Source organism: Osmerus mordax, chromosome 17 (genome assembly GCF_038355195.1).
Source record: "Osmerus mordax isolate fOsmMor3 chromosome 17, fOsmMor3.pri, whole genome shotgun sequence".
In the NCBI taxonomy this organism is placed as follows: Eukaryota; Metazoa; Chordata; class Actinopteri; order Osmeriformes; family Osmeridae; genus Osmerus; species Osmerus mordax.
This window is the reverse complement of record NC_090066.1, coordinates 4,692,857-4,833,654: the sequence shown is the minus strand read 5'-3', so window position 1 is coordinate 4,833,654 and position 140,798 is coordinate 4,692,857. Positions and strand designations below refer to the sequence as shown.

Here is a 140,798-nt window from a genome sequence, read left to right as displayed (position 1 = left end):
CACCAAACTATTCTTTGATGGGCAACATAATTAAAAAGTTAAACATCTGTGGGACTATAAACACATGCAGCTTAATAATGATGACGAGACATGGAATACTTCATAATTCGGAGGCTCAGCATGTAGCATGTTTTCTCAAACGGCCACCCAGCCGGTGCCAGTATGACCATCTTTGAAAGGCAGATTAATAAGCAGGAAGAAAAAAAATTATAATGAATAATGAACCACACACGCAAGTACACACACAAACCGCTAAATCTGACAAACTAAGCCAATTAGTGTGGGCAGAGAAAGCACACCCCTATAACCACAGTCGACAGCTTCATCTTGTCATACCTCAAGTACAGTGCTGTACTGTATCTGCGCAGTATGTACCATTATAGAAAGCTACACAAACGTCGCAGTTATGTACTCAATCCGTCCTATATCTCTCTATAGTGCTGATATGATGAACAGAAGTGGCCAGCCATCTCCATTACAGTAACCGTGGAGATTTAATAACGATTATTGAAACACATCAGCTAAAACATGAAAGCTGCTGGAGAGAGACTTGGTCAGAGAGACGGGCAGACCTGCACTGTAGAGACAAGGGAGCAGGAGGACACCGATGAACCAAATGCAGCCGATCTCCGTGGAAACGAGAAGTGGAGAGATAAAAGGACTGAATGAAAAGGTGAAGGGCCGGCGGGGGGTGGGGGTGAAGAGGAGGGCTCAGAGCCTCGCCTATCCCTGCGGTCTGAAAGCCTATCTTTGAGGAGGACAAGGGAGGACTGGAGGGCTTGGAGCTTTAAATAAGTTGCCTCTGCCTGTCTCATCCACAGCTGGTATATGCCTCACTGCCTCCAGGATCTGGCAGCTGATTAGCATTCTACACTGTGGAGAGATGAAAAGGGTTTGACTTCTTTATACAATGGCTTCTGTCTTTATTCCATCGCCCATCTAACTCAATCTCCAGTAAGACGCAGCCCAAGAGCCTCCACCACTGATGAATACGCCCCCCAACTCAGCTCCATACCTCTCCAAACGTCTGCCTCGACAGATATCCGAGAGGAGGGAGGGACAAGCTGTTTGATACATCTATAAAGTTGAACAATGGATTTTGGTGTTTCAAAACCCATTGACACTGAATGACTATGTTTACATTTACATTTAGTCGACGCTCTGAATTGCTCCTCCCAAGGTTTCTTCTATTTTTTCTCCTGTTGGGAGTTTTTCCTTGTCTTCCTTGAGGGTTTAGGTTGGTTGAGGGGCAGTTCTATGGGCGTATGTGAAGCCCTCTGTGACATGCCTGTGTGTAAAAAGGGCTATAAAAATAAATTTGATTTGAAGTTTGGTTTGGGTTATCGTCCCAGTCACCAGCGTTCTGTGAGGTGGCACAGAACACTATAGAACTTCCACAGCAGTTATCCAAATTAAAACATTGCTTGGAGGTCAACTTTCCATCATATCCTCAGGAGTAGGATCAAGTGGGCAGGAGGGCAGGACACTGGGAAGAAGCTGGTATCATTGAGATGGCAGAGAGAAAGTGACTCACATTCAGCTGTCCGACTGTTCTGATCAACACACACACGCAAACAGAGACACTCTCTCCAACACACTGTACACACACACACACACTGTTTAAAACAAGGTGACCAAACCTAGATCAAGGCAGAAGCAGCTGATCAGGAGACTTCCGGATGTCTTCCAGTAAACATTAGGTCCACAATGGAGAGTGGGCTGAGCTGCTGAGTGGGAGGCTAAGATTGTGTCACAACAGGTATCACTTCAAGTCTTCCACGGAAGAGTCTTTGTCTTCAGCTAAAAGCCCACGACAAGTCACAAGGACCTGTGTCATGGTGCAGGGAGGGCAGAGAGGTCAGGCCATGTTTCAGGAGGGATCATTTCAGGAGCAGCTAAGGAACGTCTTCTAGACCTTCCAACACCATCTGTCCATCCCAGGGGTGTGCGACAGCTCCCAGCCTCGCCATGGACTAAGCCTTCCTGTCCAGCCGAAGCTGGGGTTGGAGTGAGCCCTTCCAGGTATAGAGGCCAGGGGGGGCTCATCCATCAGGGCGTGTGGTGGCAGTGGGGAAAGGTCACTCCATCCCGAATGGATTTTAGTGGGATTTCTCAGGGTGTTGTCTCCCTGCTCCTAAGCTGCATCCTCAGTCGTCTAGCAGAACCAGGTCTTATCTCTCTCTGCAGGGAATACAAGACAGCTGAAGCTACAGCTCGCTCAGCCCGATAGGATCACAGGCGCTAACAGGGAACGTGGAGTTGCCCAAATGTTAAATGCTGGCTTCCCAGGTCCATTTCACATGCGCCTGGCTGTGTCACGAGATAATGTGACAGCCTCTACAACAGCGTGACAAACAGGCAGCAACACACACACACACATACAGATAAACACACACAAACCAGATGTGCACATTCACAGCAGAAATGATCACTTTGGAATACAGTACACAGCTTTAACTCACTTGACCCCCCCCTCCCCCCCCGCCTTAACTTTCCTCAATTACATATCCTTTAAGGTTGAATAGTTCTGATTTCATTTGAGATAACCTTTCCAAGCAAAGTGTGTACAAAACTCTACTTAAATCTGCTGGTTTAGAGATTGAGACTGATACGACACCAGAATTCTCACTCTGTGCTGTCTTAACCGCTGCGTATTAAGGTTTTGTTTGGGGTTTATTTACAGATAAAAAAGGAGAAATGTTGAGAAGGTATACCAAATAAATCCATTCCGCTATACACCTACACGATCCCATTCCACGCTTCCATGACTTTGCTTGCTTCATGGAGCTTCACAGTATGAACCAAGATGAGAACAGAATATCAATGGGTCAAATTGGGAAGGGTGGGGCTGGGTGGGGTTGGTGACTCAAAACATCCCCAGCCTACCAATTCCATATCTGTGTCTATGGCTGGTTGGATCCATCCCATACAGAGGCTAGGTCGAGAGTGAGTGGGAAAAAGGGGTGGAGTCAGGTTCCGCTGACACACAGCGATAGGGTAGCAGAGTGCTGTGGGAGGGGCTGCAGCCTCTATCTGTCCACCAATCAGAGTGACTGGGGGCGATTCATGAGTAATTAAGCTTAGTGATGGTGGTGCTTTTCCAAACAGAGAAAGAGAGAGGAGAGACAGAGTGAGACAGAAATAGAGATAGAGAGACAAAAGGAATGTAAAAGGAAGAGTCCAAGAAGGACAGCCAGAGCAGGGGTGAGGACTGCGAGAAACAGAAAGGGCGGGAGACTGTGTGTGTGAGTGAGAGAAATAGAGAGAAAGGGAGGGGGTGGAAGAGGCAGTGTGATAGAGGGAGAGAGAGAAAGGGAGAGAGAGAGATAGAGGGAGGGAGTTTTTGAGTACAAGTGCTTTCTCGTCCTCTTCCTAGAGAAGATGAGGGCTCCCTGACGTTGTGTCATATCGCAGGTGAAAAGATGGGAAAAGTTTGAGACATCTTAGTCATGGATGAACACTTCCCACAGATACCTGGAGCAGGGAAACCTGCACAGCACATCCCAGTCTGACAGGCAGAGGAGAGAGACAACTGTTGGTGGACGACAGCTGGAGGGCAGATACAGAGCACCAGAGCACTGACACAGTGGGGAATGGGAACCCCTTTGAGTGACAAGATAAAGGGGATGATCGAACTACAAGGTTCACAGCTTTAAATCCTGCTCATGTGAGTGAAGGTGTCTTGTTCTGTGTGTGTGTCTATGTTCTGACAGATGTTTGTGCTGAGGTTTGGAAACATATTTTTTATTGCATGACATGCAGGCATTTGAATTTCCAAGTTAAAGATAACACAAACATATGGTAATGTATTTATTATATTTTGTTGGAATTCATTATGTAAATGTTTCATTTGGGAATCATTATGTAGCCATTTAAAAAAAATATTTATGTATAATTTAAAACTCTTAACATTGAAATATTTAATGTCAAACTCATGAACAAATATTAGTGTAAGTAATGGTGGTATTTGTTTTGCTTGAGGGAGAATTATACTTAGTTCCGATATATCATTGACACTGAAAGCTACCAGACACAGATAAAAGGTCAAGGTAAAATAAACCGATTAACAACGACAAACACGTTTATCTGTAACTTCACACTGAACATGACAAAATGCACAGAAAATCAGAAAACATATTCAGCCTCTGGCCAGACCTCTGTCCGACCGAGATGTTGGTGTGTGTGTGTATGTGTGGGGGGAGGGGGGGCTGTGTCAGGTCTTGTCTGTGTGATACAAACTGCAAGCGTGGCCCTGGGGAGCTTTTAACATGGAAATAACCACAGTTCCCTGGAGCCACAGAAACAAGTGTCTTATTTGGAGTTCCAAAATGGGATTGTGAGATTCATGCGCACGCAAATGTAACCTTTTTTGGCAGTGTGGGGTTGTGGCTGGCGTCTTATTTGGTTTTTAACTATTCTATTCAGTTACAGATAGATGTTTTTTGTTGTGGTGGCTCTCGTGCGGCGCAGGACTCCGCCATCACCCTGGTAACCTCTACCCAACACAGCTCTAGATGTCTCTCTCTCCTCCAAAATCAACCCTCTTCTGAACAGCTGTTGGCACAGCTGGGCTAGGGGCTTAATTTATCTTGATTCGGAATCAACTGCCTCACCCGCCTCCACGCCCACACACCCTCACTCCGTTCTTGTAACCCACCCCCCCCATCCCATCCCATAAAACCCATGCCTGTCTGATGAGTTCTGGATGAGGTCCAGTGCAGCAATAATGATCTCATCAGCCATCAGTGAACACCAGAGACGAGCACCTGGTTATAGAGAGACGGCAGAGAGAACAGGTGTTAGGCGACAATTATTTAGAGAGAAACCCAAACAGACTAGTGAGCATTCTGGGTAGAGATCCCACTCAGGTCAAGGTCTTGTCAATCAGACACACAGAGCTTAATGGTTATTGTGTACAGCCCCACCCTGAGAGACACCAAGCCTTTCGGTTCAAACACACCACAACAAAATAATCCGGGATAACTCAACATTACCTTGACCGAATAACAACCTAAACATTTCTTTATGAATAAGAATTTTAAATATCCCTTTTACGTCTATTTAAAAAACCGTCCCCCTCCGTTTAAAACCTCCGCTAGCGTCAATTAAGTTACACTGTGTGTGCCAAATGGCTTATACATAAATTTACTTCTTAACCTTGTCTGAGAAAGTATGTGCTTATCTCCATTTGTGATGCAGTCCTGTCGGTGATTCAGTTAAAAAATCCCTGGGGCAGTTATGGATGATAACAGTCAACAATCAATGAGAGGTCTGTGTCTAAAGAACCAGGCTATGCCACATTCCTGAGTAGCATCCACAGGCCCAGTGGACAATTCAGTAGCATTCCCGTCTCCTCACCTCCTTGGGAAGAGACATGAGAGCACTGCTGTCATCTCATTCAAGCCCTTCCTGATAAGTAACTGGGAGTCAGGCGGCTGAGCGGTTAGGGAATCGGGCTGGTAATCTGAAGGTTGCCAGTTCGATTCCCGGCCGTGCCAAATGACGTTGTGTCCTTGGGCAAGGCACTTCGCCTTACTTGTCTCGGGGAGAATGTCCCTGTACTTACAGTAAGTCGCTCTGGATAAGAGCGTCTGCTAAATGACTAAATGTAAATGTAACTAAAGCATGGGGAAGAGTGGTGCTGAAAGGACCTTTGTCTTGGATTGACAAACATCTCCCCACCTTACAGAACCCTAGATAACAATCATGGTTCAGCGTTAGTCGACGGTATAAATGAAGGATTACATTACCGCGGCTTGTCCATCCCCCACCATCGCACAAACTGACAGACAGCTCATTAGGCGAGCAAATTAAATCTGCATCCTGATCATCATCTCTGTCACAAAAGGCCGTCTCTAGGAAACAGACTCTGTTGACCAGAGGCTGTTACCCACCAGCAGCGATGGATGCTACTGACTGGGAAAAGCAGCAATGTAAATGTGGTCATTTAAGGCTGTGTGGGGAAGCTCAGGGTTGTTAAATGGCAGCGTTGGCAGTGTCGGTGGTATGGAGAACAGGATTAGGCGATGGGCAGTCAGGCGGCATCTACAGAGCCAGCAGAGCACAGCAAGAGCACCTGCTAGGAAGCACGGAAATCACTGGTGGAAAACTGAGATGGAGGAGAGAAAGAGAGAGGGACAGAGAGGCTGAGTGAGACAGAGAGAGAGAGTGAAAGAGAGAGATAGAAGGAAGATTCAGGTCATTGGTTCAGGGGGCGTAGTTGAAATCATTGTTATGCCGAATTCTCACAGCGGCCCACTAAGAGCACAGTACATAGCTCACACAGGAACACACACGTACGCACACTTACGCACACCTACACACACCTACACACACGAACACAAACTGCACCTGACCTAATTGACATGACAAGATGCAAACAGTCAAAGCATGAGGTCACGGTGACTAAAACCACTATGCGTGAGAGTCTGCAAGTGGTCATACTGAAGTCAACCTCAAGTTAGCTACAGTATGACGTGACCAGAGGAGACGGTACAAACAGCCAAGCTGCCAATCACCTCTCATTTCATCTTCCCCCTTAAAATGCTCATTATCTTGTTTTGCTACTCTGTCGTCTCAGGCCTCTGTGGGTAAATTGACAGCTCCAGTGTTGAGTGTGACGGATGGAGATGCGCGTGGTAATGACAGCTGTTTGTGCAGTCCGACAGGACCCTGAAGACCAGTCATTTTCCCTGAGTAAATGCTTTGAACGAAATTACCCTTTGAGAGCATCGACACCTGTTAAAACGTCATTACACTTTCTGTCTGTCCCTCCTAGTCACTGAAGCAGACTTCCTGCAGATGTCGAGACCTAATGCAGGAAATACATACACCCTTCATACATGCAATACAGTACAATTCACACACTCCTCACACACAACACAACCCTTATGCCCAATGGCTTCTCTCATACTGAAGAAACTGATAAAGCAGTTTGTTTAACGTTAATATGTCCCCTTTATATGGGATGATAATAAATAAAGGTCTCCAGTAAGTTAAAGCTGTTCTATCATGCTGTTGATTGACAGGTGGAAATTGTTGTAATCGATCCCCGCTTTCTCGCTGCCTAATCTACACTCCCAAATCTAACACGCTGTTGACATGACAACCCACATCCTATAGACAGAATGCCCCCCTCCCCCCTCCAGCCACTCACACAAAGCCTCAGCAAACACATTGTATCCTCATCCCTTACAAACACACACTTACAACCCCCCCCCCCCCCCAAAACAAACATATCCGCCAATCCCACTCAAACACATGCGTATCTGAACCCAGCATGTCTATTTATGTTTTCTCATTCTGACAGCTCCTCACCCTATCTGCTATTGTTGTCTCTATTGCCTCCCAGCATGCTCTCTGGTCCACCGCTGATGGCCCCCGTGAACAGAAAGGCCGTAATAAATCGGGAGGGAGAAGTACTTGGGAAAAACACATGGAAATGTCACACACTACCCCCAGCTCCAGTCGCTTGTCCACAACCAGCCCATAAACACCCTCGCTTATTGAAAGGCATGTGCTGTCAGTTTCTGGCATTCAACAAAGTTAGTGGGGCTGTAAAAGAGTACGAGAACGGAAGATCTTTCAGGGAACCCTTGGAGCATCTATGTTCTACGTCTCGTCTTGGCTCATTTGTCATGACATTATCTTTTGTGTTGCTGCCCCCTCCTCTAATTACCCCTCCGCCATCCATGGGCAGGCCTGGATGGATGATTTAATGGCTGTGTGTGTTTGACCTGAGCTCTTCCCTGTTTCATTAGTGAATGGATCACATGGAGCTTTACCAAGCGAGTCGTGGTGGTGACCTGTTCCAGAAACCTCTGCACTAGCCCTGCACTAGAAACTTGATTGATTGAAAATAGCTGTCTTGTGAAGGCATAGATTATCATCTGGGTTATAAGAAGGTAAAGAACAACTTTGAAGTATTGAGATTTCAGATGCGGAGGTGTGAAGAATGGATTCAATATAAAGGCTTCAAAGAATAGAGGTGTGTAATTATGTAGTACATTCTCATTTTCAAGAAGGAGAATGGCAAACTTTGATGAGTCTCATTGACCATAATGAATGCTCTGCAGCTGGGGTTGGGAGGGGGGGGGGAGCAGACCTTGCTGCTCATTTTGATTCCACAAAGGGGAGAAAAGCAATGGGAACAATCAATTGACTTCAACGGCTTGAAGACAAAATAGAAATCGATCTGTGAGATATTCAGCACGCAAAAGCGCATTACGACAGATACAAAATGCAAAAGCATACCTTTGTCACCATTTCCTCCCGCAAAGTCTATCCACAAAAGGCCTGTGGCAATGTGGCAGCAGTATGAGGAATCCTGTCACATCGCTGCACTTCATTGATCTATTTCAAGAAATAATACATGGATGGACTGCAGACATGGTACTGTCCACTGTAGAGCCAGGACTTTGTGCATGGTACGTCAAAGCAAGGCACAAAACTCAAATTGTTTTCTTTTGAAGCATCTCAGCTTTCTTTAACTTAACCTAACCATCTGCCTCTTTCTGACAGACAGTCCAGTTTGACATTTAGACACTCAGGCAAAGTTGGCATTTTTCCTAACTGGGAAAAGATTGGGTGTAGTGATGGAGGGTCTTTTATGTGTTGTTCAGAAGCACAGGCCCCAGAGGAGCATGCTGGGCCAATGGGGAGGGTTATTTTGCTCTCTGGTCTGCTTTGTCAGTAGTTTTATCGGATCTGATCAATCTCAGCAACTGACAGTTTAGGCCCATCTCAACGCTATCTCTGTGTTCCTCTCTCTGTGTATCCTTCTCTCTCTCTCTCTTTCTCACGGGTGCTGTGCTCCTTAAGCTGAGAAATCCCGCTTGGTTTGACATTTAAGGCAGAACGATGTGTCCACAACCGCGCAGATGAATTAGCCTGCCACAAAGGCGGGTCCTGGAAACATGGTGTGTGTGTGTGCTTTTGTTTTCCTGTCCTCACAGCAAGATATCAAAACATTGAGCAGGACACCGGTTTCAATTACATTTCCACCAAGAATCAATTAGAACAGAGCCATTCATCCCTGTCTGGTCTGAACGACCCTTTGAGACTTTCACATCTCTCAAAATTAATGTTGAGAATATCACAACCTTATTTGACTTTTTAAAGAAATCTGAAAATATCATCCGTCTGTACACATTTTAAACAACCTTGTGAGAGAGCCGTTCCATTTAGCTGCAAAGGTGTAACTGAACATCACGTACTCTGTCAAACCAAACTAGGGAGGTGCAGTAAACTGTTTGGTGTACACAAGTGAAACAGAGTGGAAAGTGTTAGGATGGCTCTTTTATCATGCATGTCTGTAAGTATTCAGATTTAGCCTGCAAGAGCTCTTGTGGGTGTCATGGCAACACTCACCTGTTGCAGCGGAGAGGAGAGAATTTCAAACACGGCAGTAGAGAGAGCGAAAGAGAGAGCTACCTCTGATGTATCGCTCTCAGTGAGGAGACCCTTCACAACATAATGACACACATATTCTCCACAACGTGCCTGAACGGGCCAATTGTGTACACTGACACACCAAGAGAAGCATGCCAGTGACAAGGACACACTGTGAAATAATTTCGGCACAAAAGTTGAAGAGTTGAGAAAATAGTCATATGAAGATTAACTTTTGTCTTTCCCATCTGTTCTATGCTTGGTGTGATGTCACCCTAGAAGACACGCGTGACTGAGGTGTGATCTACGCTAACCATGGCTGTGACAGGAGTCATCAGAGGAACACACTGGGCTGACACATACACACTCAACGCACCTCACCGACACACCAAGGTCAAAACACAGATCACACTTTGCTCAACTCTGAGCTTTGCATCCTCAAGGTAGGGTCCTCACACATCTGCCACACACGCGTCTGCCACCCCCCCCCCCCCCCCCCACACACACTCACTCACTTTCAACCCTCCTCTTCTCTCCTCAGATGTTAACTTCAGTGCAGCAGTGCTGTTTGGGGCCTCCATCATGGACAACGTGACACCCGGCATCCCTCCAGAGGGCTTGGACCAGGGGGGCTTGGACCAGGGGGGCTTAGACCAGGGGGGCTTGGACCAGGGGGGCTTAGACCAGGGGGATTTGGATCAGGGGGGTTACAACTACCTGGCGCTGATTCTGGGTGTGCCACTGATACTGATCATCATCCTGGGCAACATCCTCGTGTGTCTTAGTGTGCTCACCGAGCGCTCGCTCAAAACAGCCACCAACTACTTCATCATCAGCCTGTCTGTGGCAGATTTACTGCTGGCTGTGTTGGTGCTTCCTCTCTACGTCTACTCTGAGGTGTGTGTGTGTGTGTGTGTGTGTGTGTGTGTGCGCAGAGCGTACAGTATGTGTCCCTGCCTTGTCTCTTTGAATGAGGATTAGTGTTTAGGTCACTGCTGATGGTGTTTGTTGTGTCTGTGTCTAGTTCCTGGGAGGAATCTGGACCCTCAGCACGTACATCTGTGATGCTCTGATGACCATGGATGTCCTGCTGTGCACTGCCTCCATCCTCAACCTGTGTGCCATCAGCGTGGACAGGTGACTCATATCTAACATGCCCGAGGACACACACACCTGGCTACGCCACACCTGTTAACCAACGAGTGTTTTCAGTTTTCTCAAGAAAAGGGTAGTTATTGTAACACATTGCTTTCATAAAATACTCCAAAAACATATCAGAAAGTTATATTACCCTACATCAATTTTCTCCCGGGCTTCCTCCAGACTTTCAATGTGGTTTCTAAGTGAAAGGGAGGTGGGGACTTCGATTCATTCGGAATAACACATTGAATGCTAACCAGGGCATAAGCAATTGGCCAGGCCTACGAGGCTAGCTAATGGAGTTAAGGGGCAGAGCTGAGTGAATCAAAGACTGCAATTACACAACACAGCAAGAAACCCATCACAACAAACCACTCTACTAATCTAATACTTTAATACCCTAAAACTGCATAAAAAGACTGCTAGAGAACAGCTTTGTATCCTGTTGATAACAAATACAATTGTCTACGCATGTCCGGTACATTTACATCTAATGTGTTTTTGTTCAGGAGACTCGGGCTGTGGAATGTAAAGCAATTAAATTTGATCAGAACACAAGAAACTGAGCAACATGGACTCTAATCACCAGAGATAGATTAATATGTTTTTACAAGGCAGAGAAGGTAGGGTAGGGAGGAGGTATGGGGGGCAATACCAGGTATTCACAGCAACCAGAACCACTCAGGATCATTACTTTGCCCTATTTCTTCTCTGTGATGGGAACATGTCTGACACTCACGACTGGATTCCCTTTGGTGCTGGACTGTCCTCACAACTATGGTGACAGGAAATTGCTCTTTTTAAAGTCAGCTGCTATTAAGGTGGCAGGAAATTGAATTTGAGGCTGTTTGTTATTGATGCGTTTTCTATAGGTACATCGCAGTGGTGGTGCCCCTGAAGTACAACAGGAACCAGTTCAGCTTGCGCCAGCTCGGCCTCATCACTGCCACCTGGGTGCTCTCCCTGGGCGTGGCCAGCCCCGTCATCTTCGGCCTCAACCAGGTGCCGGACCGAGACCCGAGGGTGTGCAAGCTGGAGGACGACCGCTTCGTGGTGTACTCCTCCATCTGCTCCTTCTTCGTGCCTTGCCCCGTCATGCTCTTCCTGTACTACTGGATGTTCCGGGGGCTGCGCAGGTGGAGCTCTGGGAGGAGTCGCTCCCAGCTGACAAGGGGAGGCCGCTGCAGCCTCTCCCTGCGCCTCAGCTCCGCCCTGAGCAGGGAGAAAGCGGGGAAAGGGAGCGGGCGGGAGAAGGTGATGTACCTCATGCCCGCTGGGTTCAGCCCCACCTCCGTGTCCGCTGGGTCCGCCGCGTCGCCAACGGCAACCCCGGTGGCGGAGGAGCAACCGGACGGGGCGGGGGTGGGGACCGGGGGTGGGGCGGAGAGCGACCCCATGACCACACAGCTGGACAGCATGTCGGATGCAGAGCCCACGGAGAGGCCTCCGAGGGAGGGGGACAGCGGCAGGGAGAACGGCCTGCCCAAGACCCGCGGGGGCAAGAAGAGCAGACGTAACAGCAAGAGCAGCAGAGTGAGCGGGAGAGAGCGCAAAGCCATGAAGGTCTTGCCCATTGTTGTGGGTAGGTCAAATTTGTGTGTGTGTGTGTGTCGTTGTTTGTCAAAGACATGTCTACTGTGATTTGCATACGTAAAAAAAACATGATTCCATAACCCAATACAAAAAGCATTTTTGCTACAATTGTTAGGGGGAGCTGCATTGTTTGGCATGGACCAGTATAATGTAGCATTCAGATTCGGCTTGCCCCCATGGGTTCATCATGTTAATGTTTTTATCAAAATGGAGGAGGGTAATTGTCTAATATCACTTACACTGGTAAGGCTTATTACTTACATGGGCTTACATATGCTTGGTAAGCTGTACTGACAAGCCCCAGGGTATATTGAACCTGCTGTGCTTGACCTGACCCAACTGTGTCTGCAAAAAAGATGGTCTATGTCTCTGTGTGTGTCTGTGTGAGTCAGTGTAAGAATGAGTGTGTTTGTCAGCAAGCAAAACAATTATTTGTTCAGATAAGTAATGACATCCTGGGGTATACAGTAAAGAGCGTCCAGAACGTGGTCTCTGTTTTAAGACATACTAACAGAAATAAAGTTCTGGTGGCACTTTCTGCAAAGAAGTGAATTATCCGCAGCTAATTGGTAATCTTGTGAACCCCACCAGAGTGCCCCGTTGGGTGTATAATGAAGGTGCTAGTGCAGCAATACAAACCAGAACAACCTGTAATCACTATCTCCTTGGAAACAACAATTTCCTCAGCATCCAATAATACACATGCACAGCATTTGTCACTTTTTAAATTAGAATCAATGTGTGTTAATTAAACACAGTGAAATACGGAGTGTAGCGGCAGCTTCATCTGTTGGCCAGGTAAGAAGAGAGGTTTACCAGTATGTCCACCAGCTGTTGGTTCTGTCTCTGTGTGACCGCCTCTCCACTGCTTCCCATAGGAGTGTTCCTGGCCTGCTGGACACCCTTCTTTGTGGTGCATGTCACCAAGGTGTTGTGTGTGTCCTGCAACATCGGGCCCACGCTGATCTCCGTGGTGACCTGGCTGGGGTACGTCAACAGTGCCGTCAACCCCATCATCTACACCGCCTTCAACGTAGAGTTCCGGAACGTCTTTCACAAACTGCTCTGCTGTCGAACATGAAACCGCCTCAATGGGAAAAGTATCTTTCGCTAAACTCTTCAACGTTACCTTTGACACCTGGATAGGTTGTATTGGACATGCTGCTTGACTTCTGGAAGGTCTTTCACAAAACCTGTCTGTTGCTAAACATGACATCTTTCATTTTTTGGGTTTACTGTAAGTGCTTGCCAGATGTATAGTGATCAACAGTAATTAAACAATTACACAAATAAATAAACTTGCAACCATATTGACAACCATATTTGCCCAATGCCTTAGAGAACTTAGTGGACTGACGGACATGGACTCTTTTCCAGTGTTTTTACATAGAAAATCAAACATTGCTGAGTTTACTCCTGTAAATATTGATTGCCTACAATAGATGTGAATACTGTTGATATCATAGCCCAGAGGCATAAAAATGTGAACAGTTAATGATTATAAATGTATTTGAAATAGGTATGTTATTCTTCAAATAAAATATTCATGTATAATTAGCTTTCATTTCCTATAATGTGCAGGTTTGCTATAAATCTCACAGTAGTTGATATTGAACTAACTGTCAAAAAATTATCTAAAGGATTCAATCTGGGTTAAAACAACGAATATTATTTTACAACTTTCGCTGTAAGCGTTTTTGGACGTTATGTTGCATCTCAAAAAACCCTGTAATAGAAAATACATTCTGAGCAGGGAGATACAAAGATAACATAACATTATTATGTAATAAAAACCTGTCCAAATCATAAGGGTATTTCGATTTGGGGAGTGAAAACAGTTTTTTAGGACAACAATGACACTTCTATTTGACTTCAAAAAATATTGCCTGTGCAAATGGGGAAGAAATTGTACATGTTTACACACCAGTAATCTATTTTTGGAGTTTCACAGCCAATGGAAATTGTGAAAGTTACAGTATTAACAATGACCTCATTTGTAATGTTATGACTTGTGAAGTATTGCAAAAGTGCTGTGAAGAGGTGTCTGTGACAAACTGTAAACAGCACGTCTTGTCATTAAAAGCTGAAACGATTAAAAGACTAAAGTGGATGGTGGAATGATGCGGTTGTAAGGGTTGTTAACTGTCATGAACTGGCTTCAGAAGACCTGCTATTGATTCCATAGGACAAAGACATGGGAAATGATCCACATCACCCAGACACATAACAAGGAAGCTTATCGTGTTATCAACATAAGAAGGAACTCAATCATGCTATTTAATTTGCATGATTGATGGCCACGGCAACCATCGCAAAGAGATGTGCCCAGCTGGCACCCAGTTGAATGAAAACACCTACAGTAGCTGGTAACTGAGACATAGCCTACTGGTGACTAGCCCTGTGTGTGTGTGTGTGTGTGTGTGTGTGTGTGTGTGTGTGTGTGTGTGTGTGTGTGTGTGTGTGTGTGTGTGTGTGTGTGTGTGTGTGCGTGTGTTTGTATGTGTGTACACAAAGGGACCACACCACTGCTCTCTATGTGACAGCCTCCTCTCAGCTGAACATCAGAAGTGATCTAACTTCCTGATAAATCAAGCTGGGAGGTTTTCATCTCTGCCCAGCCATGATGGCCTTTCACAAAGGAATGGAATTGTTCTGGAAGGGTATCTAAAGTGTATGCAGTATGAGAGAGCATCACTCTTCTCTATTCTATATTTGTTTTTACATTATCTTTTCTTTTTCTTTTTTACATTACACTGTCTCATTTTAGAGAAATACCCATGGAAACCACAGCGTTGCCAAGGTAACATGGAATGACTAATTGTCAAACTACAGTTTACCACTTTTGCCTCCATGTGGTAAATACATCTATAATTTACTATCTGAAAACATCAGAGGGTCCCTGTTATACTGTAACTTGAGGTTTCTAGTGACTCACAGGCTCACAATTCAGACAGATATGATATAACTTCTGAATAAGAATAACACCTCTGTGTTTTACATCTTTTTCATTGTTATTTTAATTTCCCATCCAAGGGATGCTTTCTTTGTTGGGCTTTTTGTCTTCTCCAGCATCTAAGATTAGCTGAATAGAGAACATGGATTAGAAGATTGTCCTCTGTCTCGTCTCCTCCACCCCTTCCCCTCTCCATTCCTTTTGTGTGTAATGGGTTTTGAACAGCAGTTTTCCATGCATTGCTTTTCTATCCTTTCCCTTGTATGTCCTGTGACTCTTCAGCGAGGCAGAAAAAACACCATCAGTGCTAAACAGAGGCATTACAGTCATCCACTACACCTAACAGATCCATCCTCACCTCATCCTATTCATTGAATGGTGAGTCTCTGTTAAAGCCATTCAATACTCTAGTCTATTTGAACAATTTAAGCCCAGACAATTTCACAAGATGGTACAGTATGGGACGCTCTGTGGACCACCAAAAACAAATACCAGCTGTCAAACATCCACTGCATGAGAGGCTAACGTAAATACACACAATGCATGTACAATATATAAAGGTAAACAGTGGCTTGGTGGACACATTAGTAAAGTAATGTAATGAATCAAAGTACTGTAAAAACTTTAAATGGCATCTATTTCAAACTAGGTCCCTATAAGTCCAATGGGACAATGAATAGATAGTGCAGCTGGATGAGAGGTAGGAGTAATCATTTGAATAGGCAGCTAGATGAGCTGTTAGAGCACCCAGGGGCAAGGATAAGTGCCGTTGACGCTCCCATACTACAGAAGTGAAGCAGTATGATTTTCTTGAGGATAGCTCTCAATGTTCCTCATCATCAAGGTCATGTTAAGCATTACAATAATAATTGAACACCAACAATGGCACTTCAACTAAAGGGTCTGACAAAAATGATATTTACTACAGAATCGTTTTACATTTTATCAATTTGACATTGATTCGAAGAAAAATAAAAAGCCAAAGTGAAAACAATTTATTTTTGCCATCTAGATGCTCTTAAAAAAAACTTTACATGACCTATGCATTCATTTACACTTTCTTTGAGTAATTCCCTGTCTACACAGGGAGGATGCTGTAGCTACAGTTCAAGGGCTCCGAGTACTTATATCTAATCAAAATATAATTATTATAATATACCAACTCTAAAAAACTCTTGGCTTGTGATTTGCTGCAGAGCTAGTACAAATCAATGACATACTATTTCCATATTTGATAGGAAAGACTTTATCGCCACATGTTGATTATGAGGCTGATTTTGTCATCGGGGGGTCTTATTCTACTTTCTATTTCTTTATACAAAGCAATTTCACAGTGAGAAACTAATACCTGCTAGGGGGTGGGAGGGGGGGTGGGGTATATGAAGCAGCCTCCCATCGATCTCTAGCTCTCTGTTCCCCGCTTTGTTAAAACAATCCATATTCTCCCTCCCCACATTCTCACTCCTGAAATACTGTAGAGGAGGAATACAGGAGGGTTGCTTGGGATGTCTTTTTAGCGGAGGGTTATGAATGGCAATGTCTGCATTTACTCACTGTGTCACAATCCAAACACTAAAGGATGTCATTCTAAAATACACAACAGGAACACACAGCCCTTCATCCCCTGGCTCTGGGGATCATGGCCATCTATTCAATAATAACACCATGATGACTAGTGCTAAAGACAGACCAACATACACACCCTGAGCACAGATCCTGAGCAGTTTAAGTTATGGTCTAGTTCTGGTAGGTCTGGTACTAGTTCAGTAGAAGCCATGTTTAAACAAAGATGACATCTGCACCAGCCAACAGTCTCATTAGCGACTGTCTGACCAAACAGCAGCTGGGCAGAGAATTGAGCAGGATCTTACACGGCTGAGATGAGGACAGGGGGATATTTATGTTACCACTTACTGTATGGTCAACTCACCACATATCGGTGTCGTTGGAATACGTTCATTAAAATGCATCCCAGAATATGCACTATTTCACACTCGCACTGTGACGGAATTGTGATTGTTGTGATTATTTCCATAAGGCTTCTGTTTGGAAAGCCAAAGCTGGAATGAGGAACAGAAGAGAGAAGGAGCAGCCTCACTGAGCAGAGAAGAGGAAGTCCTCGAGCTGTCAGCCTGTTATTGGATGCCCTGACTGAGCCAGGCCTTGGCGGGGGACTAGGTCGAAAGTTAGGAGAAACTTTTGTTGCTAGGTTACAACATATCTTACAAGCAGCACGAGCATGCCACTTGCACACCAGACTTGCTCCAATCCCCAAAGGAGGTGGAGTGTTTGTGATAACAGCTTATTATTATCTATGAAGTCAAAAGAGAGTTGTCTTCCGAGTTGAAAACCTGAAAATGAATTAACAGTAAAGATATGTTTCTTTTTGATATTTTAGTAATATATAAAAAATATTTGACACGTTATACATCTCCACAAGGGGTAGAACTACATTTGCTGCGAACAGCCTTTCCATAACACCATGCCGCTATGTCTGAATCGAGAATGTTTTACTCCTAAGAATGCAATAATAGTGTGTGTAAAAATAACACCTTCACATACAGTCAGTCAGGGACAAACGGGGAAACATTCAATGACAAAACCCTATTTTGTTGTCCTTTACACAATAAAGGATGCATTGACACATATAACACATAGATGGAGAGATGAAGCCAAATCCAGACACAGTCTCACGGGTGCGAGGCCTGTTTACGCTCTGGATAAGAGCACCTGCTAAATGACTAAATGTTTAACCAGCAGGTTAAAAATTTAAGGTGTAGGAAGTGGATCAACAGGACTGCTGACAGAGGCAGATTCAACACAGATACAAGCTGCCAACTTTAACTTGGGACAGTTCCAGAGACATTGCCTCTGGAACTGTCCCAAGTTAAAGTTGAACACATACAGAAAACATGGATGGTATGTCACGGGTATGTTGTGTGTGTGACGATCGACATGTTCATGCTTGTTAATGTTTCACTGATGTCAATGATTGATGTGATAGATTAAATATACTCAAAAGATTAAAGCTTGATGCTCATACAGACCGTGTAGGGATGGACTAGGCGGATTGCTACAGAGGAACACTAATATAGATTGTCCACATGAGATTTCACATCAAGCATCGTTTTTAAAGACGACTTGCTAAATCAAGGTTTCATGTGATTGAGATTTTGAGCCGTGAAGCATTCAGTACTGGATGGAGAGCAGTATCTCATCACTCCATCACCAACTGTGTGCAGCGACGCCTCTCCTGTCGCCCCATAGCACAGCATAGCAACCGCTGCAGCCCCGACAGCTATCACAAACATGATTGATGATCAGAAAAAGAACACCGTTCCTGTTCCAACACAATATACTATCATCCACCAAGAACTGTGGTAGGGAAGGTTAAAGTGTTGCAACAATAATGAGGTAGTCATTATGAAATGACACAAAATCTAGTTTCCTGACTGACAGAGCTCAAATTCAGTGTATCCTCTGAGTGCATAGCTACCACATGACTCACATGTTCAACTGCTAGGTGTATGTTTTTTGTTATATATATTTTTTTTAAGTGACAACTTTCTCCTGTTGAAAAGCGTGCGTAGGGCTATTTGTAGAGTGCTAATGATGTTCTCCACCCGTCTGCAGAGACACCAAAGGTGCTAATCCGACAGACACAAGGTGTCGGGAGATAGAAAAAAAGAATGAGGGAGATGATGAGAGCGATGAGGGGAGCGGTTTGGAGAGAGAACAAACCATTCAACTTCTAGTGCTGCTTAGTGAGCTGCTATTTTAAAATTGGATCACGCAAACGATCTAAACACGAAACTTAAACACACACACAGTGTATTTTCTCATTCGTGTGTAAATAACTCAGTGTTGCGTGTAATTATTTCTTATAGACAGATGCAACTCAAGGAAGCTGATAACAATCATGTTTTATGCGCCTTTCGGGTCTTTTCACAATAACTCTCTGATTGCTGGCAAAGGGTGTAAATGTATAATATCATACCCTTGAAATACACACAGCCAAAAGAAATGAGATCATTTACACCTCCTCAGTGATGTCCTACCCAGTAGGGGGTAGTGTGGACGGCAGCCGATCAAAGGCAGCCTCGCCAGGCTGCTGATAACTCGACGATGTAGGTGAGCTGCAGTGATACTTTGAGGAGGTTTCGAAAAAAGGGATTCATTACAAATGAAATATTCCAGGCTCCTGCCCCAGAAGCCCTGTTTAATTGTGGTGCTGTAGCCTTGAGAAAGGTCAGTGGATGAGAACAATGGCAGAACGGTCACCAGACACAGATCAGGTGAAGTGGAGAAATTGGCCTTTAAAAACTGAAAAAGGAGAGAGGGGAAGACAGAGAAAAAGAGGGGAAAATGAGGGAAAGAGTTTAGGATAACGATAGTCGGAAAAAGAGACAGGTGGAAAGAGACAGGCTGCAGTGACAGAAAGAGGCAGAGAGACACAGAGAAAGAGAGAGAATAAGTAAGAAAGACAATCAGACAATCAGAGGGGGAGAAATTGGCGAGGGTCGGAGGAAGAAGAAAAATCTGACAGACAGGATTTACACCTGAGTGGTGAGCAGGAGATAAGGTTACCACTCCGCCCATGGTATTTTCCACCTGAGGAGTTAAGAGGGGAACACATACAGTACCACATACAGAGACAGTGGGAGTGACAGGGAGAGAGGAAAGAGAGGGATGTGGAAAGAGAGGGATGTGGAAAGAGAGGGGTGGGGTGGGGTGGGTTGGGGGGAAGGCACGACAGGAGGAAGATAAGGACATAAGGAAAGGAGAGTAAAAGCAACAGAGTAATTCATTTATTCCTGGTACTTTGGGACATGTTGGACACAAGTTCCCTCCCATGTGTTTCTTCAGATATCACCAAGGTATTTGCATTTGCTAAATTACATAATTATATACACCATAACAAGTAAAGTCAAAGCCAAACATTGTCCTTATCACGGAAAAGAACAATACCACAGCGCCGAACAAACAAAAGAAATTGGCAGGCTGAAAGTGAATGCAGGTAGCCTTGTAGTGCGACCAACTGCAGCTTCTCGATTACCAGTCTCATCACCAGGACCCACGTGGCAGAGAGGACATGCTCCTTTATCGACGCCATACAGACAGAATCACTGGGGCCTTTTGGTAAAAGCAAAGGGAGGGACCTAATCCTGCCTCTGAATGACGAAGAACAAAAGAAGCAACCTGGGATAGCCAGCAGGCTGTCTCTTTCTGCGTGGGCGCTGTTAGTCTAGTGAGTGTCGGGAGGACGTGTGTAAGGGTCAAGCAGAGGCTGTGTCTAGCTGGTGTGTAAGATGGCTATTTTAAAATTGGATCACGCAAACGATCTAAACACGAAACTTAAACACACACACAGTGTTTGTTCTCAGATGGCTCAGAGTCAGGTGGCTGAGCGGTGAGGGAGTCGGGCTAGTAATCTGAAGGTTGCCAGTTCGATTCCCAGCCGTGCCAAATGACGCTGTGTCCTTGGGCAAGTCACTTCACCCTACTTGCCTCGGGGGAACGTCCCTGTACTTACTGTAAGTCGCTCTGGATAAGAGCGTCTGCTAAATGACTAAATGTAAAATGTGTAAGGGTCAAGCAGAGGCTGTGTCTAGCTGGTGTGTAAGGGTCAAGCAGAGGCTGTGTCTAGCTGGTGTGTAAGGATCAAACAGAGGCTGTGTCTAGATGGTGTGTAAGGATCAAGCAGAGGCTGTGTCTAGCTGGTGTCTCCTCATCTGAGCCTTCCCACGTGTTACTGTAGTAAACCTAAACAGACACCAGCTTGAACACCACAGAGCAAAACACAGCATGCAGCTGGGAGGAGCTCCTGGCTATTACAAACCATCAGAGGTCATTACACAAGGCATGATTGGTCAGTGATAGGCACACCTTCTACAGATAATTATAATCAGTATGCTAACATGGTGACGAGTTCCACTTATGACTAAGTTTTGACTTTGACTAGAGGACATTCACAGCCTCCCTAACACTGCCACCACCTGGTAAAATACACAATGATGGGTCTACTTTACATTTCAACTGGGCTAACAAGCCTTAACTAATAAATAGGAAATGTAGCAGATTATCATTGATTCAGGATTCATATTGAAATGTATACTACTACTACTACTAAAGGAGGATTTAAGTAGGAATATAGATCAGAATAATAATAGACACAACAGCAGTTTCTGTGTTGCATAGCAACTAGTCTTAGCTGTTTGGAACAGAAGGAAGCTGGTAATTTAAAGACGAAAGCTAGTTATTTAAAAGTGAAAGCAAGACAGCTCAAGTTGGAAGCCAGTTATTTTGCAATGACAAAAACAACAACACCTTTTTTTTTTCAGGAATATTTCATACAAAGGAAATATTTTTTGAAAGCTCTAATGCTTTGAATTTACGACAAGTGCAGCTCATTAAAGGTTCCTGAGCAAGATGTGGAAACCGAGTCAACCGTTGCCACATGCCTTAGATTAAAATAAAATGTTTAAAGTTCTGGTGTGACTTTGGACCCATAAGGAGTTCAAGGAAAATGACACCAGTGGACTGTCCACTCACTTTGTCATGAGGCTGGATGCGTGACTCACTTCTGACAGGGACATGTGTGACCACAGACGCAGGATCTAGAGGTGAAGTCAGTCTAAGACTGATCAATTCAAAACTAGCTCTGGTGATCCTGATGTCTCCCGCTGAGGCCTCTACATCCATTACGGATAACGGGAGAAGGGATGGACACAGCTGAGGGTGGACAAGGCAAAGAAAAGATACATTATTAATTAAATCACCATGAGACTGGGAAGTGTTGACTGTATTGAGAGGCTGTGTGCTATTTTGTGTGTGTGGCATGTGTGGCGAGGGGGAGAGGGGATACGCATGCACTTATCTAATCCACAATAAATGTTAATCACAGCACAAAAGTGAGAGACCCAAAACCCATTACATGCTGCTAGAGAGAGGTGCCCCACTGACACAAGCCAAACATAACAGTAACATTGGAATCAAGCTAGCACAATAGCCACTGTCCACTTTCCTTACACAAGGAAGAGGAGGGTTTACATTGGGGGGGGAGAGAGAGAGAGAGAGAGAGAGAGAGAGAGAGAGAGAGAGAGAGAGAGAGAGAGAGAGAGAGAGAGAGAGAGAGAGAGAGAGAGAGAGAGAGAGAGAGAGAGAGAGAGAAAAAGGGGTAGGGGGGGGATTATAGAGAGACAGAGACAGGCAGTTTAATCCCTTGTCAGAGGTAATTAAGGAGTTGAACAGAGTGAGTTAGCCCAAGGCTTTAAGAGTGCAGATAGAGAAAGAGATGGAGAATTCACACTGATGAAAAACATACTCTCCATAATTGTTTGTGTACAGAGAATTCAAAATCTGGAAAACTGAGATGGAATGCGACACAGTGGCAAAACATGTTTAACTCGCTAACTAGGCTTATCTGGGTGAATTTTTTTTTTGGAAACTCTGGCAGCAAATCTCACTCCTACTGTGATATGTATAGCAGTCTCTGTAACTCGAAAAATGACTTTTATAGCTATTAGCCCCCTAGGGTGTCTCGATAGCGGTACCCCATAATAAGGGCCTCTCTGTTCCTGCTCAGTGACACAGCATACCTGGGGTGCTTTAATGATCTGTCAAACACATGTATGCCTCCCAGCAGGGGGGGTCACAGTGAGAGTGAAACAGAGGCATGGGAAGGGCTCAGCTCACGCCTGGGCGGGGTTTAGCACATTAGCCAGCGTTTTCTGTTTAACCTCCCTTCCAGGCGGCTTGATGGTTATCCTGTTCTGGAAATGCCCTCTAAGCCCCCAACCCCCCTCACCCCCCCCCCCCCCCCTCTGCTCGTGCTTTGTGCAGGAGCTCTTAATACTCTCCACACACACACACACACAAACAAACAAACACACAGACACACACGCATGCATCTCCCTCTCTTCCCTGGGCGCTGCTATCCCTTGTTTAGGGAATGCAGCTCTGAAAGTAGTGTTCGGGGACGAGTAACGCGGAACTGCTGCTCGGTCCGGGAGAGAAACGGCAGCGAGGGAAATAATGTGGCGCACAACGAGGGGCCAGGGAGAGAGCGTGCTGGGGACTCGGTGAGAGTGCTTGGAAACACAGTCCTGATAGAGGAACAGCACCGCCAGAGCGAGCGAGCACGGTGAGCGGACTGTGTCAAGTTGGGGCAGTGTGGTAGGAGTGGCAGTAGTACTAGCAGTTAGTTGTAGTAGTGTGGGATTGGGAAGCACTGCTGCCCTATATTTTCACAGTATTTGTGTTGTCGTAAATCTGCTTGGGGTGTTTTGTGCTTAAACAGTGTGGTCTTCAGGAGAGCTGGGCACAGTGAACAAGACTCTGGGACTGAATCTATAGAGGTGGCTGTCTCAGGGTGCTACCACTGTGATTGACAGGTTCATCAATGAGCTTCGACCGCCACAGTCACCTCACATACAGGTGACAATCCTGACCTCTAGGCCTGGGAAAGTGATTACTTCTCTCTGCTGTGGCAAATTGGCTGGCATCAGGGCCGTAGCCAGAATAATCTTTTTGGGTAGACCTAGAAAAATATGAATAGGCATCTTTTCAGTTTTTTTACTTATTTACTTTGCGATGTGCACCCGGTGCATAATCTTTCTGAGATATTTTCGTTTTTGGGTAGGCCTTAGAACAAATTGGGTGGGCCTGTGCCTACCCAGGCCTACCTGTGGTTACGCCTCTGGTTGGCATACATCACAATCACCACTGGTTTATGCATTGAGGCTGTCATTGGGATCTGTAAGACCTCATCGGGCAATGAAACAAAAGAAATACTGAGACAAAAACAAACAAAGCCTTATTCTCTGAGGTTGGGAATTCACTGGCATTTCCAGCCACGCAGAGATAATTTTGTGGCTGTGGGGAGACAATGTTTAAGTCCGGGACTGGGACCTCATAGCTTGGTAATTGCTTTGCCCAGTTATCAAGACTGCAGTAATGAGCTTGTTTAATTGTGATGGGCACAGGGCAAAGGAGAGGTCAGATGGCTATTCAGAACTGTCTTGTTTTCTCTGCGTCACAAAAGTGTTTGCAACAGGAACATTCCGAGACACTGTATTAATTTCCCTTTGACAGAAAACACTGTTGCCTCGTCCCTCTTGATGTTACAGATGGCACAAATCATCAACCCATTTAGAAACTTCATAATACACTGGTGTAAACACCACACACACACACACACACACACACACACACACACACACACACACACACACACACAGAGGGTGTGTTCATACAGTATGTATGAAAGCACATGCTCGGGGCAGGTGTATCTTGAGATACTGAATAGAACAGAGTTATAATCTCCAAGTAAGCTGTCTGTGTGACCTGAGTCCTACTTCCTTTTGCACATCTCATACTAATTAAGGAGGTAATCCTCATTCTAACTGGGAGACCTGGACTCATCGCCTTTACACCTCATTAGCAGTACACATGCAAGTACTAGCTTAGCTTCCTCATGTCTGTGGCAGTGAACTGTGTTCAATCGCTTCTCTACACAGAATGAAAATGTGCCAAGCAGTTAAAACACTCCCTGCTGGTTCGATGTATTATAATACCAGAGTCTTAGGGTCATGAGTCTACACCGGGAAGGAACTTCTAAGTGGTCACATGTTTTGTGAAGGATCAGAGGTTTTCAGGAAACCTCTATAAAAAATTATATATAGCTGGAATCTGTTTTCTTCAATGGAAATTGAAGAAAACACTGATTTACCACAGGTAAATCAAACCACAGCTGGTTTGCCTGCTCTACATAATAAATACAAAACAACCATGGCTCACAGGAATAGAGTAGGGTGAAGGGGTTATATTATTAATAAAACGGCATGGGTTGTCTCCTTTTGGGTGTGACAGGCCAGTGTGGTGAGTGAAAAAGAGGAACCAGGAGGATTTAAAGGTATTAGATGAGGATCCAAAAAAAGCCCTCAGTCGCTAAGGGCGTGTGGCGTAGGAGGCTGGGGTTAGAGGGGAGCGCATTACCACAGAGCAAGTCGTGTTCCTGGCAGTGATGCCGGTCAAGAACACTACTGGGAGTGACCAAATGCCAACTAAATGGTTTAATGTATCAGAGGGTTTACAAGGCTGGCTGTGCTGAACGTAAACAAAAGGAAACTGATATTATTTTCTATGGGACTGACAGAAGTCTTCTAAAGCGATCTCCTCTCAAAGACTCTAATGCTGGAGTGTATCACCATTGAAAAGATAGAAAACAAGGTGAATCTCTTCTGAATTTTGTATTTACTGTTTTATAGTATCTGCTGTTAATAGTGGGTGTAGATATCTTCTGAATGTAGCTTACACTACAGGCCTAATGAGTGCCACTGTCTGGCCATCTTTTGGGGCGAGTGGCTTATTGTTTTCTGAATCAGGAGTTGTCTTGTTTTTTTACCTAGTGTTTTCGCCCATTTGCACATACGTTTATATCGTGCAGCAGTGTTTTCAGCAGTGCTTCACGATGGTTTTCTAGTTATAATGTTCTATGTTAAAGCACTACTTTGTCTCTGTGATTATGGCATTTCGTCTGAAAGCTGAGCTGAACATTGCTGCTGCTGTATTCTCTCGTTCGCAGTTCCAGGCTGAGAGACTGGAGGAGCAGGAGGTCAGAGGAAGATGCTGACCCCATGTAGACTGCTCCTCTGCCAGCTGGCCATCAACATTTCCTACCATGTTGTTTCAGGTGGGGAGCTAATTACTCACACACCCCCACTACCCGCTCCCACGCACTTACTTTGACACTACAGCATGCCTCAACTTTCAAATCCTGCTCATATCGTATAACTTGTAAAAGTCCACCATAGAAGAAGCTGTCTGGCTTACAGTATATTATTGTCTTACTTTGTGATTGCTGTAGTTATTGCCTTAGTGAATACAGACTTACTCTATGCGTGTCTGCTCTGATTGACAGCTAGCCTATGCCTTGGTGGGTCAGACATCTTTGCAAAAGTCAGAGAGAACAGCCCAACTGGAGAGTTCATTGCAAACCTCAGCATTGTTGGCGACCCAGGAGCCAATAGCATCCGCTTGTGCCTCACAGGAGATAACGCTGATTGGTTCTTCCTTGAGGGGCGGACCATCAGGCTAAACTCCTCCTTCTCCAGGAACCTGGATCGAGAGGTCGGTCTTCTTTCTCTTCTTGTGTTTAAAACTAAGTTCCATCAAACAGGTCGATGCTAGCACTGTGTGGGGAGTAACTCATGAATCTTAACTCTTTAAACCTGTCTTTCATAGGTTCAGGGATCCATTCTGATGGCAGAATTAACTTGCTATGAAAAAGACATTATACAGGTTTGTCTGCTACTTAATACTATCAACTGAATGTGATTCAACACAAGAATACTGTAGGCTTTGTAAAAGCAAATTAACTTCATTGAAGAGTTTGTGTTCTGTCCCCAGAGTCAGTACAGGATCATGGTAGAGATCATGAATGAAAATGACAACAGGCCACGCTTCTTGCAGAGGACTGTACAACCTTTTTTCATCAGTGAGGTAAAGATAATCATTTGTAATGCATTGTAACAATGGACAGAAAATGTATAAAAGGGTGTCTAATATAGAGAATACAGTAGTCTAGTTATCTCATCCAATATACAAAGACGTTTTTCATTATTCCCCAGCTCGCTACCGTAAACTCTGTGGTCTTCACAGTGAAGGCAGTTGATGCTGATGGAGACACACTCACTTATCTCATTGACTACTCATCAGTGCGTATTCATCCAGGATTCACATTTTACAAAAAGTATTTCATAAAATGTTCATACAATGTATGTATGTGCAGGCCTGTATGTTTGTCTCTGTATCGTCCTATGTCAGCCTGATGCGAGCTACTTCAGGATAGATCTACCAAACAGTGGAAAAGTATTCCTGGACAAGCCTTTGGACTATGAGACCCAAACCCAACTGCAGCTGGTTATCTACGCTGTGGTAATACCTACTAAACCTACATTGTAGAACAGGAAGGGGAAAAGCACAATATTTCCTCTTCAAACCACATTATGTAATAGGTTTATTCACTCAAATATTTCCTAAGCTCCGGTGTAAAATAGGTCATTGATGTTTATGAAATAATCAGCCGACACGGGGGCCAGCACTGGAGCAGCTTTTGAAAGACATTGTGTCTGTTGCAGGAATCCAACACCAGGGAAAAGTACAACGCCACGGCCAACTTGATCATCAACCTGAAAGACGGGGATGACCAGTACCCCCAGTTCCTCCCCTGCACCCTCATCTCCCAGGCCAGCGGCCCTGATGTCTGCACCAACCCCATCTACACCAGCAACATCACAGAGAAAGACCAGGTGAACTCAGCACATAGTCTGTCATGGTGTTCGTCTAACTCTATCAACTCTATCATCAACAATCAGTGTAGACGCTAACAAACACCAAACTGTTGTCATTTCAGGACAACATACTCGAATTCTCACCTGGTCCAATTCATGCGGAAGATGGTGACAAAAGTCTTGATACCCCTCTGCAGTACACTATACTAGCAGGTGAGGTCTCTACAGTACCTCATCTCAATGCCAAACACCCGACCTATCCAGTGTGTGTGTTGACCCTCACTGTGCCTCAGGTGACGATGATGGCAGGTTTGTGATCGCCAACCTGACTGGAGAGGTCACGTTAACGAGACGTGTGGAAAACAGACAGCTGACGCCAACCTTCAGAATGCGTCTCATGGTAGGAAGGTGTATGACCGAGAAGATCTTCTCAATCTGGCATCTCGATTCCTGCAGTGACGTCATTGTCAACACCCCCCCCCCCCTCCTCTGTGAAATCACTATACATAGAGACACATGTTTAACACTTTGTGTCACACCTGCAGGCATCTCAGCTCAACGATCCCAAAAAATACAGCGTGACGACAGCCTTGATCCGAGTGTTGGCAGAGAACCGCTTCCCTCCCGTCTTCAACAAAACCATCTACAAGGGCTTCATCATCGAGAGCTCCAGCCCTGCCACCCTGGTCTCCACCTATGGGAACAGAGTGCTGCTCATCAACGCCATAGACCGGGACTTTAGAGATGTAACACGTTTGTCTCCCTCCCTTTTCAGCCATCTCCTCTTCCCCTCACTCCATTTCTGAAACAATGGGACACATACACTATTCCGAAAGCCTCTGCTTTGCACCCCCCTTGCAGGGGGTGAATCCAAAGATACACTACTCCCTCCAACCTCATTCTGCCAGCGATGGGCTGTACCACATGACCCAGGAGGGGGTCCTTATTGCCAGGACAGACCGCCTGCGAGCCTTTGACAGGGATATCCTGGAGGTGAGGTTTTAATCCGACCAGAAACACAAATCTGCTGTCTGGGAATCAGGGTTAACTGAAAAGGTTTGTGACAATGTGTGATTCTAGTGAGATGGCTGTTAAGAAGATTTGTTGCCTCCACTTTCACAATCGTTGGCCTGGGCCGATTAAAAGTTTCCCAGTAATACTATTTCCTGAAACAAACATAGAGGGATGGGCGTCTCCTAAATCGGAGATTAGAGCAGCAAGCTTTACTGTGTCAATGTCCCTTTCGCTCCTGTGGTGTGAAACGACTCATACATCCAGTCGGGCTGCATCAAAACATAGATGAGATATATATTTTAGTGTCCCCATAGGGAAAATTGTGTGTGTGTCTGTGTGTGGGGGGGAAGGGACATTAAAGTATATCTATAAAAAGCATTCCAACTCAAAAAACCTTTCTACTGTCTTAAATAAGCCTATTTCCTACAGGTAGTAGCTACGGATGAAGAATCAGGTGAAGTTGCTAAGGCTTCTGTGGACATTGAGGTATTACAGAGAGGGCAGCCAGGTAAGCAGAGCAGGAAATGGCACTTTACATCAGGCTGCTGAGAATTTATAGCCAATCCAAACACAGACACATTAAGCTGTCCGACATGTCATCCCTACACAAGCACAACAGGTGGCGGGTCAACAAAGTTTAATCCCTCTAGATAAAGACAAAAGAGAATAATAATACCACTTACAGCAGTTGTAGTAGTAGTAGTAGTTGTTGTGCTTCTAAGGACAACCAAAGGACACACGAATGCTTTGATTGCTACAGTGGTTTAATCTGCTCGATCCATTGTGAGGGCCTAAATCTGTCTCTATAACTGGATTACCTACATTATCTCCCAGTGCAACCCCCCCCCCCCCCCCCCTCCTCCACGTAGACATCCTGTCAATCACCCTGCCCCCTATTATGGCATACCAAAAGTTAAACACGAAAGGAGGAATTACTCCTGGAAACTCAACGTCAAGCTGTTCTCTTTGGATCCCCATCTATCTCCTCGAGTCACCACACCAGATCAGCAATATGCACAACACTGTGTCTTGTGTTCAAGCTTCAGAAAACCGCTGTTCAGCAGCGCAGATGAAGGGGTACTGAGAGGATTAGGAGTGAAAGCCAACAGATAGATGGGCGAACTGACTGACTGATTTATCCCCCCGCTCCTCCTCCCCGGCCTCTCCCTCCCTGCCAACACAGTGCCTCGGAGCCCGTTTGGAGAGGAGCGCTTGTTTGCGGACATGGACGCGGGGATGGCTGGAGGAATAGCCGGAGTGATATTGCTGGTGTTAGTGGCAGCCCTGGTTCTGCTGCTCCGATTGGTCAGGAGGAGGAGAGACAGACAGGACCCATCCGACAGGGGCTCTGTAGCCCTGGGGAAGCACCCAAATGTGGTAAGGGATTTACACACACACACACAAATTGACAGCAGACAGTGGGCTTCCTTCATTATTGTGCGAGCAACACCAAGGGCACACACAACAGGGTAGTAACCTAGGCATAAAGTTAACATTATTTACAGCGCAACATAGTATCCATGTCAAAACTACTTCACTGTCTACCACACATGTACTACCACAAACTAATTAGACTTCACTTTTTTTATAAAAGCCAACACAGTTCAGACAGAGCAGAAGACCTCCACCCCTATTTTATCCTCTCACTCTCCACCATTACCACCTTCACCCTCTCACCCTCTCTCTCCACCATTACCACATTCACCCTCTCACCCTCTCTCTCCACCATTACCACCTTCACCCTCTCACCCTCACTCTCCACCATTACCACCTTCACCCTCTCTCTCCACCATTACCACCTTCACCCTCTCACCCTCACTCTCCACCATTACCACCTTCACCCTCTCACCCTCTCTCTCCACCATTACCACCTTCACCCACACTCTCTCACTACTTCCGCCCATCTCTCTTCCTAATGCTGCTTATGTAGAGCCTGTGCTGGTTCCAGATGGTGAGTCAACAATGTAGCTTTTGTGTCGTTGTTGTTGTCGTGACCCTGAGTGATGCAGTGTGATGTTTGTACTCGAGCTGCACTTCCATTGCATGGAATGGCCTTGTGGTGTTCAACGACACTGGGTGTTCTGTTTTGCTTGCCCAAGATGGAACTGACAAGCATCTTGAATCTCACCTTTACATGTGGCTGTATAGCCACAACTGTGTTTTTGTTGATGAGGTGAAAAACTGACCAATTAACGTCCTTAAGTGTGTACCGGGGTCAAACGGCTGGGAATTGGTCAGAGACTGTCTCGTGTGTATGGTGAATATCATAGACCCAGTTGTGATGTGCTGCAAGTGTAGATTCAACAATAACGTTCTGATCCTTGAGAACAGATCGACCAATGAGCATCATTGCGACATTCCCTGAAAGCAGACCCCACAGAAGCCCCTAAATGTCCCTCTTTCCGTGATCAACAGGTTAACTCAGCCTGCCCTGTCCCCTTGGTTGACGAGGTGTCGTACCATAACGAAGCGTTCAGCGGGGACCATGAGCCCTGTACGCCAGGACGGTACACCAGGAGAGAGGAGATGGCCGCGCCCCCCCGACGCTCCACCAGCCAGGAGCAAAAGAGCTCCAAAGGAGGCTCCAGGCTTCTCGGCAACACCCTGCCCATCCTGGTGATCCCAGAGCCCCTGCCCAGACAGTCCCCAACACCAATCACCTCTAACGGCGGGAGGACACCAGGCAATATCATCACAACGGGGGTGGCAAAGAAAGACGAGAATATGGAGGAGGAGAGACAGCAAGACAATGGGAAGGAGCTCACTGCCTCAAAGGAGAATGGAGAATTTTCTGCAGGACTAACCAAGGACGAGGCTGTAGCTGTTTTGGAATTAGAAATAAATGATGCTAGAGAGACACCGAGGACAGTGGAGCAGTCCTCGGTGGGGGATCAGAGCGATGCCATGATCACAAACCAAATCACAGAACCCAAAGAAAAAGTGAAAAACAAGCAAGAAATAACTGCTATTGTGGAGCATGAGGCAGAGGACCCAGTTAACTGTGTCTCTGACCATGATGACAATCCCTCCGGGGGCAAACGCCATGAAAGGTCTGGTTCCCACGGTAACATAACCGCCCAGAACATGGAAACGATGGTTTCCCAGAACAAGGACTCAGAGAAACTTCTAATAGACCAGCCATCCAAACCAAACAGCGCACACACCGAACAAGACCCCTCACAAACTATTCAATTCATGGATGATTCGGAATAACTCTGGAGGTTATTTTTAAGCAAAACTGTACTCACAATCCATTTGTAATTAAACCGATTTTGTGACTGAGGAATTTGTCAAAATGTTTTTGTTTTTTATTGTGGGTAAATGATTTGAGCTGTGTAAGCTATGTTTATGTTTGTGGTTTTTAAGTAAGAGGAGGGTACTCATTATTAATTAATAAGTAATTTAATTTAACATGGATCTTCTTTGGATTGTGGTTTTTAATTGCCTTTCCAAATGAGCTGGCACTTCATGAATCACACATCCTGTCTGCTGTGGGGCCTCTGAGCTGCAGCGTTGTACACTTCCACAAGTCTGAATGATTGGACGAGCAGAGCAACGTGTAGAATAGCGTATCTGACGATGGCAAGCAGAGGCCTGAGTATGTTCCTGACAGCCACTGATATGTTGATGAGAAGCCTGGCCAGTGGCTGGATGACATGGCTGTACAGTGTACCAAACAAGGGTGCAATCATCTGCTTCCCAAGTACTGTGACTAGTCCCACTATCAACATCTGTTGACAGGTAAAAGACCAGTAAGCTTAAAACAATTTAGCCAAACAGACAACTGTAGCATGTAGCATGCTGTACATCAAAAGACTGAGTCTGAGCATATGAATACCTTTAGGACATGTGTGGGTTAAGGTTAGGGTTTGTTAGTGGGTGGTGGGTGCCTTTACCTCAACAACATACTGCGAGATGAAGCTGACCAATTCTATGATGAGCACAGAGGTGAAGCTTAATGGGAAGCCGATAGCCTGGAAGATTCTACGCCAACAACTGTGCATCATTTGTCTAGACCTAGAGTGATGACCTAAAGGTCATGGCTGGCAGATGTGGTCCTTTGTATAGCCAAATGTAACATGTCAACAGTAACAGGTGCTATGGAGGACTAAGGAAGTAGAAACTCACCTGTGCATAGCATGGTCACACCCATCCCTATCCTCTGTGTGACTGTTTGATGTGATTTGGGAAAAACGTAGTGGCACAAAATAACGCAACTTAAAAACATCTGTCAATTGGAAGTGTGTGCTGTGTGGTTTGGCTGACATTGGCTGCTTACCTCTCATCTTCACCTTCTCTCTGTCTGTCCTCAGATCCCAGTGGTGCCCTGCCCTCCACTCCAGAATCCTTAAGGACACACACACGTTTGTTACCAGTATGGAGACCTATCATCTACCGTTCATCCACAGCTTAGAGAATAATTCAGTGATCCATAAAATTGTTTTAAAATGTAACCAAATCAAAACATTACCATTTGTACCACAGTTTGAAATGTATATAGTTTTATGTACAGTATGTCTGTAGTGTGTGCAGCAGATACATGTTCATAAACAGTTTGTTACTGGTACTCTGCATTACCAAGTATATGCTGTTCCCTTTAGAACATATGTTACCATAAGGATGCTGAATACATGCACTGCCAAAACAATTATTGGTGCTGTTGTTACAACAAATCATGAACAGAAAAAAATATGTTATAGGTCAAAGCATTGTTTGGTGCAATAAAGTTAAATGGGACACAACCTTACTCTGAATAACCTCATTAGTACTTTATAATTAACCCCATTAGTACTTCATTATCACACAGGTGCTCACCAGTCCAATTTACATCCTCAGTGGGCTTGTAGGAAAGACGTCTTATTTACAAACACCAAGACAACCTCTCAAAACTATCTTTCAGCTACACTAAAACAACTGGCAAATAAATTATATTTAGTTACTTAATTTGTTATATTTCATGACCAACTACTGATCTTAACCAAATGGTTGATCTTAACCTTGGTTAATCTTTCTGATAAAATTGCATACTTTTTAATTAACCATGGTGATGTAATGCCATGTAAACATGTGTACCCCCATGCTCAGTAGTTCCTCCTCTTCCAGACTGTACTGCGACCCAGACAGGAGATCCTCGGAGCCTGTTATGGTGTCCAGCTTCAGGAGGAGCTGCTGCAACTTGAGCTTCTTGAGAGCAAGGTCCCTGAAGTGCTGGTTCTTCTGGGCCCTGACATGGGCACTGGCCTGCTCCTTTATCCTCAGTAGGACCTCCTGGCAGCTGGGGTCCACGGAGCTGGGTGGATCCGCATCATGTTCTTCTCTGTACACACTGTTGCCAGGGGCCTCTGTGAAATGTATGTGGGTAGTCTGACTAGTTTTGGGGAAACTGTTCAAGGTGAACTTAAGTGAGGTACAGGACATGCTATTGTAAGGGAATAACTCACCTTGACCAAGGGATGGGAAGTTGTCAATGTTCTCATAGTTTTCATAGAGTTCAGAGTTTATGCTGCGGCTGTCTGACTGAGGGTCACCAACAGGTGTGCTTGGGCCTAAAACTGAGAGAGGAAGAGTTTTCACTGTTAACAAATGCACTGGATTTAAGCCTGTGCACTGGATGTGTTAAAGTATTATAGAAAACATCTCAGTCACCTTCAGGCAGATCAGGGATGAACGTGGTTTCACTGTACTGTGAAGGTAGGACATGAATGCCAGACTCCAGTGCTGGCTCAGAATACTGTGGAACACTGTTGAGGACTCTGATACAGCAAAAACACCAGTTTACTTACTTATTAGTGATGGTCCAATAAGCTAGTCATTGTGTTAGTGTCAGAAAACCAAGGGTGAATATTTTAAAGGTTACATTACCCTAGTGGATTAACATCGATCTGCACAAAAGGAGGTGGTGTATTTACTCCTTCTTTGGTATGTTGAATCTCAGAAGCTGAGTCACTGTTATTGGCCTGTATGGGGACAATACACTGTCTTAACATTGTCTTTTGATGAAATACATTCAAAAGAAACACATAACCTAATAATGGCTTAGCCTACTCACCATGTGCAATTAGGTTAACTCAAGCACTTGGGATTTCAGATAATGACTTTACGTTCGCTTGGACATGACAACTCGCAGGTCATTGTACATATTCCTCCCAAACGTTACGGCTGAAATAACCCAAATTGACGTTAAAGAAACAAATAATAACATGACCACGAAAACAATCAAGAACACAAGCCATTCAATATAGACAATCATTTCAGAATGGTTGATTTGCGTTAAATGCGGTTTATTTACACAGTAGCCCTATTACCATGGAAACAGAACACGTGAAACAAATTCTACTGAAAATAAGAAGGCTAAGGAATTCGGCTGGAATTATCTTTAAAATTACCTGGAATCAATTGTGTTTCATAAATGGGATTAGGCCAGGCTTTCCTGTATCTCTGAACCCCTATAACTCCCCCTGGTGGTTACAATATATAATATATTTATTGTTTTGAAATACCTATCATAATAGGGTAGGCCTATTATGCCTATTATTATTTTTTATTGATGGATGTTAGCCAACTTCCTTAAATCATTCACAACCACATTTGACGGTTGACAGGCATGGATGGGTGCAAACATATTTTTGTCGGTTTATAGTCTGTTTGATAAAATTCCAAGGAATAGCCTATAGGCTATTATTTTAAATAATGATTTTATTCATATTTTAGCATATGCAATCATTATTTAAGATCAGAAAGATATACGTCCATGCAGTTTTGGCAAAAAAGTCCTTTAAAGTAGCCTAACCATTAGCTACACAAAGCTACACATTTACCGGCCCAAAGGGTCAATTGGACCAGCACTAACAAACATAAAAAAATATCACCATTGATGAGCCTAAGTTTTGTTTAGCCTACTTGTTTCCGTTCGTTGCGCTGCCACCCGGAAGGGTGGTACCTGCACTAGTTCTGCAAACACATTTGTAACGCGTTTGTTTGTAACAATATTTTGCAGCGGCTAGTGGACAAAGTATAGAGTAAGTTTTCAGTGTTTGCTTTAACTTGTAGGAATGTAACCTTTTTAAACGAGTTATTGAAAGAAAATGGCACCATATAATCCACCCTCACAGCTACACCTGTGGGAGCACTGGACGCTTCTTTTTCTGACTAGTTTACCTCTTGTGTCCTAGAACAAGAAACAAATCAACCTCGGTACGATATCGTCCTTCTGGAACGGTGGGTACTACATATTACTTTAAAGTTGAACTTATAAGTTCAAGGGACCGTATACCCACGGTGGCAATATTACATATTTTATAATAGCCTTTATTCATGAAACATGTCTTGTTTACTCCTTTGCTGCTGTTTTGGTTGGGATCCTTGCTGAGTTTTGCAGAGGTTCATACTCTTTATAATGAATCAACCTTTTGTCACTTGGAATTTCGTCGTAGAATATCCGCTCACAAATGTCAAATGGAATAGGTTAATGGTCTTCATATGGACGTTTCTGTTTACCCATACATGTGTTCCTCTTCATACAACATAACTTAAAAAACAAAAAGCAAAACCGTGCTTCATTTTGGGAGCAGCTTATTACAGGTACTTACAGAATGTCCGCTCATATTGTGGAGCTCCTGCACTTAAAAATGAAACAACCTTGGTACAGTTTCAGTCCTTGTCAAGCACTACGTAATGAACAAGTCTCTCTGGAGTGAAAATGTAATGTGTTATTATTCTGCCTCCGGCATACCTGTCATAGCATACAAGGTCGCAGGTAGTATACATTTCCGTCCCATATGAACTCTGTATTATGAAGGACTAAAGGGTTTGAAGCACCTCAGTTTATGCCACATCATAGGTGACACATAGTTCTACTGGACTGACCACACTGAAACAATGAATACTTAGTTTTACCCTCATACCTTTCCATTGACCATGCTATTCTCAACCTCTGTGTGTGTGCGAGCGTGTGCGCACGTGTGTGTACATATCTGTTTGTGTTATTTAGGGCAGGGAAAAACTTTGTTAATGTCCATGCAGATGCCACTGTTTTGCCTCCATCTAGGGTCAGTTGAAGCAGTTGTCTGTGTATTTCTCAGTAGTGTAATGCTTCAACAGCAGTTCCCTTGCATTCTTTCCCTGTTCCTATGATCCAGGATCTCATACAGAGGCTCTGCTTTGACTGTGGAATGTGTGTTGTCTAGCCCAGCATGCTTGATATTCTAGATCTCGTATTCTTGAAGTATCAATAAACTTTCCTTCATTCATCTTGAGGTTCCATGTCTTGTTTTTCTAGGTTAAGGCCACATCATGTGTTTTTGTTCTGTATTTGATGAAATCATGGAACCCCTGGTTCCTCTTGTAATGTCAGTTTCAGTTTCCACATTCCCTGTCTTTCTGTATGTCTCAGGTGATACATTTCTAAACAAGGATGCCATAATGCATAGAAATGACACACTACCACCCCCCCCTCCTCTTCTCCCACCCTCCATCCCCACTGACCACATATCCCCATCTGCCTCACCAGCCCCAGCTTCCCCCAAGCCAAGGCACCTCCAGGATCAGGATGAGTGTCCAGCCCAGGCGGATCCGTCTGAAGCCGTGGCTGTTAGCCCAGGTGAACAGCGGCAGGTACCCGGGCCTGCAGTGGCTCAGTCAGGACCAGCGGCTCTTCCAAATCCCCTGGAGACATGCCACACGACACATGCCCATGTCAGAGGAGGAGAACACCATCTTTAAGGTTTTCATTTATTATATGTTCTACCTAATATAGGGATTATTTTGTTTTGGGTAAACATCTGTCAAAATAAAATGTCAAATGTAAGGTCAGTCCAGCATTATTATCTCTGAGCAATGCACATTGGTTGTGAATCAGGGGCGTAGCTAGAATAATCTTTTTGGGTAGGCCTAGAAAAAATATGGATAGGCATCTTTTCCGTTTTTTTGACTTATTTACTTTGCGATGTGCACCCGGTGCATCATTTTTTGGGGGATATTTTCGTTTTTGGGTAGGCCTACCTGTGGCTACACCTCTGTTGTGAATACATATGCTACACATGAAGATAGTCTGAGCTGCGTAGCAACCGCATGTGGCAAAAAGCTAGTTTTGTCAGCGATTTCTGGCAACTTCCTTGTCTGAAGAGGTGGACATATTTCCTTAGGTTTGTTTAGAGTGAAAAAGCACTGGTTTCATTTCACTGTTTCTGGATCCTGCTCATCTTGGTTTTCCTGATACTGTAGCTGAAACATCCTATTATCTTTGAAAGGCAAGTGCGTTTCTGTGGTAACAGCCATTTCCTTTTTCAGTTTCCCAGTTCTCTATTTAGTTGTAACAGATGTGATTCTAACTGCAGAGCAGTAATTCTGGCTTTATAATTATAAGAGAACCATTAGGCAATACTTATATTTAAAGGAAATTAATGTCTGGGGCCATTTACCTCTTTCTAAGCCGCGGTTGTAAGTTAAATAAATGTAATTATCATTTATCAATCATTGAAGAAACCCATTTGTATACATAATCACAAAATTGAATCAGTGTCTATTGTGAAAACCATTCTTCACTTTATTAAAGTAGTTAGATTGCCCTTTACTTGTTTTGATTCAGTTTAACAACCACCCCCCTCCTGCCAAAAACAAATACATTAAAAAAAATCCCTTCCCTTTCACCTCACTTCTCCAAACCCCTATCTGTTCTACTTCCTGTTCACCTCTGTATAACCTCCCCCTGCTTCCCCTTCCTCCCCAGGCCTGGGCTCTGGAAACAGGGAAGTACCAGGAGGGGCTGGATGAGCCTGACCCTGCCAAGTGGAAAGCCAACCTGCGCTGTGCCCTCAACAAAAGCAGAGAGTTCAACCTGAAATACGATGGCACCAAAGAAACCCCAGTCCAGCCATATAAGATCTACGAGGTTTGCGACCAGCCTGGCAACGGAGGTGAGTGTGTGTGTTCTTCAGCGGGCCTACCTGTTAATGTCCCAAACTGATAATACTGCTTTCATGACATGTTATTTTTGAGACTTTATGGGGACTTAGGAGTTAGTATGGGGTATACATGTTTTGAGTTATCTTAAATATAAATCATGTTCCTTTTTATCTGGATTTCAGATGCTATCGATGATGATGATGAAGAGGTGATGTGATAAATCAAAATAAATTGCATCTGGGATTAATTTGCATTGGTATTAAAACAATGTCACTTACATATATATTTTGACTTTTCAGATGCCGAATATTAACGACCTTACTATAAGTAAGTGTAAACACCATCCCTGGTAACCAGCACATTAGGGTGCTGTTAGTTGAAATTAGTAATGAAGTCTGTGTTTCGAATAAGTATTTAATATGTTTGATGATGTCACCAAAGTATCAATAACATGCACTCTTTCACAGCATTCCCTGCTCACAGGGACAACTCAGTCCGCTTCAATGAGCCACTCTATGACAGATTTGGTTCTGCCCACCCCATCTCCATGCCCCTTCTTCAGCACCCTAATCCCAACGGAGGCCTTCACATGAAGGCAGAACCGGCTCAGGTTCAGCTGGTAGGGGTGGGCAGTATGGACCATGTGGCCTTTGCCCACCAGGCAGGACTCTCTAACGGGCTGGGCATGGCTGGAGGGAGCATACCACCTCCGACCCTTTCAGACCTGCATCCCATGCCCGCCTCTGGAGCCCCCGTAGCACCAGGGCCGACCCTCATGGACGTCCAGGCCGGCCCCATGGACGTCCAGGCCGGCCCCATGGAAGGGATGCAGAGCCAGGCGGAGGAGCAACCCCAGCCCTGCAAATACGACCTTCTGAACAGCCTGCCTTGTGAGTGTCACACCGCTACCAGGACTGAGATGATGATAAATTATATCCATACAGGTCATTATGTCAGTCCTCATTGGCCCTTATATTCCAAATCTATAAAGCACTGTCATTGGTGTTTAACATTCATTAGCTGCACATTAGCGACTAGAATAAGGAATCGGGTGTAGAACAGGTCGTACAGTGCATACTTGTTTGTCTATCAGCCCCCTCTGGCACTGGCTGCTGTTGTCTGAAGGTGTGGCAGATGGTGTTACAGTTTCTGTGGGTGAAGAAGAAAGCTGATCAGCTGGATTTCTGCTGTTGGGATTCTTCAATAGTCTCATGTATCAGTTGCCAATTCACAAAATCAGCGACTCAGTTTGCCACAATGATCATCATCCGTTGGCCCTGTGTCTCTCTTACTCTCGTCTATGTTCCCAGTGACTGATCTAGACTTGAAGTTTCAGTACCGGGGTCGTACTGTGGGCGCCCAGATCGTCAGTAACCCCCAGGGATGCCGGCTGTACTACGGCCACCTGGAGCCCACACCAGAGCAGGTGGAGTTGTTTGGGCCTGTCACCCTCCACCAGGTGCGGTTCCCCTGCTCGGTTGACATCCAGAACCAGAAGCAGCGGTTCTACACAGAGCATCTGCTGGACGTGATGGACCGGGGCCTGATCCTGGAGATCTGGGAGCAGGACATCTACGCTGTGCGTCTGTGCCAGTGCAAGGTGTACTGGTCAGGGCCCGGCGTGCCTGAGCTGGGCCCCCCCAACCCCATGGAGCGGGAACGCAAGATTAAAGTGTTCAGCCTCAACAACTTTCTACAAGGTAAGCGAGACCCTCATTGAACAAATCAGTCCAACTATTAACTTAGTCCTGCTGGTATACAGTGGTTGAACTGAAGGTTATTTTTATGAGACAACAATGTTTGTTTGTCTCCTATTCCAGTAACATGACCATTGTGTGTGAGCCCTGAGTAACTGTAGTGTGTACACAGTTGCATTGCCTTTGCATGACATTCTCTTCGTGGCCAAACAGGCCACCTGTGATGAAAACACTACTAAAGATGATTGCATCTTTCTCCTTACACCTAATATCTGCTCACACCAAACTGCAGGGCTCATCCTGTTCCAGAAGGGAGAAGCTCCGAGCCCTCCTCCGTTTGAGATCTGCTTCTGTTTCGGTGAAGACTGGCCCGATAAGAAGCCCAAGGAGAAGAAGCTTATCATCGTCCAGGTGACAACTCGAGTTTAAAGCAGTGTGCAGTTCCTTTTGATTCTTTCATACCTGCCTGTTGAAATAGGAAACATGAAGACACACTCATGATAAGACACACCTCTTCTCATTGTACTGCAGTATCCAAACTCATCTTGAGATAACTCTGATCTGAGAACAAAGATAAGACCAATGGAGACAAAAACACGCTGTCCAGTGTGACACGGGCATATCCAGCAGTTTAAATGTTTGTGTTGAACGTGTAACTGAACAGTGCTGTGATGTACTGTGACAGGTGGTGCCCGTGGTGGCCCGGATGCTGACTGAGATGTTCTCCGGAGAACTCAACTGGTCCACAGACAGCATCCGCCTGCAGATCTCCAACCCCGACGTGAAGGACCAAACAGTGGAGCAGTTCAAGGAGCTGCAGAGGCTCCTCCAGAGCCAGCATGCCCAGGGGCCCTGGGCCAACAACGCACCCTGAGTCGGGGCCATCGACCATGGCCTCAGTAAGAGGCATGTTTTAAGCTGCGTTTTCAGACCTGAGCTTCACGAAGACTGCAGTCAGCATGATGGAATCATACTCTGCCTTTATGAACTCTGAGCCCATCCTCTGATGCCGACGGCCATTAACTTTGGAGAATCAGTACAATGCAAGCTTTAATCCAGACAACCAGCTGTGGAACCAAGTGTGGAACCACCCTGAACTAATCCGCCCACACCTGGCTGGGTCTGTGTCGTGGCCACGGAATTACAACACCACTGGAATTAACAGTAGCTGTGTCGTTTGTCGTTTAAGATTTCAGTTAATACCAGACAGTATTGTTTACATTGTAGAAGGTATACCTTCTCTCCCCAATGTGTCATTTACTTTCACAAATGTTGAATACAATTGTTACCACAAACCTGCATCTGTGAAGCTAAATGATATATTTTGTTGCTGGCTTCTGCCCAAAGACGTGTGCCTACAGTGCCAACAATTGGAATCTTTTAAAGCCATACACAATCTCAAAAGTATTGGAATGTTACATTTTTAATAAATACATGATATGCATACATTCAGCAATGAGTGGTAACTGCTTCCCTGATCTACACAAACACATAGCGATGTTTCCTCATAAACACAACTATTGCTAGGTTCCAGAAAGGGGTTGACATGCGAGCATGGTTCCCAGAAAAGGTGTGTGTGTGTCGGGGGACGGGACTGACTAGTATTTCCCCCCGGTTGGGTATCAGATTCTATTGGCAAATCTACTGGGAATTTCCCTTAACTCTCAGTGTTGCCAAATTAACATGAACCTGTTTTACCTGAACTAATACACACAGGGTCTCAGCTTGGTGATTCAAACAGACTTGGGAAATGATGTCATCAGAAACTCGAGGAAGGGCTGAGTGGCTTCTATGCTACACAGCTCTAGACTCTACAGGTGGAGGAGATGAGTGTGGACAGAGATGCTATTCTAGGTCCTAGCAGATCTTGATGTGTGCAGATCGAGTTGCAAGTCAGATTTGAGGGCAGGGGACCTCCTGATGTGCTGTGTGTGTAGAAGGAGCTCTTATGCAGTGCGTCTGCAAGTGTGTGAGTATTGTCTGGCAGATGGGGGGGCCTCTGCAACAATGGAAAACTTGTTAAACTGGTTTCCAGATATAATTAGTGAAGGTTATAGGTGCAGTACTAGAGGGCTTGATATCTCTACAAGACAACCTAAGACATGATACACAGAACAAGGGTACGTTTGTTCCTCACAGTTGTTTTTATTGTTCACAACAAGGCTACATAGCCGATGGTAGTATCTGCCTCTCCCAAAAATGGACCAGTTGGAACAAAAAAAAAAAAAAAAAAAAAACATTTGCCAGAGTCCACTATCCACTTGACCTACCTGTCACCATAGTCTTCCTGGCAAAATAACAGTAAAACTCCAGCCAACATGTTTAAAAAGGTCAAAGGTGACGCCAAATCTCCAAGCATTCCCCTTCCACCATTTCCTAAATGCCCCCCACAGGCACTGGCAGCCATTTTGTGAAGGGCATCATGGGTTTGCTATTCATTTTTTATATGGCACGGACAGCAAGACCATGTTTTAAAGTTCTAAAGACACGTCCATGAAAATAAATCATTTCTCAATTTTTAAAAACTTACAAGTCTTTTTTTGATGCATTATGATTTGCAACCAGGCACATCCTTTGTTTTGTTTTCTTTGTTGTCGTATTTTGTTCTTCTTCTTGAAGATGGATCCTGTAGAAATCCAACTGACGCAGAACTAATCCGTTTCAGTCCATTCAGTCGGTGAACGTCCTTCCCCCTTGGGCCTGCCTCCATCTCGCCCCCTTCCAACACTGCAGCCACCCGCCTCTGGGGCAACAATGAGGCAGGGAACCAAGAGGGAGCTGAAGGGGGGTTGGGGGGGCTCCTCTTGCAAAATGTGTGGTTTGTTTCACCCTGTCGCTCCAGTCCTAGCGATGCGTCTTATTGGCTTTCCACAGTGCCAAGTCCCGCTTATCAATCCAGTAGGAGTTCCCTTTAGATTCTTGTCCGCAGTCTTCAGCCTTTTTGCCGTCACCTCTGAACATTTGCCAACAAAAGATTTAACCTGCGGAGTAGGAGACCAGAAGTAAACAAACAGCAGAGTTTATAGACACTGGACATGTCGTGACTGATCCACCACTGGAAAGAACGGTTGAGCAGGGTGTGGAGGGTCTCTGGGAGGCACCCGTTTCTGGGGCTTAGAGCCTTACCTGGTGTTCTGGCAGATCTCTTTGGGGCGCGGCTATCGGAACAATCTGGTGAACTCCCGGATAGCCCAGCACACCTGTTTACACTCCTCCGCACTGGTGAGGGGGCGAGAGGGAACGGAAGGGCACGGGAGAGTTAGACATGAACAGGACAAGACAACAGGGAGCAAGCTCATCACGACAGAGCTCATCAGGGGAACAGAGGGGTATTTTTGTCATGAAAGGAGTCTTTAATATATATTGCCCCATAATATATTTGTGCCCCCAAAACTGCCTCGGCTGATTGAAGCTGCAATATAGTATTGGAAGGGGGCACCCTGGGGCAGGGGGCACCCTGGGGCAGGGAACAGGCCTGGGCATGTGCTGGGGAACCCATGTGGATTCACCCACTTTCTATTGAATTCTCCTAGGTTCCACAGCAGACACCTGTCTAGGCATGCTCCGAATACTCCCACTCAGGAGGCAAAAAAAACAGCTGGCCTTTAAGCACAGCTCTGGGGTCAGCATACTAATCTTAACCACGAACGAGAACAATAATGAAAAGTCTAGGGACAGCTTAATCCTGATTCTAATGAAGCAACAGCTGACGGACGAGTCAACCGCCACGCGTGCAGGCCAGGATCTGTCTGGAATCCCAGGCTCTGACAGGTGGGCGTGTCTGTAGCGTGAGCGAGTCACGGTGCTCCCTGCCCTCACCTGGTGACCTGCTTGTGGAAGTCTGTGAGCTGTTTGTGTGTGACGGTCACGGCCCCTCCTGACGTCTCCTTTGGAAGCCCCTTCAGAGCACTCTCCAACCAGCGGCAGAACGTCTGGGGGGGAGAGGAAGAACGGAGGGCGAGCTATCAAACCACCAGAAGGTTTGGTCTTGACGTGACGCACCGTGTCATGGTGAACGTGGAGTGTTCTTCAGGTGCCCTCTTGTGGTAGAGCTAAGTGTGTGCACTTTGTGGAATCTGGGCATATCTTTAGACACATAGGATGGGTGTGGGCGAGCGTGCGGTATTTCATGTCATCATGTGAGGGGGGACTGGGTGTCGGTGCGTGCGACTCACAGGCCGGTCGAACACCATGATCTCCCACAGCACCTCAGCCACGTCTGGGAGGGTGTAAGGCGGCAGGCAGAAGCAGCACGTGTGCATGAGCTGGGTGACCAGCTGCTGCCCGTGCTGCTCCATGGCCTGGCCAATCAGCTGCTTCCGCACCTCAAAGTCATCCTCGTGCTGGAACACGACGACACACATTTACATTTATTCATTTAGCAGACCCTTTTATCCAAAGCGACTTCCAGGAGAGAGCTTTACAAAACGTGCATTGGTCAATGATCATAAACAACAAAACAGCCCCAAAAAGATTGTGGGTAGCCAAAACATGAAGCACACATTGTGAAAAGCAAATAACAGCCAATAGGTAGAACCAGAAGAGCATTTAGTTAAACAAGTTACAATTAAACAACACGATCCTCGAAACTGCTAGAGTGTACATGGGGAAAAGCAACCAACAATAATAATTCATAGCGATTACAAGTAGTTAACTCAGTTACAACTAACCAACAAATCCCTCAATAAGTGTCATTGTGTTCCTGGAGGAAATAAACCAACATCGGATCCAACAAATCTTTCCCCCTGCTGGAGATGACAAAGTTATACACTGTTCAACATACCCATCTTCATCTTCATATCTACTTACTTATCTACTATCCAGAGTGAAAGATGAAGGAAATAGTACTGAGTGATTTGAACCAATCATGAAGTTCAGTATCCAGCTCTGATCACTGATTACATTAGCTGAACTGTTCAGTTGTCCGATTAGATTGTGTCGGTATCAAGCGGTGTTGAAATGTGTGTGTGCGCTGCGTGGTGGTTTGACTCACGTCATTGCTAACCCCCGTGTGGATGAGGTCTCTGACAAACTTCATCACACTGCAGTTAGCGTCCCGGTGGTCGAGCGTGGTGGCGGCGATGGCACACTGGATGATGTGGACTATGATGCCACTGCTGAGCAGGGTGACGGGACTGCGCTGGACAAACCTGGAGAGGGAGGGGAGGAGGGGGTGAGGTCTGCACTCAAGTCGCCACAGCAGCAGTCGCCACGGTAACGCCGGGGCGTTGAGGGGAAGCGGGTGGCCGTGTACCTGGTGGCGAGCCTGAAGAGGTCGTCCACCGTGTCGGGGTGGTTGCGGAGGCCATTGGGCTGCTCCAGCAGCTGGAAGGTGGGCATGCACAGAGCCTACGGGCACAGAGGAGGGACAAACTGAAGAACCAAACTGAAAATCCACTGTGAGCTCACCGTGTGAAGACTGTATTGCCTTTCAATTGGTTACAGCACAGATGTTAGTTGAAAGCGTGTGTTTGTGTGTGTGTGTGTGTGTGTTACCTGTAGCATGTCCAGTAGTCCCTGTCTGCAACCATCCTCCATACCATACTCGTCCACCAGGATGCTGCCCAGGTACAGGAAACAGGAGTGGGGATACACCTGGTACACACTCACCATCTGGAACACACACACACACCCAGCACTCACTTTAAGTCCGGTTCTGGTACCTACTCACACACTTACTTAAAAAAAAAGTCAACACATTCACAAACTGACACACACACACACCTGTGTGACCAGGGGCTGTAGCAGGGAGGCGGAGCCCTTGCCCACGCAGCGCACGGCGAATCGGAGGCAGCGGCAGCAGCGCTCCACGATGCGGTTGTCGGCCTGGTGTGTGTTCAGAGTCTCCGAGAGCACCGGCCAGATCTGCTTCCGTGCACCCACACGTGCACACACACACACGCACACACAAACGTTAGAATCAATCGGATTAGAGCCTCTTCCTTCCGGGGCGGGGTGGCAGAGACACGACTCCCCAAATATGGCAGATGGCTGAGCGGTTAGGGAATCAGGCTATTAATCAGAAGGTTGCCGGTTTGATTCCCATCCGTGTGAAAATGACGTAGTGTCCTTCGACAAGGCACTTCACCCTATTTGCCTCGTGGGGGTGGGGGGGGGAATGTCCCTGTACTTACTGTTAGTGGCTCTGGATAAGAGCGTCTGCTAAATGACTAAATGTAAATGTGAGTTACCTCCTGGATGACTTTCTGACAGGGATGTGTCTGTCCATTCTCCACGATGGGGTTTGTGTGTCTGCGGAAACAAGCACACGTGGGAACGTGAGATCAGCTCGGCGCGCCCCAGCTAAACAAACCCCACACAGATAATTGGACTGCATGTCGGGGGTGCGGGAGAGCCAAAGGAGGGCTGTGCGTGAGCAGAATGAGAGCTGAGCGTACCGGAAGATGACCGCTAGCCTGTCCAACCACACGGTGGGGTCAGCAGTTTTCCCATTGCTGGGGTTCTGAGACAAAAGCTGGGGGGAAGAAAAACACACACATTATCACAGACACTCAACTACTAAGTTACTACCTGACCCGGTGCATTATGTAAATGAGTCAGATTCCCTGATGCCAAGATTCACATTACCTTCTTAAGGGCCATGACCTGCACAGCACACAGGTCACTCAAACACTCAGCTATCTTCTCCAGGGGCAGACGAGCCAGGACTAGGGCAGTACCTGCAGCATGACAAGGCAGCATTACTACTGGCACACTAGACTACAGCAGACAGGAGAGCAAAAGGCAAAAACAAGACAGAGGGGGAGGAGGGGGGACAACAAGAGACATGGGAACACAGGGTAAGTTTCGCAGTCACCTTTGAGAAGTCCGACAGCAGCTTCGGTGGAGAGGGCGAATGAGTCCAGGGCTCTGGCGATGTCCAGAAGCCCCTGGAAGTGCTGGGCCATGTGGTCTCTGCACACCGAGCAGATGTTGTGGATGGCCTTGGCCGCCACCGAGGCCAACGGCTTCTCCCTCAAGCCCTTCATCAGGTAGTTCAACACGGGATCTGACACAGGCAAGCGAGCAGGGTCAAAGGTCGCTCAGACGTTGCACACGCAGAAAAATACGCTGGGAAAACATGCAGTGGGGGGGGGGGGGGGGGGGGGGTCACCAGGATACACAAAGAGACAAACACAGATCCCTACCTAGAAAGCGTGGGTTTCTGTCCACGACCTCGCTCATCTCCCCCACCAGCTCTATGCTGGTGAAGCGGACAGCGATGTGGACCGTCTCCGGCAGCAGCACCACCTGCTCCAGAACCTCCGTTAGGGTGGGGTTGTTCTCCCTGCAGGCGGGTGAGGGGGAGGGGAAGAATTTCCATGTAACACTCAGGCAAAACAAGGAGAGGTAAAAGGTCGACGGGCCTGACGGGACGCGCTGCTGACACTCACGGGTCGACACTCTTGGCGATGGCGGCCATGATGAAGAGAACTGCCTCCGTCACCTCCCAGGGGGGGTTCCCCTCCTTCAGAGTGGAGTACAGCTGAGGGGAAGGCAGAGGGAGAGAGAACAGGATGTGAGGTTCACACGTTCTGATCGGGTTAGCTTGGCGTTCAGGTCAGCGAGGCTGGGGGGGGGGGGTTCAACAGCTTCCTGTACCTGGGAGAAACACTCCATGGAGCCCACCAGGAAGATGACATCCTTGACCAGGTCAGACACCCTCATCCTGAACTCCCCAAAGTCATCCGTGTCCTCTGGAATTCCCTCCTGGGAGCCACCAAAAACACACAGGTTAACAAATGCAGCAAAAGACCGAAAATGACATTCAGAAAAAGAAAGGGAGAAGCAGTGGGTGAGTGATCCATACGTGGTCAGGGTCCAGTTGGCAGTGGCGGGCCAGGCCGTGCAGCAGTCTCTGGATGTAGGGTCTGAAGATGCCGTGCAGGGCTGGGTCGTTGGTCTTATACAGGTGCTCTCCCAGACGGTACCAGAAGTTAAAGGAGATCTCAACCACCTGGGACACAGCAACACACACTCAGGACCCAGCTGGCTGTGCGTGTCGGCGTGAGGGACAGAGCGACACGGGAAGGAAAGCACGCGCGTGTGTCGGCGTGTGTGTGTGTACCTCATACTGGGGGTGTCCTGCACAGATGAGCAGCAGTTCCAGAGTCCGTAGGTCTCCCATGCCCTGGCCAGGGCTCCTCACGGTCGTCTCCAGGAACGTCTCACACAACTCGGTGAAGATCCTACAGTAATTGAGCACTCTGAGAAAGACAAAAAAAAAAAGGGTAAGTTGTGAGAAAAGGCAGTTGGTGGAAAATCGGAAACACTTATCAGTCGCCCGTGAGCGAGTGCGTGCGTACTTGTCGAGGTCCTCTCGCGCCACGGCCATGTGGTAGGCCGTCTCCAGCGTGAGCACGCCCTGGAACAGCTGCAGGGCCAGCGGCATGTGGGTGTCCACGTTCTCGATGGCGTACAGGGCCGAGCACACGCAGTCCGAGGCGGCCTCGTGCAGGTTGGTGGAAGTCTCGTCTCTCTGCTGCAGGAGGAAGAGAGGTGGGGGGGGGGAAGTGCCACACAGGTGTTAGCATCGTCCTCATGCAAAATGCAGAGACGGGGTTTGGGGAAACGGCATGAATTATAAAAGGCAATTGGGGGACGTAGAAAGGAGTACTGCAGATGAATGAATGCTGAAAAGAAGAAGAAAAAAAAAAAAGAATAGTGCAAACGAGAGAACAAGAAGAGGGGGGGGGGGGGGGGATGCTGAGGGGGGGAGAAAAATAGAGATGCTGACCAGCACTTGGAAGAGGACCATGAGCAGCTGGTTGCTGGCCATGAAGTTGCTGTCCAGGACTCCCAGGTTGAACCAGCTGCCCAGACAGCGGAACACCTTGATCAGCATCTTCTCATCGCTGCCCGTCTTCTCCACACACGTCACCTGGACAACACAACATAACCCTCATCATCCACCACACTGGCCTTCATGTCAAACATGTTAATGCTCGGTGAGTAAAACAAATAATAATACAATATACATAATCCCCTTTTCTGGAAAATGTAGGTGTGGTGGGTGTGGTTGTGTGATTAATTGTGGAATGCTGCCGTTGGGAAACTCTTAGCAGGCAAATGATAGGGCAACGAAAGGTAACAATTTCCCTGTAAACGTAAAATCAACACTAGCAGAGTAAATCTCCAACTTTCATTTTGCTGTAAGAGCCATTGATTGATTGATTGAACTGATTAAACTCAGGAGACTGGAAACTGCAGCAAGAGTGAGTGGGTTTGCCTAAGCTTGTGATAACGAGGCTGTCCCCTTGGGTTCCACGGTGACTAATGAAAGAAAGCACTCAGGGGAGCTCTGCTTAACCAGCATGCTCTACTTTATTGCAGCATGTCTGTCTGTCTGCCTGTGTGCTTGACAGAATGGAAGCCCAATCAGTGCAGTAGGGATCAGAGACAGGACGCAATTCGAGCGAGCCCTCACCAGTAGGGTGACCACGGTGCTAGAGTAGTAGGCCAGGTCCTCGATGATCTCAGTCCTTCGGTTGGCTCCGATACGCAGGGAGCGGCTGTGCACCTCCTCAGGCAGCACCGTCAATATCTCCATCAGGAACGTCATGGAGCTGACGTCGTTATTGTACCTGGACGGCAGAAGGGACGGGGGAGATTAACACAGGAAGCAGAACTATCACTTTTAGACAGTGAGAGGGAAGGCGTGCGAGCATGGAAGAGAGATGCTGAAGATCTAACACTGTCCAACTTCACACACACACACACACACACACAAGAGAACATTACAAGGAATTTCGACAGATGCCGAAACCGTTTCTGTTCCTGCCACTCTTACTTTTCAATGAGGGTGTGAACACAGCCCTTCCAGGAAGCCATCTGAAGGGCAAGGTCTGCTATGGCCAGAGCCAGCTGACAGAAAAGGAAGAGAGAAATTAGATACAAGACCAAATTAAATGACTGGTAATTCTATTAATATGAAACGGTAGCCTCCCAGAGGCCAAACTCCGTCCTTAAGAATATATTTTCTGTTCAGCGGGTCAAACACACTTACACATAACAAAAAAAGCGAGCAGAGTGAAACCTTTGAGTAACAGTGACCCTGATGAGTGTACTACCTGAGACAATACCCAGGAACACCTGGGAGGTGTTAATCAATGGGAGGCGTTACCTGTGTGGTTCTCACTGAAGGGAGGGTGGGGGTGAGAGGCTTTACCTGAGTGACGATGATGGGGGAGAGGTCTTTGAGGTTCTGTATGTGGGAGAGCAGTGAGTCACGCAGGGCGATGTGTGTCTCTGGTGGGAGCTCGTAGAACGACGTCTGGATCTTCATCTTCATGGTCTGAGCTGCGAAGTAGCATGACTCCACATCCTGCTTCATTTGAAGGAGCTGGTCGGATATCTCCCAGGCATACATCTGCAGAGGGTGGCAGTCCAGGATCAGATTAAGCTAGGAGCTCCTCTACCCATGACGTGCGTTAGCTTATAAGTGACACTTTAGTTCACTTCCACTGCAAATCAGGCGTTTTGGCTACTTTGAGAAAAAACTATCTTAAGACCGCCGAGCATATGTTTAGGTGCTAGCTAAGCATGTGATTACTCTGCTTGGCATTCTTTACATTCCCAGACCTATAAATATAGCATTGCCCAAGCTGACACTGACTGGTGCTAAAAGCCATATACTGTATACTCACCCCACTTGCAACCCTGCTACGTACACTAGATAAAAAGTATTTACAAATTCCCTATTATATATATGCAAAGTTGCAAACCTGTTTGATTAAGTAGAAACTTTGAAGGGGGGGGGGGGGGGGTGGTTCTTCAAATGTCAGTCAGTGCCTAGTATGCCCTGCCATTGGCAGCCATAGAAAAGTTGCTGACAGAACAGCATGCTTTATCTCCGCTACCGCCACCCCCCTCCACACACACCCACCGGTCAATCACACTCAAATTTTCCCTTTCAAATTCCTTAAAAAAAACAACAAGCAGTGTGCATTTCAATGTCGTACCACATTCATTTTTGGTTAAAAAAAAACTAAGAATTTTTGTTGGGATTCCAGGCGTAAGACTGTGGGACCCATAAGACATCCTGAATCCCATCCGGCAAAAAAATGTTGCGTTAACACCTGAGATGCACTTTAGGAAAGTTACATTTTATTTCTACGATGAGTGCATCAAAACTCCTTTAGTCTTTTTTTATTTATTTTATTTTTTACAAAAGTGATAAATCTGCTGAAATCTATTCATAGGCACTTATTGTAGTCACAATAATGCTTAGGAGATTATCATTATAGGTTTTGAGTTAATTTGATAGTAGGTATAGGCTAAAATACTCCATAAGTAAAAGGCCTCTTTAAATTGCATTTGGAACTTGCAAGCAGGAACTAAATTACCTAAAAATGTGTTTCGGTATTTTAAAACAGTACCTCTACTCAATTTTTTTTTTTATCTGGTGCTGCCTCCAGGGAGACTGAGTAATGTATCCAGTACATGCAATGTAGTAAAAGTCAACGGATATCAAGAAGTTGCAACGACAAGTAAGAAATACAAACACGGAAATGAAAATAACTAGCGAATAGCGGTGGCTAAGCTATAAACAACGTCAGCGATAACGCTTCACATTCAATACAGGCCGATTGCATGGTCTTCAACTAGCTACCATTAGGCTAGCATTAAATCAGGTGGCACGCCGCTAGCAAGGTAGACCCTACTGAACAATCAAGACGCGCCGCCCCTCATTACAATGTAAACATATTTTAGCAAAATATTGCACGCTTTATTAGCTGGTTTGGTGCTACTGTTAAGTTGGCTAACTACGCGTGTAGCCTACAAGAAGGCTAAGTTATATTGGCTCACTGTTCGGCCATGCAAGCTAGCTAACGGTACCCACCCACTCTGCCGCTTTAGCTGCGCCTAGTAGTAATCCCCGTGGATTTCTCTGAAATTTCACATTATTTGACAGTTTCGCAGGTAGAAGCAAAGTACAATCATCTACCACAATGTTTGATTGAAAGTATGTTGATGCGTATATGTAAGTTTTCCGGCAGCTAGGTAAGGCTAGCCAATGCTGTAGTTTGCTTCCGTATAGCTAGCATAAAGGGCTATCTAGCTAATTGTTGTTAGCCACCAGATTCATTCATTCCTTGCAATGATGACGGCAAGCTGGATGTTTTACTAACTAGCTAGCGTAACGCAACAATTAATCAATATGAACCGACGACGAGGTATCATGGAGTTTCATGCAATATTTAGCTGAGCAAGGGCCTTTCGCGCTATGGCTTTTTTCCAATAGGTTAGCTAGCTAGGCCCATTCGAAGTCCCCACACCTCTCCCATTTCCTTACCGATCTCTGCAGCTCCCCAAGCCACACGGAGGCTCGCTCTTTACCGGCAGGGTCTGGATCATGATAAAGAGCCTGCACGGCTTGATACACAAGTGCAAGTGTCGGTTTACCCCCCTCCATAGCGCTATGCTATGTCGTAGGTTGAAGATATCTATGTGGGTATCTATAAAGGCGCTAGCTTCCTCAAGAGAGTATAGTTACACGGGGTACCAATGTCTATTCAGTCCTTGTGGTTGTGCTCGTTATTCCCGGCCGTACAGTTTCCCGTGTGCACCGACAAATATCCCCGTCTAGAAATAGAGTCGCAGGAATTAAAGTACCGTGCGCAACATAAAATTACTAATTTCCTGATTTAAAAAAAGTAAACTACACTAATGTCATGAATAATTCACGTCATATGTATCTATGTTACAGTGTTCATTACAACGTACGATTATTACTTAATTTTCGACCGTTCACTAAAGAGATACACTCAATTAAAATTATAGTACTAGTTCATGGCAGAGCACAGTGCTTCAACAAGGTATTAGGTTGACAATCCATCATTTACATTAAACTACATGGATGACAGCGCAGACTTAATTTCTATGTAGTTTGTTTTCAATCTGAGCATCAATACACCTCCAATCCGGGTATCCCATTCATGTGAATTTGCCTTTGATCAACTTAATCAACTGTATCAGAAACCACACCTTGTTTTGTTGGGTCAATGCCAGTGCACCATCTCTGGTTCTGCTAGACAACATACAATTAGATAAAAGGTGAGGATTAGGATAGACTATGGGGATTTGTTATGTGAATGACTGTTGGAACCAGTGTGGTTTTAGTGGTGGCATGTGAAAATGGTATTCAAGCAGGGGTAAAATAATGGACCACCAGGGGGCCTTAAGTTCTCATTTATATAGATCACAGTTCACTGTATCAATGAAATAATGTGATTTACACAATCACATGTACAGCTGCGCTAACTGAAATAGTTGATAAATGACTTGTCTATGTGATTAATAGAACATCCAAACTGTCAAGCAGCTTACCAGCTTTCTTGAGTCTGCTGAGCCTTCAAGAAGGGTACTAGACTTTCCTGCTCAGCCCCTTCCCAAATTCATCAATACAGACATGGATTTAGATACTGAATTGAGCATACATGTTCATTCATTCATTCAACCTGCTACTCAAGCAGTAACTTTGTTTACTTATTTACTCAATGCGTGTGTAACGTTGGAATGACCAGACATCATCTTTAATTGGATGTTATAAAATTACTGTAGATTTATGAGTGTTAATACCCTCTCAAGATCACCTTTGACTATCTGAGTGAAGGGTTCCAGTGACTGAGAGGCAGTTGAATCCCTGGTAGCAAACTCATTTTTTTGAGCTACATACACATGTTTTAAATGCTCTGGAGTCTTGGGGAATAATCTTAAGTCATTGTGTAACATTCTGATGCCTTTTTTTTTTTTTTTTTTTTTTTTTTTTAAGATAATGCCAAGCTAAGAAAGCACATTTTAGTTATTTTGTTAACATGGTGCAAAATGCAATTAGCTTTAGTCAACACACTCAAGTTACAAATAAATAATTTCACAATTTCTGAAATTTGTCTTTAACTCTTTATTTTTCATCTGCTTGTCAAAGTCATATATGTACCACAGATGTTTGGTTGAGGCACTGTTGCAGACCACCCCCAAATCCAGGTTGTAACATACCCATGCATTTGAAACATACAGCTTGGTTATGATACAACCCCGGGTCTGGGGATGACATCTCTTCTAGCTGTTCACTCGCTTTCCTTGTGTTATTACCTAGATTCAAGCAAAGTAGAGCAAGCAGATTATAACAAGATGCACATACATATGCAATTTTGTTTAGATTCATGTTTTATTTTGTAACTTACACTCTGCAAAAACACTTGAAATGTTGATGTTTCCCTTCCAATAAATATAGACAACTGATGTTTTGTAAATGTTATACCATTGCGCAAATGAAAGGAATTAACCAGGGTGACCATTGACTGTTAGAAGAACAGTCCTGAAACAATATTCATTTTTTTATTTCAATATAAACAGTTAGTTTGAAAATAAAAGATATCCCTACATTTTCTTTAAATCTAAAAGGTTTTTACAGTACACATTTAAAGACAAACATACTTGGAATGTTCCATTTACAAATGATGAAATAAAAAATTTAAACATACCTGTGTGTTAGGAGAGCATTTGCCTCATGTGAGATGTTTTTCATCAAAGCAACTGAAACCAGTGTCGCACAGCTGTGCGACACTGGTTTCAGTTTTTTGCCCTGCCCTAGTGTTTCCCTGTCATTGTCTTCACCTGTTCTCGTTAGCGTCATTGTGTCCACCTGTGTGTCGTTTGGTTCTGTGTATTTAGGTTCTGTTTTGTGTCCAGTCTTTGTCTTGTCATTACTACCCCTGTTATGGGAGTACCCTGTGTCCCTGGCTTAATAAACCCTTTGTTTTCAGTATGGCTGTGTACTCCCTTGCATTTGGGTCCTACCCCACCTCACACCCTGACAACCAGCACCTTACCTGGCACACCTTTTACTCTGTACTGACCTACCAACACAGAGGCGGAGAAAGAGATAAAGGGAGAGAGAGACAAAAGTAGACAAGAGTAGAAAGTGAAGAGTTACCAAAGAAAAGAGAAGGGATAGAGGGTAGGTATTATGGTAAGTAGTAGAGGAGGAGATTTACCGCTTTATCCCATCTTGAGATTAGCTAACCTGGCACACAATCTAAATTTACACTAATGGGATAAAAATGTAGTTTGGTGCTTATCCCAGTGTTTGTTGGGATTAGGAGGATTGGCCAGGTATATCTCAGGTTAAACCAGATTAAAGGCTGATCCCTGAGTTTGTGTCTTTTTCAGACTCTAGTGTCCTGTTTGTGACATTGGTGTGATAGACATGGCATGGTCCAGGTGGAGGGCTTCACATGGCAGGACATGAAGAGGGAAGAGCATGATGACAAACCTAGGCCACTTACCTGGAGAACACCTGTCATATCTACTGTCCTTCTATGAATTTCAGGGAGTAAATCCACTATGCTATGCCATGATTTATTAAATACCCTGATGCTGGTGGAATGTTTTATTGGGAGCAGGCATACTTTCAAGTATTGTTTCCAAAAAGATTCTTTCTTTGTTTTCTTTGTTATTTATATAATTTTTAGTGCCTGTAGGGGAATCATCTGGACAAAAACACTGTTATTTTTAAGAAAAGGGGAACATTTTATCAGTGAAATGGTTCTACAGAGTACATGTGTTGCCATGAGTGTCAAAAATAAACTATGAACATATTCACCTTTCCATATTGTTGGTTTTCCATACCTATTAATATCCTCAGAAGCAGAGAGGTGTTCCGGTGACCTAACGGTTTTGGTGAAAGTCCTCAGCCTAACATTCCTACTGGAGAGTTGTGGCTACATCTATCACCAATATTGTGCCCTTGTGTCTATAGTAATTTGTTATCTTATGTCCCTCTCATCCCTCTATCCATTTCTCTCAGTGTTTGAGCCTGACCCCCACCTTGGCTGCCCATGTCTGATCTGGAAGATTGGTCGTTTGCAATCTTTTTGTCTCTCATACTCTTTGATTACATTACATTGCACATGAAAGGCAAGAGCAAATGTTGTTCTTTGAAGAATTAGATGGAAAGCTTGTATGTACTGTTTGCACTGCACCAGGAGTGCACAAGCATTCCACTGCTTTGTTAGTTACGTACACAGACAGCGAAATACAGTATTTTCAAAAAGGAAACAAGTTTCAACAAGTGTTTCAACACCTGGAATTAAACCCCTTATGTCACCCAGATGAGGAGCACTTAAAAACTAAAATGTTTTTGTATAACACTGAACATCATATACAGATAATGCTAAATAACTTTATTGGTTTTACAAATTATAGGTAGATGCATGTGTTACTTTAGCATTGGCCTTTTCTTACATGTCATGCCGTACCAAAAGCTACCTTGCTCCTTTCAGTCACACAACGCAATCCATGTGTCCAATCTCAAAAGAAGACCATTCTCATTTCACAAAAAAGACAGAAAGCAGCAGGAGGCCTTATACAGCCCATCAACATTCCCCTCATACTGTATATGCGTTCATATTTCTCTAAAAGTTATCTCAAGCATGCTGTGTATTCCAAATGATCCACAACCAATAATCCACACACTGTACCCCCGCTCTACATCCACTCTCCACTGACTTGATCATTGATCCATAATCAGATCTGCAATAGCTGGAGGTCATGACCTCAGGTCAGAGCTTAACTGCTGTGTGATGCTTATACGTTTAATCCGGACAATTCGTTTTTTTCTTCGGATGGTCTTTGTCCATCATGATCTTTAAGAGGTTTATTTATTTAGCAGACGCTCTTATCCAGAGCGACTTACAGTAAGTACAGGGACATTCCCCCCGATGCAAGTAGGGTGAAGTGCCTTGCCCAAGGACACAACGTATTTTTTGCACGGCAAGGAATCGAACCAGCAACCTTCGGATTACTAGCCCAATTCCCTAAACCAGGTCCAAAGACTTCAGATGGAGTTTGGAGGGATCGTGGCCCAAGACTCTTCATAGAAATCAGTAACAGGACTAGAAGGGCCTCAGTCAGGAAGATCAAATCCCAATTGTCACTTTTGTTCCTCTATAGAGATGGCAGGACTTGCAAAGGGCAACCATCCCCACAGTACTCCATCAATCGGCCTTCAAAGTACACTGGCTGGATGGAAGCCACTCAAGTGAACATGACAGCCCTCCTTGTTGATGCTTCTTAGCAGCCGGGTTGAGAAGACTGGTCTCAGGAATAAGGGACTGATAAAGCATATGCTTGAGATATCAAGCATATCCTTGATAGGATATCCTCTTAGAAAATCTAGTTCACAGAACTTCCGACTGAGGCAAAGATTCACCTTTAAGCATGACAACCCAAAGCTCACAACCATGACAACCCTGGAGTGGCTTGGGCATGCGCGCAGATGGCACTGGGGACGGGGGGGACATGTCCCGCCCAGATTCCTAGTGACCCCGATCCGTCCCCACCACTCTCCCTAAGGGGACAAGCATCAGTTCATCACTGCACAGCTGATTAGGCGATGTTAGCGATGTTAGCTTGTATTAGCGTGTGTAACGCTTTTAAAAAAGTGTATTATGCTTATTTAAAGTATCTTTGGAGCCGGCGTTTGTGCTTTTAGGCTTGGCGTGTTCCTGGTTGTCATGGAGATGACGTTAGTAGCCCCGTTCGTTTGGCTGGTTAAAATTGAAATGTTTGTCTCGCTCCCTTTCATTAACCTGTTGGTTGCGATCAACCATGACACAAAAGAGGCTCAATGGCATTGCTGTGTGCCATATTCACCAAGATAGACTTGACAAACTGGACAGACAAGACAGACAGCCCAGCAATATCTTCAGGGAAATGAAAGGAGGAGAGATGTTTTTGGGACCTATTGAGCCCATTGTTTTTTTTCTTCTTTTTTTAATCAATTTTGTTTATTATTGGAAAAACAATTACAAAGAAAAGTCATACTTACAGAGGGAATTCCGAATATTTAATTTAAAGTGTAAATTTCATTTCACATTTCATGCTATGAAGGCTATACTTATTTTATTTATGTAAATCTATTGTTTAAGTGTTTATACTTTATACCGTTTACATACACATTGTTATATTTGTAATAATTTACATCCTGCTGAGATCAGCAAATGTTTCAATAAAACATTTGCAGAGGGCATGACGTTTTGGTGCGTGATTGACATACTAATGTTTATTGCAGCTTCAACATTGCAGTCAGACTGGTACTGTATATATGTATATACATATATATTACATTACACAAAATAACAAATTAAGTTGGATTCATTTGCTGACAGCTTGGTCCCCCCCAGTTCAAAAATTCAAGCCATTTTCTCCCCTATAGGAGCAGAAACTCCTTAATCCTACCTAGTGTGTTTCCAAGAAGATCTAATACATCCAATTATTTTAATTTGTAATTGGTTTACAACAAGGGTAAGATAGCTAATGAAGGTCCCCCAAAACACTAAGTCAGTTGAATAATTTAGCTAATGCTGAGAGGCAATTCCATGGTGACTTGCTTCTACTTTCACAATTTATCATTAATTCACTATACTGATATACAAGACCAAGATATGTGAAATATCAATACAACCTCAATGCATACTGCATAGTCACATATCAACCAAATGTCCTCTTTTCATGAATCACTCATTCTGACTAACGAACTGGGTAAGGGTAGACAAGTGCTCAGCCAATGGCCAATGGCCAAGGTGGTGCCCATTTGCATGGTGCCAATTCCTGAAAGCCAATTGCTTTCAGGAATTTGGAACATTAGGGTCATTCACCTTATAATTTGTTTGACATTTGTGACCGTATAAAACAACCTGTCCAGCTTCACACACAACATCTCAGTCAGAGGGTCTTGTCAGACAGGAGGACTCAAGATGGGGAAGGTTTTCTATTTGTATGAGAACATCTCCAAGATCAGCCCCTTTGAGGGGCCACAGTACCATTTGGCACCGCCGTGGGTTTTCTATCTGCAAGCTGCCTTCATGGGCACCGTCTTCTTCGTTGGAACACCTATGAACTTTATTGTTCTACTGGTGACAGTTAAATACAAGAAACTGAGACAGCCTTTGAACTACATCCTGGTCAATATATCATTTGCAGGATTCTTGGCCTTGATATTTTCAGTGTTTCAAGTGTTCCTTGCCAGTTGCAGAGGATACTTTTTTATGGGCCACACGGCCTGTTCTATAGAAACATGGATGGGATCTGTAGCAGGTAAAAACAACAACAATGACAAAAGACTAACTTTTGTATCAAATGCACAAATCTCAGGATCATTAGATCTAAATGTATGTGAACATGTTGTTACTTTCTTTGATGTTCCTTCAATTCCTTTTCATCAGGATTGGTGACAGGATGGTCCCTGGCTGTCCTTGCCTTTGAGAGATATGTGGTCATCTGCAAACCCTTTGGCCAGTTCAAGTTTGGGAGCAGCCAGGCTGCGGCAGCACTGGCCTTCACCTGGGTCATGGGCATAGGTTGTTCCTCCCCACCATTTTTTGGCTGGAGCAGGTAACCAAGCTTGATTTGCCATCTAACTTGTACATTTCCATTTTCCATTTAGTCATTTAGCAGACGCTCTTATCAAGAGCGACTTACAGTAAGTACAGGGACATTGTGGGTGTGAATTGCGTTGCCCAAGGACACAACCTAATTTGCACGTCCGAGAATCGAACCGGCAACCTTCTGATTTGTAGCCTGATTCCCTAACCGCTCAGCCATCTTTGTAGACCCCCTTGTACCTATGTCAATGTGTCAATATAGGTACATTGTTGTTCTTTGGTTTTCCAGGTTCATTCCTGAGGGTCTGGGTTGCTCCTGTGGACCTGACTGGTACACTCATAATGAGGAGTTCCACTGCACAAGCTACACCTGGTTCCTGATGGTGACCTGCTTTGTCATGCCTATTGGCGTTATTATCTTGTCTTATAGCCAACTTCTGGGTGCACTGCGAGCTGTAAGTACAACGCTTTAAAACATCCATAAAAAACACTATTTAATATTATGACTTTATCGAACTGGTGTGATGAAATGACATAAAAAGGCTTGACTTTGAACTCAAATTTGTATGAAAATCTAAATGAAGGAACAGCAGTTGCAGAATAAGGATGAGGACAGTGACTCTGTGATTGTTGGTGTATAATCAAGCCGTAACGTTTGACAGAGACTGTGCTTTGTGTCACTTTGCAGGCTCTGAACTACCTATGTCTTAATGATGCACAGTGTTGGTTTTCTCATGTGTTTCTTTAGGTGGCAGCTCAGCAGGCTGAATCAGCCTCCACTCAGAAGGCTGAGAAGGAAGTCTCCAGGATGATCATTGTGATGGTGGGCTCCTATGTAGTGTGCTACGGCCCCTATGCCCTGGCAGCCCTGTACTTTGCATTCTCAACCAACGAGGACAAAGACTACCGCTTGGTCACCATCCCAGCATTCTTTACTAAGAGCTCCTGCGTGTACAATCCCTTCATATATGCTTTCATGAACAAACAGGTAGGAAGGACTGGCTTGCACACACACACACACCTGCACTCTTGTATGCATATGCAGGTGCGCACACTCAAACACACATACACACACACACACACATACGTGTTCTATAACAGTGCCTCCGTCCCTCCACTCCTCAGTTTAACGCTTGCATCATGGAGACAGTGTTTGGGAAGAAGATTGAGGATTCATCTGAGGTGTCCTCCAAGACTGAAACCTCCTCAGTCTCCACTGCATAAGGCCTGCGTGCTGAGTTACTGTGTACTCAGTCTGATCAGGCAGCAGACATGCTCATCACCATCATATATTTCTTCTACATACATTTTGTCCGATAGGTATGAAGAGTACTTCATGCATATCCTTCTAAATACCTCTATTTTACCAGAAATGCTATAATCAGGGGGATAATATTGCCCGGTTTTCTCAGTTACCTTTACAGCATTGTCTGTATTGCAAATGTGCAAAGTAAAAGAAAGAAGAAACCTAATAGAACAATTTAGTTTTTATAGCATTTTTACTAATAAGCAGTCCCAAAGAAAGACCAAAGAACAGTTATTTTATGTTTCTCAAAAGTTCAGCAGTGCTACAATTGACATTCTCTGCATGTAAATTAAATACTAATTTAAACCACCCTCCAGGACTTGAGAATGTTGTATAAACATCTTATTGGAAACAACTTATCTTCACCTTATGCAAAAACCTTGTGTTGGATATATCTTCAAAAATAAAACAGTATTTTTTTACAGGCTGAAAACCATATGATACCCAGCTTAAACCAGGTCAACATACCCAGTCCCAGTCCCATCTTGAAGTTATACAACTGCATGTGAGTCCCCTTACCCTGTGTCTGCTAGGCTTTAAACGCTTGATGGAAATGGCAGGTCATGTTTCTAAGGCAACTTTTCAAATGACGTAATGCATGACATGACTGATCATATCATCCAGTGTTCAAATTAAAAATGGATTTCAGTCAGCCGTATCATAGGTAACATTGTACCAAGACTGTTCCATGTAATGTATTGTATAATATTTAACCGGAATAAATAGCTTAATTGCACTTTCTCCATGTGTGGATTTTCCTTCTATATGGAATTGAATTGAAACACATTCCGAACTGATGATTGACAACATAAAAACAAGATTCAACCAGGCGTCCTGATATTTTGTTATAGATAATCTGCAACGAGGAATTGTAGAATCAGTCCAGGTCTGCATTTTGGTGGAACCATACCCAAGGAGACTGAAATCTGGAATTGCAGCCAAAGCACTTCTACAAAGTATTGGCAAAAATATCTTTATAATTCTATCATAATGAAGAGAGTTGATCAGTTTTTACTCTGGCCCCCCCTCATACTACATCAGTGGGTGCACCTTAAGACCCCTTGTTGTAATATTACAATGTCACCTTCAGCTCTTTAAAAGACCAAATGTATCCAATAGCATTGCAAGGCAAGACAATAGGACCCATTGGTTATGTAAATGTAGTCGTTCAAAAAACATCTTATTTGCAAATGTGTTTTTTGGAGAGCTAAAGGTGATGTTGACATTTTAAATCGGGTTTTACAGGGTTAATCTCAAGGTATATTTCAAACAAGATTTACTAATTATTTTAGTTTGTAATTGGTTCATGGGTAAGACAGTTACCTCTTAATGAAAAAAGCCAGAAGATTGCGTACACTGAGTCATTTACATAATTCCATGGAATGTGAACTCCCTTCTACATTTACAACTTAACTACTCGGTTTTCATCCATTCAGTACATGGATGTGTTTAAGAACAATATATGTGTAATAATATCAACAAACCTTATATACCTACCGCACAGGCTCAAATGAAAACATCCATAGGGTTGTAAATCACCAATTTACCCATTACAATTAATGAGATTAAACAGGCGGGGCAGGGGGAGAGTCCTTGCGTCATGGTGCTAAACTGACAGGTGCACCTTTATCCATTGTTTGTCAAGGTAATTGGGCACATTAATCTTGTTGGTCACCCTTTTATTTGTAATTGGTTTGTGACAGTATAAAAACATTGTCTCTAGATTTACAAACACACTGTCTTGTCAGAGGGTCTTGTCAGACAGGAGGATTCAAGATGGGGAAGCACTTCCACTTGTATGAGAACATCTCCAATATCAGCCCCTTTGAGGGGCCACAGCACCACTTGGCACCTCTGTGGGCTTTCTATTTGCAAGCTGCCTTCATGGGCACCGTCTTCTTTGTTGGAACACCTCTAAACTTCGTTGTTCTACTGGTGACAGTGAAATACAAGAAACTGAGACAGCCTTTGAACTACATCCTGGTCAATATATCATTTGCAGGATTCTTGGCCTTGATATTTTCAGTTTTTCAAGTGTTCATTGCCAGTTTAAGAGGATACTTTTTCCAGGGCTATTTTGCCTGTGCTATAGAATCATGGATTGGATCTGTAGCAGGTAAAACCAACAACAATGACAAAAACTCATTTTTTATTATTATTTACTGCTAAGATTAACTTCTAAGGACCATGAAATCAAAGTTCATGTGAACTTCTGTTATTTCTTTATTTTATGTTTTAAAACTGAATTTTCATCAGGATTGGTGACAGGATGGTCCCTGGCTGTCCTTGCCTTTGAGAGATATGTGGTCATCTGCAAACCCTTTGGCCAGTTCAAGTTTGGGAGCAGCCAGGCTGTGGCAGCAGTGTCCTTCACCTGGGTCATGGGTATAGGTTGTTCCTCCCCACCATTCTTTGGCTGGAGCAGGTAACCAAGCTTGATTTGCCATCTGACTTTGTACCTTAGTCTGGATACATTTAGGATGTAATTCAGTTGAACTGTGGTAGTGTAGCTGTACTCCAGGGTGTACTAAGAGCTATGATGATAGCCTTAAACCATACAACTGACTATCTTTATTATGATAACAATTATTTACACAAATACTTTTCAATAGCAAGTCCTGAACAATGTGCACATAGTGTGTGTCAATTTCTATAAGTTGTACCTTTTGGTTTTCCAGGTTCATTCCTGAGGGTCTGGGTTGCTCCTGTGGACCTGACTGGTACACTCATAATGAAGAGTACCACTGCACAAGCTACACCTACTTCCTGATTGTGACCTGCTTCATGATGCCCATGACCATCATTATCTTGTCTTATTCCCAACTTCTGGGTGCACTGCGAGCTGTAAGTACAATCACTATCAATGTATGATACTACCATTCTGGTGTGATGACATTAAATTGATTTAAATTAAATTACAATGTGATTCAACTATTTATTAATATTACTATGCATGCAACATGCTTATTATAGTACTTTGATAAAGTACTGTGGAGAAACTATTTTGGTATAATTTTATTTTTAAAGACATTACGTGTGAGGGTAGCTAAATCATTTGGTTTCCCTGTTGTGTATCCGATATCAAAAGATAAAAGTCTGAAATAAATGTTTAATCCCTTTAGCATTTTCCTTTATTTAACTTTTGTGCAAGTGGGGAATAGGGGTCGCTTGTCTAAATCTGATGATTGACTGTAATTTGCAGTCAAATGCAATCACTTTTTAGGTTCTGAACTACCTATGTCTTAATGATGCACAGTGTTGTTTTCGTCATGTGTTTCTTTAGGTGGCAGCTCAGCAGGCTGAATCAGCCTCCACTCAGAAGGCTGAGAAGGAAGTCTCCAGGATGGTCATTGTGATGGTGGGCTCCTTTTTAGTGTGCTACGCCCCCTATGCTATTACAGCAATGTGGTTTGGCATAGCGGATGATAAAAGCAAAGATTATCGCATGGTCACCATTCCAGCATTCTTTACAAAGAGCTCCTGTGTATATAATCCTCTAATCTATGCCTTCATGAACAAACAGGTATGTATAACTGTCACACACACACATTTGCAGTCATGATTGCATTTGCATGTGCATATATACATAGGCACTCATGCATATAACGCATGTATTTCTGCCCCCCTCAGTTCAATGCGTGCATCATGGAGACAGTATTTGGGAAGAAGATTGAGGATTCATCTGAGGTGTCCTCCAAGACTGAAACCTCCTCAGTCTCCACTGCATAAGGCCTGCGAACAATGGTGTATAAAGGCATTTGAAAACCATGCGACTGGGCTGTTTCCAGTATTGGCCATCAGTCTTAAGTTGTTTATGGCTCCCAAAACATGTAATTGTCCCAAAATATGTGATTTTGCTATCTTTCTGAATGTATATTTTCAATTATATTTTGATCAGATTGGGATCAATTAAAGAATCACTTAGATTATTTGTCAAGTGTGACTTGAGTGTGACAAATTGAATATATTTATTGACTGTACTTCTTTATGTATTTTGAGGAATGACTACATATCAAATTAAATAAAGGTGTATATATTGAAGCAGCAGGCACGTTGTGGTGGACATTCATGATTTGAACATTTAATGCACACGTTCACAAGGATGTATGCACAAGATGTACAGTACAATTGCAGCCACAAAGTAAATTTGCCAATTCAGATTTTTATTAAGAAACCGGCTGTGTACTCAGATAATACAGCATTTTGACCAAAACATAAACTATACATTCTGTGCATGGAAAAAATATGTGCTGTTTATGTGAAATAAACAGTTTAAATGACAGCGCAATAAACATAACATGTAGTGGCAGGGCATTGATAGATGAGAAATAATTTACTTGAGAAAACTGAATTATAACAGAACCAGTCTCATTAAGGTTTATGCTTAACTCGTGAAGTAATAGCCCATATATTATCAAAATTCTTATGTAGGACAAACATGTTTTGGTCTGAAAGGGGTGACACCATTTTAATTGTGAAAAGAACAGAGTAGTGGCTGTAAGGCGGTAGCACTCTTCATTCACCCTTGCTTAAGGCTCTCCTGGCTTGTGGTTTTGTGCATATTGTGGGTATAGGTTGGCATCGATCCGGTGGCCTCATGGAACTCATGGTTGTCTAAATGCTGGCTGTGTATGTAGTTTGACCTTTCCATATGGATGTTGCTAATCAGCTAGTAAAGGGAGAGATGGTCAAACTCATACTGTGCCGTGAACACAATATGTTTCACCATCCATTTATTTTAAACATTTTGCTAACAAGCCTAACTATTTATTTAAGGTAGCTATGGCACTATGATAGGAACTGAATATTAATGTGTATAAATAGGATTCACTTTTATTTTAGGGCAGCTTCTTTGTGCCGTTAGGTGTCGCCAGAGAGTCATGGAGAGAAATGTATTTCCATGGCTCTGAATATCACATACTAGCATGCGGTGGCCAACACACGACTCCCATTGACAACGTATGTGGATGTAATGTCACCAGACAAATTTTGCTTCTGAAAAGGGCTAGTGACCACCGCCCTTAAGGAATTCTGAGGTGATCTGTTGTTTCAGTCACATGTATATGTTGAAAGGCACACAATGGGTTGTTCTTTACTAAATAGGGGACAAATGTAAACCTGTAAAAACAACAAATGCTTTCCTCAAACGTATTAATAGTTTCAGGGGTAAAAAAGTTTAAGATACTTATAAAATGAATATTCAGTGCTTCTGAGTGTATCATGTCAAATCTCAAAGTCAACAGTAAAGAACATCAAGACTTTTACCAATATGTACTATCATAAAACTAGAAAATGTAACACATTCCCAATTAGAAAAGGCATAAATGGAAGCCATACAATGTAAACACACCAGAGTACTGTATCAAATGCCATCGTGGACAGATTAACTATAGAAATTGTAGTGTTAAGATAGTTTTCATACAAAATAAATTATATTACTTATCAAATTAAGTTTAAAATTGGTTTGTCTAACTACACAAAATGATCTAAAACTCATCATGCCGTACTAGCGCCTCTCCAAAGTCAGTTGCTTGACTCCCAACGAACAGGTCATACTTGTTCAGGATTTCCTCCTTCGTTAGCTTTCCATCCTAAAGAATGAAGGAAGTCAGACGACTCTGATTACACTGTTAACAGAGACGCATGCAACACATACTGTAATCGGTGAGAGAGCAAACTCACCTTGTCGGAGTCTGACTCGTAAACTAGGTGTTTGGCCTCGGCTTCTGCGTGGTCGTAGTCTGATGGTAGGATCCAGTCCATGGTCTCCTCCCTATCCATCTTTCCATCTTTGTTCTTGTCCCGGAACTCTGAGAACTGCTCGCGCTCAGTTGCCACCCACTCCGGCTCCTCCATCTCATCCTCATGGTTGTACATGTCACCTAGGAGACGAGGAGGATGGAAAATGGACATGGAAACGTGTTGTATGTGCCAGACATGAATAATGTGTGTTGACAGGCTGTATGCTCGTTTTTCAATGTTGTGTATGGCTTTTTCACAGTGCTACAGTTGTAAATTCAACTGTTCTGGTCTTACCAATGTACTCATCCAGGTCAATAAAGCCATCACCATTCTTATCAATATCCTCCATGGTTTCCTTTCATTGAAGCAGGAAGGAGAGAAATTATTTAGAACAAGGTGGTCTAGTTTTACTACCTTTTTTAAACTTTTCAGCAGGTAGGATGTTCAAACTTACCAACACCACAATATCTTTCATATGGTCATAGTCCTCAGGGTGAAGGAAAGCTGTAAACTCCTCTTTGTCAGCTATCTGGTCTTCATTTTTGTCTGCCATTTTGAACCGCCTTTCATCTCTAGCCATCATCCTCTGATAGTCGTAGCTATCGTCTGGCTCTGGGTCATCTGGGTGACAGGAAGTTGTCTTGTTTATGTCAAGTCAGTCAATCATTGGAAGAAATACATGGCCTTTCATAATGCCCCAAGGAGTTCATCTACTGGACCAGTATTTGTGTAGTGGCTCTGCTTACCCAGATAGGTGCCATAAGTGACATTCCTGTACTCCTCCCATGAGATCATCCCATCGTTGTCCATGTCAAAGTCCTTCCACTGACGGTCCACATTGTCATAGATATACTTCTTTTGAGCTTTCTTGATCCAAGCTTTCAACTCAGCCTCAGTCACAAAACCATCCCCATCACCATCAATCTTACCCACAATTATCCTGGAGGAAGTGATAATGTCAATATCATTAATGTACAAAATGCACAGCGCTGGTACAATCCCTGGTACCTGGCAGAACGATGCCTGAGGATGGGGGAGTTAATTACCTCCCATGCAATTCCATGTACAGTACTTCCTCAATACATGGTTCCCATTAGTTTAAACAGAATTGTGCATTTTAACTGAGTGCATTTTCTTTCCTCACCCCAATCTGCGTTTGCTCTCCTCCGGAGTGAGGTCATCAAAGGTCTTGGCCTGCTCCTTGCCAAGGAAAGCTTCATGGTCGTACTCGAAGCCTTCAGCGTCGACATGCTCCCGGCTGCTCAGCGGAGCCTCATGGTGAGTGCGCTCCTTCTTCTCTGTGGGCTTGCTGGTGGCGTAGACCACACAGAGGGCAAAGCACATCAGCAGTGGCCTGATCATTCTCTTAACAAGAGAGAGGAGAAGATTGTTAAGAGAGACAAAAAACCTACAACAGTACTGTTCACCATACAACACTGTTTGAGGGTCTAACAGGATGTAAACAGAAGCTTCACATCTAAATGAGGACCCAAAGTGCATGCTAAGAAGGTCGTTTTGGAGACTGACATTGCTGAAATGTTATCCACACATACTTGGGACTGGGAATTTGAAATATGCATGATGAAAAATGAATCAACATGAGTTGTTCATTTGAATTTCCTCAATGTTACAAGCATTTAACTTCCCACAAGAACAGTAGCCGAACATAGAAAGAAATGCCAAAGGCCAAACCCCTATGAATTTGAATATAGCTCAACTATTGCGTTTACTGCATTTTGCATTATCCCATAAAAGAAAATTCAACGTTTTAGGTTCGGTAAAAAAAAACAAATTGTATTCACATTTAAAACTATATGTTTAAGTGGCTATCCTTGACACCAATGTCTGCCCGCAAGCTCACAGATCAGCTGGTGTCAAGGAATGCGACAAGTAGCTCACCAAGGGAAAAATAGCCTAGCTCAATAAAACACAGGCTGTCAAAGTGCTGTTAATACATCACTATAACAGATCGTGGACCTACCTTGCTGATTATTCCACAATAACCATAAGACCACTTTTTAAGCCTTTATACGTCTGATGTCCACTGACTCCAGAACTAAGCATCAATCCCTTTCCTACAGTTTCCAGATATAAACCAATGAGGTTGCTCATTCAGACCACCTCGAACATGTATTGGTCCACTTCAGCAGGAAGACATTTTTGCAGATGACTTTATGGTACATAGTTCATCGCACTCGCAAGTGGTTGGCTAACAACAATAAACAGTAGTATTTGCCCCAATCTAAAATTTGAAACAGAATGTGTGGTGAAAACGGTACAGCTCATCATGGTTATCCGATTGGCTGCTACTTGCCACGTAGACAGCTGATAGTTTAAGCCATTTTAGCTTGATAGACACGAGTGCGTTTGTTTATTAGGCTATAGAACTAAATTGAACAAATACATTATAAAAATCCTTCAATTTAACATTAAATATTCTTAACAAACTGTGTGTAGACTTCCATTAGAACTTAGAATTATTTACAAAGCGAGCATTATAGCAAGCTAAAATAGCTTCACATTTAATGAAACAGCAAAACACAAGCGTTCCTGCATATGGTGCAGGAACGCTTGAAAAAGTATGATTATAGATATTTTTTGACAAAGATTAACTATTAATTATGCAATCATCTTATCTCATCCATATAAAACACATTTTACTGTGTTTCCTTAAGATTTAGCGATTTTTTATACCAATCTTTCATTCTCAAAGTCAATACGTTTAGTCTATAAAAATAACAAATAAACTAACCCTATAATCCTATTCATAGGCGATTTTACCGCGGGTGCAGGGTGCCTTTGCAATTTTTTTGTAAGCAAATGCACTAGGCTATACCCTTGCATCCCCAGTTTATAAACCTAGAATCGCCTATGATCTCCCCAGGACCTTAAATGGGAAATAGCCCATTTATAGTCCGTGTGGTTATCTAAACTGAAGCTACAAGATACACTGTAAGTGTGGACTGACATTTACCCCTCATGATCTTCACGATAAGACACGTTTTTTTTTGTTGTTGTCATTTTCAGAAATAGAATCATGACGTTTGCACAAAGCACCACATTTTCAATGAACAGACTATTTTTCCCGCAGTGACATGTACACAGGCCATAGATACATACACACATAATATCTAATGATGGATATATTTATAATAAAACAGTAACATTGATATAAACATACGGTATATTCGCTTGCTACAACCAATAAGAGCCAAAAACAACTATCAGAACGAGTTCACACTTGCATTTTTGCCTGGCTAGTTCTGATGTTGGATCCTGAAGACACACTCCCTCGTGTCAATTGTAATTTTGCCTGTTCAAATTTCTATGACCCGTATTTTGATACATTCAAATTAGCTTAAATGCATTAGTATTATACCACAGTGCAGATTTTAGAGCAATAAACGACGTACAATTCACACTAGCAGACTGGAACCGAAAATAATTATATTAAGTTGTATCAGGCAAAGTTTTCGAGACCTAATTGTTATGGTCCTTTGGTCCAAATGATCACAGGGGGAAATTTTACCCGTCGCTCAAGCCCTATGTTTATGTTGTCAGAAATCGAAGGTAACAACGCTATTGTAGTATATTTTGGTCATTGAACACTTGTATAATTCACAGATATATTGCATATGCTGTTTTGTCAATGTGTGGCGTATCAGTGCCACTGTGATAAAAGCTCGTGCGCTGCTCAGTTATTTGTTTACCTCAACTGCTTCATGCAGAGGCCTACTAGCGTTTGGCATTAGCTTACCTATACCTAGCATCTGTATTTTCACCAACCCAATGCTTAATTTCATATCTGATGTAGTCAGCTGAAATCATTGCAAAATAACAATATCAGACTTTCACTGTCATCATATGCAATTTAATTTATATGTATGGAAACCAGTGTCGAGCTCAGTAGGGACGGGTTAGCTCTAGCCACATAGCTACTAGTTAGATAGAGCTACCTCGACGTCGTTAGCACACAGCACCAAAGCTACACAGCTCTACAGTATCCAACTTTTGACTTTATGGGTGCTGTGAGATGACAATCCCTGGGATGCTACATTATCACAATAATATTGCAGTGGCGTTTACTTAGCTAATCAGCCAAGTATGTTTTATTAAATAAATATATTGGTAAAGCTAGCCTAGCTATCAAGCTAACAAACCTTACGTTGGCTATCTTCCTTAGCCACATTGCTAAGTTATAATGGTGAACGCGCCAACTCATTTGACATAGATAAGCTAATTCCTTGTTTCTTCTCTGGAATGTTGGTTAAAATCTCTCGAGACCTTCTCTCATCAACGGTTAATTTCTGTATATACATATTCATATGCATTGTTGCTAATGCGTTTCTTAACAGCGACCAGACTTTCCGTAACTATACAAGTGTATACAGGATTGCACAAAATTAGCTAAAGGAGTAGTCTAGAGCTAGGCTAGTAGCTAGATAACTGTCATCCGTCAACGGATGATAGCTTGGCTACAGATAGCAGAGTAACTGTGATCATAGTTGCCTTTGAGGGGAAATGTGTATGAACTAAGAATCTATTCCCGTCTAGGATGCCTGCTGAACGCAAGCGATCGTTAAACATGGATGAGAAAGAAGTTTGCTCTTTCACCAACAAGGAGAAGGAAAAAGAGAGAGAAGGTGAAAGGCGGCCTCCTTCCCGGGATAAATCAAAAGATGAGACCAAAATGAGTGGTAAGAAGGACAGCGGTAAAGCTGTTGAAGAGAAGAGGAGGCGTGTGGAAGAAGAAAAGAAAAAGAAGGAGGAGAAGGAGCGGAAAAAGAAAGAGGAGGAGAAACTTAAGGCAGAAGAAGAACAAAAGAAGAAAGAGGAAGAAGAAAAACAACAGCAGGAAGAAGAGGAGAGGAAGCTTCAGGAGGAAGAAGCCAGAAAGCAACGAGAAGAGGAGGCTGCACAACTCAAGTAAGAGATCGTACACAGAGTTCACTGGTTACCGGCCCCTGCTAATCTATGTACATTAGTGTGAGAGTAAGTTTTGCTGATTTTCACAAACGTGCATACATCAATTGTGGTTCTTTTTCATGATACACGCAACACCTCACAGTAGCAGACCCCTGTGAATACACATTCATGCTATGACTTTCTTCCCCGCACAGGGAGAAAGAGGAGAGCCACCAGCTGCATCAGGAGGCCTGGAAAAGTCACCAGTCCAGGAAGGAGCTGCGCAGTAAGAACCAGAATGTTCACGAGGGCCGACCCGAGGAGTCCTTTTTCAGCCGTCTGGACTCCAGCCTGAAAAAGAACACAGCCTTCGTCAAGAAGCTGCGCACCCTCACCGAGCAACAGCGGGACTCTCTTTCCAACGACTTTGGCTCGCTCAACCTCAGCAAGTACATCGGTGAGGCTGTGAGTTCTGTGGTGGAGGCCAAGTTGAAGATCTCCGATGTGGGCTGTGCTGTGCACCTGTGCTCTCTCTTCCACCAGCGCTATGCAGAGTTCGCCCCACTGCTTCTGCAGGCCTGGAAGAAGCACTTTGAGGCCCGTAAAGAGGAGAAGGCCCCCAACGTGAGCAAGCTGCGCACAGACCTCCGGTTCATCGCTGAGCTCACCATTGTGGGCCTCTTCACCGACAAAGAGGGCCTGTCTCTCATCTACGAGCAGCTGAAGAATATTATCGGGACAGACCGGGAGACACACACTCACGTGTCAGTGGTCATCAGCTTTTGTAAGCACTGCGGGGATGACATCGCTGGCCTGGTACCTCGCAAGATGAAGCTGGCAGCAGAGAAATTTGGTCTGGCTTTCCCTCCCAGTGAGATCATCAACACGGAGAAGCAGCAACCTTTCCAGAATCTTCTGAGGGAGTACTTCACCTCGCTTACCAAGCACCTGAAGAAGGACCACAGGGAGCTCCAGAACATTGAGCGGCAGAACAGGTGAGGGGAGCAGAATGAGATGTCTATTGAGTCTGAATTTGTCTCTCCACGCACTGACTGGGACGACCTCTGTGTGTCTCTCCTCTAGACGTATTCTCCACTCCAAAGGAGAGCTGAGTGAGGACAGACACAAGCAATATGAGGAGTTTGCTACCTCCTACCAGAAGCTTCTGGCAAATACCCAGTCACTGGCGGACCTGCTGGATGAGAACATGCCAGAGCTCCCCCAGGATAAAACTGTACAGGAGGGTACGGACTTTCATATAGACAAAGTAACAAATTTTTTATAAGGCACTATTGGGTCAGTGTCTTAGTGTGTGTGGGTGAGAGTGAGTGTCACTTAACACTTTTTTTTCCCCCTCTCTGGACGGTAGAGCATGGCCCTGGCATTGACATCTTCACCCCTGGGAAGCCTGGGGAGTACGACCTGGAGGGGGGCATCTGGGAGGACGAAGACGCCCGCAACTTCTACGAGAACATGGTGGACCTCAAGGCTTTCGTCCCCGCCATCTTGTTCAAGGACAACGAAAAGAGCAACCAGGCTAAAGACAAAGAGGAGGCCAAAGGTACGTGGTCCAACAGGCACACGCGCTCTTTTCCCCCTCGGGCTCTGTCCGCGAACGATGTCTGTGGACCAACTCCCACATCCCTGGTGTCCTGTCCTCAGATGCTGGGAAGGAGGCGGCCAGCACAGAAGAGCTGGAGCTGGAGCTGGAAGCCCTGGACATCGCCGACGACGCTCTGGAGCTGGAGGGAGCCGACGAGGCGGAGAACGAAGAGCTGGCCAAGAAGCTGCTGGACGATCAAGGTAGAGACGGAGCTAGCCCCAACACGTGGACCAGCACGGTTCAAACTGCTCACAGTCAGCTGTCAGAGTGAGGCTAAAGATGATAGTGACAGAGAGAGTAGAATGGCTGTTCTTGAAGTGTGTGATGCACGTGCTGTCTTTTGCAGGGTTCAGGTTAGGGTCAGGGAAAGGTCAGGGAAAGACGGCAATCGGCCGCTCAGGTATGTTTGAAAGGTGGAGACACTTGTCATTGAGAACGCGATACAATAATCCATACAGGATGTATTTTAAATCATTTTTGAATCCATGTCTATGTATCATGTCTATTCAAAAATATTGAATCCGCAGGCTTCTTTCTGTGCTCTGCACCAGGTCTTTTTGACTTGCACATGCAGCAGCTAACTGTTTGTCATGTCTGTGTTTGCAGAACAAGAGGATGAGGAAGCCAGCACTGGCTCCCACCTGAAGCTTATAGTTGACGCCTTCATCCAGCAACTCCCTAACTGTGTCAACAGAGACCTGATAGACAAGGCAAGACAACTCTTACATACTGAAGGAGTGAGGCCTTCCAGTAGCGCCATATTGACATATTCTAATCTTCTAACACCATTGACTGTATGTGCGTGACAGGCTGCCATGGACTTCTGCATGAACATGAACACCAAGTCCAACAGGAGGAAGCTGGTCCGAGCTCTCTTCACAGTCCCCAGACAGAGGTCTGTCTCCCCCTGGCTGATTATCATTGTATTGTGTGTGTGTGTGTGTGTGTGTGCGTGTCTCCAGCAGAGGACGCTCCTGTCCCTCATTTGCAGGGTAAGTCTTGTCAGTGGCCCTCACTGTGTCTGTTCGGTTGCAGGTTGGATCTCCTGCCCTTCTACTCCCGCCTGGTGGCCACCCTCCATCCCTGCATGTCAGACGTGGCTGAGGACCTGTGCTCCATGCTTAAAGGGGACTTCCGGTTCCATGTAGGTTCCTTTTGTTATTGCACCTAGCAATGCTAGCTCTCTCTGTCACCTCTAAACCGGTTCATTTGATACCAGGTCTGTGCTTATCCTTCAAAATACATTCCTCTTGTGTCCCCATAGATTCGGAAGAAAGACCAGATCAATATTGAGACGAAAAATAAAACCGTTAGGTTCATTGGAGAGCTGGCCAAATTCAAGATGTTTACCAAAACAGACACGCTTCATTGTCTGAAGGTAGGTGGTGTATCACGGCCAGGCGTGGAGGTTTGGGCTGCTGCCCTGAGATCACGTCAGTGTGTGTTTGACCTGTCTGAGTGATTCTGCAGATGCTGCTGTCTGACTTCTCCCACCACCACATCGAGATGGCCTGCACCCTGCTGGAGACCTGCGGACGCTTCCTGTTCAGATCCCCCGACTCCCACCTACGCACCAGCGTCCTCCTGGTACACACTAAAACACACACTAAAACACACCCATACACCCCCACAAGCATATGTGCATCCAGCCATGAAATGCCCTACATTAGATGTCATAGTGTAACTCCCCAGCTTTCAGGAGCGTGCCCAGAATCCTGCCGAGATGTCTGGTTTTAGCACTTCCAGAGGCCAATCCTGGTCTAATCTGGCTATTAATCTGGAATTAATGGTCCTAAACGGCTTTGGGACTGCTATTCAGGTCTTCAGAGCCACTGACTCAGGAGCTATTCATGGCTAAGTGGCTAGCTGGGAGAAGCGAGACGTCACCACTTATTGAATCTATGTTTTAAGACTCAGACAATAGGTGAAGAGTACAGCCACCGCTCACAGATCGAATATTTCTAGGCCTAAAATAAACTCAAACCACACTGATCAAAGGGATTTTCCATAAATGTTTTTCTCACATGATTTATCTTTTAAATTCCAAAGATTGTGTGTCGCCATATTTGGTTCAATCATGAGTTAGGACTCACAAAGTGTCTGGTGTGTGTTTCAGGAACAAATGATGCGTAAGAAGCAGGCCCAGCACCTGGACGCCCGCTACGTGACCATGGTGGAGAACGCCTACTACTACTGTAACCCCCCGCCCATGGAGAAGACCGTGCGCAAGAAGAGACCCCCGCTGCAGGAGTACATCCGCAAGCTGCTCTACAAGGACCTGTCCAAGGTCACCACGGAGAAGGTTAGACACTCATCACGTGACCCGATCACCCCGCACCCTGGCCTGGACGGGAGCCAGCCTTTTTAAAATGTGTCAATCTGCTCCCGTTGAGGAGCCTCTGTAGCGTGTTTGCTTTAAAAGCTTGTCCACATGATCTGTTGTTCCTCTTGGTTTTATCCTGGATGTCCTCCCCCTCCTCCCTCCAGGTGTTGAGGCAGATGAGGAAGCTGCCCTGGCAGGACCCCGAGAGCAAAAGCTACCTGATCTGCTGCATGGTCAACATCTGGAACGTCAAGTACAACAGCATCCACTGTGTGGCTAACCTGCTGGCTGGCCTGGTGGCCTACCAGGAGGATGTGGGCATCCATGTGGTGGATGGTGTTCTGGAGGACATCCGCCTGGGCATGGAGGTAGGCAGGACACTAGGGAGAACAAGCCCAGAATATGGAGCTATCCCTGGGCATGGAGGTAGGCAGGACACTAGGGAGAACAAGCCCAGAATATGGAGCTATCCCTGGGCATGGAGGTAGGCAGGACACTAGGGAGAACAAGCCCAGAATATGGAGCTATCCCTGGGCATGGAGGTAGGCAGGACACTAGGGAGAACAAGCCCAGAATATGGAGCTATCCCTGGGCATGGAGGTAGGCAGGACACTGGGGAGAATAAGCCCAGGGTTAAAAAAGACGGCTGTGGAATGAGGATGGATGAGGGTGGGCCAGCATAACATCTAGGTAGATGAATGGGACACTTCAGAGGACAGCTCCCCCTCACCTCCGCACATCCCTCTCTCCACCTTGCAGGTGAACCAGCCCAAGTTCAACCAGCGCAGGATCAGCAGTGCCAAGTTCCTGGGGGAGCTCTACAACTACCGCATGGTGGAGTCTGCCGTCATCTTCCGCACCCTGTTCTCCTTCATCTCGTTCGGGGTGAACCCCGACGGCGTGCCCAGCCCCCTGGATCCCCCCGAGCACCTGTTCCGCATCCGCATGGTGTGCACCCTGCTGGACACCTGCGGGCAGTACTTTGACCGAGGCTCCAGCAAGAGGAAGCTGGACTGCTTCCTGATCTACTTTCAGGTATGGCTGCTCCTCTGACTTGCTCTTATAAGCTTAGCTCTGTCGGCTTCTCTGGCACTCTCCTTCCCAGAGTTATAATGTGAACAGCTTGTTAAGGTGTGTGTGTGTTCTCCAGCGGTACATCTGGTGGAAGAAGAGTGTGGAGTTGTGGAGTGTGGACCATCCCTTCCCCATAGACATTGACTACATGATCAGTGACACCCTGGAGATGCTCCGGCCCAAGATGAGGCTCAGCTGCTCCCTGGAAGAGGCCATCAAACAGGTGGCTGAGCTGGAGAGGGAGGTCCTGGTCAAACTAGGTACGAAGCACGTACACACAGCCACACCCCCACATGCAGAGAGAGTGGAGCAGCTCCTCTGGTTGGCCCACTCCTGCTCTCTGTTGTCCCTGATGAACGGCATTCCTCTGTGTGTAGGAGGATTCACCTTTTTTGCCCTTTGTGTCTCTGTCAGACGAGTTTCCTCACTCCCCACACACACACACACACACACACACACACACACACGCACAGAGAGTAGCCAAACCAGCTCCCAGCCATAAAATGGTACTAAAACCCGCATGCCTAAAATACTTCTGTCATTTTTGGCAGCGGAGTAGTGTAGCTGGAGCAATCGGTTTCAGCCTGCACCACAATCTACACTTTGTGAAACATTGCCAGCATACGCTATCTCAGCATGTACACTGATTCCCTTCTGCTAACGCCAGTGAGTTTGTTGCTGTAGAATTGGAAATCAAAGCGATGGAGAGGCAGATGAGGACAGGGAGAGAGCGCAGGGAGAAAGCAGAGGAAGAGAAGAGGGGAACTGCCTGCGCTAGGGAAGAGAAAGAGGCGGAAGAAGAGAACCAGGAGATAAAGACAGGCATTCCTGTGGCAGGTGTAATGCGTTTGAGTCACTTCGTAAATATACAGGACCTTGTAAATGCACAGACGCGAAGCATTGTTCTGGGTTTCAAGGTGTTGATTGGAAACATGCGGGACTGCTCTTGATAGTCCTACCCTGTGTGTGCGTGTTGTATGTCTGTGTGTGTGTATCTGATGAAGAAGAGGGGAGAGTGATTGATGAGAGTGACGGTGGCCCCTGGCTGAACACTGGCCCATTGTTGTACCTTTCATCCGATCACCAGGATAAGGCATTCCTCAGTCCTGTGCTGAACCGAGGCCTGCTGTTTCCAGCCAGGGCCTCCTCCCCTCTCCCGAGCCCTACCCCAGCACTGTCAGACCAGCAGGGAGGCCACAGAGACTTGCTCTCTGGGTTCTGTGTACAAACCAGCCCACCTGTCCCAGTTAGGCTCAATTAGGCCGCTGTAGCTTAAGCTTGAAGAACATAAAAGTGTTTTTTGTCTGGGATGTCATTATATTCTTGGCTTGCTTGTAATCATACTATTCAGAATCTGGGTGCAGGAAAGCCAGCTCAGTCTGTGGGGATATTGCTCCCCAGACAGCCTTCTCATAACAATCAGTAGCTATTATGCAAAAGGCTTAGCCTGTTCTTAAGAAGTTACTGCCTGCAACTCTTAACATTTGCTGTTATATGCAGTTGTACTCATTTGTGTGTGTGTAACTATGTGTGTATAACTGTGTGTGTGTGTGTGTGTAACTTTATGCATGTGTAACCGTGTGTGTGTCCCCCCGCCCCCCCGCAGGTCTGGCCATGGAGAAGGACGGCCGGTGCTCCAGTGCCTTGGGAGAAGGAGAGGCTCTGGATGAAGAAGACGATGATGATGATGAGGAGGGAGGGGCGGAGACCGAGGAACAGTCCGGAAACGAGAGCGAGATGAACGAGCCAGAGGAGGAGGTGAGTCCATGGCTCCCCTCCAGGCACAGCCTCCAGGGCTGCCTGCCGGCCTGCTTCAGCTGAACCAGGCACAGCCTCCAGGCACAGCCTCCAGGCACAGCCTCCAGGCACAGCCTCCAGGCACAGCCTCCAGGCACAGCCTCCAGGCACAGCCTCCAGGCACAGCCTCCAGGCACACCCTCCAGGCACAGCCTCCAGGCACAGCCTCCAGGCACAGCCTCCAGGCACACCCTCCAGGCACAGCCTCCAGGCACAGCCTCCAGGCACAGCCTCCAGGCACAGCCTCCAGGCACAGCCTCCAGGCACAGCCTCCAGGCACAGCCTCCAGGCACAGCCTCCAGGGCTGCCTGCCAGCCTGCTTCAGCCGACACCTCTGTGTGGTAAAGACATGAACCATAACACCCAAATGCCCCGTGTGTTCCAGGAGGGCTCGGAGAACGAGGAGGAAGAGCGGGAGGAAGAGGAGGAGGAGAACACGGACTACCTGACCGACTCCAACAAGGAGAACGAGACTGACGACGAGAGCAATGTAAGACGCTGTGTTTATCTGTCCGTAGTGTGTGCGTGCGTGTGCTGTGTTCCGTGTTCCTAACCGCCCGGTGCTGACCCATGGCAGGAGGTGACCATCCGCGGGGGAGGGCTGAAGCACGTGGCCTGTGCTGAGGACGAGGACTTCATCCAGGCTTTGGATAAGATGATGCTGGAGAACCTTCAGGTAACCCACTCCTGCTCCTCGACCGCCCCTGGCTTCTGCCCAGGCCGACCCCCCCCCCCCCCCCTCAGGAGGTCTCACTGTGTGTGTGTCCATTGTTTAGCAGCGCAGCGGCGAGGCGGTCAAGGTGCACCAGCTGGACGTAGCCATCCCCCTGCAGCTGAAGAGCCAGCTGAAGAAGGGACCCGGACCAGCATGCACTGGGGAGGGCGACGCCGACGGCTCCGACACCATGCAGTTTGTCATGCTCACGCGCAAGGGCAACAAGCAGCAGGTACACACACACACACGTATATGCCCTATTTTCTTCCATAGCGGGTCAGTTAGCTCTCTCCACAGATTGGGCAGTGTTAGACCGACTCTGGGATAATATTGACTCATGTGTTGCAGCCGTGTGTGTATTTAGGCACCTTCCACTGGTGGAATGTGTGGTTTGGGGGCAGAGACCAGCTCATGTACTGTAGGGTGTGTCCAGTTTTTATCCAGAGAGGGAGTTTTGGAAAAGTAGTCTACACTTTACACACAAGTTGTCGACAGAACATTACTGAATTACGACCTCTATGCAAACAGCATTACTGTTATTTACTCAGAGACGGACTCCGTCAGGGACTACATATCCCGTCATTGTTGATATTTAGAGGCATTTATGAAGGAGGGATGACGATTTTGCTAGAAGCACAGCTGGAAGCCTGCAGTGGACTGAGTGGATCCAGGGGTGGGCCCTGGAGAAAGGGCTCCTGTCTGAGTTCAGGAAATTGTCTGTTACGTGATGTACCTGGATCCCAGCTACAGTTAACCCACCCATCTCTCACGCTCTTGCTCGCTCTTTCACTCTCACACACACACACATTCCAATGGGAGTGCCCTCTATGCTTTCTACAGAGGGCTCCTCAGAAAAACACACTTCAAAGCCTAGAATGGAATCATTAAATGAGTGGAATGGTTTTTGAGAAATCGTGTTTGGCCCTCTACATTTATGTGGCTTCGACTCCCAGCTGTCGTACTGGCGACTCTGAACGTTCCTCCCTCCCCCTCCTGCAGTATAACATCTTGAACGTTCCTCCCTCTCTCCCCCTCCTGCAGTATAACATCTTGAACGTTCCTCCCTCTCTCCCCTTCCTGCAGTATAACATCTTGAACGTTCCTCCCTCTCTCCCACTCCTGCAGTATAAGATCTTGAACGTTCCTCCCTCTCTCCCCCTCCTGCAGTATAACATCTTGAATGTTCCTCCCTCTCTCCCCCTCCTGCAGTATAAGATCTTGAACGTTCCTCCCTCTCTCCCCCTCCTGCAGTATAACATCTTGAACGTTCCTCCCTCTCTCCCCCTCCTGCAGTATAAGATCTTGAACGTTCCTCCCTCTCTCCCCCTCCTGCAGTATAACATCTTGAACGTTCCTCCCTCTCTCCCCCTCCTGCAGTATAAGATCTTGAACGTTCCTCCCTCTCTCCCCCTCCTGCAGTATAACATCTTGAACGTTCCTCCCTCTCTCCCCCTCCTGCAGTATAACATCTTGAACATTCCTCCCTCTCTCCCACTCCTGCAGTATAAGATCTTGAACGTTCCTCCCTCTCTCCCCCTCCTGCAGTATAACATCTTGAACGTTCCTCCCTCTCTCCCCCTCCTGCAGTATAAGATCTTGAACGTTCCTCCCTCTCTCCCCCTCCTGCAGTATAACATCTTGAACGTTCCTCCCTCTCTCCCCCTCCTGCAGTATAACATCTTGAACGTTCCTCCCTCTCTCCCCCTCCTGCAGTATAAGATCTTGAACGTTCCTCCCTCTCTCCCCCTCCTGCAGTATAACATCTTGAACGTTCCTCCCTCTCTCCCCCTCCTGCAGTATAACATCTTGAACGTTCCTCCCTCTCTCCCACTCCTGCAGTATAAGATCTTGAACGTTCCTCCCTCTCTCCCCCTCCTGCAGTATAACATCTTGAACGTTCCTCCCTCTCTCCCCCTCCTGCAGTATAAGATCTTGAACGTGCCCCTGTCCTCTCACCTGGCGGCCAATCACTTCAACCAGCAGCAGGCTGAGCAGGAGGAGCGCATGCGCATGAAAAAGCTCACCCTGGACATCAACGAGAGGCAGGAGCAGGAGGACTACCAGGGTAGGACGCACCACGGGGACACACCACGGGGACGCACCACGGGGACACACCACGGGGACACGCCACGTGGGAACACGGAGTGAGGACACCAGGGGCGTTTGTGTGGTTGTGTTAACCCTGTGTGTGTGTATGCGTGTGCAGAGATGATGCAGTCCCTGGCCCAGCGTCCGGCTCCGGCCAACACCAACCGAGAGCGTCGGCCACGCTACCAGCACCCTAAAGGTGCTCCCAACGCCGACCTCATCTTCAAGACTGGAGGAAGGTGAGACTCCATCCTAACTGGAGAACACACGCACACACCAAGCTCTAGAACATACACACAGACTAGCTCTACAACACACACACCATACTGTGTTAACAGCTGGGGGTTTAAAGTGGATATTAGAGTGGATCTCATGTAATGTGCCGGTCACTTAACTGACTCTGCCCCGTGGGGATCTCTACATCTGAACAGAAGGCTTGAGAAATGAGGGAGACGAGAAAGGCAAGAGCAAGAGAGCAGCGAGATATGAGGTCCAGGAGCAAGAGAGCAGCAAGATATGAGGTCCAGGAGTCTAGAGGAAGCCAGATAAGCCGGCCGCGCCTCAGAGAACTGCTCCCACCAGTTGATATGAGGACCTTAGGTTGTTTAGTTAGGTTGTCTGAAGCAGATGTCCCTCCTGAACTCTGCCCTTTGTGTTTAATTCCAAATGCTGTGTTTCTCACGCATTCTCTTATTTATTATTGTGTAAAAATTAAAGTTTAAAATAAAGATTGCTTTAAAAAAAGTAAAAGAAATCACAACTACAGCAGCTTGTTTCTTGTGTGTCTTTTGATTAAGGAATTAGTGTGACAAAAGCAGAGTGGATATTTTAAACACCATACTCTCACATTAGCCTCACAGGAATGTATGCATAATACCAAGCAGGCAGGCACAGAACTGTGATTTGAGAAATCTGTATCTGTATGTAACGGTCCTTTTGATCAAGGTGGGGGCTAATCTGTTCATTACGATATCCCGTTCAATAGCAACACATGATGAAAAAATAACTGAAGGTTTAAGAAAGGACAGTGAATACAAAAAATGGTGAACACGGTGTGTTGTTGTCTAGGAGGTGATGGACAGATGGAGGCGTAGAGGAGGCTGCTGTGGAAGGCAGCTGCTACAGTAACCTGCCGCTCTTCGCTCTCTCCTCCAGGAGACGCTGAATGGAGTCTGGCCAAGGGAGCAAACAAGCGAGTGAGAGAGCAAGCGCAAACGAGAGAGAGAGAGAGAGAGACGTGTGGAGGACCGGTCTTGCCTGACCAGGGAGCAAGGCCGCCAGCCGCCCCCACTGACGCAAGCGCCTGACACCCAACCCTGCTGCAGGAGGAAGAGGAGGGAGGATGGGTGGGCAGGGTTCACCCCTTTTGCCCAGTCTAGGGGGCCCAGGCCACCCCTTCCTTTCTGTCTGCCACCGGGGACGTCACCAGCACACAAACAACCACCTGTCTGAAGGAGAGCTCAAACAGTGGGGCGGGAAAAAGACCTTGAAACGAATGACCAGCTGACTGGACGGATGGACAGACATGATCCCAGATAGACAGCCAGTCAGGCTTCCAGACATGGCCACAGGCTTCCCTCAAAGACATGGATAGGGCTCTCACACACGCGCCAGAGAAGCGGAGAGAAGATTCTGAATGTGTGTGTGTGAGAGAGAGGGAGAAAATGAAATGCTGGGTGGGTGGGTGGGGGGGATTTTGAGATTGACTGTGCTTCTCTTACTGGAAACATCTGTTATTCAGTGTTTTTTTTCCCCTCTGTCTACCTACATCACACTGTATGTCACAGGACTGAGAGAAATAAGGGGGAGGGGAGAGGAGAGGGGATGGATTCACCAAGCTACTGATGAGACGCTGTAACAAGCAGTCTGGGGAGGAGCCCGGAGGTGTACAGAGGGAGGACAGTGTGTGTGTGTTCCTGAGGACTACTGTGTTTCCTCCTGTTTAATGCTATCCCTGTTGGAATAACTTGTTGCATTATGTTGCCGTGGTGATGACCCAGACAGGGGGTCGTAGCAAGAGACCAGCGATGACTGACCAGCGTTTCATCATCAGAAATAAGAATATATAAATGAGTATATATAGTCTTTATTTTTCCAGCATTTAGCATTCTAGGTGTTCCATTTTAGTTTCCCATGGAGTTATTTTTGATGATATTAGACTTTGTGTTGATTTGGGTTTCTGTGCTGTATTGTGGTAAAGATTTTGGACTAATAGATAAGATACTATAAGCTTCCTCTGGAGTGTGAAACTCACTATATCTTGTTTGATTCTTACTGTCTGTAGGTAATCTATATTCTACTGCATGGGCCATTCTGCACCAGCTTTGTAAGCCATTCTGCCTGTGTTATTAATAAAATGTTTGTTAATGAGTATTTTTTGCCTTGCTTCCTTTTACTGTGTTGAGGATTTGTCTGACCTACGGCCTATTAGGAATTCTATTGTGTATTTGTCTGACAGGGCGATGGGACTTGTGAATGAGTGAGGGTGTGCTTGTTTGTGTGAGAGGGCACTCTTGAGTGGGTGTGTCTGTCTGTTTCTAATTATGTGGCCCCAAACATGCTCATTTCCTCACTTCCTGTCTGCAGAACAACCTCTTACACATGCACGAATAATACACACCCTGAAAACTTCAGCTTCAGTTGCCTTCATTCACACTCCCAAAGTATAGATTCCAGAAGCGTTCTCTTTTTTGCTGAAACACACACACGCACACACACACATTACTTCACACACTCTTCGGAGAGAGGTTCTCTGAGGAATCTGGGTGAAATGCTGTGCTGCCAGAAAGCTCTCCCACTATGGAACATAAGTGTTACACCCATAGCTGTCTCAGAAGAATGCATTGAGGTTGAAACTACCAAATATAGCCTACAACTGCAGATACCAGTCTAAGACGAGATATTGTACTCAAAGGAAGCTTGTTTGCTTCCTGTGTTCTTTCTCTGATCCCATCTACTAGCTGATCCACTGGAGGTGACAGCCATGGTGAATAATTCTCCACATAGTCAATCATTATAAGCCATCTAATGGTGCATTCCATTCCATAGTAAAAGACCTGTGACGAATAACTCAAATATGTATATTAGTCTCTTTATTTAGTTACAAATGTGCATTAAGTGTGCATGTGTGCATATCATACTGAACAAAACAACTGACATTTCAGAGTTAAGAAAGAAGTATAGAAAGGAAAGATGTTGCGGCTACCATGATAGCAGCAACATTGGATGAAAAAGCACTCAAAAGACAATATAGAACTGTTCATTTGGACTCGTAGCCTATGCATCTTGAATTTTCAGAGCCTGCAAACTGTCCCCTGCACATCCCCTGTGTGTGTGTTTGTGTTTTTGTGTGTGTGCAAAAACAATTTATGTAGCACAATGTGCTACATCGGATCCTTCGATAGAAATTGTAGATAACACTACAAAACCGGAGTCTTGAAAACAATAAAACATACAAACGTCCTTGTAACTCTTCGCTACTCAGGATACTTCAAAATGACTGTAGATTAACTACAAAAACCGGAGTCTTATGAGAAAATACAGAAAGCATGGAAATTGACATCTTTCTCTCCCATATACATCAACAAAACCATACATCTATCTTTCCGCCTCTTTCATACCTACACATGCACGCAGACAAACACACAGAGGCTCTAACACACACACACACACCCACACACACACACCCACACGCACACGCACACACACGCACGCGCACACGCACACACACACACACACACACACACACACACACACACACACACACACACACACACACACACACACACACACACACACACACACACACACACACACACACACACACACAGGGGAGGGAACATTGATTTTGATTACATTAAACATGTTGGAACAGCCTACTCATCAACAACAAAGCAGCAAAACAACAAGCACGTATTATTCTCTAAGTATTTATGGATTTTATGGCTAAAGAATATTATGTTTCTTTCCCAACAACTAAGTAGTAAAAAGTTCGGTGTGGGAGGCAAGAAGGAATAAAAATAGGAGTCAGGTGGCTGAGCGGTGAGGGAGTCGGGCTAGTAATCTGAAGGTTGTCAGTTTGATTCCCAGCCGTGCCAAATGACGTTGTGTCCTTGGGCCTTGGGCAAGGCACTTCACCCTACTTGCCTCGGGGGGATGTCCCTGTACTTACTGTAAGTCGCTCTGGATAAGAGCGTCTGCTAAATGACTAAATGTAAATACCCCTCAGCCAACTGGGTAGCTACCACAGTCATGTCCTTCACTGCTCAAAGCAACTCAAGTCTAGTGTCTTCTCAATGACATACTGTCACTCAAATGGCATTTGAGTTCATCTAATACGTTTCCGTAAAAATGTCCAACATTTCGTTATCCCCTATATACAACCCAGCACAATAGGATTACCTCATATGACATGTATTAGGTATACCAAAAGCATAATTGCAACATGATAAAATCATCATTATTATTACTGATTACCTGTCTCTGAAACTGTCAATTACAGCACAGGAAGTATGATGTGTGAGTAAATTACTTGGATCTATTCACCACAGATATAGTTATCATATACTGTCCTGAATGTTATAGGAAACCTTCAAACACTAGGAAAGTGCTTGAAAGTCCATTCTTGCTCGTGTTCTTAAATGTTGAATAGCGGAAAACTGCCCAAGTCAGTAAACAAACTAATGAAAACATGGCCATCAGTTATTAGGAGACAAATAAGGGCTAAGACATTACCAACATCAACTGCTCAACATGATGTCACTTTCATACAGAGCAAACCTCATCATATCATGCTTTCTTTGGAGAGTGAGAGTACTGTAAGCATTCCTAGACATCCAGGTGATAATATGTTCTTGCCAAATGTGCCAACGCATTTAGGTGGTTCCTCCATTTCTTGATGAACTTGTATGCTCCACCATCAAGAGTCAGTTTGGTTCAAATGATCTTAGAGGCATTCATTGTGTTATGAATAAGAGGAAAAGTAAATGTTCGAGAACAATAAAGACCTGTATGACAGCTAAGACAGGGTTAATAGAGTGATTTGTGTAAGCTTTAGTGTTTGATCTGTCTGTGTGTGTGTGCATGTGTCTGCAACCGCACCATGTGACTGTTAAACTTGTTTGTCAGCATTCCCATTGGCCAGGAACTGAAAGACAGCTGTTCAGGTTACAGTACATACAATATCCTGTTTCATTCACTCTATGGATAAAGTAGGGCTCATGCCACGTGTCACAAGACAGAAACCTTTAGAAAACTCCAGTCCATCAAACAGTGGGACTCCAAGAAGGGGAACATGAAGTTGACGGCCCAGAGTTAGGAAGTTTCCTTCAGCAGTCCTAGTTTCCGGAGGGCTTCCCTCCGTGACTCATCCGTCGCTCCCCGTCCAGAGAACTGCACGGTGATCCCTTGGGAACGGAACGAGGGGGGCTTGGAGATGGACCTCCTCCGGGGCTCTGGAGAGGAGGGAAGCGACATCTTTCTCTGAGGGCTAGGGGGAGCTTGGCTGCGGGTAGGCCTGGGGGCCGGGGAAGGGGCTGGGGCTCTGGAGGTCTTTACTGGGCAGTGTGTGGACACATCTGGGGTGGAGTGTGCTGCTGAGGATGGGGTCATGGTTCTACTCTTGCCCCCATAGCTGTTGAGCTCATAAGGCAGGGCCTCTGGCTTGGCTGGGCCTGGGGCTAGGGCTGGAGCTGGGGCTGGGGCTGGGGCTAGCACAGCTTTGTGGGAACTCAGGATATCTGGGAGGTCACTCCTGACCTCAGGCCCAGGGGCAGGGGTCATGACCTTGCTCTTCCCACCATAGCTGTTGAAGTCACTAGATGTGGCCAGAACCGCAGGCTGGATCTTAGTATCATGGCTGTTGGACACAGTAACATCACTCCTAGGGGCTGTAGAAGGGTGGACCACAATACTTTTCCCACCGTAACTGTTAAAGTCCAGCGAGGAGATTTCAGATGGAGGGGAGACAGACTTGGGCTCATGGTGGACTGGCTCAGAGCTGACTGTTGCAGGAGGCGAGGGGTTTGCAGGTGCTGGGGAAGGCGAAGGGGTGGAGGTGAGGACAGGGACTTTGGCTCGGGCCTCAGTGCTGAGGTCCCCAGACATAGCTCTGTTTCGGGTCAGGCCCAGTTTGGACAGTGCCTCCATCCTGGACTTATCTGGGGTGGGGTCCCTGAAGGAGACACTGCGGGTGGGAACATTGCGGGCAGTCAGCTGGGACGTCAAATGAGGGTCCAGAGGGTTCGCCGTCCCTGATAGGTTAGCCAGCATCTGGGCCCTCCTGTCCTGGAGGTTCACGCTGGTCAGTGATTGGCCATGGTGCTCTTTGCTGCCCATTATCATGCTAATGTTGCCAGGAAAGCGGCTGGGCTTGGCGGATGTGGGCGGACCATGTTTGACATTGTGGTCGGGGGAGGTGGGCATTCTCTCGGAGTCCAGACTTCTACGACGGAGAAGGGAGGGGTCAATATTAGTGGCTCCGCCTCCTTGATTCTCTGCGATCTTCTGAGCAATAAGGACAGGGGTGGGGATGGAGCCCACAGGGTGGTACTGGGAGTGGCCATAGTTATCTGCAGACCCTGATTGGCTGCCGCTGGGCAGGGGAGGGTTGTACTCTGCAGGGAAGTTGTTTATTGGCTCACGTCGTGGCTTCATCTCAATATGGCTCTGAGGATTCACAGCCATGCTCTGGAAATCTGGAAGGCAGAAAGATGGATAAGTTAACATAAAGAAATTTGCTCTCTCAATTCCAGAATGGGTGGTTCAATACCTTTTCTGAGGATTATCTCTAGATTGAGGTAGACTAGTATACCTGGCATAGCTGGGTTGAACATCTTCTCTTTGGCCTGGGCTGGCCCTGGTTCTGGCCGAACCAGGTCTATAATGTCCTGGTCTTTTGGGTTGGAGTCCATGGTGTCGCAGCTGAATGGGGGCAAGGTGCTGGGCTGGGACCTGGGGGTGGATGCTAAGGTGGGGGGTCCATCACACACGTCCACGGGGCTACCTGCCTCCTCTTGCCTCTTGTGGGCCTCCCCCTCCTCAAACTCCTCCTCCAGAGAGTCAATGGTCTCCTCAAAGAACAGGATGCACTCCTGCTCCTCCTGGCTCAAGAACTGCAGTGCCTGGTCCTTCTGTGTGTGTGTGTGTGGGGGGGGGGGGGGGGGGGGGGGATACAGTACAGGTCAACAACTATCAGTGAATGACAAAGTCGCATTGCCAATGTCTACTGTCTATGTAATATCTACTGCAATGACAAACACATTCTCATACCATGCCACATAGACCAAAAGACCCTGCTTTGTGTAGCCCTGGCCTCTCTCTTCATTATAAATTCACCCTTCTGGCTGCTGTCTTTCACAGGTGTGTCTGTGTGTCTGTATGTTAGAGCCACGCACTTCAGTGAGAACACAGGGCTTCTTGTTCCCTCACCCCTGGTTTCACAGCTCTCTCCCCTCTTCCACTTGGCTCAAAGACCCCCGCCCATAGGGAGGGGACTGAGCACCCCCCCCCCCCTCCCCCTCCTCCCCAAACCCCCACCCCTCGTCCCACCCCCTTTCAACCTACATCTCTACCTGGCCCACTTAAGAGAGCACAGCCCCTGAACACAACACAATGGGGTATCCAGTAACAGCACTGCCTTAGCTGCTGGGTGACTATTGATTTTTCCACTGCACCCTGGGGTCTGTTTCAGTCAAGATAATACTCAGAGTCAAAAGGCCCAAAATGTTGCAGCAGTCAGTTTAAATTCAGACCTGATGGGTTCAGGAAATAGGCATTTACCCTCACAGCATACACAACAAGGCCCCAGATAGTCGGATGATAGCTTTATATAGATCCCAGGACTGCCATTGTGAACAGGGTTGCCTTGGTAGCTGGATGCTTTACCACATTGAGTAGTGACGTAGTGACATAAAAAACCTGTTTTTCTCAATACCTATCAGCACACCAAAAAATCCACCCACCGACCCATCCACATACTCACACACACACCCACCCACATACCCACTGTTGCGAAAACACCCTGCTGAAACCAAACTGACTTGGAGATTTCTGTGCAATGAGTGATGACTTATGGGGTAGAAAACTGCAGCTTAACCGGTTTGACTCTTAAGAGTATGTGAATGTCACCCCTGAGGCATTCGACTGGATTCAGTACTTAATCCAGTGTCACAGATGAAGCAAGAAGTTTGTTTGTTGTTTGTTGTATAAACAGAACCTAGTGTACCTGTCAGGGCTTGTGTATAGCAACAGAAATACAGTGCAAAAAGATTCAATTCTGAACTTGATACACAAGGAAAGTGAACGCTTCATTGTCAGGTCTTACATGGGTTAGGGTTTAACTAACAGCTGTCAACCACACACAACTTGAGAGCACAATTCAAGGAAAAAAAACAAGGTGCAAAGTTACACTACAGTAATTACATAGAGTACATTCTCTACTAACATGATCTCCCATACTCACACTCCTGGTCCGGCTCTGAGACTTTCTACGGCCACCATCATGACCGTTGACCTCGAATTGGAGATGAGGATTGGCCTTTACGTGGAAATCCATGGTTACTGGCTGAGACTTGGTGCCACTTGTGGGCATCTCATGGAGGGTCTGGCTTTCCCCAAAGGTCCAGAAACGTTTCCGGTCTCACTCTGAAGAATCATCTACTCCTGTGTCTGTCAACAAGGTCTGGGAAGAGAGGAAGAAAAATGCTCAGAAAGCTCAAATACAAATCACCCTATTTCACAAGACAACATTCACAATCTGTCCTAGATCTGAATGAAAAGCAAATAATAAGTAAATAACTTCAGTTTGACTAAACTTGAAGGTGATAGAATAGAACACTAGGAAACTAAGCAATACCCTTTCAATCAACCAATATGCCTAATGTCAATGCCAACAAATTCACCACAGTCATATGGTACCAAGTTACATACCTCTCTCCAAAACTGAGTAGTACCTATCAGTAAAGACTTCTTGTTCTCCGAGTAAGCTACACCTGTACTAAGCTATGTGACATCAATGTCACAACACTACACTCTAATGACAAGGCTTTGCGAGATGTCGCTGCGGGTAGTCAATGGCACAGCATCACGACAGCTCCTAAGCTGATCGACGAGTTATTCTGGATCAGGTATGGTATAACAAGCTCCGTTAGACAATCCCTCCTTGTTGAAGAGTGGCCTTTAAATAAATGAGGGCAATTTGTCCAGTGATTTACAGACTATCTTAAGACTTAAATGTAACTTTGTATTAAAGTTACTGTTTTAAAACAATACATTTCTTCATAAAATAACTTACCTGTAGCGTATACAACCGCATTAGGCACACGTAGGCCTACACAAAATGTTCGTTCATCAAATTTCCCACAAAGAAAATTATTAAAATTAAGTTGTTGACAAAAAACGTTAGGAACTAAAAATCTGAAGAAAAAAAATCCCCAGTAGGCTACAAGCAGCGTGAGCACAGCCTACTTGGCGAACTCCTTGTGCGTAATGTGGCACGTACGTCTACTCCAGACGAGATGAGCGCACAGAACTCCACCCCAAACATAGGCTATGAGTTGTTTTCTGCAGGTATACTGAGGCTTCCCTCTGCGCCAGTTTATAAAATATAAATCATAATACAAGCAGCTGAATTAACAAAGTTAGCTCTCAAGGTTAACATACTACGTATTACTACGTAATCCCATGCCATACATTTTGCACGAGATACACTTACTTTAGATAAGTCAGTACCTTGCACTACCCGCCTCCTGCAATTATCGGTCTGAAAGAAATATGGTCTCTTTAAGGTGTAGTGCCTTAATCACATGGCATAATTATGTGTGCACACTGACCTGTGGAAAACCTTTATTGTGAAAGCCGCAGCTAGGAAGTCAATGCAGCCCAACACAATTTCTGACATGACAGTGGACCGTCCGTGTAAACATGGCTAGAAACCTGTTATACAGAGCTGCTGATGTCGTCCAGCTCTGCAGGTTGACACTTCTGACCGGGGCACGTCCCTTAAGCACACAAACCCAAAAGGATCCGCTTACTGTCAGGCTCCAAAAAAATGGAATAAGGTTGGAGAAAGATTCAATTGCGCTGACCGAAAGTTTAGTCATGCAATGTTGGTAGCTAGTTAGCATAGTTCGTTGATGATTTACTCATGAGTTTGCCTGCTCGAGTCGTAGGCTATGTAAACTAACCATTGCATTGCATTATGGGGAATCATTGTTTTGGATACTGGCCCTTCTATGATCCACTAATGATGGGATCTGTCAAGTTTAAGTTTCACTTAAAATTATATTTTCTTTAGGAATATAACGCTGAACAATCCCAGAAAGCGGAATGCTTTATCCCTTGCCATGCTGGGCTCCCTGCGAGAGGACATTCTAGCAGACATCGACAGTGAAGACCTCAGGGTCATCATTATTTCTGGTATGACCGCATATAAAGCCGTTCCATTAAGAGCAGGGTAGTATGACTGGTGCAGAACAACTTTCTCTCTCAGCTGTCTCTTTACCGGACAGGCCTTTCCTGGAAGTGAGTGTTGTGGGTCTATGTTCTGATGTTCCTCTTGCAGCAAAGGGCCCTGTGTTCTCTTCTGGACATGACCTGAAGGAACTGACGTCAGCACAGGGAAGAGAATACCACAAAAATGTGTTCCAGACCTGCTCAGAGGTGAGGTCTAGTCTCTCTGTGTGTGTCACAAGACCACAAACACTACAAACACATCGTCTCCCTTTGTGGTTTCAGGTTATGACTTTAATTCAGGAGATCCCTGTGCCTGTTATTGCGATGGTAAATGGGGTTGCCACGGCAGCAGGTTGCCAACTCGTTGCAAGTTGTGACATTGCTGTGGTAACAGAGAAGTCCACCTTTGCTACTCCAGGGGTCAACGTGGGGCTGTTCTGCTCTACACCAGCTGTGGCCATAGGGAGGGCTGTACCCCGGAAGGTGAACTTGAGAGTACACACACACTAAGACAACAATGTTACACTTTCATTTCCTTTGGAATCAAGGAAATTAATTTCTCATTGGTCTCTAAAGACACTGTACATTTGTGTTTGCTTCAGGTCGCGATGGAGATGCTGTTCACAGGAAGTCCAATCTCGGCCCAGGATGCTTTGCTGCATGGGCTGGTCAGTAAGGTGGTTCCAGAGGAGTGTCTGGAGGATGTCACAATGGAGATGGCCAGACGGGTGTGTCAGACCAGCCGTCCTGTCGTAGCGCTTGGCAAGGCTACTTTCTATAGGTGTGTTGATGTATGCCTTTCAGTCTTCCATTGTTCTCTCCTAACTCTTATCAAACCTTACTAACAATAGGGAAAAATCTACTGAAGTACAGTAACAAAGTATTTGAATTTTTTTCAAAAATATTTTTTAAACCTTTCTAAACTTCTACTTAAAAACCTTTTTGTCAAAATATTTTTTAAACCTTTAGAAATGTTTTTTTTTCATACACACAACATGACACAAAAATGCTCCATACACTATGATTGTACATGATCTTGCTTGTGTTGCTGGAACAGACAGATGGCCCAGGGTCGAGAGGCTGCCTACGCTACGGCCTCCAGGGTCATGGTGGATAACCTGTCTCTGAGAGACGGGCAGGAGGGCATACGCGCCTTCTTTGAGAAACGGAACCCTGTGTGGACGAACAGCACGGAGAAGGCTCACGAGTGATGGTGTCCGAGCGGGTTCTAACTTCTACATCATAGGGTCCACCAACAGAGGGAGACTGCCAGTCGCAGCATGGCAGCCATGGATGCACTTGAGTTGTGCACCACATTTCTGATTGAAGGGTTTGGTTTTGACAGACAGGACATGGGGACAAATTATGTCAACACTCAGCTGCACATATGTTTTGTTCCTGTGGTCTTATTGAATCATCATTTACTGTAGTAGAGTAAGCCATCAATCCACCAGCTCAAGATGTTTTAAGATGGGAGCTGTTTTGATTCAATTGCTGCTGATTACTGTTGTACCAAGGGTGTTGCTGCACTTTCTGTAATGTGTGAGTAGAAGGAAGGAAATGCATCTTTGAGAAGGTAATCGAGTGTATCATTAAATCATTCAAAGGAAAAAAATCTGCATTTGAGTAAGAGTTGGATTCTATTACATTTCATTGAAATAGGAAACATAGCAATGGCCTACTTGTTAGGGGTGGGGGAAAAATCGATTCACATATAAATCGCAATTCAGTCTTCTAGTGATTCACTTTGATTCACAATTTTTTGTAAAAAAATATGTAAGCATATATTGAATCGAAAGGTCATAAGGGCAATTACACTGTCTTGTACAAAGTAACTTTGCAGGAACCCTCATGTGAACCATCGAGTCTACTGAAAAAACACGGTACCCTTGGTTCCAATCTCGCTCAAACCAATTGATAATTCATTTAACTGTGAAGTAATACCTATCCCCTTAGTATATGTTAACATTAGTTAATTAGACTTTGAACCTTTTGTATAGTATAGTTAGACTTGTTTAAACTTACACCACTTATTTAAGATTTACTCCTCTATGTTGAATGTATGCACTTTCCTGCCAAAGTAAATTCCTTGTCTGCAAACGTTCATGGCGATTAAAACCCTTTCTGAAAAGATTCCCACCACTACTACTACTTGTACTGCCAAAGAAAGTAACAGTGTTTAGTGCCTGTTTATTTAAATATTGTTACCTAAACTATAGTTTGACGGTTAAGTGAACTCATACTATATTACTTATTAGATGTTGTATTGTGCATGGAATGATTACCTAGAGGTCGTGGGAACTCGGTCACTGCGCCGCAAGTTTCACTTAACCGCCACGTGGTGGCGATATTATATTAAATACTATATGACAAGTGGAAGAAACGCAAGCACAGTGTTCTTCAGGAAACATGACTTCCGAATCCTTCCCGATTTCAAAATAAAAGAACAAATCCTCTCTTTGCAACTTTCGATGAGAGAGAATAGACTCACCCCTAGAGGGAGGAGTGTCCTAAAACACGGAGAATGGAGCACAGCAATGTGATAAAAAGGGACAACTACTGAAGAACCTTAATACATTTGTTGGCATCAAAAGACCAAAAATTCAACATTCAGTATGTAAAATAACCACCACGGCCCTGTTCCCACACATAAATTGACACACAGACAATCAGAAGCTCTCACCCCATACGTTTTATTAAGTAAAGTTTCTGAAGAATGACCTGACAATCATCTTGCAATTAGTTCTTTAACAAAAAAAGGAATGCCTCAGGGAATGCATGTTTAAATAATAAAACAGTATCACTACTGTTTCTGTATGGAGTGTATCAAAAAAGTACAGCCAAAAAGGTAGTAGCTGTTTAAGAATTGAATTATGTGACTACACACAAATGCGCAAAGGTATGTATACATGGAATGACTTAATATAAGAGTGAAAGTGCCACTGACCTGTTGTGAATGATAAAAGTATGTCAATCTGATAAGTACAAGTCATAGTAGTGCTTTAATATCAGCACAATCCCCATCTATCCCATAATGCTGGCTGCCACTTCCAATGGGCTGAAAGACTGGAAAATACTGTCAACTTCCGAAATATTTAAATCGATGTTTTTGTAAACCTTTACAGAAGAGAACTAGATTCAAAAGGGAACAATGGTGGAATTCAGGAGCATCAAACAAGGTCACTGTTGTTGGGACTTTATCGCTTAACATAGGATTTAGACTCAAGCCTATACCGACCGCGAGGACTCAAACATATGTTTTGCACGTGGGACACAGAAACAAGTTGCAGTGGTCTGTAATTTCTGTCATTGTCATAGTTCTGTCGTCGACTGCAAAATAATCTCAACAAAAATATAAATTCCAAAATTTAAAAACTCACTGTTGTACAGTTGAGCGGCTTCAAAATTGAATTGAAGTGGACATTATTTTTTATATATTACAGTGATATAATCCTCACTGTCACATAATTCCATTATTTGACATAGCTTTGTTTCTTCTCTTTGAAAAATAAGATATTCACAAGCATATAGAGTAAATTGACCTCTAAAGTAGATATTTGGATCTAATGCATAAAAAAATAAAGGTGGATCAAAGAAAAATACATTACTGAGTATGTCTCGCCAGGAGAAGGGTCCCCTGCTAATGATAGTTTAAATAACTCAGTATATAAACCAAAACATCTTTAACTGTACATTTTAGACTCTAAGAAGATATATTCTGCAATGCCTGTTGTTAATCATTTAACATTCAAAAAAATAAAATAAATCAGTTTTTAAAAGTGATCAGTAAAAATGTCAGAAGCTGGTGTCCTGCAACTTGGATGCAGTATGACTGTTAAAGTCAGTACGTACGCCACACAGAAAGCACAAACAAACAAGAAAACAAATAAACCTTATCACGCTAGGACTGCTGCTTGTCTTTGCCACAGTGTCAGTGACTACACTTTCAGTGTCTCTCTCCCCCTCTTCCTCTGCCTTTTTCTCACAGCAACATAGATTCCTGCATGGCAAACGCCTCCTGTGCGTGCCTGTAGTGTGGTCCTCCGAACCTCGGGGGGAGCTGCTGCCTTATGGTGGGCTGCTGCTCCTGGAACTGTGTCCTGTAGTGAAGCAGGCCATCGGGGCCAGTCGGGAAGGTGAACTCCTGGACGGGCGACATCTGGGCTCTCTGGAAGCTGGGTGAGCGGGGCACACCTCCAGGGGAACGAGTGGGTGAGTCAACCTCTTGCCCCCAGGATGGCCCCTCTACGGCCCTGCCTGGTCCCTCTGGCAGGTAGGGTTGGGTGTGCTCTCCTCTCCTTCGCCCCTCATACCGGTAGTCAACTGGGGGGTACACCGGGGAGGCGAGGCGGGTGGGCTGGCGCAGGTAGAGGGGGGCGGTGCTCCCGGGGCTATCCAGTTGGACGCTGTGCTCCTGGGGGGCGGTGGTCCGTGGAGGCTGGGCGGAGCCTGGGGCCTGTCGGCGGTACGTGGCATATGAGTTGTTCATGAGGACCTTTTCTGGGGAGAGGTTGGGGGGGGCCCGCCCGGTGGTGCCGTAGGGCCGCTCCCCATACACCAGGCCCTGAGCCGGGGGGCCTCTGGAGGGGGGTCTGTAGAGCCTCTCCTCCCCCCGGGGCTCCATGTTGAGGCTGTAGGGGGGGTGGAAGAGGGGCATCATGGCAGACCGACCAGGGGAGTACTGCTGGGGGGGGGTGTGGTACTGGCCCTGGCCCTGGCCGTAGTTAGTCTTGACCCCAGCAGGGTTGTCGATGGACAAGGGTGGGGGTAGGGGATGCTTGACCATCCTGGGTCCTGTTGCCATGGAGACAACGCTGCCTGCCAGGCTCGGGGTGCGTGTGGGGCTGCCCTGGCGGAGGGGCGGAAGGCTGAAGGGAGTCTCGCTGCGCGGGCCCCTCATCCTCGACGGCGGCCGCTCCAACTCCAGCACCTCCACAAAGTCCTGCTCGGCCACCCCGGGAACGTTGTCGTACTGGGAGGCATTGGAGCCGCGGTCCGAGCCTGGGACCAAGCCCCTGGAGCGGGGCCGGCGTTGAGCCAGCAGGGCCTCTTCTGGGCTGGAGGGGGCTGGGGAAGCCCCCCTGCTCAGCTGGACCTCCCGGGCTGCCGCTGCCTTGGCCGCCTCCAGCTTGGTCTCCGAGGGCTTCACCCAGCGCGGGGCAATGTCCCTGCGCGAGCTGGACGCGGCGTTGGAGTTGTGGTTGGCCGTGGCATGGCTCTGGGGCTTCACTCCGTCCACCACCGGGGGGTGGGGGTGCGGCGACGGCGTGGGTGCGGGGGAGGGCGTGGCCCCTCTCTCGGGGGTGGCGAGGTTGGAGGCGGAGGGAGGCTTGCGGGGGTCGGAGGTGATCTCTCCTGACCCTCTGGAACGAGCCTCCCTCTTGTCAGACTTGTGCTGCCGGGCCTGTTTCTCCAGGGAGTCCCTGCGCGAGCGGCTGGGGGGCCGACTGTCCTTCTGGCGGTCCTGGGTGGGGCTCGATGCCCTGGCCGGCTCGGCGGGCTGGGCGTGGCTCTGACCGTTTGCCATGTGGCTCACCACCGCTGCTGGCTCGGGCGGAAGCTGGCCCAGGGGCTTCTTAGGAAGCTCATCCTCTTTACCTGCCGAGGTCAAATACAAAGGAGAAACATCTGAGTGGAAGACAGAGACTCTGAAAACAACAGTGTCTGGAGACGCTTTGTTCTTAAAAACAGACGGACATTAAAAGGGGTAACACTGACTCATGCAACACCACTGCCATAGGGGGGGAAATTAAAGAGAGAATAACATTCATGACAACACCCAACCACATTTCCACAGGCGAGACAACCAAGGACAGAAAAAAAACAAAAAAAAACATCTGAAATTGTGTTTGATATTATTTCCCAGAGTGCTTGAGGCATCCAATTAGGAAATGCCACTCAAAAAGAGTACTGAAGTCTGAGTCTGAAATTCTGAGGTCCCCTTGCTTTCATTAAAGTGTACTTAGCTGCTGTGGACTCAGACTTTAGAAGGTCATACAGAAATACTACTTGACTAATGGATTTGATTAAAAACAATCTAAGACTCCATCACCTACAGTACAACCAGCATGTAAGAATTAAAGTTGAAAATGAGTTGATCTTAAAGACATGAGTCATAGTTACATCATACCATAGTAAAATCTCTAATATATCTTAAATCATTAAAGGAAATGAAGAGTACAGGTGACACATATACAGACAGTGAAGGTGGTACTAGATGTAAGGGGGTCTGGAGGAGAGGTGTATCCACGACCACCATAGACCACAGGGAGAGACCAGCTGGAGAGGAGGAAGTGGGGTTGACTCAAGAAGTACTTTACAAAAGGAACCAGGAAGTGTAGACACTGGTACTGAACCCACAAACTGAAGTGTCTTTTCACAAAGAACGTCTGTTTCTCCACAGCGTTTCTCTGTCCTCAGACTGAACGAGTGAGAGCAATATGGAGAGTCTTATTCTCCTTCCCTCGTGTCCTTTCCTCAGCCTGTACGTGAGAACCTCTGGACAAGGTCCTGAAGGAAAGAAGACGAGGGCTCCGCAGAGGAACACCAGGAACAGTGTGTGGGGGGGTCACAGTTCACCGAGTTCAACTCCTTCGACACCAGCTCTACCCCCTCCAGCCCTCTGAATGAGGAGGACACAGGAGAGGACGCCACTTCATTGTGGATTCATCCAGGTGACGTGTGTCCATGGACACAGGAAGTGACTTAGCGTGCCAGGTTAGGGGACGGATGCCACCTCAAAAGTATACAGAGTTAAACAGGTACATTGCTGTACCCAAACTCTCACCATTTTACAAGCTATAATATTAAAAGTGGTTTTCATACAGTAGATTGACTTATTTCCAGGCTGTGGGCGGATCTCCAGCATACCCAGTTTAACAAAAAGCCTCCTGTGAAGAAGGGAACTGCTTATTATCATGTCATCACCCGGGAGACCAAACTAAACTCTACTGTTTGGTTTTTAAGTAGGCTCAGAGGGATGCCATTGTAGCGTAGATTTAAAAATATTCTATTATGTTCACTTACGTGGTCTATAATCGCTCATGCACAGTGAGAGGTAAATGACTATCTACACAGCATCGCTACAATCTGTGTCCCGTTAGAGAGAGGAAGAGAGTGGGAGTGTGAAGGAGAAAGAAACAAAGAGAGAATCCAGCCATTATCACAGCTCCAACTTAACGTCAAATCAAATCAGCCGGGTTGAGATAAAGCCGTTTCTGGAAGGTTGTGAGAGTGTTTGTGAGAGAACACTGGGAAGGGGGTGGGGGGGGGGGGGGGGGGGCTGTGGGACAGACAGGCGACAGACAGACGGACTGACGGAGCCAGGGACAGATGGACAGAAAATGAACAGGGAACACCAGTCAGGTTAGCCCACCGGTTACTGCTGTAGGAGGGGATGTGGGCCCCACTCACACCCATACTTTTGTAGGCTGGGCGCAATGATTGGAAGAAGAGGGAGAAAAGGCAGATTAGGCCAGAGAGATAAAGCAAGATTAGATACAGGGCCACTGTTACCATTACTATCAATACCACTACTGTAGTGCCACTACTAGACATTCACGAGAAGCAGGGCTTTGTCTCTGTGTGTGTGTGTGTGTGTGTGTGTGTGTGTGTGTGTGTGGAAGCAAATCAGTGACATCATGTTTTGAATTCTAAAAAGGCATTGAATACTTAATATTGAAATTTAAACACCACTGATTGCATTTTTGGGATCAGAATTTTTACTGTTTGAATTTGAGCAACCTGAATTTCCAACCTTTTAAAATCCAAAACATGACGTCACTCATTTGCTTCCATATGTGTGTTTGCTGTGTACTGTGTTGTTCTCCACATGCATATTCTGTCCTTGTGTGACCTTATGCACAGAAGTCAGCCCTAAGCTGCATGAGAATGTGTAATAGTGTGTGTTTGTGTGAACATGTGTGTGTCACATGCTGGGCCGTACCTGGTGCAGGCAGCTCCAGTTTGGACCTTCTGAGCTCCGTCATGGAGTTCTGCAGCTGCTCGATCACAAAGTCATCCTCATAGAAGAAGTCCTTGGACAGAGCCACTTGCAGAAACTCGACCAGTTCCTCCATAGACAACTTCAGTAGGTGCTCTGGAAACACACCAGCACGCGTCAAGAATAAATGAGGAAAAACCTAGTCAAAGATGGCAAAACTCTTCTGAAGAACGGAAGGATTTCTTTGCAGGTTGATTTATTTGAACTCTACCAAGGGAAAATGACCAACGATGAGCCAGTATGGTGAGATGTCTTACTCTTGTGGAGTTTGAGGACAGTGTAGGACATGGCGGTGAGAACTCTTTCCCCCTCCAGGATATAGATGTCCCAGATACGAAGGGTCAGGGTGAAGGGGGTCTACCAGAGAGAGAGACAAAAACGGACAGAAACAGACACTAAGGATCTTTAATACTGTAATCCCTATTTGGAACAAGCTTTGACCCACATTAGGGAAACTAAGGCTGACAGCAGACAGGGCTGCATTCACAAGGTCACTCACTCTGTCCAGGAAGCACTGAAAGAACCACTTCATGGTGTACAGGCTGGTGAACACCTCCTGGGTGTCCTGGCAACATAGGCAAATCATTTGTGAGTGTGTCATCGGTTTAAAGGTGGTGAATCAGACAGTAAGCCAGTGGTTTAACATTAAAGTAGAATAAAGTTGAGTCAGTAGCTGGCTGTGTGTTTGTGTGTGTGTGTGTGTGTGCGCGCTACATGACATTTCTCTCTCTCACTCCATTCCCCTTTAATCTCTCCACATCAAAGGCTGCTGTCTGCTCTTCAGCCAGACCCCCATACCAGCAGGCTTAGGGCTGTCGTTTATTTACCAACCCCCTGCACAGATTTACTGGTTTGTATGTGTGTGTGTGTGTGTGTGTGTGTGCCTGTGTGTGTGTGCCTGTGTGTGCCTGTGTGTGTGTGTGTGTGTGTGTGTGTGCCTGTGTGTGTGCCTGTGTGTGTGTGTGTGTGTGCCTGTGTGTGTGTGCCTGTGTGTGTGTGCCTGTGTGTGTGTGTGTGTGTGCCTGTGTGTGTGTGCCTGTGTGTGCCTGTGTGTGTGTGTGTGTGCCTGTGTGTGTGTGCCTGTGTGTGTGTGTATTCTGTATTGCCCACCAGGTGCTGCTTCAGTTTGGGCATCATCTTCTTAAGGATGCGGTCATGGTGCTCCTGAAAGCGCATCAACTTGGGAAAACCAGGGACAAAGAAACCTGGAGGAGGAGAGGAGGACGAGGGGGTGGAGTGGAGAAGAGGAGATGGGGGGAAAAGGGATAGGAGAAGTGGGGAGAGAGAGAGAGACACAGAGAGAGAGAGAGAGAGAGAGAGAGAGAGAGAGAGAGAGAGAAGAAAGGAACAGATGAAAAGTGAATATTTCAGTCTGCCCACATTGGTTTGGAGAGATCATTGAGCATTTCATGAATGTGAGAGTGAATGAGCAGCTTAGGCCTGACTGATGTGTGTCTGCTCATAGTACAGTACAGTTTGTAGGGTTTGTTCTCCTTAAATGGCATTTTTTCCCTTCTTCTCTGGGCCAAGACATGAATCCTTCAAGGTGTGTGTACTGTACTTGGAGTGTGTGTTTATACTCTACATAGAACACTGCAGTGTCCTTATAGGAGGGTTTGGACAGTTTTGTTTATGTTCTGGAACCCAGTTTAACATTGGATATGTCACATGTATAGTACAATGACTTTCTAAAGTGATTTTAGTGTGTGTATCGTATTGTATGTGTGTGTACCATGCATGGAGTGCTTCTGTCCAGATAGTAGTTTGACCAGGGCCCAGAAAGCATCCTCCTCATTCATGTAGATGAGCAGAAGAGCTGTGATCTGGCTCATACCCTGGCAGTACCCAACCTCCTAAAACACACACACACACACACCAGTTGAGATTCCACACAGCACATTCACACACACACAAATGAGCCACACACAATGGCTAGAAAGACAGGAGGCCGTTAGTGTGGATGGAAGGTAGACAAGAAGGATTCTGGAGAGTGATGAGGAGAGAGGGAGGGAGTAGAACGAGAGGAGAGAGTAAAAGTGAAGGAGAGGGAGAGAGAGGAGGTGAGAAGGAGAGGTAGAGAAAAGAGAGGGAGGGAGAGGAGATAAAGAGCGAGAGAAGTGTGTCTCACCGTGTTGTACATGGAGTAGGCTGTCAACACGTGGAACAGAGCCTGCTGCCTGTGAACACACACACACACAGATCAATATTCACACTGTTTGAATTTAGTAAAGCAACAAGTCTTACTAAATACAACAGCTCCATTCCTAGTTGCACAGTAGCACATGCTTCTCTTCGGCTCGCGGGTGCGTCACAAAGATACGTTTGAATACTGAGGCAGTAGATTTGGTTTTCTGGTCAGTCCGTGTGAACTCTAGCTGCTCTCTGGCACCCTGAGGGTTAATACGGACCTCCCAGGTTCCTGCTGTCAACACGACCTCACTAAGCAGAAGTAATAACCTTAAAAAGGGGACGTGTTCTATCTCACTTCCAGCTCGGGAAATGTCAGCCGGTGATCCATACAGATTCCTATATCTCTCGGGCCGGTCAGTTGTGGGGGGGGGGGAGGGGGGGTAGCAGTACTTACTTGACGTCATAGCGGTGCATGAACATGATGTGGTCCCTGTAGGTGCGGTTCACATCCAGGTCAATCTGACGGATGTCAGGTGACATGCCTTTGGCTCGCAGTTTCAGCTTCTAATGACAGGAGAGACAAAAGGGTGTGTGAGTGTGTGTGCGTGAGAGAGAGCGGTCCACTGACGAATGAGACTTCACATTCATCCATCTGGACAACCTTTTATTGAGTTCTAATAAAGCTCAGCTGTGCCCAGGAAGTCCTCTTGTGTCATCTCCCTCTCTCTCTATCTTACACACACACACCCTCTCTCCAATAATAATGATTGAGCTCTCTGCAAAATCAAATAAAGTCGGTGCTTGCTCACTTGGTTATGAATCTTTATGAGGCCCGTGCCTTAGTGAAGGTGGCTATGCTGCAGTGGAATTGTATACATTGGAGAGGGGGAACAGGAGTGTAAACTACAGGGTGTGTGTGTGTTTGAGTTCACCCTGACACGGATAGTGGAGGGAAGAAGAGGGGAGGGGTGGGGAGGGCAGGAGGGGCGGGAAGAGCAGGAGGGGTGGGGAGAGGAGGGCAGGAGGGGTGGGGAGAGGAGGGCAGGAGGGGCGGGGAAAGGAGGGCAGGAGGGGCAGGGAGAGGAGGGCAGGAGGGGCGGGGAGAGCAGGAGGGGTGGGGAGAGGAGGGCGGGATGGGCGGGGAGAGGAGGGCAGGAGGGGCGGGGAGAGCAGGAGGGGTGGGGAGAGGAGGGCAGGAGGGGCGGGGGGAGGAGGGCAGGAGGGGCGGGGAGAGGAGGGCGGGATGGGCGGGGAGAGGAGGGCGGGAGGGGCGGGGAGAGGAGGGCGGGAGGGGCGGGGAGAGGAGGGCGGGAGGGGCGGGAAGAGGAGGGCGGGAGGGGCGGGGAGAGGAGGGCGGGAGGGGCGGGGAGAGGAGGGCGGGAGGGGCGGGAAGAGGAGGGCGGGAGGGGCGGGGAGAGCAGGAGGGGCATGGAGAGGAGGGCGGGAGGGGCGGGAAGAGGAGGGCGGGAGGGGCGGGGAGAGCAGGAGGGGCATGGAGAGGAGGGCGGGAGGGGCGGGAAGAGGAGGGCGGGAGGGGCGGGGAGAGCAGGAGGGGCATGGAGAGGAGGGCAGGAGGGGCGGGGAGAGGAGGGCAGGAGGGGCGGGGAGAGGAGGACTGCAGGGGTGCTTCTCTCCAAACCTCGTAGAAGTCTTTCTTCTCCTCCTTTATTTTGGGAATGTCGAGGAGCAGACACCACACCTCTCCTCGGAGCTGCAGGGGGATTCCCTTGTAGACTCTCCGAGACAGCTGCAGTGACAGGGGCAAGAGGACACATTCCCCAGGAATCACATCAAAGAGTCCCGCTCTCTTCCAACATCACACCCTTGACCCCCGAGCACAGTGAACCTGCAGCTTGTGGGGTCACAGTTCAGACTCTCTCTTCATATCGTATTCAAGCAGCAAAGTACACAGTGAAAGAATACACGAGGAGAACACGGTAACTGAAACTTGTGTTGATCAAGTGGGGAAATAAGGGTGTGGTGTGTTCTGCATGTCTGTGTGTGTGTGTGTGTGTTGTGTTCTTTAGGGGCAGATATAAAGGAGTTTTAGAGGTTGAGCTCTGCCCCTCTGTCTAAGATTTCGGAGTCGAGCCAGACATGCTTCCACGCTCTGTGTGAACAGGTGGACGTGTGCACGGGGAGACTAAGCAGAGGGGGGAAGCGCTCCCATTGGCACGGAATCGGAAACATGTCGGGTGCAGTTTTGAAAGAAAAGTACATTTTAAAAGCCAAACTGTAGGAACAGCAAAGTGAATCAGTGCAGTGAGTAGTCCCTTCTACTGCTATTAAAATCACCCTGCCGGAACACGTTACTATACAGTGGAAAGCAGACGGGAGTTAAGGAGGGACATGTTGGACCAGATGTGTCTGTGTGTGTGAGTATGAGTATAAATGTGTGTGTGTGTGTGTGTGTGATGATACTCCTGTGCCATGTGCAGCTCTCTCTCTCTCTTTCTCTCACATACAGATCAATCACATTTGATCTATGGCCACGACATGCCTTAATGTATCCGCATGACTTATCAAGTCAACACAGATAGGAGAGAGGGAGGAAAGAGAGGGAGAAACACGGGATGGATTTGAAAGGAGAGGTAGCTGCAGATGACCAGTGAAGGGTAATAATGAGGTCATGAATCACATCACGAGTTACATCATGTAGATGCTGCATGTGAATGCATGTTGTTGCGTGTGTGTGTTATAGGAGTCTTCCCTTGCCCAGCCTGAGCATGTAATGGGTTATCATCCCTATAGCAGATAAAACACTGGGGGCTCATAGTGACTACTGGGCGACAGCCTTGTAATTAGGCTCTGATGAGGAAGTCAATGACTACAATCTGTTTGACTAATCATCCTTCACTGTGTGTGTGTGTGTGTGTGTGTCTAATCTCCCCGCCAGTGAAGAGGTCCTCTCTGCTCACTGCACTCCAGTCCTCTCCATCTGGTCCATTGATTGGCTGTCTCAGGGCCACCTCGGCCCAGGTCCCAGAGCTCAGAGCTGGTCAGCTTGGCTGCTCAACCTCCCCTCCCCTGCTACACCCTCCTCCCCCACACAGACCTAGACCAGTCCCACCCTGCTTCATACTTAATAGACTCCTAATAGACACCAAGAACCTTTTATAACCTTAGCAAGACACTAATAACTCCATATAACCTTACACATTATCGTAAAGATGCTCTTACAGTAGTAACCTTTACCAAGGTGCTATGACTTGATAATGTTCAACATAATGAATGGCTCCAACTTGCCGTTCACAAGGACTCGTCATCTCTCAAGTCCTAGCTAATAACAACCATGCTGGTGACAGCTATTTCTCCACTATAGCTGGAGACTGAGGGCGTCCTGTCGTATGGCTGCATTGCAGCTGTTCTGTCGCTGTTTGTCCAGGATAGCTGTCTTGCTCTGCTCAGGAGAGACGCAGCGAACCACAACCTGATTACTCCCTGAGACACCACTGTTCACTCTGTCAACACCAGAGAGAGAGAGGGACGGAGGGAGAGAGATAAAGAGAGAGAGACAGAGAGATGGGGACAGAGAGAGAGGGAGAGAAAGAGAGAGAAAGGGAGGAAGAGAGACGTTGGGAGAAAGACAGAAAGAGGGGGATGAAAGAGATGGCAAAGAGGGATGAAGAGAAGGGAGGGAGAGAGCCAGAGTGAGATAGCAAGGGAGAAAGAGAAAGAGGAGAGGGACGCGCGGATGTCACATACTTCTTTAAACGGAGGAGGAAAATTTGAGAAAGCAAGGCTGTTCCCTTAGCTATGACATCACAAGCCCCCTTAGTGTCCCCTCCTGATACCAGGAGAACACAACACAAACCCCCTTAGTGTCCTCTCCTGATACCAGGAGAACACAACACAAGCCCCCTGCCCAGCCCCTAGAACACTGCAGATGTACCCCCATCAGGCACCAACGAGGACAGCTAGAAGAGAGAGAGAGAGGGATTTCTTCTAAATGCCCTTCAGGGAGACTGAGGGCAAGACTTCCTTACATGTGTAGCTACAGGAGGAGAAAAGCAAGGGAGGAAGGACGGGGGAGAGGACGACAGGAATGTGGAATTTTAAATTCGACAGCTTAAGTGGTGAAAGATAGGTAGTTTTCCTAGAAGATGTGAAGTAAAAGGAGCGAGGTGATGAAGAGAGAGATGGAGGGAGACTCACCTTGTCACTGTTCTTGTATTTATCCCAGCTCTTGAGCATCTTCAACCATTTTGTTGTCCTCTCCAGCTCCTGGGAGGTTTTTTGCTGTGGGAGCCGCAGGAAGTGACACGTTAATATTTCTTCATTACGGTGACATCGTTGATGAACACTGACAATAGACAACAAGGCACCATCAGCATGGGATACCGCAGAGGACTCACGACTGTCCACAGATAATACAGACAGCATGATTACTAAGCAACCACACTCCCACAATAGTAATCAGGGATCATTGTCCTTGTGTGAATCAGACTCTTTGGTTCTCAGCTGTGAAGGACATGTGCACGGAGGGGAATTCAGAGGGACAGACATAGCCTGCAGGGCAGTAGGACCTGGGGGGTTTCAGTTGGTGTCACTCACCCTCACTTCCACCGAGTCATCGGACGGTAGTTCATTTTCGCTGGAGAAAGAGAGAGGGAGGAATAGTGAGAGAGAATGAGAGTAGGAAAAGACAGAGAAAAAGAAAGGAGATAGAGAGAAAGAAAGAAAGAATGAAAGAGGGAAAAAGAGAGAGGGAGAAGCAGGTAGAGGGGAAGACAGAGAGAGAGAAGAAACATTAGATTGTTAGAACTAAAAGGGTGTTACATGTCTAGCATCTCACATTTTATTTTTAGACATCTGCCTCTTCTCAACATATGCAAATCACACATCATTATTTGACTATGAGCTTAACGAGATCGACTAATCCTTTACAATTTACATGTGATACATTTAACTTTGAGATGTGGGTTGCAGCTCTCATAAGCCTGTCTTTCTGTCAAGGTAAAAGTCTTCATTCTTTTGATAAGATGGGATGTTTTCCTCATCATAAACCATGCCTCATATCATAAACAAGACAGGTTATGGTTAATTAATTCCGAGTTAAATATTTTCCTAACAGGATGAGGACTGATGGAACATATAATCTGTGTCCTGACCATTCCTTGTGTAACTCTTGTTGACTTGAATCAAAGAGGAGGAACGTGAAACTTGTAAGCAGCCACACAAACAGGAAGTAACAGATTATAGCCTTCCTCCATTTGACTGCTGCAAATGCAGTTCATATTGTGAGGAAGTTTGCCAACAAAGTCTTCCTTATTTAAATATGAAATCTGACATGGCTGTCTACGTAGGATATCCGTTTTCTGCTTCTGCCTCTAAATCGTACATCGCTTCTTGTGTTTCCAAGGGTCTCTGTCCAAATACTTCCACGTGTCCTTTCTTCTTTCCCTGTCTCATTCCTCCGTTTAGAGTCTAACAGATCTACACGTGATAGGACAATGGTGAAATAAGAGTCTCCACAGCCAGTCCAACATACATTAGATCTGAGGTTGCCTAAAGGAAGGAAGACGGCAGTCAGGGTCTCTACTTCCTGTGTGGTCACACCTCTCCTGACCCCTGGCCTACACAGGAAGCACAGAGAGGCTGGAGTTGGTCGGTCTCCATCTCAGCCTTCCCAATGAGCCCTTGTCAGTGAAGAACAGAAACACCTACCTCTATGTCTTCCCAAGGTTGAGGCTTCCCTTTGGGCCTCTCTCACACCCTCTACCCCCTTATTCCCCAGGACCATGGCATTAATCTTGGGCCCATCTCTTACTCTCCACCTAGCCTGGGGCTCTGGTCAGGCTCCCCCAGACAGGGGCTCTGTTCCTGGGCTGCAGCTACTGAACTGGTACCCTGTCATTGTGGCTAACCCAGCAGCTTCCTGGCTCATGTGCCAGCCTATATATCTATATCTATATATATATATATATATATATATATCTCTGTTTTGACACTGCTGTTTAAGAGCCATGCAACACCACCTCAATCACTGCCAAAACCACTGCCACACATGCACACACAGCCTTACACAAACACACTCATAAAACCATACACACTGGCATACACACACTCATGTTCACACACTCAGACAACCACACACACACTTGCAGACTCAACACATCCTTGTCTTTGTAGATATGTTTTTTTTTCAAAGATGCGCCAATGTTTACTGAGTGTGCTTTGAAGCTAAATTGAAGCCAACTTGAGCTCATTTAGACTGTATATCAGAACTGATGTGATGGAGTGTCTTTAAGTGGGTGTGTATGCACAGTATGTTTGTGTGTGTGTGTGCTTAATCTTACTGTAGGAACCCGAAGCGGTCGATAACTTTGTACAGGTCGAAGTTTGCATCCTCCCAGGGTTCCACTGTGGCTCCCTCCTTCCCCTGCAATCAGAGAGCATTGTGGGTAACGCCAGGAATACCAATCAGATAGCAGATCTAGGTGCATTTAAAGCCATTCTATGGGGAGAGAAGACCCTATTAATGCAGCACAAATGAGACTGAATACAGACAAATGATGATGTCTGGATGTCTGCATTCAGCACTGAAGCAACACTGCAGCTCGACAGACGCTTGGCTGCCATGCCCTTCTGCCCTGCAACACCCCACCATCATGGATGATTGACCTTTTCATTAACGGGATGTCTGTCGGAGGCACGACTACGCTGCCCTTGAGAGTGGTGATTGTGTGTGTGTGTGTTTGAGAGTGTGCGTGTGTACAGCTAACAGGTGTGAAATGAGGAGTCAGACACAGCCTGGGCAGAGGGGAAGGAGGGAGGACGACAAGCAAACAAAAGTGTGAGAGAAAATTATTTTGGATTGTGCAAGAGAAGGTGCTGGAACTGGGAGGTATGGACGGATACATCCACACCATATGAACCTCCAGTGTTAGGATGTCCAGCCTTTTGAGGTGGACTCTAAATACATGTATTGTCCTTTCTAAAAGGTCTATTTTGAAGCCAACACTTCAGCAGAAGCCAGCTAAAATAAACACACATCTGGGATGAATAAAGAGACTGTTCTCAGACCTCAGGCAGAGTATGGGGAACGAACATGGATACACACACACACACAGAAGCTTGAAGGACACATCAGTTGAGAGAGAAACAGACAGTGTCTGATATCCACGTCATCTGGTAACGGCACACTCTTCTACACACACAATTACACTTACGCACACACACACACACACACACACACACACACACATACAAAGAAAAACCCTCTTGGAGCGCAAAATCAATGTTAGGACATGAGTGTGTCTGGTGTTCCAGCACATATAAACACACATAAAGCCTTTCAAAGTGAAAGACCAGACACACAGCAGTGTTTTCATGAATCCCAAACACTATCAACTTCAACACCACATCTATTAGCAGAGTTCTGTCTGTGTGTTCTGTTTTGATAACAGACTCCATTAAAGAACTCGGCGACAGTAATGGTGACACTGATATGGTTCTGATTGGACCCGTTCTGCCTCGCTGAACCCAGAAAATGGATTCTTCTTGTGATCAGGGTCAAACATCATAACATAATTAAACTCACAATGTCACACAGTGTCACAATACCCGCCCCCCGTCATCTCCTCCTCTCTATCCCTCCGTCTCTTCCTCTCCATCCCTCCCTCTCTCCTTCCTTGATGAGCGTGCTTCATTATACATCCAGACGAAATTAAAATGGCTAATTTAGAAACCAGGGACAAAGGCTGGCTGTGGAGACACCAGGGTCGATGGGCAATTATATGAAACACACACACACTATTGGCTGACCAGAAGCCAGCAGATAAGATGACAATATTCGAAATGACCTAAATGAGTGAGGAGACCAAGTGAAGGAGAAAACCTCTGGTGGTTTAGGAGTGGGTCCCAGGATGTTCCTACCTTGTCATATTTGGCCACAATCTCAGCTCGCTCCTGCTCAAGCTTTACTGCAGCATCCTGCTCTTTATCAGACGCTGTGAGAGAGGGAGAGAGACAGAGAGAGATAGAGAGAGAGGGGGAGAGAGAGACAGAGAGCGATAGAGAGACAGAGAGAGAGGGGGAGAGAGATAGAGAGAGAGAGACAGAGAGAGAGGGGGAGAGAAAGAGAGAGAGACAGAGAGAGGGGGAGAAACATTAATAGTAGAAACTTTCTGTATTCTCGTTGAAAAATGTCTTCAAATTGTTTTCTGGGGAACACAAAGGTGTAACAGAGAGACATTCTTGTGTGAGGGGAGAGGGAGGGAGGGAGATACTGGCATCATTAGTAAAGAATTCATGCACGAGGAATTACCAACACCAAACCCCCCCCCACACACACATACAAACACACTTCCTGAATCCACCAGTTCCAAACACAGGAAACAGGTTAACAAAGCTGGCAGGGACTGTACTGCAAGTGTAAGGAGTGTTTTCTCAGGGTTAGAGTGAGAGGCACATAAGGCTGAGGCTGCATCCCACTGATCTAGAGCCCTGGACACAGAGTCCAGCTACAGGCAGCTTCTCTAATCTGGCTTCAGCCTCCTACTAAATCCTACCAGTAGGTATTTATGTATTTGGTTGGCACATAGTATACCAATGTGAAATGGGAATGGTCTGTCTGTGTGTGTGTGTTCACGTTGGGAGATGATCCATGTTTCCAGGCAAGGACCCAAGCACTGGCATTTTTATCTTCTTTGATATCCCTCTGCTGAACGCTCCACTACACAAATGCATATCAGGCAGGTTGAGAGAGGTTGTTTTTGAGAGAATGTGTATATCTGTACCATAACATTTTAATTTGGGGAATAATAATACAAAATGACACTTTCTGTGTAGCTGCCACAAATAAAGCAATGCCTCGAGTCTTGGGTCTATATGGCTTAGTTGAGTTGAGATAAATTGGACCCTGGGCCATAGTGACCCAAAGGTAATAGACAGAATAGTCTACAAAAGGAGGGTTAAACAAGTACTTTATAGTACCTCACAGGAAATAAAGCCTAATGAGATTTGTGGTTTTCGCAGTTTTATAATTCCGTTTTTACTTCAGTGGTGTTCGACAGGAAGTATTCCATTCCGTCTCTACTCCACTTCCTCCCTGGTCTCCTGGGTTCCACGGGGGCCGGCTGACCGGAATTTCAAACGTGCTCCTATTGAGCCAGCCGGAATTTTTATGACAGGATGGCGGGAATGTGTGTCACAGTGAAAGGCATGTCACCATGAGCTGCCAACAGCCCTCAGAGAGAGAGAGAAAGAGAGAGAGAGAGGGGCCACAAGCTGGGGACACTACAAAAAGACGCAGTCTGGAGTCACAGCAAATAAACAAATAATGTTGCTTTCCCACCCAAGGGGGCCGTGGTTCCCATGGCGCAATGCATTGGAATTCTGGGTAAACAGGCTTGAGTGTGTCTGTGGTAAAGTCTCGTCTTAGCAAGAACCCCCATCAGACATTAGTATTCTGCATGGGCTGGACTTGGGCTCAACGCAATTAGAGTCTTTCATGCTCTGGGAATTGCGCTGGCATCTGTGACAATTTCTGTATGTTTTTTATGTGCGTGTGTGTGTGACAAGAGAGTCTTCAAGCAGAGTTTGGGTGTAGGTTTCGAGTCAATGTGCCTTCCAGTGTTACCGTGTCTGCTTTGTGCACCTCCCTGCTCCCTCAGAAGACCCAGGAGAAACATGGAGGGACACACCGCACCTCACTCACTGTCTGGAACACGCTGTCCTGATCCTCTCTCCTCCTCCGCCTATACTCTCGCCCTTTACCTGGTCAGACCCCCGACTCTGCTGCCCTTCTACCTCCTCCCACGCTCCCTCCATCCCTCTCCTCCTCTCCATCCTTTCGTGGCCCCCTCCTGCAAAGAGGGCGGTGTCGACTGCAAGTCACTTCCATCTCCAGCTGTGTTTAAAATGTCTCTGTAATGACTGAATGGTTATTACCATGCAAACACCCCCCCCCCCCCCCACCCAACCCTCACTCTCCTGCACTTATCCACCCGTCACAGGGAACACGCCCCCACCCCCCGCGTGCATCAAAGCTCACTCAGAAAAGAACATGTCAGACATCAGAGTTGAAATGTGTCACCACAAAACCTCTTAGAGACAACTGGAAACCGTCTCTGAAAGATGACCAAAGAACAGAACACAACATCTTCCTTCCTGAGTCAGTATGTTGTCTCTGCTAGCCTTCATGAGAAAGGTTTCATCCTCTGTATAACAGCAAGATTGCAGATGTAATGCCAACATCTATGATTTTCTATATTTGTTCGTATATATGTCTCTCTCTCAAACTATATGGCTGTACTCCCAATGGCCGTTTCTGTTACTATGAACAACACAACAAGGACAACAATGTGTAGTGACAGTTCTCCTATCTCATGGCTCCGGTCTACTCCAGGAGCAGCACTTGGCTTTGTTTTCCATAACCAGGAGTCCTTGATGTTCTCCCCCTCCCCCTCCCATCTGCTCAGAGCACCAATAGTAATGATAATGGAATATGTGATTGGAGAAGAACTCATTTCCTGTCCTTTGTTCTTAGCTCACGCTTCATCCTCTGTCAACTTCCTTGTCTGCTGTCTTTGCTAAGCCAATCAGAACGCCCCAGGGCTCGACCAGGAGCACAGGCCCTGCTTACCTCAGTGACAACCAAAGCCTACATAGACACACACACACACACATCCATGAAGAAACAATCAGCTCTATCTTAAGCTAGTGACAGTTGTGAAGCTCATGCAAAGCTTCAGCTGGATGGATTGGTAAAGTGATGTTCTGTATAGTATTACAAGTCCCACTGTTTACATTGCTTTGAATAAAAGCTTCTGCTGAATTACTAAATATGAACAGAAGTGTTCAGTATATGCTATATACACGTATAGAGTTTGAATGTAATACAAGTACAATGTGTATGTGTGTATTGTATCTACTCACACATCACGGTATAAGGTACAGTAGACAAACAGGATTGAGAACTAACAGAATCATCATTAAGATTAACTGGATGTGCTACACATTGACATGGTAAACATGTTCCTGCCTGTTCCACACCATATCACACTGATTCCTAGAACACCAGTCACCATGACGTCATTCAGCATTCCTAGGGTTTCCACGACAACTCACTGACTGGTTGACATTGTGGGTCATTATTAAAATTATTTTAGCAGTGTCTCGGTTATTATCTCAACCATGTAGTCTACCCACATACAAACAAACAATCTCAATGACACGCTTACCTCTTGAGACAGCCTCTATGGAATGTTCCAATTCTGTCAGAGCCTTCGTACGCATCGCTAATGGTGGCCCAGTCTACACACACCCCATCAGTTTTTCATCATCTACACACACACAGACAACCAGCTCGGTCCATGCAAGCACCTGTTTCACTAAGGCAACCATCTACTGTACCAACGAGAGAAAGGGGAACCAGAGGGAAAGAGAGAGAGAGGAGGAATGAGATCAGTGGTTGAGTTAGAGGGCCTTTGTCACAATGCAGCTGTTTGTTTACTCATTGAGGGGGGAGTATGAGAGGGAAAGAGAGATACAGAGATTGAGAAAAAGAGAGGGAAAAGAGAGAGAGACACAGAGACTGACTTCAGCAGCAAGTCTGTCCCACTCACAACATTCCACACCCAAACACAAACACAACAACAGGGTCTATTGAATACATCAGACAGACTAAAAAGCGAGGGGAGGGAGGGGGGAGAGAGAGAGAGAGAGAGAGAGAGAGAGAGAGAGAGAGACTGCGGTAGGAGAAACACAGACTCAAGAACAGGGAGGATAAGGGGAGGGAGAGAGATTGACAGCATGTTGATAAAGTGTTTTCATTACAGTCTAATTACAAACTGATGATCTAACCTATTAGAGAGAAAGAGAGAGAGAGACGGAGAGAGAGCATTTGATGCTCTCTATGAGAAAAAGAGAGACTACTGCTGCCTCTGCCATATCTCTTCCATCATGGTTACAGGAAATAGCTGGGTCAGTGAGGGATTGGCTGAAGAGGCTAAAATGCTGTTATCACTTCTAAAGAACAGAGGGCCATCCTGCAGGGCAGCAGGGTTTTGAGGTGCTAGCTTCCTCTCTGGGTGGGACCAGGAAGGACAACAACATAGCCGAACTACTACTGGATTGCTACAGTCGAGCCTAGCCCAGCCAAATACATTATTCAGTATGGCCTTGGACACCACTGAGTAGCCAGTGGTGTCCAACATTTTGACAAAGCATCGCAAAGAAGAAAGACAAGTGAATCTGGGCCGACACGCTTTTGTTAAACTGCCATTTGTTGTTCAAATCCAATGTACAGACATCAGCACCCCCCTATGGAACATTACAGTGAATTCAACGGTAACTGTTTTAGGATGTCTGAGCCACGTTCATTGTGCTAAGTGTGTGCGTTGTGTCTCTGTCTGTCTCTCGAGTCTGGACTGCCTAAAACTGCAGAAGGAGTGGTAGGAATATTTGATGTACTAAATGTATGCTATACAACATGGGCATGAACACACACAAATAGCACGTGGTCAGCCATCAATCACTTCATTAGATCCATAATCCCCGTGAGAAAGATATCAATCAATAGTCAATTGAGTGAGCGGTTAACAGTTGGACTAAAGCATAATGATGACTGTTTTCTCTCGATTAACAGCATCCATATAGATCTGCTTTATCTTCCCCCTGAGATCACTCAGCAGACGTCCACAGCTGTACCTGTAGGGGACTTAGACTGCCTCTGCTCCACTGAATGAAAGACTAGGCCCAGACCAAGAGAGGGAGCACTGATGTGAGACACACACACACACACACTCTTATTGTCCTGCTGACAAGGCTGACGTCACCGTGTGCACACGCATACACGAGTGCGTACACACACGCCCAGTGAAATCACGTCTGAGAAAAGCTTGTTTGACAAGCACAGTGTGAGATTGTGTTTGCCTTTTCCTACCCAACATCCCTTTTCCATAAGGTCCATTGTGACTTGCAGCTTTCATGTTTCATAAGAAAATCCACAACACTGGAACAAGTTTTTCAATCTAGACGCACAGACAATGTTTGGCAGCAGAATTGAGTAGAACAGTAATCCTTATTGGCCAATGACTAGTCACTGTCACAAGTTAGTCATTACTCTGGCAGGACAGGACAGGGCACGGCAGGACAGAACAGGGCACGACAAGTGGCATGTGTCATAGTAGAGACAGAACCACAAACAGCTCACCTAATAACAGTATTACACAAGACCTGGATACACTCTGTGCTAATAGGAGTGCATGTTGTCTGTGTTGACCACGGGTTTACTGGAGAGGAGGAGAGGTTGGGGTTGGAGGGCTCAGTGAGTAGTGTTTCTTTTCGGGTGCATGTGTGTGTGTGACAGAGGGAGAGATGTGTATGTTGTGTGTGTGTGACAGAGGTAGAGATGTGTATGTTGTGCGTGTGTGTGACAGAGGGAGAGATGTGTATGTTGTGTGTGTGTGTGACAGAGGGAGAGATGTGTATGTTGTGTGTGTGTGACAGAGGGAGAGATGTGTATGTTGTGTGTGTGTGACAGAGGGAGAGATTGCATCTGTTAGGAGCATATTGGATTAGAAGTCCAACAGCACTTTTTCTGTGTTGCAATTTAAATCTCCTACTTTTGCCGAATCTAATAAAAGCACATCAATTGAAAGATACAAGTATAGCTCAGCCCACCACACCACAGGGGAAACCAGTAGACTAGAAGACTTCCAATTATGCCTGCAGGCTATACTGTGAAGATTTTGTTTCTAGGTGATAGCATGATGGAAAGTTAGCATCAAAGCTAAGCTTCGATGCTACGATCATGGTATTATCACCTCCAGCAGCATGACGCTGAATGCTACCTCTATCCCTGTTCTCATGAAGCAACATACTGTCATCACCTTTTCAAAGTGCAATCACACCTACACATGAGAACATGCACATATAGGGCACACACACACACACAACGATCCGCGCACACAAATACCCCCATCGCAACTTCATGTGCTACAGAAAATAAGTCTTCTTTTTTAAGCAGCTGGTACATCATTTGAATAATTGAGGCAGGCTCTTTCCCCTAGCTTTTAAAATATGGCTGTTTAAAGACTGAAGGAAAGAGGGAATGAGAGAGGGATGGAGGGGGGGGGAAACGAAACCAACTCTTCATGAATTATTCAGAGTCAGAGATAGTAAGACGCCTATGCTGACCAGCGCGGGTGAGAATACTGTGGTTTGGCAAGAGAGGAGGCTGCATTTCACTGCTTATAAATCTAGCTCTGTGGACCATGGCTCTGTGTCCCCCCCCCCCCCCCCCCCCATCTGTAAGACGCCATGCCAGGCTCAGACACATACAGTACCAATGCTCCAGCAAGGCAAAACTCCTGACTGAAAAGCTATAAAATAATTGAATGTACAGTAAGTGCCTGTTGAACTATAACTGTCATTTAAACTATGTGAGAGCAGGGTAAAATGACATGGACACCCTTGCCTGAAGAACACACACTCACAGCCTCACAAGGCTGACAGTCATGTACAACCCATTACCTCGAAGACATCAGTGTGTAACATGCCTAAGTAGAGTGTCTGAGGACGTTGTCACCCATGATGGCTACCTAACACACCAACACATTACCCCACGACAACCAGCTAAGACACCAGCACGTTACCCCACGACAACCAGCTAAAACACCAGCACGTTACCCCACGACAACCAGCTAACACACCAGCACGTTACCCCACGACAACCAGCTAACACACCAGCACGTTACCCCACGACAACCAGCTAAGACACCAGCACGTTACCCCACGACAACCAGCTAACACACCAGCACGTTACCCCACGACAACCAGCTAAGACACCAGCACGTTACCCCACGACAACCAGCTAACACACCAGCACATTACCCCACGACAACCAGCTAACACCAGCACGTTACCCCATGACAACCAGCTCACACACCAGCACATTACCCCATGACAACCAGCTAACACACCAGCACGTTACCCCATGACAACCAGCTAACACACCAGCACGACAACCAACATTTAGCTACCAAAACACAAACAGCCACTGCTAACTCCTGACTGAGACAAGACCATTTACACATAGAACATACATTTGCACCAGTCTTGTGTGTATGTGTGTGTTTGTGTCTTTGTTTGTTTTGTAATTATGCACTTGTCGAAGGCCATATCCAAGTCTGTCTTCATTGATCCTAACTTAAGAACAGTGTTTCTAAAGAGAGTTTCTCCGGAGGGTCGATGGCCAGAGATTAAAATGGCAGCAGTGTAGGAGAAGCAGGGTCCTAAACTCAATGTTCTCTTTGTGTTGAAGACCAGGAATCGATGAGGAATTTCAGCCCTGTATAACAGCAGCTCTGTTGGAGAGTTTGTGCCTGGAGCAATGACAAACCAGCGGTCTCACCCTCACAGGAACGGCACAGACACACATGCATAATACCATCTCTGAAGTTGAGCAGTAGGCCGAAGTGAGAAGTGAGTAATTGTTGGTTCTCATGCCTCTAGTTTAGATAAACCTTGTTTAGATCAACTTGATAATACAAATAAAAGCAGTTGAGATAAAAATGAGATACTGAGGATAAAGTGGACATTCAGTTTAAAACAGGAAACATCTGCCTGGACCAATCAGGACAAAGGACACAGGGTCAGGGATCACAAAGTGTTCCCTTACCCTGAAGCATTTTGCTCTATTATTTAGCCCTCATCAGCGACACAGGAAACACACACACACACCTGTCATCCCATAGCAACAGAGCTATTATGCCAGCACCAAGGGAATCTCCCTCTCAGATAGACATACACAGATGGGTTCGGTCAGAAGTCAATGACTTATCCAGCATCAGAAATTCAACATGACACATTTTATGCATTCAGACATGGATAGAGAATGGGACTTTAGAGTCACTCATGTACCCACTCTGCTGTCAAAACTATGCAATGGCAACACGCGTGTATATATGCAGACAAACGAGTGCGCCCACACACACAGACAAAGTTACTCAGACACATGTACAACATGCACGCACACCCACAAGCACGCACTCAGTCACACACACCCAGCCGCGTGCACACCCACACGAGCGCACACACCGTATCGGGCCGCCGCTCTGCGCCTGGAGGGAGACACCAGCTCCCGGACGATCTGAAGCACCTGCATGCTCAAAGACTGGCCCTGCTGACGTGTAGGGGGCTGCCCACTCTCGCCCTCACGCCCCCCGCAACCTCCTCCCTCCCGCTGTCCATCACCATCCGCATCCCCTTGTCCGAGCTCCCAGGCGGGTCCGCACAGTGAGGATGCTGCCCCAGTCAAAGTGCCCTCTCCTGGGGTCCAGGTATGTTGGCAGCCCCCTGATGCTCCAGGGCAAGCTTCAGGCTTCAGAGCCACGCAGCCAACACTGAGCTTCCACCCCTTCCGCTCACAGCTTTAATCTAGCTGCTCTCTCTCTCTCCCTCTCCCTCTCTCTCTCTCTCGTCCTCCAGTCGGTCTCAGCTGCAGCTGCTCTCTCTCACACTCGCATACACTTTCTCCTCTCTCTCATTCACACACTTTCTCCTCTCGCTTTCACACACACACACACACTTTCTCCCCTCCCTCTCTCTCACACACACACACACACACACACACACTTTCTCTCCTGCTAGATGCAAGCAGCAGCTGATGAACACAGAGAGAACTCAGGGAGAGATGTATTATCAAGGGCAGCTCGCCGCCTTCTCCTCCTCCTGCATGCCTCGCTCCAAGCTCTTTCCTGCCTCCAGCTGAAGATGGGCACAGATGCTGGGTCAAGGCCTAAGCTGGTACTTTAAGTTCTGGCCAGCCTTTTCGTGCTTTAGTGTCAGCCCCAAGATGTGTACACATAAACACCCACATCCACACAGGTCACTGCTGTACCATCTCCTGGATCTCTACTGGTACACTCACTGTCTCTTCCCAACCTGGATTCTGGAAAGCAGACAAAGTAGGTTATGTGGCCGGTGTGTGTGTGTGTGTCATCTGTCGACTTTATTTGGGAGCAGGCAGCGGTGAACACTGGAATCTGGCACTGAAGAACACAGGAAGGTAACTGACAGATCTTCTTCAATCCTTTCTTTGCTTTCTCATGCTCCCTCTCTCTGTCTTCCCCTATCTCTTGCTGTCTCCTTGCAGAATGATGTAGCAGCACACCTGGTGTGCAGAATTTGGAGAATTTAGATCAATACCAGTACAGCAGATTCCTCTCCTCTCTTCTTGAGCTCAGTCACAGCACAGTAGGAATCTCATCTCTCTCTCTTCCTCTCTCTCTCTCTTCCTCTGTGCCGCTGATGGTCTCCCTCTCTGTTCCTCAGTTCCATCTCCATCTCTCACTTCTCTCTGTTCAGACGCTCTTGCTTTCGCTTTTTCCATCACACACACATTAGTTTCATATGCTTGCTCCCCTTCCCTAGTCCTCCAAACTCTAATTAACGAGACCATCCTCATTCACGGTCAATATCATCGCCTCCTCTCTCTCTCCGTCTCTCTCTCTGCCTGCATCCCTCTCTCCCTCCCTCCCCCCCTCTCCATCTGTCTACCTTTCTCTCTCTTTCTGCCACCCCTCTCTCCGCCTTCCCCTATTACCCCCTCACTCCACTATTACACTGAAGCTTAGCACACCAGTGGAATGGGTAAATACCAGAGGAGCACGTGTGTGTGTGTGTGTGTGTCCAAGCGATGATTTGTGCCCTATAGCATCAACACCACTGTCATCTTGAGGTCATGCCCTTTCGCATTTTCAATCAGTCACTCTCTCTCTCTGTCTGCTGCCGTCGCTCTCTCCCCGCCACATCCTCCCCGCTATCTCTCCCTCCATCTATCTCCATCATTCACTTCCTGCCTTCATCTTTCTGTTTATATCCTCTGGTGGCCATGTACTCTTCATCTCTTCCTCTCCTTCCCCCTCTCCCCCTCAATGTCTATCATTCTCTGTGTCTCTCTCTCTCTCTCTCATCTCGCTCTCCCTCCGCACACTTTCCCCTCTCCTTCATTCTCCTCCCTCCCTTCTGACGTATCTCCTAAATGACTGGTTTTTAACAAGACTTGCCCCAGTATGAATGCTCACCCTGACTGCACCATAAACAATGGCAATGAGATCGAACGTATTCTTTTCCACATAACACAATTGGCTTCTTTGACTGACCTTGCACTGCAGTGAGTCTCATGCACATTAAGGTACCAGTACAGACCTGCACACGACCAAGCACACACGCATGCGCACCTACACACATACACACACAGACACACACACACACAAAGCCTCGGAAGAGGATAGAGTAGAGAAGGGGTAAGAACAGTAGCAGGTCCATTCTTTATCTTAATGGTGTTTCATCCCCACAGGGCAATGAAATACACAACACACACACACACACACACACACTCTGCCCTTATAGGATGAACATATCACTTAAGACATGCATGTAATACTTCAAAAACAACAAGCTAATTGGTTTTTAAGCAGCTATTCCATCACTGTGTTTCTGTGCTCTCAAGACAAAAAAGTCAAAGCTCTGAAACAATGGGTCCAATTATGCCATTTTCTAGATAACACAATGTTGCACTGTTGCTAAGGTTGAGTTATACTGCTGCTAGGCTGTTTCCCCAGAATACAAAAGCCTGCATGAATGTGTGACCCAGCCTCCAATACATTTCATCCAATTTCCCGTCATATAGTCCCTGCACTATAGAAACGTTTCTGCATGTTGAGAATAAATGTGATGATCTGTATTCCTTCAAAAGATGATCAAGGCGATCAGTAAAGGAGGGGGGGGGGGGGTAGTGAAAGAGAGGAAAGGACCCTGGCGGGTATGGATTGATTCCCCTGTCAATGGAGGAGAGGTGGAACGGGAGATATTGACAGACTCTTTCCTTTCTTCCTGACAGACAGGCCCACAGCAGCGGTAATATGAAGGCCCTCAAACACATTTAGATCAATGGCCCCTAGAAGACCTGTCCTCCAGCACACCCCGCTGATTGAAAATAGACAGATAAGCTCCTTCTAAGCCCCGAGAACATCACCTGTCCAATCTAGCGCTAGATAAGAGCTCAGCCTATCGACAGTCTTCAATCAACTGGTCTTCAGGAGCAACCTTCGACCCCCCACTGGTAAACACAGAGGTTGGATTCATGTGCAGAGTGGGATGTGCAGAGGAGGTGAGGAGATGGGGTGGGGGGGGAGTTGGAGTTAAAGATGGAGGCAGACAGAGAAAGACCTGTAGATAGACCAATGCTGTTCGATAGGTACAGATGCATTATGTTGTGAGAGGAAGAGTTGGAGATGAAAGGAAACAGGACGGAGAAGTGGAGCGAGCGACAGAGAGAGCGAGCGAGACACGGACATCCTAATAAGCAGCGAAGAGGGCTGAAAAGGCTTGTTTTTTACATTCTCAAATCAGTCTGGAGTTGTCTCTAATTTTAGCACCAGACAATGCATGAATAGACCTCATTGACTGCTGCCTAATCAACAGGAGGATCTTTTACACACACACTCTCCCTCTCCTCTTTTCCCCTCAATCCTGTCCATCCTTCTCTCTCTCCATCCAGCTCACTGGTCGATCTCAGGCTGAGCTGGCTGACAGACGGACTAATTCACAAACAAATCACGCAGACATAACACCGGTCAGAACCTGCTCTCATGTGTTGTCTTAATGGCTGCTTTCTGTTTACTGTGGTATTGAATTAGACTGGGTGCTGATTGCACTGTGCATTGATTAATACTGCATGCAGCGAGCCAGTGAGTTCAGACCTGCTGGGTCATCCTCTGGAATGTCAATGAGATGAAGAACACACACACACACACACACACACATACTGCACTTCCTATACAGTGCCATCTTCCTGTCCTCATTTAGGCTAAGAATGAAGTGACCAATGAAGTGGCTAGGTGAGTTGAGGCCAATCAGAAAAATCAGACAAAACCTGATTCCACAAACAGCACAAGTTGGGGGTTTGTTTGAACATAATTAGATTATTATTTTAATTTTGAACAGCAGCATTTTAAATTGACTACTGGTTTCCAGTTGCACTATTATGAAGGCCACTTGGGACTTTCCAAAGCCCCATCCATAGCCTGCTGTCTCTCTTTCACTCCCTCCCTCCGGCGCCCTGGCACCGTGCCACAGTGAGGAAGGGAATGCAACAAGGAAAAGAAAACAGGCTGGAACAACATCACTGTGCTCTCTCACACTTCCTGTTTGCCCCCCCCATCAGTGTCATATCCTGTCCCTGTGAGCAACTTTCCAACCAATCAGTGACGTGCCAGTATTCCACTATCCATCTCCAAATCATTGCCACTGTACAAACTTGTGTAACAAAAACTCTACGTTCCTTCCCTCACCTCTTCTCCTTCTCACTAACAATATTCAGACTTTAAAGTCCCCTCCCTTTTCCAGAACGAGGCCTGTGGCTGACCTCACTCCCAGCAACACCTCCCTCTGCCTCAGCCAACCCCTTATCCAACAGCCCTACCTCTGCCCTGTGGCCATGGCGACCAGAGCTCCCAGGCATGCATGGGCTGCCTTCTGCTTCTCAAGGGAGTGAGATATTTGGAGGTCCAGAGGTAAATAAGGGCTCTCATAGAGAGAGCAGAGGCAACAGAGGTGTGTACATGTGGATGTGTGTTTGTGTGTGTGTGTATGTATCTTTTGGGGGGCTTGTTTACAGGACAGCTATAAAATCAGCAGCTGGTAAAACAGTAGAAAGCTGAGATAGTGTGTGTGTGTGTTAGACAGTAGCCATTGCCTGTAAGGGTCGAAGTGGGTGGAGAGAAGATGACCCCCCCCCCCCACCACCACCACCCCCACGGGTGCACCAGAAGTGTGGGAGTCTACGCAGAACCCTTGATGGTCACGGTCATTCATACATCACACTGCATGGTCGATAGGGTGTATCGATAGGGTACGTGCAGTTTGTCATCCGTTGACAGGTCATGTGAAATCTGTCATTGGTCATGTGGGAACGTGTGTGTAGCAGGGAGTGTGTGTGTGTGTGTGTGATGTCTCAGTGGTCATAAAGGGAGGGTGTTTGTCAATGGATAGTATGTGTGCTGTGGTTTTCATTGGTAAAGTGGATCACAGCGGTTTGTCATTGGTCATAGCGGGTGTGGGCCAAGCCATTGGTCATAAGGTATATTTGGTTTCTCATTGGCCAGGAGAAGTGTTAGCGATAGCTCCACTAGATGAGAGAATCTTGAGGAAGAGAGAGACTGCAGTGACTGACTGCAGTGGGTGTTTAAGAGTAGCTGTGTGTGTGCTGCATCATACTGTGTGTGTATGTGAGAGTGTATGTATGTATAATTTGCGGTATGCTTGATAGTATTCTCTACTGTCCCTGTGACGCAGAACCAGTGATCGTAAATCTGTTCCCAAACCACTTGCATTTGTGATGCAAATACAAGTGCATGTACATTCACCTTTACACACACGCACACACACGCACACACACATATACATTTGCATCCCAAATGAAGTAGCAGACGGGATAAATGTTCATCTAGATTTATGATCCCTAAATCTGCCTCAATGGAACAGCGTGGCGGAACCATAACCAGCTGTTAAATTGCATTCCATACATCTACATATAGTACATTTACAAGAGATTCAATTGAGGTCAGTCTAACATAACACCTTAGAGCACAGACAGATCTCAGTGCCCTCTCACACGGTGGGGTTTCCACATTAAAGGACAGGAACACACTTTCAGTTTTACCCAGGCTTCTTTTCTGACTGAGCTGATGGAGCAGCAAACAATTCCATCAAATTTGATCCGGACAAAGATGCTTCCTGTCCCAAAAGTCACCGCCAGCACTTCCAAACACAGAGAGCAGACCAACTTCAATCCTTAATCGTGACTCTATCCATAGTGCCTGATCCCATCCGTCAGTAGTCCTCACATTAAGAATGAGTGTTTATCCTTCAGTAGTCCTCACATTGGGAGTGGATGATGGGCAAACAGCAGGGGTACAGCCAGCTAGGGTAGAGCTTCTCACCATGGCAACCTAATACTGAGAGGCCACGATAGGCTCACTGCCTGCGGCAGCACAGCACACAATAACCAACACGGTTTCTGTGTGTGTGTGTGTCTGTGTCCTGTTCCACGGATGGCTGTGTGATGTCCTGAGGATAGCTCAGGATCAATTTCCTCCTGCTGCAGTGTTTACTGGGAGATGTAATCCTATTCCTGCTCGGCTTCCTTCCTGTGGTCCTACACTCAGCCCTGCTCCCGACACAGGACGAGAACCATACCTGGCCAAAAACCACCTGTTGTGACTTAGCCATGGTCTAGATTCATCTAGGTACCGAGTCCTGACCTAAACGTATCCCAGGCCTAGATTCACCCCTTTCCTAGGTCTGATCTAGACCCAGCCCAGGCCTAGATTCACCCCTTTCCTAGGTCTGATCTAGACCCAGCCCAGGCCTAGATTCACCCCTTTCCTAGGTCTGATCTAGACCCAGCCCAGGCCTAGATTCACCCCTTTCCTAGGTCTGATCTAGACCCAGCCCAGGCCTAGATTCACCCCTTTCCTAGGTCTGATCTAGACCCAGCCCAGGCCTAGGCCAGCCCTGGTTGAGCAGGGCCTGCCATCCCAGGCTGGTGGAGGCTACACGAGTGGGTCACACCTTCATCGCCACAGTTCCAACTTCCAAATGGAGTATGTTGGAGAGCTGCATTCCACAACAGAACTGGCTCACAATCCTCAGAACCTCTGCATTCTTCAGGATTCTCTCTAGCGATAAAGGACGCACACACGCATACGTACATATGTGCAAATCTGTATCTCTGCAACGACTAAAAGGTAAGAGCACGAGACAGAAAGGTTTACACTTCTACAAACTATAAAAGCACCTGTACCTATCTATCGATCTTTCACATTGTTAAAACAGAACCGAAGAAATGGCTTGATGTGTGTGTGTGTGTGTGTGTGGGGGGGGGGGGGGAGTAAGCACAGAGGATATGAGAGAGGACAAAAACACACACACACACGCTACCGTACAGCAGGACCTGAAATGACAGCAGTGCTCGTCTAATATATGTCGCTCCACCATCCGTAGTGGCTACGTTTTTAAATATTCAAAAGTGTCAAAAACATATTTAAGGTGGTTTATATGCTAATTAACTAAACAAACATCTACTACACAAATGGCCCTCATCCCTCAAGCAGTTTGGAAAGGAATAACTTGAAAGTGTTTTAATTAATTACCCTCGTGTCAAAGGCCTGTCGTCACTCTGTGGTAAACAGATAACTTCCTCTCAGAGACAGAGTGATGTTGGCAGGCTAGCCCACCAAACACACAGTCTGTGCAAATGACATATTTAGAGCCTACAGTATAACAGATATAGAACAAACTGCCTGTCTCCCGTAGCTAGGCTAACTATAGGCTCGCTAGGTCTTTCCGTCTGTATCAGTGCTCAGCAGATGGAGGCCAGATGAGGCTTTGGAAAGGAGATAATGACCATGCACCACGCCTAGCCTCTGTGTGCCCAGCACGCTACCGAATGGCATCAGTTTACCTCTGACAGGGAGGGGGAAGAGCAATGGGGGTGGGTGGGGGGAGGTTTAACACACCCACGCTCAACCGTAGGCGGTGAGGTAGCCTGCTGCTGTTGAGAGGACTTTAAAGACAAGACGTCACAGTCCACTTTGCGGCACTGAGGCCAGACTGACAGGGCTGTTTACACAACAGCAGTAAAATGTTACATGCCCTGCATGTCTTCCTCTCTCTCTCTTATCTATTATTACTTGTCTCCATCTTGTCGTCCCACATACGTGAAGTTTCTGGATTGTTTATACACTTCTGGCCCATGGGGGAAGGAAGTATGTGTGTGTGTACAGAGTGACTACTGTATTCAAATACAGCTAGGGGCTCCTGTGATTTCTCTAAATAGACCTAGTTACAGTTCAACAAAGGCCTGTTTAACTGAAGTACACTGTATTCTGACAGTCTGTAAACCAAAGTTTTGATTATACTGGAACCAGTCCAATGTATTCACCCCCTCCAACCTCTCCCTTATAGCCTCCAGTGTCTCAATTATGACACTGGGGTAAAACTCTACCATCTCTCCATTTTTCCTTCCTTCCTTCTCCTCCTCCTCTTCTTCTCCAACACACAGGAAATCAGCGATGTGAGTGAGTCATCCGTCCTCATTAAATGAGTCCGTTAGAGAGATGAGAACCCCTGCCCACCCCTCAGGCTGGAGAGGTGTGGGCAGGGGGAATTAAGGTCATTAGTCCAGGATATCAACTTCATCAACCACAGGGGAAGAGAGAAAAAGAGAGAGAGAGAAAGAGAGAAAGAAAGAGAGGAGAATGAAAAGAAGGACAGACAAAAATATACTAAGGGGAGAAATAAATAGTAAACAAATCATTAGCCTGTCTCCCATAGCAGCAACTGATAGCAGGTCCTAAACATCTATACCTGACCATGTCTGCAGGTTTCTGGAGTATTCCTGTCATGTTATTATAGCAGTCTGGGTGTTTGTACAGCAGTTGTTGTTGTGTTGCAGGCTAGCTCTGAACTGACTATTTCTGTTCTGAGCAAAGTATGAGATCAAGGAATGAGGACCTTTTGTTGCTGCTGTTATTGTAACAGCACAACTTTCTGATGCACATGACCCTGGCTTAGAGAACATGGAGACACCGTGCACACACACACACATTTTCAGAAACAAAATGGCGACACTTCCTCTGATTATATTGTGATTTTCCCATACATACACACATGTAAACAGTCATACACACGTCCTAGGTTACATGTCCTAGGTTGGACTGAAGGTTTCCACTTCCTCTGTGCTGACTCTTAACAGCTTCATGGTGTGGATGGACAGCAGTTGTATACAAACCACCAAGCTCCACATCAGTCATCAATCACACTTTAATCCACTTTTTTCTCTCCATCACTCAAAATAAATTTGAGCAGTCAATGACCACAGCACACACACCCCACACACACACACACACACACAATCCCACGCTTCACTGCCTGTTTATGGGTGCTGAAGCGTGCTGAGGAAAAGGCAGTAATCGGGTTAAATCTCTCAGCACTCCCCTCTCAATCATCTGGCTAATCCAATCACGTTACAGTAAACACCTCACATGCGCAGGGTTGCCCCGGTAACCTACTCACAGCCCTCTGGCATAGAGACCTAAGGCCCACTCAGAGCTTAGCAGATAGAATACACTGTATGGAACAGACCATTACCACACACTACTACAGAGGAAAACAGAAGGGATGGCATATAACTGGATCTATACCCAAGACCCCATTTCTCCCTATGAGAAGCAGAGATGTATACTGAATCAGACACAATCTGATAACTCCACAAATAGTACAAATTGTCATTTTCATAAACAAAGCATTCACAGTTCGTATCTGTACCCTTCACACACATCATGTCAAGACACATGAATGACAATTCAATGTCCAGCCTCACAAGGTGTCTGATTCATATTTCTACTGATGCAGGCCAGCACAAGCAAAAAAAGCACACACACATGCACATTAGGGTAGGTAGGAGCAGAATCCAACATACACCTACGCATACACACAATCTCTCTCTCTCTCTCTCTCTCTCTGAGTCACACGGTTGATGGAGTGCACATTCTGCTACATCCCATTCCCCTTCCCATCATGCTTTGCAGTGCTGATTGATGACTGATTGCGGTGGCGAGGGTGCAGCACTCTCTCCTCTGCCATATGTTCCCCCCATGGGGGGGTGGGGTGGGGGGGGGGGGTGTTACAGACAGACTGAGCGTGCTCTGTTAACACCTCTCCTCAGCCACATATAGACCACACATACAAATGCTAACACCAATCATCTTCTTCTTCCTAAGATTAAACTGATTCTATCTTACTGGCTGTGTGTTGCTGGGAGAAAGTAGTATAGGTGCAGTAAGATTATGTGCTGTGTGTGGTTGTGGGTCGGGAGGGGTTTGAGTACTCACTCATGGTGGGAGGCCGGGGGTGGGGAACAGGGTGGGGCCTGGGCGGGGGTCTGGACAGGTGAGGTTGTTCTCCACAGGGGCACTCCTAGAGGCACTCATGACCTGCAGAGAGAGGACCACACAAACACACACAAAACACACACACACACACTTAATTAGAGCAATTGGTACAGCCATTACCATCTTCATTGAGCTCGTAATAGTAGCGCTTTGTGCAAGTGGCTAGGCTTGGCAGTGAACGTGCATCTCCATCTCCAGCGTGTGCATGTGTGCCAGCGCCACATGGCCATAAGGGCCACACTAAATAACGGTAATCTGGTGATGATGCCGGGGCGTTTCTCCGGCGTGGCGCGGTAATAACGCCTCGTTTGATCAGTCTGCAGATGTGTGGGCTAGGGAGGGGGAGAGGGAGGGGGTGATGTCAAAATAAAACAAGTTCCTGTTGCTATGAGCACCCGCAGAGTCAACACGAGAGAGAGGCTCCTCCAAGTGTCTCAGCTGGACGTCCAGCACAGGTCGGCATGACAACTGGACAAAACCAACACCCTGAGGTGAGACTCGCTCGTACAGCTTTAACAGTTCTGCCCCACTCTTGGCTCTCAAACCAAGATATCTTACAGCCTTTCAGGGAAGTCAGAGAAGACAAAGGATGTGAGCGAGTGAACCGTTTGGAACTGGGCCTCCAGTACACATACAGGATATGATGATCCAGCAGCACTTGACTTCAGCTGACACTGCAGGTGGATTCCAATCCTTTAACTCCACGTTCTTCTCCCTTTGACCTTGCTGAGTCATCCTTCTAAATGCCTAGCCTACATGCGATACTACACACACCACCACCGCCACAGTGATACTACACACCACACCTAACTGTGTTTGTGGTGGCCTACCCAGGCGTCCCGGACTCTCTATCCCAACCAGGTGAGTCATCAGGAGCCTGGAGAGAGAGACAAGAAGGGGGGGGGGGGGGGGGCAGAGGGAGTAGAGGCTGAGAGTCTTAGCTTTAAGGCTGTGACCTGGGATTAGTCAGACCATATGTCCACCTCTGGCCTGAGCCAGGACACAGCCAATCCAAAGCCCTGGGGCAGAAGGGACTCAAACAGTACCAGCCAATCAACACTGCCGTCACTGAGGGACTGAAAAAGAACTATTACAGAACGTTGGCTGGGGATGCAGGCATCGATTAGTACCTCTGTCCCCAGGCTGGGGAAAGGGGGTGGGGGGGTCATGAAAGGAGAAGAGTTGCTGGCCATTAGGAGTCTAATACACACATAAACAACAGCGCGTGCACACACCTAGAAGTGAGAGGAAAACTGCCAGACACACAGCGCAAGCGTGTGTCTGGCAGTGAAGCATGAACGAACACACACACACACACAGACACACAAACAGCTCCAACATCTGGTGTGTGCTGTGTGTGGCCCAGCTGCTCCAAGCCCAGGTTTAGAGAGAGTAGCAATTCAGGGTGCCAGTGGGCACAAGAACCCACCAGAGACTGGTACCAGTGTTGCTATGCCAGCTCTTGATCAGGAGTAGAGGAATGCAGTAATAACCTTTCAGAGTGAGCGTGTATGTGTGTGTGTGTACGTCAAGGTTGTATGTGGGTGTGTGCATGCTTACTGTAAGTCTATTGTGCTATGTTATCTTTATCAGAGTTGACCTCTGCATGATCTCATTCTCTTAAATATGCACACACACAGCTATCCTCACATAGAAAGGTTATACCTACCCATCTGTTGTGTTGGAGTGGTGTGTTTTTATGAGTTTTGAGAAGTGTGTGTGTGTGTGTGTGTGTTAATATGGGAATGGGTGAATATATTAAAATGAATATGCTTACTGTCCATAGCAGACTCGACTCGGCTCCAGAACGAATTAAATGGGTGGGCATTTTTTTTCACAAGAGGGGCACACATTTACAAAGCATGTATGAGAGTCAAAATAAGAGAAGACCTACATATTCTGCAGGAAAGTGTAGCCATCTTGATATTTAATTTATAGCCAATGCCAGTATTTCTTATTTATACTTGAACAAAATTATTTTTTGAGGGGGCACAGCATTACATTTGGGCGTGCATTGCCCATCAATGCCCCCCCCTTGGAGCCGACCCTGGTCCATAGCACTATATTTTGTGTGTGTGTGCGTGGGGGGGGGGGGGGGGGGGGGGCATAGCTAAGCCTCAGTTGCTACGCTACAGAAGTTTGGTGAAGAGCTTCTTTTCAGTAAAAAAAGGAGGCTCTCTACGAAAAGAAGCTGCTGTCCAGCCTGACAAACAGACTGCTCTTTCAGTAAGAGCACACACATCTTGCTACTTCCTCCCTCTCTCTGACCCAGCACAGGCTTCTCTGGAGGCACGCTTTGCACCCACCGGGTTTTTAGGAAATTGTGTGAGACAAAGAGAGTGAAAGAAAAAGAGAAAGAGAGAGAGGAGGTAATGGGAGAAGAGGAGATGAGACAGATAGACAGAGAGAGAGACAGAGGAGTAGGTAATAGGGGAAGAGGAGATGAGATAATTTGTGGCTGCTGACCCTGGCTACTGCTGGGTCTGGACCATTTCCTCTCTGTCAGGATGAGACCCTGAGAGAGAGCCATGCCACTGACCAATTAACCAGCAACTAGGACACGTACGGGGAAAAGGAACGACTAAAAAATGAATACATTTAAAGCCATATATTGTTTGACTGATGGTATATTGTGATGTGCTTTAAATGGGAAAGATAAATATCAAAGTGTAGGATATGCAAAACTATGCCCATAACACACTTGTTGCTATCGGGCACGTTTTAGGTGAACAGATTAGAATGTGTTTGTCAGGAGTATCGTATAACTACGTGTTTGTCAGAAGTTGCTTGTGGTTGGGGTTTCAAACACATGACCTGATGATGACAAATGATTTGAATTCAGAGAGAGGAAGGGGTCGTGGAAAAAGTGGGCTTCTTGACCCCTCATAAATTGTGTGGTTGTCAGTATTTTCACCAGGACAAGGCTTTAGCTCACCAGAAACTACATTTAGGATCCCTCCAGTCGTCATGTTATGCAATACCCTATCAAATGTATCATGGCACAGTATTTCAAACCTGAACACACAGGCTATTATTTTAAAACAGCTGTAAGAGGGCCATAGCGTCTTATTGATGCAGAACGCTGTCACAAGTATTCATTCCGCATCGGGCCATTTCGGCGGGCAGAGAACCTGGAGGGGAGGGCTGTGCACTGAGCAGCAGCCTCAGAGATGCGACTCAGCAACAACCAAGCCAGCACAGCAATGACACAATGGATCAAATAAAAAGCTGATAACGTGAATGTTCTGACCCTGACATCACGCCACGGCACGTTATTTAAAGACTAGTCGCCCCCTCAACTGCTTAATGTGGCATCATCTGTTTACGGTAGCAGCTACGATAATACACGATTTGTTTTCGACATGTGGTGCAGAGAGAAAACTTTCTCTACTTAGTGGTCCCACAGGCTACAATGTGCGGAGTGTTTACAATGTAGCCTAGCATTGTTGTGTTGTGCTCTGCTTGGCTAAATATATCGCCAGCATTTCGAAACGTAAAGTGACGAATGTGTTAAGCCGCATTATCTCGAAGCGGGACAGAGGGATTGAGGCACTGCTACATAGGTAACTCTATCCCTTATCCCATTCAGCACACCGCAAGCCCGCGCGACGCGGTAAACAAAGCAACGGATCCGACTAAATTAACAAATCACGTAGCCATCGTAACACTTAAATAGTAAATTATTTAATAGCTTTCAATAGAACATGTAATTCTTCCATTGATCTCCTTAAATCAATTACAGGAGAATTCTGAAAGCTTCGCAAACGTAAAATGAGTGAAAGGGAGGAAAAGCCAATCAGAGTACAGGCAGCCGGGTCTTCAACCAATAGGATAGTGTGATTAGTGTTTCTGCAGTCTGTCAACATCGATTCTGGTGCGGGAGGCCGTCTGGGGGCTTGGCCATAGGCCTCGGTGAAATAGAAATAAGAATAAAGTTTGTGTTCATGAAACATTATTGCTGTGCGTAAATAAAACGATTGAATTTCAGGCGTAACGGCACATACCGTAAAACACAACACCCTACAGACTCCTCACCAACTTGCATCGCTTCTGCCACTCTCATAGCAGGAGAGTGCATGTTAGCGTAGCCCTATACAGCCCGCAGTACAGCACTGGCACATGCATATCTTGAAATGGATGTTATATGTATCACAGAAAAATATTTGAATGGAAAGTATTCGTTTACCTTGCTCTTAATCCTACGTGTCCGCCTTGATCACATCGCTGCGAGTATTTCCTCTGCCAGACTACAGTTGTTGCCCATTGTCCCGTACCAGGAAGTCAGAGCTCTTCCTACAGCCAGCACTTCTCAAACTCTCTATGGAAACCCCTGCAGGGCGCTGTGCAATCGATCCTACTCCAGGTAGCAATGCGCCGCCTGACGGGCTTATCTTACCAGCCATGTTGGATCCGAAACGAGGTTGCGGCACTAGGTTTAAAAGGTAACATGACAGAGAATGAAATTCCGCCTATTAGTCCCACTTGATAGGATTGCACTTAAATGTAGTCTTAGCATGACAGGAGAACTGGTGCGTAAAAGATTAATTTACTTGCCATTGCCAATATTGTAAAGTGACAAAATATAAAACAACTTCCACTATTTACATTTAACACATAACGTACTGTTCTTTTTCTTTAAAACGATTTTAATTTGTAGGTCATATTATAATCATTTTATATTATACATAAACACATGCAACTCCTCTTAACACAGTCAACACATTAACACAACTCAAAAACAAAACCAACCAGGGTTAATTCATTCTTGGATGACATGCTTTGCAGCTCTTTTCATGACCAAGGCACCATGGAAGCACTAGATATCCATGCTGTGTTAGTAGCAAGCTGAGTAACTGCTTACAGGGGGAACAGTCTAATATCCGAGTGCAAACATCAACTTTAAGACAACAAACACATTTTCAGAGATGTGACTAGTAAGGGGCTAGGTCAGAGCCTCTCAAAAACAGCTTCATGCTCACTGATGTTGTAACTGTGCATGCAAGTGTGTGTCAGTTTGCAATGCCACCTCAAATGGTGTTAATCAGAGTGTACAGTTGGGAATACTCTCTAGATCATGTTGACTCTGACTCCCAGTGGCAGGGCCTCCACTGACAGGAGCTTTTACAAACATCCAGGGTCTTTAATGGAGTGAGGACAGTGGTGTGTTTACAGAGGCCAGGAATACCCTGCAGGCCATTAGATAGACTACTGGAAGAATTGGACTGTGTGATATCTGTGTCTGTGTAGATTACTTTGAATGATGATATTATAATTATTTGTGGACAGAACAACATGGTGTACATTTTGTTTGATCTCAAACATCCAGATCCAATTTAATGACGTTAGTGGACGTACTCATGTATGCATTTAATAGTGACTTGCGTTCAGTTGTTGAGCATGGGTTTGAAGGTCTTCAGCCGTGAGCAAAATTAAATTAGACAAGGAGCCTTCTGTGGAACTCACCGACTAAAGAACACTGTGATTCCAGCTTCGAGAATCAATAAGCCTTTACGATACATAACATTTGTATCTGTATGCAGTGGCAGACCCGAACAGTGAGAAGTGTTTGGAGTCACAGCCAGTAATCACTTGACAGCAGAGCGATCTCTTTTATGTTGCTCACGCTGGTAGCGACCTGTGTCGCTTACCTTGTTAGTGCCACATGTTATGGCCCATTTGTCAGACTAATGTCACACCTGATGATGTTCCTGTGAAAGTGAGGGTACCCACTCCTACGGTTCCTCCGCTGTGTGTGTTGATTTCATGGCCTATTAGGCCTGTGATTGTGGCGGCGGTGTCGACAAACCATGCCAGTTACAGATCCATACGCTGTACACAACAGAGGTACACACAGTGATGAAACCCAGACAGATGAAATTGGCTTTTCAAAGAATGACTTCATCTATTTTTCAGTTTGTGTACTCTTCAAGTAACCATGAAATAGACTGGGGAAATATAACTCCTCATCTCCTAGATGGACCTGTGGTGGTTTGTAGGGAGAGATAGAGAAAGAGGGAGAGAGAGAGAGAGGGGACAGCAGGTAGGTCAGATTTCCTGCTCATAATTACCTGTCACCTTCTCTCTGGTGGACCCTCACACTCAAACACACAGGGTGTCTCAATGTGAGACAGAGATAAAGCAGTTCATGAGGAACACAGGGTGAGCTCCACAGCAGGAATGTCCACAGGAAGAAGCACATGAGAAGTAAATGTCTAACACATCTGCTTCAATGGGAATATCAGGTTCACAATGACAAGGTTTGATTCCTTTCCAATGCAGTTCAAAACAATGCTTTCACACCATATTCCGCATTGACATGCTAGGGACTTCCCATGGTCACAGTCTCTGTATGAATGAAAGAGACTGACTGATAGTGGTTTCTCATCCAGGTGAGCTTTCAGTGAAAATATAGCCTAAACATAGATGAAAATAAATAGAACTCCTTCTTGTTGCCACAAGATGTCAGCAGTGTACTGTGATAGTGTGGCAGTGAGATTAACTGGTCTGACTGTTGAATTGGTTTCTGAAGTTGATTTCACTTTTTCATTTCATGGCTTATGAAATCGTCTAGGTATCATGTCCTTTTACGAAATATAAATATATATGTTTTTCATTTTGGTTGGTTTTCTGAGGGCTCTGAAAGCCAGAACCTCACACAGATTTTTTTTTACTTTGAGGTATGGATAGGAGATGGATCAACAACCAAGAGTTATTGAAAAGGGTACATTAGAAAGAACTGCCATCTAGAATTTTGAGCAGAATACTGTTTTAATTTTCTTGTGTCTTTGACATTGGGAATCATGATATAGAGTTACAATCTGTTCTTTACGAGAGCTTAAATGAAGCACATGGTAACCTGATACGTGTGACATGAAATGATTCATGTGGCGAGAAAAGTTGACTGATGATTTGAAACCAGTGTCCTAGCAAAACTTTGCTCCAAGGCTTAGCATCAATATACACAATACTGCACCGATAATGGTTAAACTACAAACTGCAGACTGTATCACGCACTTAGTAAGTTGAGTTCTCTGTCTCCCAGTGGAATGTAACGCTTTGTCGGTAGCATCTCTAAAGCATACACAATGAGAGCTTGTTCCTCTGAGATTGCAGTGGCATCATTACACTGGGTTTCCTGTTTCTGTCTCACCAGAGTTGGGGGGGGGGGGGCCAGCACATACCTCCCTAGGTAATTCATCTTCATTAGGCTCATCAAACAAATCTTTTTCCTTTCTCCGTCTATCATTTTCTTATCTCCTGTTTGTCCCTTGCCACTGCGGCTACACCTCCTCTCCTCCTCCTCCTCCTCCTCCTCCTCTTTCTCTCCGCTCGGTGGAAGTGTCTGGAAAGCTGCCTCCCAGATCCAAGCAGGAAGCTTGGCTGACACTGTGGGGAGTCTGGTAGAGGGGAAGTGACTGTAGCGGTTTGTGTGTTTGTAATGAGGTTTGGTGTGCGTGTGCTTGTGTGTGTGTTTGTCTACCTCTCCAGAACATTTGAATAATGGATAAGGTCTTCGATATAAATACATCTGTGCTTGATAGTGTTCTCTGTCTCACACATTTGGCAGGGTAGTTTAAATATAGCACAGTGCTCAGCACCATCTTAGATGCAGTGTTGATACCATCCTTATTTCTCTGCACATCACACCCTCTGCAGCTACTGATGCCTAAATATGGTCAGTAGGATGTTGATTATGTATGACTTTAAATTGTCAGTAGGAAGTTAACTATTTATGCGTTTATATGGTGAGGAGGATTTTACATTTTTAGTCATTTAGCAGACACTCTTATCCAGAGCAACTTACAGTAAGTACAGGGACATTCCCCCGAGGAAAGTAGGGTGAAGTGCCTTGCCCAGGGACACAACGTAATTTTGCTGGCTGGGAATCGAACCGGCAACATTCTGATTGGTATCCCGTTTCCCTAACTGCTCAGCCATCTGACCCCCCCCTAGGATGTTGTCTATGTATGCCTATATATACGTGTGGTTATTAAGATGTGGATTACTGATGCCTATTTTTGGTCAGTATGATGTAGACTACCAAGACTGTATATGGTTAATATGATATAGATTACAGATGCTTATATATGGTTAGCTTGTTGTTATTTAGAGTAAAATGTATGTTTCCTGATGGTGGTAGCAGAAGTGTAGTGCAGACTAAAGAAGGTGGTTTATATATAACCAGTGAGTTGAGTTGTCCTTCTGTCAGTGTTGCTTAAGAGCTGGGTATTCACGGTGCCCGTCAAGGCAGTAGGTGGGCAGGACTATACTCCACACACCACAGTAGACCATATTTATTTATTTATTAAGGATCCCCATTAGTCTACACCATGGTGGAGACTATTCTTCCTGGGGTCCAGGCAAAACATATTACAATACAATATAAATACATAAAATGCAGTACAGCATGATCAATTATCACAAAAACACAGACTTAGAAAACAACATTTACATTAAAAGTAAAATAATACCTGAAATCCCTTAAATACCTAAAATAATAATCTAATCTACTATAATTTCCTTTCTAATTATAGCTGCCTTAAGTTTCCTTTTGAAATCACATTTATTTCGTGTTAGAGTCACATATGAGGGGAGCACATTCCAGTATGCAATGGCTCTGTACATTACTGTTTTCTTAAGTGCATTGGTTCTGGGTAGAGGAAAAGTAAAGTGACCACTTATTGCCTGTCTAGTATTATAACCATGTCTCTCATTTGCAGGTGATAGCTGTAAATACAAACTGACAGGTTTCTGTGAGGAATACACATTATTTAAAAACAGAATAAGACTGCATGCCAGTCTTTCATCCACCCTCATCCATGACAGCCTGGCATGCATAACCTCCACACTACTCCTAACAGAGCAGTGAAGTGCCAGTCTTGCCGCTCTGTTCTGAGCAAGCTGGAGTTTGCTGAGTTCTTGCTTTGATGCACTAGACCAAATCACAGGACAGTAGTCCAGATTTGACAGAACTAGAGATTGTATGACTAGTCTAATTGTTGTGTTAGTTGGCAGATGAGCACTCCTTCTAATGGCATAGATACCATTAATCATTCTCACCACTGTATTATTAATCTGAGTGGACCATGACAGTGTTTCGTCAATAGTGACACCCAACAGTTTAACTTCTTTAACCTGTTCCATAGCAGCACCCTTTAAAGAGAGGCTTAATTTCATCTCTGTCCTGAGAGCTTATTTAGAGCCTATTACCATACATTTAGTTTTTTGGACATTCAACTTCAGCTTATTTTCCATGATCCATTCAGAAACAAGCGTTAACTCTAGTTGAAGCACCTCATTAACATGTTCAATGCTCTCTGACGATACATACATAGTCGTGCCATAGACCATGCCCTTCAAGTACAGCTGCAGGTGGCTCCAGGTGAGGTGGTAGTGTTGTGATGGCGAGTGGACCTACCTGAGGCTTCCACGGTGACACGTCTGTCCTGGTGCTGGTGTGATGGCAAAGTGGCTTCAGTTAAACCTTCTGCCACTACAACACTGGTGGTTGTTTGAGGGGTGAGGAGCATATATGTCCTGGGTTTCATACTGGATTCATCCCTTTCAAGATCATTTCAGGTAACACTACAACTCCAAATATGACAGAAAAACCCATATTTATCCTTTATCTACCATTACAGTCTTGCAGTTTACAATAATGGTAATATAATCAATTATTAGTAAAACATCGTAAAGACTATACCAGCTATCGGCTTTTATTATGTTTTCTGCCTGAATCCCACAATCAATATTTAATAAGAATCTTTGGTTCTTGTAACATTGCTAGAATTTATTTTTATATTATGAAGCTCTAGAAAGTCCACATCAAATCAAACTGTCCAGGTGTGACATTTATAGATAAGGTCACTGTTGGTACATCTGGAGGACACAAACAAGCTACCTACTGAACCTTCTCTGTGGGATAACACCAGGTCAGACTTGGTTTTAGAGAAAAAGTTTGATTTGGTATTTGTAGATGATCGAAAAACTTTATTTATTCCCTCTCTCAGGGGATGCAGTAGACAGAGAGTAGACAGAACAGAAGTGGAGTTGAACACAGACGTAGGTGACAGATCACACCCAGAACAGTGTACATTACAGAGGAGGACAGCACAGGCCAATCCCTGATAAGGGAACAGTCACACTGGCCAATAGCAGCCATTTCCTTATCAGGGACAGCAGAAAGGCCCTCTCAACCTTTACACCAATCATTGTTAACCAGAGTCATATTGAAGGGTGCTCATTGGCTGGTACAGTAGACACTAAGCTCAAATTGGGATTTGTGAATTATGCGAGGAATTTAAAAAAAGGTTAACAGTTTGCGTTTTTGAGACCGACAAAAACCTGTCAGAAAATGTCTGGGTATTGCTTTGTTTTCAGATGACGGGTTTCTGTGGGTCACGGCTACACAGTAATATACATACACACCTCATGTATATTTACCATGTTGAGTGAGAACACCATAGTAAGTTGTCACTGGGGATGAAATATACTATACTATGTGTAGAACAAAAAACAAACATGAGAAAGGTAAAGGAAGAGAGAAAAAGAGAGAACAATTTGGGCAAAAGAGATAGTGATAGAGAGATAAAGACAGAAGAGACACATTGGGGATTTTGAGAAACATTACAACACCAGACAAGCACTGAAACACAACAAGACACAGAGAGAGACAAGTATTAGGAAAAATGGTTTAATATCGGAGACAGAAGCAAAAAACTGCATCACACAAGAACATACGTTTACAAAAATAATTCTGACTGCTTCAGCTACACAGTTAGTTCACAGAGAAGGACAGAGAAACCAGAAAAATCTAAACAGCGAAAAGCAAAAACCTCTAATTAGTTTATCTCTTCATTAAACTAATACATTAATCCATTGAAGGTGACTAAATATTTCTATTCCTAATTGTCTTATCATGTAGACGACACAGTACAGAATGAAAGGAAACTTACCGCTCTTGTATAGACAAACTGCTCTAACTATTTATAAGCCAAAACAAACTGCCACTCGCCTCCCCTCTTCTAAAAGAAAGCAACAACAATCAAGTGAGGAAAAAGAAGTAAAGAAACCAAGCCAAAGATCTTCTAGAAAATCTTATATCAAAACCCAACTTTCTTGATGCCAGCTAGAAATGATACTCGAGCCATTCAAGCTCAGGCCACACCACGAGGCCAGACAGGTGCTTTGTTTTTTCTAATATTTTTTTGATGTATCCTTTAATCTCCAGTATAAAAAGTTCCACTGGTACAAAATGCATAAGTACAATCAGGTGTAGAAATAGGAAAGCCTGCATTTTTTGTACTTTTTAAATCCCAACCAATGACAGATTTCGAAGTGTTGTCAAACAAACATACAGCACGCTTACATAATCCACTGAAATGCATTGACTTTGGCTTCTCTCAAGACAATATTTTTAAACTACTGAAATCCTTTAGAATCAAACAAAATTATATTAATCTACAGACAACAAGCTCTTTTACGGCACAGAAAGAGAGAAAACACACAAACATTTTCCCCAAAACTTGACATAATAAGCCAAAATGCAAAGAAACTACATGTTTTTTTTTCTTCCTTTAAATTTCATTTGTTTGATAAATAGCACTTAAAGATAATTAAGAAAGAAGGAGAACAGAAAACTGAACAGTGACAAGATTTAAAGATTACAACAAGCATTGGTGATGACAGCCCCTGAAGTGAAGCACTCATCAGAAGCGCCTGTGGAGGGCTCTCTTGTGCTTAAACAGCTACTGCAAGCTGCTGCTTCCTACTCCAAGCTGTGCCAACTCGTTAAGTGTCTGCATGTATCATGAGATTTGGCAATTTAGAGGATATTTGGACAGTTAAGTCCTGTAACAACACAAAACCATGCATTTAATGTCTATCAAAACATGCGAAAATAACCTGTGGGTTATACACTGTTACTTTGGACCGTGAGTGAACGGTGTTTAAGTGTAATATGAGTGTAGAAATGTATGACGACATCTAGACTGACTCTATCAATACTAATATACAGATTCAGCCATCAAACAGGTAGTTCTGACTGTTTATGGCACTGCACATACTATACTGCATGATCAAAGTCTGCCTGCCTCCTCAATTTGATGTTCTATGAAATCCACTGACGTTTGGCATCGATTTGGTAACTTGACACAATAGTGAAGGTTAACTAGGCATCTTTTAGGTTGAGACGGTTATTTCTGTGAACTGGACTGAGCGGAACCTCCTCGTTGAAGTCAGTACCCTATCATTCTCCTCTGTTGGACCCTCACTTACACATTTCTATCTAACCCTGTATTTCAGATAAACCTGGTTAGCTCGAAGACGACAATGAGTCCGATCCATCACAATACCACTCTTCCTTAGGAATCCTTCTCTGCCTCAGAGCCACGGAGGAAGACTCTCAACGGACAAAATGGCGGATCTTCCCCAGCGATTAGGAGTGAGAACGTACAGTACAGAACAGGAAAACCTAGACTTGGCACATACCACTGACTGGGACGTCTACCACATCAGACAGTCCTATAATATTGATACGACACTCCCTGGTTAAGGCGACTGGTGAGTTGTATAAAATAGTGCTGCCTTTAGCAGACCGTAAACTATGTTTTCAGGGAGGGGAGATGGGGGCAGTTTCATAGAATACTGAGACTGACAACAATGTGCCATGTAAACGGACTGACCATGAAAATGTTGACAGAATACTTTGGCATCTCAACACTGTTTTGGTGGATTACACTACAACAACAACGTTAGCGGAACATTGTCCTTAGCCTGGGGCTCCAACACAAACTCTCCTCAGACCAACAGGACATCCTTGCAGTCTGAGGGCTGTTTAGGCCTACATGTCACAGATGTCCCCTACATTAATCCTGATCACTACCGTTAGACCAAGAGAAGATCCATAACAACCGACCAACTGAAAATAGCCGCACCATCACTATGGATTTAGTCCTGCTGTTTGCTTTCCATAAAAGATTTGAGGCTTGTTTGTGAAGTCTTGCTCTTTTCTTGCATCACTAAAGCAAATGCGTTCATGTTTTCAAGTGATTCATCTGTGGTGGCACAAACTAGCAGTGTCTTACGGCCAGCCTGTGACAACTGCAACTGAAACCCATTTAAGTACATGTGAAGGAAGAGATCAGGCTGAAAATGACTTTAAACTTAATACGTTTCACTCTCAACTTTGTATTAAAGTGAATCTGTGGCGTGAAAGTGAGAGCGCTTCATCAAGAAAAACAAATCATTTGGACAGTGTTTTAAAAAAAAATCTTTATGAGTTTATGTGTGTGTGCAAAGGCTTGTGATAAGGCTTTGAAG

At 45.7% G+C, this 140,798-nt stretch overlaps 10 protein-coding genes across 21 annotated transcripts; 6 read left to right on the top strand and 4 right to left on the bottom strand.

Annotated features, from left to right (window-relative positions):
- The first annotated feature begins 9,972 nt into the window (after positions 1-9,972).
- On the top strand, positions 9,973-13,205 carry drd4-rs (dopamine receptor D4 related sequence). Its single transcript, XM_067254691.1, has 5 exons — positions 9,973-10,007; positions 10,083-10,287; positions 10,415-10,527; positions 11,403-12,112; positions 13,002-13,205. Exons 1-5 carry the CDS (start codon positions 9,973-9,975, stop codon positions 13,202-13,204), a joined length of 1,266 nt encoding a protein of 421 aa, XP_067110792.1. The 3' UTR covers position 13,205.
- Positions 13,206-35,269: 22,064 nt separating this feature from the next.
- irf5 (interferon regulatory factor 5) lies at positions 35,270-41,429 on the top strand. The gene is made up of 10 exons (XM_067254876.1): positions 35,270-35,402; positions 35,556-35,601; positions 36,893-37,105; positions 38,111-38,297; positions 38,469-38,494; positions 38,586-38,613; positions 38,754-39,176; positions 39,597-39,986; positions 40,276-40,394; positions 40,669-41,429. The coding sequence occupies exons 3-10, from the start codon at positions 36,932-36,934 to the stop codon at positions 40,855-40,857; spliced, it is 1,536 nt and encodes a 511-aa protein (XP_067110977.1). The 5' UTR covers positions 35,270-35,402; positions 35,556-35,601; positions 36,893-36,931; the 3' UTR covers positions 40,858-41,429.
- Positions 41,430-42,108: 679 nt separating this feature from the next.
- Positions 42,109-52,502, bottom strand: tnpo3 (transportin 3). 2 transcript variants are annotated; one of them, XM_067254872.1, is made up of 23 exons: positions 52,279-52,502; positions 50,152-50,352; positions 49,774-49,847; positions 49,411-49,567; positions 48,721-48,864; positions 48,290-48,465; positions 48,052-48,190; positions 47,794-47,940; positions 47,586-47,693; positions 47,378-47,469; positions 47,132-47,271; positions 46,801-46,992; positions 46,572-46,663; positions 46,382-46,458; positions 46,175-46,235; positions 45,708-45,851; positions 45,480-45,596; positions 45,238-45,332; positions 44,977-45,133; positions 44,159-44,326; positions 43,803-43,915; positions 43,110-43,202; positions 42,109-42,964 (listed from the first exon to the last, which is right to left on the bottom strand). In XM_067254872.1, the coding sequence occupies exons 1-22, from the start codon at positions 52,396-52,398 to the stop codon at positions 43,142-43,144; spliced, it is 2,775 nt and encodes a 924-aa protein (XP_067110973.1). In that variant the 5' UTR covers positions 52,399-52,502; the 3' UTR covers positions 42,109-42,964; positions 43,110-43,141. The 2 variants fall into 2 exon arrangements, with proteins under 2 accessions (XP_067110973.1, XP_067110974.1); XM_067254873.1 differs by having other exon boundaries at positions 45,708-45,848.
- Positions 52,503-58,744: 6,242 nt separating this feature from the next.
- On the top strand, positions 58,745-60,595 carry LOC136960390 (ultraviolet-sensitive opsin-like). Its single transcript, XM_067254875.1, has 5 exons — positions 58,745-59,084; positions 59,213-59,381; positions 59,661-59,826; positions 60,120-60,359; positions 60,497-60,595. The coding sequence occupies exons 1-5, from the start codon at positions 58,745-58,747 to the stop codon at positions 60,593-60,595; spliced, it is 1,014 nt and encodes a 337-aa protein (XP_067110976.1).
- Positions 60,596-62,453: 1,858 nt separating this feature from the next.
- On the top strand, positions 62,454-64,406 carry LOC136960457 (ultraviolet-sensitive opsin-like). Its single transcript, XM_067254960.1, has 5 exons — positions 62,454-62,793; positions 62,934-63,102; positions 63,356-63,521; positions 63,961-64,200; positions 64,308-64,406. Exons 1-5 carry the CDS (start codon positions 62,454-62,456, stop codon positions 64,404-64,406), a joined length of 1,014 nt encoding a protein of 337 aa, XP_067111061.1.
- A 413-nt stretch (positions 64,407-64,819) lies between these two features.
- calua (calumenin a) lies at positions 64,820-68,559 on the bottom strand. The gene is made up of 7 exons (XM_067254837.1): positions 68,401-68,559; positions 67,564-67,784; positions 67,166-67,359; positions 66,874-67,040; positions 66,714-66,774; positions 66,360-66,559; positions 64,820-66,268 (listed from the first exon to the last, which is right to left on the bottom strand). The coding sequence occupies exons 2-7, from the start codon at positions 67,779-67,781 to the stop codon at positions 66,164-66,166; spliced, it is 945 nt and encodes a 314-aa protein (XP_067110938.1). The 5' UTR covers positions 67,782-67,784; positions 68,401-68,559; the 3' UTR covers positions 64,820-66,163.
- A 1,366-nt stretch (positions 68,560-69,925) lies between these two features.
- Positions 69,926-82,597, top strand: upf2 (UPF2 regulator of nonsense mediated mRNA decay). Of its 5 annotated transcripts, none has more exons than XM_067254959.1 (22): positions 69,926-69,989; positions 70,974-71,345; positions 71,540-72,319; positions 72,408-72,568; positions 72,694-72,885; positions 72,987-73,127; positions 73,534-73,637; positions 73,737-73,822; positions 73,963-74,071; positions 74,192-74,305; positions 74,398-74,514; positions 75,044-75,229; positions 75,415-75,618; positions 76,010-76,285; positions 76,401-76,584; positions 77,931-78,082; positions 78,507-78,611; positions 78,699-78,797; positions 78,898-79,068; positions 80,760-80,901; positions 81,043-81,163; positions 82,083-82,597. In XM_067254959.1, the coding sequence occupies exons 2-22, from the start codon at positions 70,975-70,977 to the stop codon at positions 82,087-82,089; spliced, it is 3,822 nt and encodes a 1,273-aa protein (XP_067111060.1). In that variant the 5' UTR covers positions 69,926-69,989; position 70,974; the 3' UTR covers positions 82,090-82,597. The 5 variants fall into 5 exon arrangements, with proteins under 5 accessions (XP_067111060.1, XP_067111058.1, XP_067111059.1 ...); XM_067254957.1 differs by having other exon boundaries at positions 82,080-82,597; XM_067254958.1 differs by having other exon boundaries at positions 81,993-82,597.
- A 2,054-nt stretch (positions 82,598-84,651) lies between these two features.
- On the bottom strand, positions 84,652-90,422 carry LOC136960469 (proline and serine-rich protein 2). Of its 2 annotated transcripts, none has more exons than XM_067254970.1 (4): positions 90,217-90,422; positions 89,386-89,604; positions 87,736-88,054; positions 84,652-87,619 (listed from the first exon to the last, which is right to left on the bottom strand). In XM_067254970.1, exons 2-4 carry the CDS (start codon positions 89,512-89,514, stop codon positions 86,238-86,240), a joined length of 1,830 nt encoding a protein of 609 aa, XP_067111071.1. In that variant the 5' UTR covers positions 89,515-89,604; positions 90,217-90,422; the 3' UTR covers positions 84,652-86,237. The 2 variants fall into 2 exon arrangements, with proteins under 2 accessions (XP_067111071.1, XP_067111072.1); XM_067254971.1 differs by lacking the exon at positions 90,217-90,422 and adding an exon at positions 89,853-89,950.
- A 421-nt stretch (positions 90,423-90,843) lies between these two features.
- echdc3 (enoyl CoA hydratase domain containing 3) lies at positions 90,844-93,509 on the top strand. Its single transcript, XM_067254524.1, has 6 exons — positions 90,844-90,982; positions 91,219-91,340; positions 91,486-91,583; positions 91,659-91,859; positions 91,979-92,157; positions 92,434-93,509. The coding sequence occupies exons 1-6, from the start codon at positions 90,846-90,848 to the stop codon at positions 92,585-92,587; spliced, it is 891 nt and encodes a 296-aa protein (XP_067110625.1). The 5' UTR covers positions 90,844-90,845; the 3' UTR covers positions 92,588-93,509.
- Positions 93,510-94,048: 539 nt separating this feature from the next.
- On the bottom strand, positions 94,049-131,797 carry usp6nl (USP6 N-terminal like). 6 transcript variants are annotated; one of them, XM_067254654.1, is made up of 15 exons: positions 131,665-131,797; positions 127,419-127,520; positions 109,387-109,460; positions 107,808-107,890; positions 106,063-106,102; positions 105,664-105,747; positions 103,148-103,255; positions 101,963-102,072; positions 101,507-101,555; positions 101,111-101,231; positions 100,489-100,583; positions 99,878-99,943; positions 99,636-99,735; positions 99,322-99,474; positions 94,049-96,974 (listed from the first exon to the last, which is right to left on the bottom strand). In XM_067254654.1, the coding sequence occupies exons 2-15, from the start codon at positions 127,420-127,422 to the stop codon at positions 95,359-95,361; spliced, it is 2,703 nt and encodes a 900-aa protein (XP_067110755.1). In that variant the 5' UTR covers positions 127,423-127,520; positions 131,665-131,797; the 3' UTR covers positions 94,049-95,358. The 6 variants fall into 6 exon arrangements, with proteins under 6 accessions (XP_067110755.1, XP_067110757.1, XP_067110753.1 ...); XM_067254656.1 differs by lacking the exons at positions 127,419-127,520; positions 131,665-131,797 and adding an exon at positions 123,405-123,478; XM_067254652.1 differs by lacking the exons at positions 127,419-127,520; positions 131,665-131,797 and adding an exon at positions 117,556-117,725.
- Positions 131,798-140,798: the final 9,001 nt, after the last annotated feature.

Coding starts and splice junctions, on each gene's coding strand:
- drd4-rs (XM_067254691.1), top strand. CDS start 9,973: ATGGACAACGTGACACCCGGCATCCCTCCAGAGGG. Junction 10,008..10,082: donor CCCGGCATCCCTCCAGAGGG/CTTGGACCAGGG, acceptor AGACCAGGGGGA/TTTGGATCAGGGGGGTTACA. Junction 12,113..13,001: donor GGTCTTGCCCATTGTTGTGG/GTAGGTCAAATT, acceptor TGCTTCCCATAG/GAGTGTTCCTGGCCTGCTGG.
- irf5 (XM_067254876.1), top strand. CDS start 36,932: ATGAGTGTCCAGCCCAGGCGGATCCGTCTGAAGCCGTGGCTGTTAGCC. Junction 38,614..38,753: donor TATTAACGACCTTACTATAA/GTAAGTGTAAAC, acceptor ACTCTTTCACAG/CATTCCCTGCTCACAGGGAC. Junction 40,395..40,668: donor AGAAGCTTATCATCGTCCAG/GTGACAACTCGA, acceptor GTACTGTGACAG/GTGGTGCCCGTGGTGGCCCG.
- tnpo3 (XM_067254872.1), bottom strand. CDS start 52,398: ATGGAGGGGGGTAAACCGACACTTGCACTTGTGTATCAAGCCGTGCAG. Junction 48,865..49,410: donor GCACCGTGGTCACCCTACTG/GTGAGGGCTCGC, acceptor TGTGTTGTCCAG/GTGACGTGTGTGGAGAAGAC. Junction 48,191..48,289: donor GCGCGAGAGGACCTCGACAA/GTACGCACGCAC, acceptor TGTCTTTCTCAG/AGTGCTCAATTACTGTAGGA.
- LOC136960390 (XM_067254875.1), top strand. CDS start 58,745: ATGGGGAAGGTTTTCTATTTGTATGAGAACATCTCCAAGATCAGCCCC. Junction 59,382..59,660: donor CCATTTTTTGGCTGGAGCAG/GTAACCAAGCTT, acceptor TTGGTTTTCCAG/GTTCATTCCTGAGGGTCTGG. Junction 59,827..60,119: donor TTCTGGGTGCACTGCGAGCT/GTAAGTACAACG, acceptor GTGTTTCTTTAG/GTGGCAGCTCAGCAGGCTGA.
- LOC136960457 (XM_067254960.1), top strand. CDS start 62,454: ATGGGGAAGCACTTCCACTTGTATGAGAACATCTCCAATATCAGCCCC. Junction 63,103..63,355: donor CCATTCTTTGGCTGGAGCAG/GTAACCAAGCTT, acceptor TTGGTTTTCCAG/GTTCATTCCTGAGGGTCTGG. Junction 64,201..64,307: donor ATGCCTTCATGAACAAACAG/GTATGTATAACT, acceptor TGCCCCCCTCAG/TTCAATGCGTGCATCATGGA.
- calua (XM_067254837.1), bottom strand. CDS start 67,781: ATGATCAGGCCACTGCTGATGTGCTTTGCCCTCTGTGTGGTCTACGCC. Junction 67,360..67,563: donor GAGAGCAAACGCAGATTGGG/GTGAGGAAAGAA, acceptor CACTTCCTCCAG/GATAATTGTGGGTAAGATTG. Junction 66,775..66,873: donor TGAAAGATATTGTGGTGTTG/GTAAGTTTGAAC, acceptor CTTCAATGAAAG/GAAACCATGGAGGATATTGA.
- upf2 (XM_067254955.1), top strand. CDS start 70,975: ATGCCTGCTGAACGCAAGCGATCGTTAAACATGGATGAGAAAGAAGTT. Junction 74,072..74,191: donor AAGGGGACTTCCGGTTCCAT/GTAGGTTCCTTT, acceptor GTGTCCCCATAG/ATTCGGAAGAAAGACCAGAT. Junction 80,902..81,042: donor GGAGCAGGAGGACTACCAGG/GTAGGACGCACC, acceptor ATGCGTGTGCAG/AGATGATGCAGTCCCTGGCC.
- LOC136960469 (XM_067254970.1), bottom strand. CDS start 89,514: ATGCCCACAAGTGGCACCAAGTCTCAGCCAGTAACCATGGATTTCCAC. Junction 88,055..89,385: donor CTCAGAGCCGGACCAGGAGT/GTGAGTATGGGA, acceptor ACACACACACAG/AAGGACCAGGCACTGCAGTT. Junction 87,620..87,735: donor GTTCAACCCAGCTATGCCAG/GTATACTAGTCT, acceptor TCTGCCTTCCAG/ATTTCCAGAGCATGGCTGTG.
- echdc3 (XM_067254524.1), top strand. CDS start 90,846: ATGGCTAGAAACCTGTTATACAGAGCTGCTGATGTCGTCCAGCTCTGC. Junction 91,341..91,485: donor CAGGGTCATCATTATTTCTG/GTATGACCGCAT, acceptor TTCCTCTTGCAG/CAAAGGGCCCTGTGTTCTCT. Junction 91,584..91,658: donor TGTTCCAGACCTGCTCAGAG/GTGAGGTCTAGT, acceptor TTGTGGTTTCAG/GTTATGACTTTAATTCAGGA.
- usp6nl (XM_067254652.1), bottom strand. CDS start 117,622: ATGCAGGTGCTTCAGATCGTCCGGGAGCTGGTGTCTCCCTCCAGGCGC. Junction 105,748..106,062: donor ATGACTCGGTGGAAGTGAGG/GTGAGTGACACC, acceptor CGGCTCCCACAG/CAAAAAACCTCCCAGGAGCT. Junction 96,975..99,321: donor ACTGGAGCTGCCTGCACCAG/GTACGGCCCAGC, acceptor TGACCTCGGCAG/GTAAAGAGGATGAGCTTCCT.